Source organism: Mixophyes fleayi, chromosome 12, assembly GCF_038048845.1.
Source record: "Mixophyes fleayi isolate aMixFle1 chromosome 12, aMixFle1.hap1, whole genome shotgun sequence".
NCBI lineage: Eukaryota > Metazoa > Chordata > Amphibia > Anura > Limnodynastidae > Mixophyes > Mixophyes fleayi.
The window spans coordinates 68265069-68409247 of record NC_134413.1 but is presented as its reverse complement, the minus strand read 5'-3'; the positions used below and the strand labels follow the sequence as shown (position 1 = coordinate 68409247).

Below are 144179 nucleotides of genomic sequence, written 5' to 3'. Positions count from 1 at the left end.
TTAAAAACTGGTTGAAGGATAGAAGACATATTCAATTTAATATTTTTAAATATATTCAAGGTCAATTCAAAGATTTGCCTTACAAACGTCTCATACAAGGACCAGACCATACAGAAGACAAAGGGGCGTATTCAATTGTTAGCGTTAACGCTAACAAACAAGCGCTCAAAAAATCTTACCGTTAATACGGTAATTACTCGCGGAATTTCAGCTCGCCGCTCCCTGAGCGGTGAGCTGAAATTCCGCGAGTAAACTACCGTATTAACGCTTTTCGTGCGCAATATTACTGTATAAACGGTAATATTTTATGAGCGCTCGTTTTTCAGCGTTAACGCTAACAATTGAATACGCCCCAAAGAATGGAAGAATGGAGGAAAGAAGATCTCAGCATCAGTATAGGAGGGTTCTTTACTGTAAAGGTGGTAATACTGTGGAATTCTTTTCCACATGAGGTTGTGATGAAAATTTCAGTATAAAAATGGATTAGATGCCTTTCCAACAAGAAATGGAATATTTAGCAATAATAAGCAGAGAACATTATAGATGTGAATGATCCATGGGAGTTATCCATTTGCCATTTTTGGGGTCAGGAAGGAATTCCTCCCCCTACCCCACTGTGAGGCTAAAATGCAACACGATTAAAATGTATGAAAGTTTGAACTCAATGGACCTGTGCTTTTTTCAGCTTTACTAATTATGTAACTCTGTAGCTAAGGTACACAACGATCTTCACACCTCATTTCAAAAGTCTGTAAGAGTATGTGAATCTCTTCTTAACCAAAATGATGACGGGGAAGACTGATCTTGTTGTTTGCAGGAGATGATTCTTTTGCAATATCTGTTTATCTACCATCCTAATAAACTATATTTTTATCATGTAGCGTCTGTTTTTTGCCATTATTGCAATATCTGTTGATACGGTTCTACGAATCGACCTATAGTGCTATACTTGTGGTATTATTGTGGCTTTCTGTTCACCTCACACTTACCTGGCATTGGCTGTGTTAGTTACAGACCTCTGCTCAATTTGAAGTTAGGCATATCAGTAGTAGTGGAACTAACACTCCCAACATACATGACATTAGCTGTTCTTCGACATATGAAAAAGCAATGGTTGGTCACTGCTGCTGCAATAAGTGCTTCCTTTGTGGGTAATTCAGTACATGATAATACATCCCACTGCTGGCACCAATTATGTCATCTTTGTATATAGTTACTTGACATTGATCAGAATCCCCATTTGGTAAAAGAACCATCGTTTTATTAGGAACAATCTTAATGTAGTGTGCACACAGGAGTCTTATTAACGCATGGACAGCATATTGAACCAACAGCTTTTGGATCTTGCTTCTATCAGTCGTACTTCTATCCATGTATTTCATGTACAAAAACAGGATGAAAGCCTTAGCATGCTGCAACTCGGGCAACATGTATACCAGCCCACTTCCGTTACTGGGAAATTACAAAGTAGTGCAAATTGGTGTCATCACACCAACGACACAAAAAACTAATAGTAAAACAAAAAGAAATAGAAAAGAACTGCTCAGCTGCTGCACCCATTGAGTTCAACTGTCATTGTCGTTACCTTCACTGTTCAACTGTCATTGTTGTTACCTTCTCTGTTCAACTGTCATTGTCGTTACCTTCTCTATTCATCTGTCATTGTCGTTACCTTCTCTGTTCAACTGTCATTGTCGTTACCTTCTCTATTCAACTGTCATTGTCGTTACCTTCTCTGTTCAACTGTCATTGTCGTTACCTTCTCTGTTCAACTGTCATTGCCGTTACCTTCTCTATTCAACTGTCATTGTCGTTACCTTCTCTGTTCAACTGTCATTGTTGTTACCTTCTCTGTTCAACTGTCATTGTCGTTACTGTTAGGAACCCCTCCAGCCGGCACAACACAACCCGGAGTCTACTCTGCCAGTCAGGTGTTCACTGGAGCCCCTGATGGTGGGGACAGACTGGGCTGCAGACTGACAGAGGGTCGTGAAGTGTGTACCGGCTGGGGAGAACCCAGGCAAGAAGAGTCAGGTCCACGCAGAGGTCAAAGGCCGGCAGCAGGTAACAGTAATGATGAACAAGCTGAGGTCAGAGGTCACAGGCAAAGTAGCAGAACGGGTAAACAAGCCAAGGATCAGGGTCACAGGAAACACAAGCGAAGTCCAATACGAAGCCAAGGGTCATACACGGGAAGTCAAACGTAGATACAGGATACAGGAACTGGAACAAGCAGGTCAGCAGACTGGAGCACAGAAGCTATAACCGGCAATGAGGCAGCAGACCTCATTGCCTTAAATACCCAGCTGAACCAATCACAGGTTGAACACACTCCTGCAGGTTAATAGAGCAGTCACTAATAGAGCCAATCAGGGCTTGCCCCTGGCCTGCACAGTTGCAGGCTAATGCCTGTAATTGCCTCCTATGATCTGCCCCTATTAATTAGCCCACAGGCTGTAGAATCGCTGCGCCCGGCTTCCTCCTATTGCCGGGACGCAGCTCTGAAGCGTCTGCTGGTTGCCCCGGCAACGGCCGGGTTATGGCCGGAAATGACGTCCCGGTCGCCATGGCGACGGCCGGGACGCGGGTGAGTGAGTCGCGGCGGCTGGGCACTGCCGCGGCTTGTAACAGTACCCCCCCCTTGAGGAGGGGTCGAGGGACCCCGACATCCTGGTTTCCTAGGGAATTTTTTGAAGAACTCCTTCAGTTTCTTTGGGGCATGGAGTTGTCTCCGCGGAACCCAAGATCGCTCTTCTAATCCGCGATTCCTCCATTGTATAAGGAAATGCACCTGTCCTTGAACATTTTTAGAATCAAGGACCTTTTGAATCACAAATTTTTGTGGCCCACTGGAACCTCTCCCAGGCACACTTGAAGACTGGGCTTGACCAGGATAAAGCACTGGCTTCAATAGAGAACAATGAAAGGTGTTTGGAATTCTTAACGAGCCTGGAATTTTTAACCTAAATGCGACGGAGTTCACCTGCTTGATGATACGAAACGGCCCGATGAACTTAGGGCCCAATTTCTTGCAAGGTTGTCTGAGCCTGATATTTTTTGTAGACAGCCAGACTTTCTGGCCAACCTTAAGGGAGCAGGGGGTACGGTGTCGGTCCGAATTTTTTTTTGCAATAAGTGAGGCTTGTTTTAAAGATGAATGTACTTTCTTCCAGACAACTCTGAGATCCCTGGCAGTGGAACGGATCTCCTGGATACCAACGGACTGGAGTGAATACAAAGAGTTAGATCTGGGGTGGAAACCATAATTGCAAAAGAACGGAGAGGTTTTCGTGGATGAGTGACAGGAGTTGTTACAGGCAAATTCTGCCCAGGGCAACAAGGAGGACCAGTTGTCATGGAACTCTGATATGTAGCATCGCAAGAACTTCTCCAAGGACTGGTTAACCCTTTCAGTCTGCCCATTTGACTGAGGGTGGTATGCAGATGATAAACTGACCTTGATTCCCAGGAGGGTACAGAATGATCTCCAGAACTGCGCTATGAACTGGGAACCCCGATCGGAGACGATGTCTGTAGGGAGTCCATGGAGGCGGAAAATGTGTTGAATGAACAAAACTGCCAAATCTCGAGCAGTAGGCAGCCTAGTGAGTGGAATGAAATGTGCCATCTTGCTGAACCGGTCTACCACGACCCAAATGGTATTGTGTCCCGCAGAGGGTGGCAGATCGACTATAAAGTCCATGGACAGATGGGTCCAGGGTTTACCAGGGGCGGCCAACGGAACTAACTGACCTACCGGGCGAGTCCTGGGAACTTTGTTCCTGGCACAAACTTCACAGGACCGGACGTGACTCTTGACGTCAGCAGACAGAGACGGCCACCATACAGTACGGGAAAGGATTTCCAGTGTTTTGTAGACTCCAGGATGCCCAGCAGTCCGACTGTTGTGTGCCTCAGCAAGGACTGTCTTCCTTAGATGAACTGGGACAAACAAACATCCTGCCGGAGTGTTATCAGGAGCCAACCTCTGGAACCTTTGTAAGGTACAGCTCAAATCTTGAGTTAATCCGGCATGAATCATAGACACAGGAACAATAGGCTCTGAGCAGGTGACCGGAGCATGATGTGCCAGGAAACTTCTAGACAGGGCGTCCGCTTGAATATTTTTGGAACCAGGACGATAGGTGATAATAAAGTTGAACCGAGTGAAGAACAGCGACCACCGAGCCTGTCGGGGGTTCAGACGTTTGGCTGACTGTATATACTGTAAGTTCTTATGATCCGTTATAACGGAGATCTGGTGTGCAGCGCCTTCCAACCAGTGTCGCCATTCCTCAAAGGCCCATTTAATTGCCAGCAATTCTCGGTTTCCCACGTCATAGTTGGTTTCCGCTGATGAGAACTGACGGGAAAAAAAGGCACATGGATGTAAGCGGTGGGTCTGGGGGTCTTTTTGTGACAAGACAGCCCCAGCACCAACGTCAGAAGCATCTACCTCAAGAACAAACGGTACCCTAGGATCCGGATGTCTGAGAACCTGAGCAGACACAAAAGCTTTCTTCAGGGTTTTGAATGCATTTATTGCCTGTTGTGACCAAACAGTTGGATCACCTCTTTTGCGGGTCAAGGTGACAATAGGAGCCACGATATCAGCAAAGCCGCCAATAAACCTCCTGTAGTAATTGGCGAATCCCAGGAATCTCTGGACCGCCTTGAGGTTATTCGGTTGAATCCAATCCAGAATTGCTTGGACCTTGGTTGGGTCCATGGAGAAACCTTCTGAGGAGATTAGATAACCGAGGAAGGATACCTTCTGGACCTCGAACTCGCATTTCTCGAGTTTCGCGTAGAGGTGATGTTCCCGTAATTTCTGTAGGATTTGTCTGACATGACCCTGGTGCGCAGACAACGATTTTGAATATATGAGGATGTCATCAAGGTAAACAACAACAAAGTGTCCCAGGAACTCACGTAACACCTCATTAATCAAATCCTGAAATACGGCAGGAGCATTACTCAGGCCAAACGGCATGACCAGGTATTCGTAATGGCCCGAGAGCGTGTTGAACGCCGTCTTCCACTCATCACCTGCTCTAATACGTATGAGATTATAGGCTCCACGAAGATCAATTTTTGTGAAGATAGTGGCTCCTCTTAATTGATCAAAAAGAACGGAGATGAGGGGAAGGGGGTAGGTGTTCTTAACCGTAATAAGGTTCAGCCCTCGATAGTCGATACAGGGTCTGAGTCCACCGTCCTTCTTGGGTACAAAGAAACACCCTGCTCCTACTGGGGACTTGGATGGCCTGATGAAGCCCTTCTCCAAGTTTTCGTCAATATACTCCTGCATGGATTTGGTCTCTGGACCGGAGAGAGGATACAAGCGTCCCTTGGGTAATTTAGAGCCCGGAATGAGCTCAATGGCACAGTCGAAATTGCGGTGCGGTGGTAGTGTGTCAGCAGCCTTTTTGGAGAAAACATCCCAGTAGTCATGATACTGAGAAGGGAGCTGCTCCGGAATAGACTGAATAATACGTAGAGGTAGTGTCAAGCAAGACTGTGTACAATGGGGGCTCCACTGGACAATTTCTCCTTTTGCCCAATCCATGACGGGGTTATGGCAGGATAGCCAAGGGTGGCCCAGAATTAAAGGAACCGATGGACATTCGATAAGACGTAAGACTATGGATTCCGAATGGAGAGCGCCAACGTTCAACTGTAGTGGTGGGGTCTCCCAAGTAATCTTGCCTCCTGGCAACGGACTACCATCTAAGCCACATACCGTAATGGCAGATTGGAGTTTAATCCGCGGAATCCCAGCAGAGCGGGCAAACTCGATGTCAAGGAAGTTGCCAGCAGCTCCACTGTCAATGAAGGCTGATAGTTTCGTAGAACGAGCACTGAACGTGAGCTGTGCAGGGACCAATAGTGCATTTTTCTGGGAGACAATTTGTAGACCTAAGTGAACTCTCCCCTCGTTCCTTAGGCATGCTCGTTTCCCGACTTGTTTGGGCAAGAACGGGAGAAGTGGCCTCTTGCGCCACAATATAAACATAAGCCTTGTGACCGTCTCCTGTCTCTCTCCTCAGAGGAAAGACGGTATGCTCCCAATTGCATTGGTTCCTCACCATCCTGGGAGATAGGAACGAAGGCGGATGGAGGTGATGACGTTTCCTTTTCAGTTTTCCGCTCTTTATATCTCCTGTCAATTTTAATGGAGAGGTGCATCAGATCCTCCAGAGAGCTAGGAGACGGGTATTGCACTAGCGAATCTTTAATCTGTTCAGATAGGCCGACACGGAACTGACTACGTAAGGCAGGGTCGTTCCATCCACTGTCAGGTGACCATCTACGGAATTCCGCGCAGTATTCTTCTGCCGACCGTCTGCCTTGTTTCAAGGACCGTAGGTGAGCTTCCGCGGAGGCCACTCGATCCGGGTCATCGTACAGTAAACCCAATGCCTCAAAGAAGGAGTCTACGGACTGCATGGCCGGACTGGTCTGTGGCAAAGAAAACGCCCAAGACTGGGGGTCACCCTGTAGAAGGGAAATAATAATCCCAACTCGTTGCTGCTCTGAACCGGAGGAGCGGGGTCTCATCCGAAAATAGAGCTTGCAGCTCTCCCTGAAGTTCCGAAACAAGGTTCTATTTCCGGAGAACCGATCCGGTAAATTCATTTTGGGCTCACAGATGGGATCTGGAGGAGATTGTGAAGCTTTTGTGGCTTCTTCTTGAACAGACATACGCTCAGCCAATCCCTGCATCATCTGATACAAAGACTCAACATGGCCTGCTAGGGTTTGTGCCGGAGACGGTGTGGATCCACTTGCATCCATCCTAATCTTGTCTCCGTGAGTAGGCCGGTTATAATGTTAGGAACCCCTCCAGCCGGCACAACACAACCCGGAGTCTACTCTGCCAGTCAGGTGTTCACTGGAGCCCCTGATGGTGGGGACAGACTGGGCTGCAGACTGACAGAGGGTCGTGAAGTGTGTACCGGCTGGGGAGAACCCAGGCAAGAAGAGTCAGGTCCACGCAGAGGTCAAAGGCCGGCAGCAGGTAACAGTAATGATGAACAAGCTGAGGTCAGAGGTCACAGGCAAAGTAGCAGAACGGGTAAACAAGCCAAGGATCAGGGTCACAGGAAACACAAGCGAAGTCCAATACGAAGCCAATACACGGGAAGTCAAACGTAGATACAGGATACAGGAACTGGAACAAGCAGGTCAGCAGACTGGAGCACAGAAGCTATAACCGGCAATGAGGCAGCAGACCTCATTGCCTTAAATACCCAGCTGAACCAATCACAGGTTGAACACACTCCTGCAGGTTAATAGAGCAGTCACTAATAGAGCCAATCAGGGCTTGCCCCTGGCCTGCACAGTTGCAGGCTAATGCCTGTAATTGCCTCCTATGATCTGCCCCTATTAATTAGCCCACAGGCTGTAGAATCGCTGCGCCCGGCTTCCTCCTATTGCCGGGACGCAGCTCTGAAGCGTCTGCTGGTTGCCCCGGCAACGGCCGGGTTATGGCCGGAAATGACGTCCCGGTCGCCATGGCGACGGCCGGGACGCGGGTGAGTGAGTCGCGGCGGCTGGGCACTGCCGCGGCTCGTAACAGTTACCTTCTCTATTCAACTGTCATTGTCGTTACCTTCTCTGTTCAACTGTCATTGTCGTTACCTTCTCTGTTCAACTGTCATTGCCGTTACCTTCTCTATTCAACTGTCATTGCCGTTACCTTCTCTATTCAACTGTCATTGTCGTTACCTTCTCTGTTCAACTGTCATTGTCGTTACCTTCTCTGTTCATCTGTCATTGCCGTTACCTTCTCTGTTCATCTGTCATTGTCGTTACCTTCTCTGTTCATCTGTCATTGCCGTTACCTTCTCTATTCAACTGTCATTGCCGTTACCTTCTCTATTCAACTGTGATTGTCGTTACCTTCTCTATTCAACTGTCATTGGCGTTACCTTCTCTATTCAACTGTCATTGTTGTTACCTTCTCTGTTCAACTGTCATTGTTGTTACCTTCTCTATTCAACTGTCATTGGCGTTACCTTCTCTGTTCATCTGTCATTGTCGTTACCTTCTCTATTCAACTGTCATTGTTGTTACCTTCTCTATTCAACTGTCATTGTTGTTACCTTCTCTGTTCATCTGTCATTGTCGTTACCTTCTCTGTTCAACTGTCATTGTTGTTACCTTCTCTATTCAACTGTCATTGGCGTTACCTTCTCTGTTCATCTGTCATTGTCGTTACCTTCTCTATTCAACTGTCATTGTCGTTACCTTCTCTGTTCATCTGTCATTGTCGTTACCTTCTCTGTTCATCTGTCATTGTCGTTACCTTCTCTGTTCAACTGTCATTGCCGTTACCTTCTCTATTCAACTGTCATTGTTGTTACCTTCTCTATTCAACTGTCATTGCCGTTACCTTCTCTATTCAACTGTCATTGGCGTTACCTTCTCTGTTCATCTGTCATTGTCGTTACCTTCTCTGTTCAACTGTCATTGTCGTTACCATCTCTGTTCATCTGTCATTGTCGTTACCTTCTCTATTCAACTGTCATTGGCGTTACCTTCTCTGTTCATCTGTCATTGTCGTTACCTTCTCTGTTCATCTGTCATTGGCGTTACCTTCTCTGTTCATCTGTCATTGCCGTTACCTTCTCTATTCAACTGTCATTGGCGTTACCTTCTCTGTTCATCTGTCATTGTCGTTACCTACTCTGTTCAACTGTTAGACCCACCGATCCTCAAATATGATATCAAACTATCCTGACCAACCATCTGTACCAATCTCATGATACATCATCTTGATATCTCAGGGCAGCTTACCCACATGCTGTACAAATTTACAGTTGTGGTTAGATATTTCATGGAGCATTTACTCTAGACTGCGCCTATTTATGAGTCACCACAGTGGCAGAAAGTGCAGCTCTGGAACTACTGCCTGGGATCACATTACAGCATTGGGCTGTCAGGTGACGGGTATTCTGCTCACTAACAATTTCCCCAAACCAAACAATCCCCCAGAGTTGAATTGCAAGAGCTCCAATCTGTGCATTACTCGCCTTGTACCCCCTCTAACGAATGGATAACCTTTGGTGATCTCCACTTCAGTGGCGGAACTACCATTGGTGCAGGAGGTGTGGTGTACCTAGGCCGATGAAGATAATGTGGCCCGCTGCACAGGGAACTGTCAAAGTCGAATAATTGGATGAAAGAAAGTATATTGATTAATATTGTTTCACCGTGCGATTGCGATCAGTACGCCACGTGTTATGACGCAATTGCACGATAAATAACGCACGCATACACCTATCCTTACACATTCACTTGTACATAGTTCATTTTAAAATAGTTCCAATCCACAGTTGTTTATGAACAGATGTTATTGAGTTTATAGTTAAATATTATAATGTTATATGCACTTTAGTGAGATCTAAGGTTCAGGTTACAGGAAACATATCATGTTTGGTGTCATTCTAATCCCCTTTTTATCCTAAGTGATCCGGTTCCATCAGGTATAAGATCGCACCTCGTGTATGCTAGTTACGCAATATAGGGAATTAGTGACTAGAATGGTATTGTGTGCATAACGTAAATAGACCAGTTTGAACTAGCTTTTGGCGGGAAGATTAGCATGCATCTGATTGGAGAGCTGACCCCCACCCTTGGAGAGCTGACAACCCACCCTTGGAGGGTGTCGTTTGAACTGACCTATGAACTACACTATACTGGACTGTCCTGGAGCCTGAACCTATGGAAACATGCCAAGTCATCTGTATTGTATTTACTGCAGGGCCATCTTAACAACATTATGGGCCCCCGGGCAAAGCAGTGCACTGGGGCCCCTATATATATATATATATATATATATATATATATATATACATATAGATGTATAGAGATACAGATATAGATATAGATATATAGAGATAGAGATAGATAGATGTACTTGCTCAGTGACCCTTGAAGATTTTTTTTTCAGGTTTTTTTTTCAGGATTATTTATTCTAATTAAGAGCCCTGTCTATGGGGCCCCCTTGCCCGTGGGGCCCCCGGGCACCTGCCCATCGTGCCCAATGGAAAAGATGGCCCTGATTTACTGTAACACCAAATGTATATATATATATTGCTCTCTGGAACCAGCATACAGTCTCTTTGACCACAGATTTCAGGATGGAATGACTGTAAGCTGGATCTAGCGAAGCGCGGCGTATGGCTGTACTTATTTATTTAATTGTTATTGCTTTGCTTTGCTAATAAATCGCTTTGTGAGTTGGAACCACACAAATCGCAAAGACAATGATTATTGGTAAAAGATAAAATAACTTTAATAGAACTAGCGAGCTGTGGCCCCCGCGTATCATCATCCCCTCAATACACAGAGCTGTGCAATATGACAGAGATTTATAATTAAAGGATTATAATACTAGAAAAATGGCAAATGGGATCTGTACACATCTACCTATGAACGTTTTCATAAATAGTCCCCAATGTCTTTAGATGTATTAACATTGACCTGTGACTGAGTGTAAAATCTTTAACAGTACAGATATAGGAGCAACAAATTGAAGCAGAATTTAGAGTTGAACAGAAGTACATTTACACGTTGCAAGGTTTTCACATCATGCAAAATTTGGCGCCCATATCAAACATTTGAGTCCCCTAACTCTTTGAGAGGAGGATCAGAAGCTTTCCCCCTGCATGTACAGTACTTGTACCTGCAAGGACAGGGCGCCTTATTTTGGTTATATTGAATTCCGTTCATTGTCAAGTGTAACCGCTAAGCCTACACAAGGTGGGTACGGTTTTCGTGTCATTGATGAGGATTTGCTCCAGACACATCTATGTGCTAGATTTACTGTTCCATGGGGCATATTCAATTAGGTTTCCAGTCCGTGGTAACGAACCTGCTCAGTATTGACGACAATATGCTACCCCAGTAACGCAGATTTTCTTACACAACCCTATGGGGTGCGCACGAAAATCCACGTTATTGCGGTACTGTGGATTAATTTTGCGGCCCGTTCCGGCGCATTCCCGGGGAACCTAATTGAATATGCCCCTATGTATCTCGACATGAATGTTACTGGGAACTGGAAACCTAAGTTTGCAGGTACGTAGTTAAGTTCACATGGGCAACTGTAAATCATCCACTTAATACTTCTGTCTCAAGCAGGATTACAATTAGCCTGTCAATATATAACAATAATGGACAACTAACTGAAATTACCATAGCAATTGCTTGAGGCCATTGTTGTTCTTCAAAGAGGATATATAGAAACACCAGCAATTAGCTTCTTCTATGGACAAGGTTTTGGGATATAACTTGGTCACACATTCCTTTCTCTGAACAATATTTAATTAACATGCAAGTAAACACTAAGCGTCAAAAAACAATGTTCCTAGTTCCTCGTGCATGCCTCATTATATAGCTGACAGACTGGAACGTAAAGTACATCTTGTACTGAGGTTGACCGAAGCCATCACAGAGGACCAGGCATCATGTTAGCTGCAGAAAAACAAATATCAGTGAAGATGTCATGTGTTTGAAGCCCTATTAGATAAGAAAGGGATTAATATATACACACTTTGGCAGCCATCTTAAGTAAGGGAAGTCCCGCCATTTTATTAAGTAAATCTACACCTACTACAATATTACATTGTTAGGAATTTGAATCTGCTGCTAAATTATTCCCACATTTATTAAATAGAAATAAAATACCTCCCAATTGTCTTAATTTAGGCGGGGCAATCGCGATTTGAGGTGTCTGCATGACAGAGCAGCGGTGAAATTGTGCCTTACGCAGAAATAAAGGCTTTTAGAGGGGGTTACCAGGGGCAAACGCAGGGATTTGTAGAGGGGGGTTTCAACACCACGCTGCCAGTGGGCGTGACCAGCATGCATGGGGCGTGGCTGCTCTCCAACTCTCCCTATCCCCATAATATACGCTGCGTGCACTACTGTTAGGTGCACGCAGCTCTCTCTTTTCGAGCAGAGCCGTGTGAAGCAGGGGCTGGGTCCAGCCACCTCAATTATACAGTGCCCCAGGCTTGAAGGGGGATTTTAAGGGACTAGGAAACCCCCCCTCGGTTTGCCTATGGTTACAGGGGCTTCAAAAGCGCTAGGCACGCCCCCTGGGGTGTGGCCACGTCCTCAGGATAACGTGGTCACGCACCGCTGTCTCAGTGCTGCATGCAAAAAAAGTTGTGAGGTATGAAATAAATATTACAGGTATTTGACTGCTGTTTGAGGTATGAATTATACATAGCGTGGCATATTAGTCAGGCCAGGGCTAGACAAAACCCAACAAGTGACTTCATTTCCTAAAATTACTTTGACTTTTATACCCATGGAGGGTCAAAATAAAACATCTCTGGAGAACCTTGGGGTTGAGGCTCATAATGGCTATTTAAATTAGAAGGACATCCACTGTTAGCCCCTAAGCTTCGATGGGCCTCACTAGCATTTAAGGGGGAATTCAATCGGCATTATTACTGTTACTACGGTAATAGTGCACATTATTACTGTTACTACGGTAATAGTGTGCATTATTACTGTTACTACGGTAATAAAGCATATTATTACCATTAGTACGGTAATATCAACGCTGAGAGCCGCGAGCAGAAATCCAGGTTAAAATTACCGTACGGAAATAGAGCACGGACCGCGTTACTTTCACGAGTAATGCGGCCAATTGAATTCCCCCATTAGAGTTGAAATATGTATGCTGAATAAATTATGTTCAATTTGACTCTGCTATAGGCGCCAAAAATTATATTTCTTTGTGGGTTACCAATGCACTAATCCAATACTGGGGTAGACCAGCTGAATTATCTAAGTTGAGGTATGGAGACTTGGTGGATCTCGTGTGCTACAGAAAATGTTCCTTTAGATGGCATCTGATTACCTTGACATGTTACTTCCTAATATTATTTTTTTTCCTGGACGTAAAATAAAGTTCAAACCCTGAGAGACATACAGGAAGTTTGGGGAGTTTTTCAAGCACTTGGATGTCCTCTAGCTCAGCCTCTAGCTGCCAGAGAGCTGTGTGAGGAAGGATTCTACTACAGGAGCATTGGCATTTTTAAAAAATAATGACAAAGCGCAGAGAATCGGCGGAACCAGCGCTAAGTAAATATAGTCCTTGATATTGGTTCGGATGGTCTTCAACAGGAAGGTTTTTGCCCATTTTAAGTAAACTGATAATGTGCATATAATATATGATTAGTATTTTTGATTGACATTGGGCTGTTAGGGCTCCCCCGAAATCTTCATAAAGCTTTTAGAACTGGAGCAGAGGTTTTCACCTATTGCAGCCGCCTTTCCTGTAGAGATGGATATTTTCACGGGTACTTGGGTGTCCCCAGGACTTACACTCGAAGTAGCAAAAGCTTATGCGGCAGGGACGGGTAGCGAGGAGAAGGAGGCTGGCCAAAAGTTCTATGAAGCTAACAAGGCCCTCCCTGCCTTTTAAACAGTGGAGGACCAATCAGAAGGGGGAAGAGGTCACACCCCCAGAAGATTACAGGAGACTGCAGTCATGTGACTGAAGTCTCAATCGCGCCCCCCCGGCTGCCTGTCAATGGTTGAGGCGTTAGAACACAGAAGAATCTCGGCGGCCTAGGCAACAGCCGGGACGGAAGTATGAGCCGCCTCAGCGGCGAAGCGGCTCAGGGGCTAGCATGGTGGTTCGTCACATGGGCAATACTAAATAAATTGATAAAAAGAGGATCTTAGTGACCCACCCTAGACGGCATGAGGGTCTATAATGTGGGAATGGGGAAACCACAGTTTAAAAACACCTGTAGTGGATAAATTGAGAGACCGTTGCATTAACATCTTGCCAAGTTACTATTTCTTCATACATGCTAATCTTTCGTTTATGCATATGGTCCCTTTGTTCTGGCACAGAATGTGGGAACTGGCTCCATCCGTAACTATCAACTTACAAATGACTTACTCCAATTCTACCTTCGCACTAGAAGCGACCAAAACGGGCATGTTCAGCAGTTTGCCCCGCTCACTGTGAAAAAAAAAGTTCTTGCAGCTGCTGTTGCTTCACTTTATGCTGTTTCAAACAAGAGATACATTTGCAGAGATACTACGATCTGCAGCAAATGTAATGAGGATATGGTGGTTTAATATGAAAACACAGCCCTTGATTTAAATGAAGACAATTATTTTAGTAGCTAATTTATGGTTCAGCTTCTATGAAACCAAATGGCCTTCAGACTATTTTTTGTTTTGCAAATAATTCTCTTCCTCTCTGTAAAACTCAGCCTCCTATAACTAATGAACTATACTGGGTCTACAATGGCAAATGTGCACTCATAAGTAGAGATGGTCACTGACCCCCGTGTTTTGGTTTTGGATTCGGTTTTGGATCTGGATTACCGTCGTGTTTTGGTTTTGGTTTTGGTTTTGCAAAACCTCCATTGCGTGTTTTGGTTTTGGTTTTGGTTTTGTTTGGTTTTGTTTTGCTATTTTTTGGGAAAATCCATGTTTTTGGGCCTAAATTAACCCAATTTAGTGCTCCAACTGTTTTAGAGACAAGTAATCTAATTGTTGAGGTAATAAATCATCCCAAAAAACAGTTTAATTCTTCGTTGGTAGGCCTATTCTACACACAAAACAGATTGTCTTCCTCTCCATCTATGCATATTGGCAAGGCAGCCATCGTCTTTGAATGTATATTACACCCTACACTTATAGTTAAATATGTAAAGAAATGGAAAAAGCCAGTTTGGTTTCTGTCTCTCAAGGCCCCCCTCCACTTGTATAAAATACCAAAAAATTCAGCCATTATAGACTGTACAATATTAATTGACATGGAGAAAGCCAGTTTGGTTTCTGTCTCTCAAGGCCCCCCTCCACTTGTATAAAATACCCAAAAATTCAGCCATTATAGACTGTACAATATTAATTGACATGGAGAAAGCCAGTTTGGTTTCTGTCTCTCTAGGCCCCCCTCCACTTGTATAAAATACTAAAAAATTCAGCCATTATAGACTGTACAATATTAATTGACATGGAGAAAGCCAGTTTGGTTTCTGTCTCTCTAGGCCCCCCTCCACTTGTATAAAATACTAATAAATTCAGCCATTATAGACTGTACAATATTAATTGACATGGAGAAAGCCAGTTTGGTTTCTGTCTCTCTAGGCCCCCCTCCACTTGTATAAAATACTAAAAAATTCAGCCATTATATACTGTACAATATAAATTGAAATGGACAAAGGCAGTTTGGTATCTGTCTGCATCAGATCCTCTCTCCACTAGGAGTAAAATAGAAAACTATTCAGCCGTTATATAATCTAGAATATAAATAGAAATTGAGAAAGGCAATTTGGTATCTGTCTGCATCATAATCATCAACATCATCATTAGCGCCCTCGTCGCCTACACAAATCTCCCCCTCATCCTCTTCTAATTCCAAAGTGGCATCCTCAATTTGGGTATCACCGGCTACACTCGGGCTATTAAGGCACACATCAGCAGAAGGCTCACGATTAGACATCCCACTGTTGGATGGACTCTCCACAGGGATTGTTATCATTTGTGAATCAGAGCAAATATTCTCCTGTAATGCCTCACTGTTATCTTGCAGCTCGGCTTTGACGCGTAACAGTAGTTGTGCACCAATTGTAGGCTGGGTAACTTTTTGGGATCTGCCACTAATAGCCAAAGGTGAAGGCCTCATTCTCTCTTTGCCACTGCGTGTGTAGAATGGCATGCTTGCAATTTTTTTTTTATCGTCACTTAACTTTTGCTCAGTTACACTTCGTTTTCGCTTCAATACAGTAAATTTTTTTTTGGTTTTTGTTTTTTGCACTAATTTGAAAACACTCTGTTGTTTGACATCGCCTTGGCCAGATGACGTACTGGGAACACTAACATCAGGACTGGTGACAGAACCTGGTTGCTCATTTAGATCATATGTGGACTGCTTTGAATCCATTGCGTAGATACTGCTGACAGATATGACTTTTGACAGCCAGAAATATTAATGCACAATTAGGGAGGACACCCCAAAAACACTGAGGAGTGCTAACATTTATTGAGTAGATACTGCTGACAGATATGACTTTTGACAGCCAGAAATATTAATGCACAATTAGGGAGGACACCCCAAAAACACAGAGGAGTGCTAAAATTTATTGAGTAGATACTGCTGACAGATATGACTTTTGACAGCCAGAAATATTAATGCACAATTAGAGAGGACACCCCAAAAACACTGAGGAGTGCTTAAAATTATTGAGTAGATACTGCTGACAGATATGACTTTTGACAGCCAGAAATATTAATGCACAATTAGAGAGGACACCCCAAAAACACTGAGGAGTGCTTAAAATTATTGAGTAGATACTGCTGACAGATATGACTTTTGACAGCCAGAAATATTAATGCACAATTAGAGAGGACACCCCAAAAACACTGAGGAGTGCTAACATTTATTGAGTAGATACTGCTGACAGATATGACTTTTGACAGCCAGAAATATTAATGCACAATTAGGGAGGACACCCCAAAAACACAGAGGAGTGCTAAAATTTATTGAGTAGATACTGCTGACAGATATGACTTTTGACAGCCAGAAATATTAATGCACAATTAGAGAGGACACCCCAAAAACACTGAGGAGTGCTTAAAATTATTGAGTAGATACTGCTGACAGATATGACTTTTGACAGCCAGAAATATTAATGCACAATTAGGGAGGACACCCCAAAAACACAGAGGAGTGCTAAAATTTATTGAGTAGATACTGCTGACAGATATGACTTTTGACAGCCAGAAATATTAATGCACAATTAGAGAGGACACCCCAAAAACACTGAGGAGTGCTTAAAATTATTGAGTAGATACTGCTGACAGATATGACTTTTGACAGCCAGAAATATTAATGCACAATTAGAGAGGACACCCCAAAAACACTGAGGAGTGCTAACATTTATTGAGTAGATACTGCTGACAGATATGACTTTTGACAGCCAGAAATATTAATGCACAATTATGGGGGACAACCCAAAAGCGCTGGGGAGTGCCAAATATGAAGAAAAAATAATAAACCTCTATCCTCCTCTCTGCACTAGCGATTTTGGTTAGAGCAATTGCAAGAACAATATTGTATTCTTTCTCTGTCCCTGCTCTAATTAGCCTATGACTACACCCTGCTCTCTCCCTCTGTCAAATGGCGATGGATTGCTGTGGAGGCGTGTATTTATAAAGTTGAAGTATCGCGAGAACCGAGTCCCGAGATCCGACGACGTCACAATGACGTTCGGCCTCGATTTGGATTCGGAATTGGCGGGAGAGTACCGAGCTGCTCAGCTCGGTACTCGGATACCCAAAGTTCGGGTGGGTTCGGTTCTCGGAGAACCGGACCCGCCCATCTCTACTCATAAGGGAGACAGTCAGTATTATTATTATTATTATTATTATTATTATAACTATTATCCTCTATTTATATGGTGCCACATGAGGTCTGCAGCGCCGTACAGAGGGCAATCAACAAGACAGTACATGGTATAAGAGTACAACACAATAAACAAATAACACTACAACTCTCAACACAGCTACTGGGGTACAAGGGGTATATACAGCACAGGCTGAAACCTGTGCCCATTAGCGTGGGCACAACTAACAGGTTTAGAGCCAATGAAAGAGGAACGAAGTCTAATGAGTGATACAAAACTATGTTGGGGTCTTTAAACTATCAGATTTGTCTATCTGTCATTTAAAGTAATGTTGTAATTACCTTTTCAGTCCTATTGCCAATGCATGGGGACATCCTTTTTTAAATTACTGTACTGGTACATCGGTTTTCCTCCCCTTTCAGCACAGTGTTCAAGTGACCCAGAGTTCCAGCAGAATCGGTTGGTTCTACCCCACTCACTGGACCCTTGGACTATCATGGCCACTAAGTCCTGCCATTTATCTATGTTGGCTCAGACTAATGATTCATTGCAGGTGGTCATAAACTCTATAATAAATAAGAGATAAACAAATACTTGTCCACTCTCCCACAATGCCTGGGAGGCTCCCTAATTCCGGGTAGATCCCCCAGATTCCCGGAACAGCACCTCATCATACCCACTTCACTGTAGGCGGAACAGAGGCCACGTTGAGGTGATTTATTGCGAAACACGTCATTTTGGACCCAACCCTCCCCCGTTCGGATGAAATTATGCAATAACTTAATTTCAACGCTACAGTTACCCTATACCAGTTTGATAGAAACCTCACACCACTAAAGTGTGCTCTTTCCACTAACTCTCAGTCTGTGGGTTCCACTGGCCTCCATTCCCCTGTTCACATCTAGACACTTGATCACATCCCGCCCTGTCCTCACACAAGTGGACAGGTCTCTGCTTCCAACAATATCAACCCACTCATCTCCCACTGCTATGACTATTTTGATGATCTGATTGGCTACTGGTTGCTCTATCCCCGCCCGTTTCAAAATGGAGGACATCTTGGTTGAGTAGGACAAGAAGATTGAATGCAATACTATGCTCAGACCCTAGTCAAGTGTACCGTCAAAAACCTACTGTAACTTGGGGTGTGCTCTTTTCTGTGTGGGTGCGTGCAACTCGGCATAGTCATAGGGTTTTTTGTGAGCATGCACACAAATTTACGCTACGCAAATGGGCATACACTCAACTCTACAATAGGCCCATTGTATGGGATCCAAACACAGAGATATGTAAGACTGCACGGAGGCTTAGTGGTTAGCACTTCTGCCTCACAGCACTGGGGTCATGAGTTCAATTGTAAGCTCCAATGGGGCAGGGACTGATGTGAATGAGTTCTCTGTACAGCGCTGCGGAATTAGTGGCGCTATATAAATAAATGGTGATGATGATGATGATGATGATGAATGGGCCACAGATTCTTTCAATACAGCTGTGTATTTATTCACCCAGATCAGTGACTTGAAATTTGAGAAAGGCAAAGACATAAATATGTCAGGATCCTGTGTAATAGGGGTAGATTTATTTCTCATTGATGTAAAGGAGCAATATACACTCATGTAAGAACATGCATGTTTGTTGACAATGCATTAAGTGGTGCTTTGTAAGTAAAGGATCTCCATACAACACAACGGATAGTACAATATCCTCTCTTCCTATGTGACAGAATGACAGGGCATAATTACAGTGACACAGCTGACATGTAAGATAACCGTATGATGGAACACTTGGGGTGAGTGTCGTGAGGACATGGAATGTTCAGGATATAATATTACATAACAACAGGACTAACAAAGGCATGGCCAGTACTTCCTGGTGTGCAGAAAATTTGGGTCTAGAGGTTTAAAGCAATCCCAGCACTAGGAGCATTTATTGCATCAATGAATATTCAAACCCACCATCTTATGTTCCTGGTTTGAATCAAATATTCCCATTTGATAAGAGTGAAGGTCATCTATGAACTGGAGATGTCACGCATTTATTTTTGTCGGCCAAGACGTCTTTGGCTATGGAGGTCCTAGGCTTGCATCTTCATATTGCACCCATGTGCAGAAATAAGATTCCATTTTGCAAGGTGAGATATTTGCATGAGATTCAATGTAGAGAGTGAATTAGGGACCGTTCCCTGGTTTGCTGGCAGTTGCAGAGCTTTTTTCTCTGTGCAGACGGACTTCATTTCTACACGTCCTTTGGAGTGGAGGTTGATTATCACCCACACTCTCAATGGGATGCAATTCCACTGTTGTAAAAACAACATACTTCCCCATTCTCCAGGAGACTCCTGAATTCCGGGTGGATCTCTAGCAGGCCATTCTCCCCACTTCCTAGTGAAGCAAGGAGTCTTCATGACGTGATTTCGCATTAATTTCCTCCGGGAGATAAGAGTAAAAACTTGGTTTGTATGTAAGTATGATTAAAATTGGTGACACAGGAAATGAAGACAATTTTAATTGTAATTTAAGCCACAAATGAAACCCTGGTGAAACGACTGATTAAGTAGAAAAAAGGGAAGTGTTTCAATTATCCATTATCTCTCTATCTATAACAAACTGTTCTGCAAAATTATTTGGAACGTACACACTGGCTGTTTCTGTATGAAATTGGCATACAATTCATACCTCCCAATATTTCAGATTACAAAAGTGAGAGAAAAATTGGTATTACTAATTATTAACTGGGATAATTGGCTCATTAACTCCCCCGAGAAATTTGCACCGGCTACCCCTTAAAAGACATATATTGACACAAATGAAACCAGGAATTAGAAAGCAATAAGTTATATTTTTAGCCCACACGTCTTAAACATCTCATTATCCTTAGGAAACTCTTTTCCTGTAAATACTTTCATACAGGAACTCTGGTACTCCTTATCCCACCTTAATTACTACATACAGGGGTAAATTATTAAGCTGCGGGTTTGAAAAAGTGGAGATGTTGCTTATAGCAACCAATCAGATTCTAGCTGTCATTTTGTAGAATGTACTACATAAATGATAACTAGGGGCCTGATTCATCAAGGTACGCAAACGCATACGCATCTGTGTTGCATACTTTGAGTGACGCAAACCGTTATATTTGCGTTGGAGTTTGAGATTGAGTTGACTTTGAGTGCCGTATCCGCTCTGTTTGTGCTGCGTATGTGGTGTTTTACGTAGCTCAAGTCCCGTTTAGCAGATGCATATGTGTTTGCGTACCTTGATGAATCAGGCCCTAGATTCTGATTGGTTGCTATAGGCAACATCTCCACTTTTTCAAACCCGCAGCTTGATAAATTTACCCAACATTATCAGTATTATCAGAGAAGTTTCTTAAAGACTCGGGGGTAGATTTACTAAACCTTATAAAAAAGAAAAGTGGAGACATTGCCTGTAGCAACCAATCAGATTCTAGCTATCATTTTCTAGAAGGAGCTATATAAATGACAGCTAGAATCTGATTGGTTGCTATGGGCAACACCTCTACTTTTCCCTTTTAGAATGTTTAGTAAATCAACCCCGTGGTGTAAAGCACATTAATGTGCTGTAACCATAATCTTCCCATATATTTGTCATTTTACTGGGCAGACATCTTTAAGACGGCAGACATCCACTTTGCATTAGACCTGAAGTACACTACATACATTTGGTTTCCCAGGAATTGCAAGAGTTGATTACATTTTGGTGTAATTTCTGCAGTAGTAAAATGCACATTCATAGAAAAGTAAATATTACCATGATATTGCATGTTTTTTCACAATATAAAGCCATACCCATACATGTCAACCTTGCCAAGGAGTGCTCCAGGAGATCGTGGAGGGGTAGCAGGTGGATCGTATCATTTGGCCCCGCCCCCTAAACGTCCATCACATCTGACCAATTACAGCAGGCAGCGAGGTCACGATGGCGCGTGATTCACGTCCTAAGCCCCGCCCCCTGCCACTCTACTATTGAGGTGGTTAGGAACCGGGAGGTTGCCCTGTTCTCCCGGGAGTCTCCCGGACATTCTGGGAGAGTAGGCAACTATGGCCGTACCTCCTTACTGTACCACTTACAGTGGGATAGCCCAGTCCCGCACAGACAGTAAGTTCTCCAGGACTTTTGGGAAGTACACGCATCGATGGCTGGGGAAGAGAAGCAGCGGGTGGTTTTGCACTTCTAAAGCTCTAACCACGCCCTTGAGGGATGAGACGCGTCCCCAACATGGGGTGACCACGCCCCCTTTTGGTGGTGCCCATCCATTTTTTTTCCAGTAGGACAAAACTGCATCTTGGGGCGGGGTGCAATGCATCTAAAATACAATATAGCTGCTCCACCCAAAAGAACGCCCTCTCTGTTGGTAAAATTCTTAAAAGGTAATATGAAGTACATGCAGAATACAAATGCACAAACAAAAAAAAAAAGAGCCAGGCACACGTTCAGCCATTACATGACGACACAACGAAACATTGTCGCTGGAAGGAGATCTCTGTGAAATTGTGTGATCATGTTGCGTGCATGCAATTTGTGCAATTTCCTTGTTGTGCTCTGAGCCTTATCACTTAGTACGACACGCAATCGGTATTTCATTAACAACATGGTGAATTAATACAGCAGTTTGATAAAGAAGAGGTTTTTGCATTGCCTAAAGAAACATTATATTATAAAACGGTTATTAAAGAATCTGAGGCGCTAAATTTACGAATTCGCTCGGATCCGGTGATCGCCACTAATTCCGCAGCGCTGTACAGAGAACTCATTCCTATCAGTCCCTGTCCCATTGGAGCTTACAGTCTAAACCCCCTAAAACATACACACACACACACAGACCGAGAGAGACTAAGGGCAATTTAATAGCAACCAACTAACCTACTAGTATGTTTTTGGAGTGTGGGAGGAAACTGGAGCACCTGGAGGAAACCTATGCAAACACGGGGAGAACATACAAACTCCACACAGATAAGGCCATGGTCGGGGATCGAACTTATGACCCCAGTGCTGTAAGGCAGAAGTGCTAACCACTGAGCCACAATGCTGCCCATAGGGAGTATGATTTTACCTCACCTGGGTGTAGTAATATGGCGGTTAACAAATGCTAACAAATGTTTGCTGACAATAGGGACTATCATTTTACCTCATCTGGGTGTAGTAATATGGCGGTTAACATATGCTAACAAATGTTGGTAGTTTTTTTATGCAGGATCAACATGCTGAAGTATAGTTGAAGTAAACCCTTCTCAGGTTATTTTTTTATTTTTTTTATTCACTGAAGTGATTTATCTTCAAGCCAATGTAATACTGTACTGTTCGGTCATGTGTTCAATCCCACCATAAATTGATATCCCCATCTTTGTAAAACCTGTAGCAACTTTGATATCGGTCCTACACCTGACGAATACAAAACACGTTCAAAGACCCCAGGGACATTTTCAACCCTCACTAAATCTAGCCTCGAGTCCACAGGTTGATGCCGGTCGATGTATGTAGACATTTATGGAAGTGGAAGATTGAAAATTGACAACATCAATAAATGTCATACTGGAGGTTAAATGGAGTTATAAAATGTATTTTGCTCTCATAGGATGGACTTCAGCTTATTTGATGGCTGCACATTTTTCACAGTCTGTTCAGATTGTCAAAATACAACCTCACTCCTCTCCTTCACACTCTCTGTAGGTTATCCACTGAAACGCGTGGTGACATAAGCTTTAGGAAATAGAGAAATTCTCAAAAAACTGAGGAAAATGTTATCTTGCTTCGAGAATGGCATTAAAAAGGTTTTAGTAAGATGAATCCTTGTGTTTCAAAATAGATTACAGGTACCTAACTACCTACACAATCAGACAGTAAAATAATCATATATATCAACGTTCTGTATATATTATAGGTATGCTGTGCATATATTAAATATTTTGCTTTTTCTAGAAGTAAGGATGGAATAGTTCCCATGAAAATCCTATGCCCCTCCATCATATGGACAGCACAGTGGCTCAGTGGTTAGCACTTCTGCCTCACAGCACTGGGGTCATGAGTTTGATTCCCGACCATGGGCTTATCTGTGTGGAGTTTGTATGTTCTCCCCGTGTTTGCGTGGGTTTCCTCCGGGTGCTCCGGTTTCCTCCCACACTCCAAAAACATACTGGTAGGTTAATTGGCTGCTATCAAATTGACCCTAGTGTCTGTCTCTGTGTGTGTATGTTAGGGAATTTAGACTGCAAGCTCCAATGGGGCAGGGACTGATGTGAGTTCTCTGTACATATATATATGCTATATAAATAAATGATGATGATGAATATAGTCATTTATGTCAAATTTATTAGGATGTTATTAATGTCTACTGTACAAAAAAGTAATTTTTACAGTGGCTCCTGATTGCAAAGACATGTTCTAGCGTGTATGTGACCATCATCACTATCACTCGGCACTTACACCAGACCTGTAGCTGGTGCAAGTGATACGACAGAAAAACACGTACCTTAGAATCGCCCAAAGCTGGTATCGGACTTTGCTGCGAGCTTGGCACGCCCTTACTGTACATTGACTACATGCCTACGCCTATTACCCTGAATTTTAGGCTGACGCAAGGGTCCTTTGCCCTCAAAGATGGACAATCACTGGCGTATGGTTCGGTCTTAGGCATGCGCAGAACGATTTTACGCAAAATACGGCATTTACGTTCCTTAATGAATTAGACCCACTGTGTTTATGATGGGGATCTATGAGATGGTTGACCTGTGCCAGATCTGCATTCATTTAGTCAAAACAGTGTTGGCCATCATGATTCATCATGAACACAGTGGTGGATCCAAGGGGGGGCAATTGGGGCAGCGCAGGAGGAAAGCCTAGCTTTAAAATAGGTCCCAGCCACTGATCAAAACAGGAGGGGGCAGGGCCAATCGCGAGCGGAAGGCTAAACGCGGGCCAGCCAAACAGTGGTCCCAGCCTCCGATCAAAACGGGAGGGACGGGGTCAATCGCGAACGGAAGGCAGGGCTTAACGCGGGCCAGCCAATCAGAGTAAAGGAGGGGCGTGATTATGCAAAATGCCCCCCCCCCTAAACATAAAGTCTAGGTCCGCCCCTGCATGAACATTTCACATATATGGAACGAGCGGCTAGGGCAGTACATAGAGTAATCATTCCTATTATTAACCTATATTTATGCTTCATCAACATTTTTTGCAGGTCTTTTACAGAGAATGTGTAATCATTCACATCGGTCCCTGCCCAAAGTAGAGCTTACAGTCTAAAAGCTCCACCACACAAATATAAACATATTAGGATTCATTTAAGAAGCTGAATAACCTACCAGTAGTTCTTTGAACTGTACCATGGGTCCTTGAAATAACTTTGATTTTAAGTAAAGCAGGCTGGGCATAAGGATATATAACTATGGACTTTTAAGACGTGGATTGTAGAGGCTTATTATTTGCATTGGAAGAGCGCAGAAGAATTTGTTTTATTCGAAGGGAGGATCCATGAGGAAGAATTTGGCTAATTCACAAGGAGTTGAAGTCTCACAACTCCCAGAAGGCTTTGCGCTCGGTGTTTGAAGATGCCCCCTAGCCATGCCACCTGCTGCTGGATAGAAGCAGCTGGCATTGGAAATTCGTCCTTGTATTGTTTACAGAAAACACTAGCTAGGACATGTAGTGCTGGAGCGCGCACTGTGAAAATAATCAGTAAAATCCAAGCTGAATGACCCAAGTTGTACAAAATATGTCTATATTGTCTCAACCCCAGGATTTCTCAACCTGTAGCACCACTATCTGTACTCAGATCAAAGTCATTTAACTCTCTTATATATACACAGTATCAGAGCGGCTTTTAGTAAACATTTACAGACGCATTACAGGCACATTACAGGCACATTAGCAAGGGATACTTTAATAAATTATGATTTTTTGTCCAGTTTAAAAATTAAATGAAACGGTGCGATGTGCTTTGAAACGATAATCGTTCAGGATTACAGCGCACACTCTAATGAGATATCTGGCCAAACTTTTGTTTATCATGTGATGATATTCAAAACTTCACGTGGCTGCGGGCCAGCAGATTTGCACTTTCATAAACCCGCTTTAAGACTCCAAATGGCAGGAATTTATCATATCTGAAGTCAACCGAGTGAATGAAGTCCTCCCATCCACTTCAGTAGTTGCTTCAAATTTGAAGACCCAGCGGGTCAGCGACACAAAGCATTCAAAGGGGAATTTTGTGGTTCATTCATCTCGGGGGAGACCTGCTTTGATGTGATGGGTGTGTTGAACTGTTTAAAAAAAATTGGTTCCAAATACTTTAGTGTTAGAGTTCAGATAATGGGATTCAAGATTACGTAAAACAATTAGATCCAGAGGTGGCACAGAACAGAAGCTGTCAGGGGGTAAATGCATCAAGCTGAGAGTTTTCCGGCGGGTTTGAAAAGTGGAGATGTTGCCTATAGCAACCAATCAGATTCTAGCTGTCATTTTATAGAATGTACTAAATAAATGATAACTAGAATCTGATTGGTTTTTCAAATCCGCCGGAAAACTCTCAGCTTGATACATTTACCCCCAGGATGGCATGTTTTGGAGGAAACTGTTGGAATTACCTTATCAATCCTAGCTGTAGGTTACATGTTTATATTACACTCTCATTTGGCAAGAACTCGCAGGCTTCACTATGGACAAAATTATATCTCTGGCATCCTCTAATAAAACCAGGATTGGCTTTCGGGAAACGGCCTCTCTCCCATCCTAGGAGATCCAACGTTGCCTTTCCTGTCCTCAGATGTGCTTTGCCAAACTGTTATTGCATTCAACTGTCTCAACTGGACAATTATTGCATTTGATTGTCTTTGTGTACTCTAGAAACTGGTCCTTCCCCCTCTGTAGAATGGATTACAGTCATAGAGAGCAAGCTTTTGAGCGTGGAGCATAGTATAATACGGGGATTAGTAATCCTTACATCATCATTTATTTATATTGCGCCAGCATATTCCGTAGCGCTTTACAATTGGGAACAAACACAGTAATAAAACAATACTGGGTAATACAGACAGACAGAGAGGTAAGAGGGTCCTGCTCACAAGCTTACAATCTATAGGGCAATGGTTGTTTGATGCATGAGGTTAAGTGCTACATATTGCATATTGGTCCAGCCATATTGAAAACTTAGTGGGCTATAAAATCCAGTCACACAGCAATGTTGGTCAGAGGGTTGTTGTCTTGTGTGAGCTGTGTAAAACCGGGTAACAGGTACCCTCGGAAGGTTAAGCCGGTGGTTGAGGAATATTATAACCTTGCTTGAAGAGGTGGGTTTTCAGAGAACACTTGAAGGTTTGAAGACCAGAGGAAAGTCTTATTGTGCGAGGGAGGGGATTCCGCAAAGTGGGTGCAGCCCGGAAAAAGTCCTGTAACCAGGATTGGGAGCAGGTAATAGGTTTTGTATTTGTTGCACAGTAAAAGTCCCAGTTCATGAATGGCTAAAACCAGACCTTCATTGTAGAGAAAACACAATCATAGGTTGTATACTAGTAAGACCACAGTTGCGGTCCCTGAATCTAACGATGCCACCATGTTGCCTGTGCCACTCTCATACATGTGTTTATTACATTGGATGAAATGCACCTCAAAATTGTGCGTTCCTGTAAAAAGTACTCTGGAAGGTTCAAACAGCATCCCATCGAAAGTAAACAGCTACCCACTGAAAGTATAGAACGAGGACCGACCTACGTCACTTCTGAGGATGTGGAACAACCAGGGGCTAGATTTACTAAACTGCGGGTTTGAAAAAACGGACATGTTGCCTAGAGCAACCAATCAGATTCTCGTTATCATTTATTTAGTACATTCTACAAAATAACAGCTAGAATCTGATTGGTTGCCATAACAAACATCTCTGCTTTTTCAAACCCACAGTTTATTAAATATACCCCCCAAGTCCTTTTGCAGGGATGAAATGACTGGTTTCGTAAGTTAACCTTTAGTTAGTGAGGAAATAGATTGGAACACTCAAAAGGAGGAGAGACGTGTAGTGTTGTGAGTTCACTGGAGATATCATCCTACTTCAGTATCGTCTTCCAGGAAATTGCTAAGCAAGCAAGTGTTGCCACATGATAAGTAAGAACATGTCAGAAAGAGTTTCTTTCAAATGCATCATCTCATTGACAGACAAGTGTGGAAGTTAAATTCAGGTGCTAAAGTTGGAAATTGGATGGTGATGCAATTTAAACTCAGACTATTACTAGGCTACAAAACTGTTTCTGCTCATGTAGACATTTTATTTATCCATTTGAAAGGTTCATCCTGCAGCTTGTCCAATGTAGCGCTCGTTCATGCCTCAGTCATCATCATCATTTATTTATATACAGCCACTAATTCCGCAGCGCTGTACAGAGAACTCACTCACATCAGTCCCTGCCCCATTGGAGCTTACAGTCTAAATCCCCTAACACACACACACACACAGACAGAGAGTAGGTTAATTGATAGCAGTCAATTAACCTACTAGTATGTTTTTGGAGTGTGGGAGGAAACCGGAGCACCCGGAGAAAACCCACGCAAACACGGGGAGAACATACAAACTCCACACAGATAAGGCCATGGTCAGGAATTGAACTCATGACCCCAGTGCTGTGATGCAGAAGCGCTAACCACTAAGCCACCGTGCTGCCCGATTTTAATGACAACAAAAAGAGTTCCAAAGATTGTCGTGACCCTTTTATAAAACCAAGCAGAGCGCAGTTTCGAAAATTACAGCAACATAAAACATTGGTGGTGGGGTGAAGGAAGCCAGATTATAAATTAAGGATGACTTTGTTTTTACCTGCCGCGTATTAGCCTGGCGTGGACGGCGAGGAGGGTGCTACGGGTGTATTAGCCTAGGGCGGTCCGAACCCTTAATCAGGCCCTGTCACTATGTCTTACCTGATGAAAATCCAAGCAATGTTTGTTTTTATCCAGAGAGGGAACTGGTCAATCAGTCTTTAAGCTGCCATAAAATGATATAAACTGGTAATGCTGCAAAAGAAAATTTGTAAAATATCTAGAAAACGCTCCTTTTTTTTTTTTTTTCAGAGAAAAAAATCAAATTAATGAATTTTTAGAACGTGACGGATGAGAGTATTTTTGACGGGAAAAAAAAAAAATAAGAATTTGCTTCATCTAACTTTATTGATTTTGGACATAGATAAATACTGGCACTGCCAGGCTAAGATATGAGTAAATAATGTTAACGCAAGTGAATGCAAGTTTTATTGAACCAGCTCATATCAGCCTGCTAAGTATATACAGATACAGGAACAAGGAACAGAAAGGCTACTGGAGGTTAGGGAGAAAAAATATTGATATGCATCAATTTATCAGATGAGAAAGATTTCCTTGTCGGAGCAGTAATTGCACTGTGAGAAACTATTTTGACTTTTACTGCGAAATTGCATCACATAAGTCCACTATTTATCTGCCGTGTCACAACACGAGGCTATAGATTATGACATGGTATTTACTTTTATTAGACCTATGTCTTGTGGAGAAGATGATATGTTATTTTACTGCTGCCCTTTGAAGCAAAGACTCCACACATTAAAATACAGGATTTCCAGGATGATCAACCACTTAATGACTTTCCACTGCGGTCCACAGATGTCCCGCATGCTGGCTCAGTGGTTAGCACCTCTACCTCACAGTACTGGGGTCATGAGTTCGATTCCCAACCACGGCCTTATCTGTGTGAAGTTTGTATGTTCTCCCCGTGGGTTTCCTCCGGGTGCTCCGATTTCCTCCCACACTCTAAATACATACTGGTAGGTTAATTGGCCGCTATTAAATTGACCTTAGTCTCTCTCAGTCTGTGTGTATTAGGGAATTTAGACTGTAAGCTCCAATGGGGCAGGGACTGATGTGAGTGAGCTCTCTGTACAGCGCTGCGGGAATTTGTGGCGCTATATAAATAAATAATGATGATGATGATGCGGGGAACCTTTCGGAACGATTTGGAGGTCCAGATCAGATGTCTCCTCACATACATTGACTTCTGGATCTAACACTAGCTTACATGTAATATATATTCTATAATGTACACATATTTGATATCTTTATACTTGGACATCAGCTGATTACATTTAAACATGAAATATCAGTGCCCCACTCTGTGGTTGGGGAGAAATTATAGTTATTATATATTATGCCATTGGCAAACTTCATTTGTGTTGGGTCACTCCTGCATTGTAACCATGGCGATTGTCAGCCATGACAGGCCCACCTTAGAGAAGAATACCCAGAATGCTATGGGAGGCAGGAACATGGGAGATAGCTGCTTCCCTTTCACATAATAGATGCCAAATTAAGTATTTTGGGTTTGAGAAGCCCTTTAAAGGGTAACCCGCCTCGGTCACCGTTATTGCACTCGGGCTGGGTGCAAGTTGTGGCATTCCATACTTTTTAATGCTCTTCAATGGCACCTTTAGGACACTGTCCTAATTGGATCTCATACAGGACAAAAATCTAAAATTTCAGTCAGTCAATCTCAAGTTTTATCAGTGGCCCTCGTTCTGTTTATGAATCTACCAGTCCTCGCAGCGCTTTTCTGCAGTGGAAGTCTACAAGTCTATCATTCATACCCCGCAGGCTCAGATAAAAAAAATATCACCTCTCTCTTAACAACAATCTGTGTGAAAGAGAGCATGATGGACATATTGAGTTAAGAATAAACACTTCAATTGCTTCATGTACATTATTCAGCTTAATTATGGACGACTGTTTAATGACAAATATTGTCTTCACCTACTCTTTCAAGTCATGAGTTAGAAAAGACATTTTAATTTAAAAGGGTTTTTTGCATACAATTGACTTTACTGAAATCCCCTCTTTTTCCTAGGCTAGTAAGTCAACTGGAACCTTTGCTAATCACCTGTGGTTATGATGTCAGTGTTCCACAGGAAAGAGGGGTGTGTTGCTCTGCCTTGAAATGACTGGATTTGGTCATGTGATTATCCAATCAGGAGTTGGCTATCATTATTATAAGTAGATCAACTTGGACAAGTCTTCAAAGTTAAGAAACTGCCATGGGAAAGGAAGACTAATTACACATTAGTGAACTACAACTATGGTGAGCCGAGGTCCTGCAAAGGATTCTGGGTGCAGTTCTATCTCACACAGGTCTGTGTTCTCATGCACAGATTGTTTGCAAGGTTCTCAAAAGTGCTTGCTGCAGCAGGTGGGCTGAACGTGAGACACAAGATGCAGGTTACAGCGTGCTAACGATCTGTTTTTGCTAGACAAACAGGTATCATGTAAGGTTAATGTACACATACAGCCAGGCTTCACATTCCAAACGTAACATGTTACTGAGAGCATTCTTGCCCAGCACTGTACACAGCAATAGTCCGTTTATCTTATGGGAATAGGTACTGCAAGATAATATGGGCAGCACGGTGGCTCAGTGGTTAGCAATTCTGTCTAACAGCACTGAGCTCATGAGTTCGTCCCGACCACGGCCTATTCTGTGTGGAGTTTGTATGTTCTCCTCGTGTTTGCGTGGGTTTCCTCTGGGTGCTCCGGTTTCCTCCCACACTCCAAAAACATACTAGTAGGTTACTTGTCTGCAATCCAATTGACCCTAGTCTCTCTCTGTCTGTGTGTGTGTGTGTTAGGAAATTTAGACTGTAAGCTCCTATGGGGCAGGGACTGATGTGAGTGAGTTCTCTGTACAGCGCTGCAGAATAAGTTGTGCTATATAAATAGCTAATGATGATGGTAACATTTACTAAATTACAGGCTGCTAAAAGTGTTGTGTAAATAGTTTTAAAATGTCCATGTTTAGAATACAGAGGGCAATGCATGTTATCTAAACTTGGGTGGGAGTACTTTTTCAACCAATCCATAACCAGCACGGTGGCTCAGTGGTTAGCACTTCTGCCTCACAGCACTGGGGTCATGCGTTTGATTCCCAACCATGGCCTTATCTGTGTGGAGTTTGTATGTTCTCCCCAAGTTTGTGTGGGTTTCCTCCGGGTGCTCTGGTTTCCTCCCACACTCCCAAAAAAACATACTGGTAGATTAATTGGCTACTATTAAAAATTGACCTTAGTCTTTCTCAGTCTGTGTGTGTTAGGGGATTTAGATTGTAAGCTCCAATGGGGCAGGGACTGGTGTGAATGAGTTTTCTGTACAGCGCTGCGGAATTAGTGGCGCTATATAAATAAATAGATGATGATGATGATAACTAGTTATCCCACATTACTTTACCAAGTATTGCCCCAAAAGGAGTGAAAACTTCCAATTAAGCCTTTAATTATTATTATTTTAATTCTTAATGACCTCTTCTATCATCTCATTAACGTTCTTTCACTCTGGAAATGAGCAGTGCATTCGATAAATTAGTGAATTAAGCTAACGCTTTCATTCATTTTACGATTGCATTCTAGGCAGCTGGACGACCTAAACGTGTCGGGCAGTGGAGACTTTTACAAGGCTCTGTAGTTTAATTCTGGCTGTTGATGTTTATACTGTCCTGTGTTTATGAGAATCACATTTTATGCTGTGTTGATATGTTTCTGAAACTGCTGTGGTTGCAGGCTGGGTGTACAGGGAGGGGAGCCCTGGAGATATCTTGCAATTCCATGATATCTAATGTTGACTAACAATATATATTACATAAATGCTCTGTATCTGGGCTCATAGTCACTGTATTTATACTGAGCTGCTTTTTGTTGTCAGTAAATAGGAGAGCTCATGTGAATGCTGGAAGGTGCTATACCGGGCTACAGAACAGGCAAAGTGCAAGCAGCCCGGAACAGACAGAGCCATTCTGGAGCTTTCCGGAGTTTTAAATCAGGTGGTTCATTAGTGACCTTGTTCTGAGACGGCCTGGACTTAAGCTGGGTACAAACTATTGTGCCAATCACATGATAAACGCCCGTCAGGTCCGAAATCGCATTAGTGTGTACACTCCCACGATCATGTTTTATCGTACCAAAGCACATTATATTGTTTGATTTTATAAAATGACTAAAAATCTCTATTAACGATGGAACGATGTCGTTCCGATTCTGCAGTGTGTATACACTCAGCACCGGCAGTGTCCATAGATCTCTATGGAGTGTGTAGAGTCACCATATTTTCAGCAGAAGGTTATGACAACAAAACATTAGGACATTCAGCGCATAAAAGTTCCCATAGAAAACAAATGGTTAACAGCAATCCATAATCACAATTCCGTTCTTATAATAGGGTGATTATTTCTGTGACATAGATGTAGTCTCTTTCAAAGTGATTGAGCCCTTCCCGTCACCTTCCCTGGGAAATAATACAAATGGATTCCTACCAGAGATCCTGATGTTCTCAGCATATAGGATATCCAGCGGAATCCTCTGGATGTCAAACAGATCTTTGGAATATCACCACTTTTCCACCTTATTATAAAGCAGACAAACTATAGTGTAATAACGTTTGTAAAGGTTTCTAAGTTTTATTAAAATAGCACATTAAAACAATGCTTTCCAATTATATATAAAAATAAATATAAATGAAGTGTGATTGCTCGTACCGGAAATCAAATATTCAAAGCATTCTGTACAGAAGTCAGATGTCAAAATGCCGGGTGGAACCTTCTGTTCATAAGTCTTCAAACCAATGATAACTGTATCGCCAATCACACTTCCAAAATGGCAGTCTTATCACTCCGACGCGTTTCGACAAGCGATGGGTCTTTGTCAAGGAGATAAGACTGGCTTAAAACTTCCAGCTATTTATACCGGATGTGGCCAATCCGAAATGGTGGCCACGTCCGGACACAATCAATCTATCCTGATATGGAATGAAAGTAAATATGAATATAAAGACATCAAAAATGTATCATAAAACAAAAACAAAAACAATCTGCAGCATAGAAAATGAAAGTAAAACAAACAATATAGATATTGATACGATTCGTTATACCGGAAGTGACGTATCGTTAGTATACAAATCGAAAGTAATAAGTATCGGGACCTGCGGAATATATCTTTCCACATAGTACACAGCTAGTGGTGGCACTCAGAGGGGAGGCTGAAATCAGTAGGCAATAATAAGGGATACACGCACAATCGCTATTCCGGAAGTGACATGTCGCCATGGTGATTCAGATAGACACAATAATCAGGCATAACGAATCAATAGCAACATGATAGATGAATCTAATATCCGTATAATACAATCCATAAACCACATATATTTGGACTGATAACTAAGATCAGCATGTGAGTAGGAGGGGAGTAGAAGGTTATGACAGATGAAGATCACAGAACTGAAGGTAAATCGTGTAAAACGTGTATAGTGTGTACACATGGATTGGCTGCTGATCGGGACTTTCAGTCGTTGGTAAAATCGTTAACGATATTGCATCGGGAGAAATTTTCTGTAGTCTGTACCCAGCTTTACACTGCTAGTTACACTTAAAGGTATGGTCTGTTTTCAGGTAGTGTCTGACTCCCAGAGCTGGATTAAGGCTTTGGGGGGCCAGGGGGCCTTAAGACTGGGGGGCCCCCTATGGTCTAAAATTAAAGTCTTAGGGGTATATTTAGTAAACTGCGGGTTTGAAAAAGTGGAGCTGTTGCTTATAGCAACCAATCAGATTCTAGCTGTCATTTATTTAGTACATTCTGCAAAATGACAGCTAGAATCTGATTGGTTGCTATAGGCAACATCTCCACTTTTTCACTCCCGCAGTTTAGTAAATATACCCCATAGTGTCATCATTCACGAGATAGAGAAAAACTGTTGTTACCCTCATACCTCTCTCATTGCAGCCCCCTCCATATAGCTCTCATTGCAGCCCCCACCCAATAGTGCTTATTACAGCCCCCACCATATAGCTCTTATTGCAGCCCCCTCCATATAGCTCTTATTGCAGCTCCCTCCATATAGCTCTCATTACAGCCCCCACCATATAGCTCTTATTGCAGCCCCCTCCATATAGCTCTTCTTGCAGCTCCCTCCATATAGCTCTTATTACAGCTCCCTCCATATAGTTCTCATTACAGCTCCCTCCATAAAGCTCTTATTGCAGCCCCCTCCATATAGCTCTCATTACAGCTCACTCCATATAGCTCTTATTGCAGCCCCCTCCATATAGCTCTCATTCCAGCTCTCTCCATATAGCTCTTATTGCAGCCCCCTCCATATAGCTCTTATTGCAGCCCCCTCCATATAGCTCTTATTGCAGCCTCCTCCATATAGCTCTTATTGCAGCCCCCTCCATATAGCTCTCATTACAGCTCCCTCCATATAGCTCTTCTTGCAGCCCCCTCTATATAGCTCTTATTGCAGCCCCCTCCATATAGCTCTTATTGCAGCCCCCTCCATATAGCTCTCATTACAGCCCCCTCCATATAGCTCTTATTGCAGCCCCCTCCATATAGCTCTCATTACAGCTCCCTCCATATAGCTCTTATTGCAGCCCCCTCCATATAGCTCTCATTACAGCTCCCTCCATATAGCTCTCATTACAGCTCCCTCCATATAGCTCTCATTACAGCTCCCTCCATATAGCTCTTATTATAGCTCCCTCCATATCGCTCTTATTACAGCTCCATTCACATAGTTCTCATTGCAGCCCCTGGCCCCCGTTACTTATTTCTAGTTGTGACCACCGGCGCCGTTCTATAACCCCGCACTCCTTGCTGCTCAGGTAGGAAGTGAACACACTTCCTATATAAGCAGAGTATTGTGGGGCTGCCTGATGTTTCGTCGGACCAATCACACAGAGCTCCCAGGAGTCTGTGCAATCAGGTTAGCCTAATACATTAAAAAATACATGAAGCTAATGATTGTCTCCAATGGTGGGGGACCTGGGACACGTGCCCCCCATCCCCCTAATCCAGCTCTGGGACCATCCCTGCTAACATCTGGGGCCTGATTCATTAAGGATCTTAACTTGAGAAACTTCTTATTTCAGTCTCCTGGTCAAAACCATGTTACAATGCAAGGGGTGCAAATTAGTATTCTGTTTTGCACATAAGTTAAATACTGACTGTTTTTTCATGTAGCACACAAATATCAACTTTACATTTCAGTGTACAAATAAGCTATCAAGTATTTGTGTGTTACATGAAAAAACAGTCAGTATTTAACTTATGTGCAAAACAGAAAACTAATTTGCACCCCTTGCTTTATAACATGGTTTTGTCCAGGAGACTGAAATAATAAGTTTCTCAAGTTAAGATCCTTAATGAATCAGGCCCCTGGTTCTTATAACCTTGTTATATGTTTGCCTATTTGCAGCTACAATTTGTCTAAACATTATCACTTTTACTGCACAAAGTAAAAAATATATTACACTTAGCATGCAACTTTTATTTTTTTCTTTACACCAGCTCAATTTTCCACATATAGAAGAGGAAAGATTGTAGCGTCTTATAAAATTAAGTGCATGCATCTAAACAGATCTTATTGGCTGCCAATAGGCCACAGACGTTATTTTTTTTTAACAAAATGAGTGAAGATCATTAAAGTGTATATAATCCGGTTATAAATCAAATCAAACGATACGATGTGTTTTGGAATAATAAAACATGGGAGCGTATACACTAATGCAAAAAGTCATTTAAATATTTCATTCTGTGCTGTCCTTTCCGGGTGATTTGCTGTACAGATATCACTGTCCCAGCATAACCCTCATGTTTAGAGCATTATCTGAAAAACCCATCTTACACCTACCCTAGTGTAAATGCAGCCAATACGGCAGAATTTGGCAGTAGCTGGCAGCAGACAATCAGTCTTTCTATTGCTGATTTGTCATTTCAAGTTCCAAAAGAACAAAGGTCATTAAAATGTGCCATTTGATTTTATAGACTATATAACTGGAGACAAATATTACCACCATGAAAATGTTTTCCACTTAATGCATTATTTAAAAATGTGATCATAAATGCACAAAACTCTATGAGCCTGGTTCATTAAGGATCTTAACTTAAGAAACTTCCTATTTCAGGCTCCTGGACAAAACCATGTTACAATGCAAGGGGTGCAAATTAGTATTCTGTGTTGCACATAAGTTAAATACTGTCTGTTTTTCCATATAGCACACAAATACTTGATAGCTTATTTGTACACTGAAATTTAAAGTTGATATTTGTCTGCTACATGAAAAAACAGTCAGTATTTAACTTATGTGCAAAACAGAAGACTAATTTGCACCCCTTGCATTGTAACATGGTTTTGTCCAGGAGACTATAGCAACCAATCAGATTCTAGCTTTCATTTATTTAGTACCTTCTACAAAATGATAGCTCGAATCTGATTGGTTCCTATAGGCAACATCCCCACTTTTCCAAACCCGCAGCTTAGTAAATCTACCCCTAAGTATCACTTTGTTTACCTAGACAGTTGGGGATTTTGTGTTACTGAATCTTTGCAGTTTTGCACCCATATAAGTGAATTCAATCCAATATGTATAGTCCCAGTAAGAGGACACACAGGGCCATCCTCCTGTGTGCATAGGAACTTATTCTCAAGGCAATATTTACTAACACAGAGGCACAAGTTAGACTAATCATCATCATCATCATCACCATTTATTTAGCGCTGTACAGAGAACTCATTCACATCAGTCCCTGCCCCATTGGAGCTTACAGTCTAAATTCCCTAATATACACACACACAGACATAGACTAGGGTAAATTTTGATAGCAGCCAACTTACCTACCAGTATGTTATTTTTGGAGTGTGGGAGGAAACCGGAGCACCCGGAGGAAACCCACACAAACACAGGGAGAACATACAAACTCTACACAGATAAGGCCATGGTCGGGAATTGAACTCATGACCCCAGTGCTGTGAGGCAGAAGTGCTAACCACTGAGCCACCGTGCTGTCCTAGTGTACTTGTATGACTGGTTAATATGGGTTACAGCTCATTGGCACCATGTTAGCTCATAGCGTTCAAAAGGGGAAATTCAATTAGCTGCGATGTGTCTCCGGAAAAGAGCTGCCAAGCACTAACAGGATCCATCCTCCACGCCAATGTCATATACCCAGCACCGTGTGAACAATATAGCAGAAAGTGAATAAGTATTGTGTACAATATTCAGGGCTGTATTTAGAGGTTATGCGGTCCTAGCCATAGGCAAAACAAGGGGGTTTCCTAGTGCCTGAAAACTCCCCTCCAAGCCTGGGGCACTGTATAATTGAGGTGGCTGGACCCTGCCCCCGCTTCACACGGCTCTGCTTGAAAAGGGAGAACTGCGTGTACCTAACAGTAGTGCAGGCAGCATTGCCCATGTATATTATGGGGATAGGAAGAGTTGGAGAGCAGCCAAGTACTGTCTAAAATTATAGCCACACCCCCATGCATGCTGGTCACGCCCACTGGCGGCGTGGAAACCCCTCCTCTCCAAATCCTGCGTTTGCCCCCGCTAGCAGACGGACAGATAGCCCCTACACTGGTAACAGTGAAATACCACTTACTTTACTGATATCAATTCTAACATCGCAGCATAAAATATTATGCTTTCAATTTCTATTCTCAGGAACTATGTTATGATCAGCTTGTTATTTAAACATTGCTCCACCCTGTGTTTATCAGAGAGTGAATTCTAGGTCAAAAGGAGCGAGACGGTTTCTGTTTCTTCAGGGAGAACACATGAAGGGATGTTTCAAGAAGATGGTGTGCGCAGTTAACTGGCGCAGAAAAAGATGCTATAGCCCTTAGCAAACAATTAGTCATTATTTTACCAGTTGGCAAAAATGTTATTTGTCCATAACCTTTCAAAACTTGTTATATATCTACACTAAATGGTTTTACTTGCAAATTGGCTGTTCAAGATGACTGTTGGCTGGAAATCACCAAAACAGTAGAGAATTGGGCATGCAGACAACTAGACTTAATATACATTGGACCTAATTCAGAGTGAGATGTAGGCCTCATAGCGTAACTAATACTTGCCAACTCTACCTGAATGTCAGGGAGACTCCCTGGAATAGGGGTGATCTCCCTCACTCCCTGAAGAGTCTGGCATTCTCCCTGATGCTGAGCCAGTACAAGACGTGGTTGGCTTCACCATCTGTGGCATGATGACACCGTTCAGAAATTGTGTCCTATGTCCATGTATTGATGCCTATGGAGGTGGCCATTTTCATGGAGACCAAGATTTAATCAAAGACTGACAGGTAAGACAACATGACTTCAGTAATGGAGACAGAAATGTGAAAGACACCAGTCTGTAGAGATTCATTAGCTGCTTTTCTTTAACGCATAGTTGCCTACTCTCCTGGAATGTCCGGGAGATTCTCGCATTTCTGGGAGACCTCCCGGGAGAGCAGGGCAACCTCCCGGCTCTCGCCCCCGCAATAGATAAGGGGCTTAAAGATGTAAATATTGTGTCATCTTAGTCCCACCCTCTGCTGTAATTGGCCAAAAATGTGATAACCGTTTAGGGTCGGGCCAAAATGATGCGATTTGTCAAGCCCCTTCCCCCACACGCCCACCTCCCTGAAGCCAGCGAGGAAAAGTTGGCAAGTATAGCGTATCCAGTATCAGTATCCAGCGTATATAGTATCCACTCTCTGATCATCTCCCGCCTGGACTACTGCAACCTCCTCCTCACTGGCCTCCCCCACTCTCATCTCGATCCCCTTCGATCTGTACTTAACGCTGCTGCTAGGCTTACTTTCCTTTCTCGCCGCTCCTCTTCTGTCTCCCCCCTCTACCTAGCCCTTCACTGGCTCCCATTCCCCTTCAGAATCCTCTTTAAGCTCCTCACACTCACCTACAAGGCCCTCGCCAACTCCACTGCGCCCTACATCTCCACCCTCCTCTCTATTCATGCTCCATCCCGCCCTCTCCGTTCTGCCTCTGACCGTCGCCTCTCTTCCCCCCTTATAGCCTTCTCCCATGCGCGTATCCAAGACTTCGCCCGCGCTGCCCCCCTCCACTGGAACAAGCTCCCTCCCTCCATCAGAACTTCCCCTAATCTGTCCAGTTTCAAACGGGCCCTAAAAACCCACCTTTTTCTTAAAGCCTTTCTGTCTCCCACTTAACTTCCTACCTTATCTTCTGCCTCCGTCCCCCTACTCTCCCTCTCTCCCCTGCGTCTCTCTGTCTGTCCACCCCTCTCCTTAGATTGTACGCTCCTCTGAGCAGGGCCATCTCTCCTCCTGTTTCCACCACTTCTAACTCTGCTCTCCAGCTACTTAGCCCTCCTCCTCGAGGGTCCTCCACCCCACGTCCACTCTTGCTTCCTCCTCCCCACTGGGGGTCTCCCTGTCTTCTGCGCCCTCCTTCTTGGGCCCCGTCATTTGCGGATCCTCCCTCCCCCTTCCCCGCCCTCTCTAGCTGTGCATTGAGCTTACTGAGTTGCTGTGCTTACTGTTTACTGTACTGTGCTGTCTCCCATTGTATTGTAATTTGTTTGTCTCTGTACGGCGCTACGGACGCCTTGTGGTGCCTTATAAATAAAAATTAATAATAATAATAATAATAGCGTACCTTGCCTTTCTTCATGTTGCGCATGCTCAGAAAGGGAATATACATAACTACTGCTATTCTTTTTTGGCACTCACGATCGACTGACGGGGAAGGGAAGAGGTGCTATTACATAGGCAATGTACAGTAAGAGGGCATAATCAAGCAAATACGTACAGATTGAGCCTGGGGCGGATAAGGCTGTAAAAAGATTTTTATTTGCAGGTGGTCAGCAGCAGGTGTAAGTAGTGGAAGATAATCCAGACCTAGCGAAACGCTTGTAATTAGAGATTAGCGAATGACTCATGGACGCTTTTTGAGACTTTAGTAGTAGCTTGGTTATAGATTAGGATTTGCCGAGCATGTGGTAGCAAAAATTAAAAATAAAAGGCTGTTGTACATGTTCGCAAGTTGGACATTAATCATCTGAGGAGTGTGTCTGTGGTCAAGCAGATGCATCTTCACCCATGAAGACGATCGCAAGTGACCATCATCAATTTTGTGTGGGCAAACATTCCACACGTTGCAGTTAAGTTGGTCTCTGTATATTTCTTAAGAGTTAATTTGGCCCATCAACTGTCCAAGGTTCTTGGAAGTCATTTTCTCGTAAGGGCGTCTTCAAAGGTTAAAGATTTGACGGAGTGCAATGGAACGTTGTGCTGAATACCAGAACGAGGGAGCAGCTCTTGAAAAGACTTAACGGTGAGTGAGTTATGAGTAGAGCTTTAGGTCTTAGCTAGAAAAGTAACAGGGGAGTATGAGAATTTTAAGGGTGGAGGACGTCCCTGGTCAGCTCCTCATGAACGTTTGGGTCTGGACCAAAGGGGGGATTATATATCGAGATGAAAAATATCACAAGACATCTTGTGAGAAGTGTTTACTAAATGTAGATGTTAGTTATAAGCAAAACCGTGGATTCACTGACCTTTGTTGTTCAATGCTGCAATACTGGCTACTTTTGCATGTAGCACACACATGCTGATCAGTTTTATTTCTATACTGGGATGTAGAGTTGGACTAGAGCATCATCATCTTCATCATTTGTTTATATAGCGCCACTAATGCCGCAGCGCTGTACAAAAAACTCACTCACATCAGTCCCTGCCCCATTGGAGCTTACAATTTAAATCCCCTAACATACACACACAGACCAAGAGAGGCTAAGGGCAATTTAATAGCAGCCAATTAACCTACCAGTATGTTTTTGGAGTGTGGTAGGAAACCGGAGCACCTGGAGGAAACCCACGCAAACACGGGGAGAACATACAAACTCCACACAGATAAGGCCATGGTTGGGAATCGAACTCGTGACCCCAGTGCTCTGAGGCAGCAGTGCTAACCACTAAGCCACTGTGCTCCGTCTCAACTCTAAATCTGTCTGCATTTAAACCCCCCCTCCCCATTGCAGAGCAACATAGTGTTACCAAGGTGCAAAATTGCAACTTCTAGGTGGATTTACTCCTAACTCATTAATATATATATATATATATATATATTAAATATTATATATCGTAAATGGGGTAAAGTATCACATTGTGTGAAGTTATAAGGATACTAGAAGACACTGTCGAGTTGCAAAGCCATATAAGTGGAAAGTACCTTGGCCGTGAAGGAGTCACAGCTCTTTAAGGTGACTACTAATGTCCCCAATGTTTGCAGTACAATTTATAATAAGGACGCATTTGTAATAGAATGTGACATTACCATTACTAGCTCTTTATATAGAAATTACAACAGTAAAGAGCATGTGTTTTGAGAATGCTGTTATTTTATTAGTTACCTGTGATAATGATGATGCGACTAGTGACTTGAAAGGCTACATTCTCGGTGATGTCACTGGTCCCTAGTGACTTGTTTGGTTGCTTGTTCATGCATGATCAATCGTATTGGATTAATGCAATCCAATTGGATTTGTAGGCAAATTTGTCACATAAATTTAGTACCAGTTATGATTGGAATACAATCAGAAACTGGCTACGTACCCCACTGTTAAAGGGTAGGCCAATGGCATTACAAACATGGCCCCTAGTGAGTGGATAGGCTGCCTTCTCAGTGAGATCACTGGTCCTTAGTTGATTGATAGGCTGCATTCTCGGTGATGTCACTTGTTCCTAGTGAACTGATTGGCTGCATTCTCAGTGACATCACTGGTCCCTAGTGGATTGATAGGCTGCTTTCTCGGTGATGTCACTTGGTCCTAGTGAACTGATTGGCTGCATTCTCAGTGACATCACTGGTCCCTAGTGGATTGTTAGGCTGCTTTCTCGGTGATGTCACTTGGTCCTAGTGAACTGATTGGCTGCATGCTCATTATAACAGGTTCAATACACAAAATTGCTGCCTCAGCTATGTATGCGATACATGTTCTTTTAACATCGCCTCAGTCAATGTTCATTATTGATAGAACCCTTTGACCTGTAAACTTTGAGAGTTATAGATAGGATTAGATGTGAGTGAGTTCTCTGTACAGCGCTGCGGAATTAGTGGTGCTATATAAATAAATGATGATGATGATGATTCCCAACTTTCCAGATGTGGTGATTCAAGCATGTTTTATAAAATATATATATACTATTTGTTAAGTTTTCTGCTCCAAAACAATAAATCTAGAGATCATCTAATTGTACGCCAATCCACAATACCTCTACTTTTTTAACTACAGTATTGTGTTGTGTTAAACAAATGATGAACAGTGTACAGAAAAGCTGTCAAGAGTTCTCAATAAATATTGCAAGGTGGGGATGGGGGAACAAAAAAAGTAGCAAATGCTTATTTTAAAAATGTTCATACATGCTAAATTAGATAAAATGATGGATGACCTTCATGTTGTGTAACGGTATGCCTTCAAGTGAATTCACGAATCACGCGGAGATGATCTCATCAGAAATATTTGCTATTAAGGTGAACATTTCAGGATACAAAATTAATCTCTCTAAATCTGAGGCCAAGCGTCTACATTTTCTATCGCAAGTTGAAGCAGGTCAAATCTAACCATAGTTTAAAGGGACAGAAACAGAGAATAAAGTACCCTGGTGAATTAGTTACCTTCTCATTTGAGCATTTGTACCAGGAGAACTTCCCTCGCCTAATAACAAAAATCAAGCCAAATTTGCTCTCCTGGAAAAAAAATGATTATATGCTGTCTGGGTAGAGCTATAGCTATTAAGATTAACTAAGTCCTTCTCCATTAAGACCCCAAGGGCTAGATTTACTAAGCTGCGGGTTTGAAAAAGTGGGGATGTTGCCTATAGCAGCCAATCAGATTCTAGCTGTCATTTTGTAGAAGGTACTAAATAAATGAAAGATAGAATCTGATTGGTTGCTATAGGCAACATCCCCACTTTTTCAAACCCGCAGCTTAGTAAATCTAGCTCCAAGTCTTTAAGGGGCTTCAGTTAGCCATTCTCAAATTTGTATGGAATGATAAGACCCCAAGAACTTCTCTTTCCATACTTAAAAAGCCAAGGAACCGAAAGGTAAGAGAGGATTTCCTGACCTAAGGTTTTACTACCTAGTCTAGCAACGAGCCAAAGAGTTGCTACTTTTGCTCCTTACAACACTATTGCATGGCTAGACATCGAAACTAACTTTGTGAAATTATTTTTCTTGCACCCTCATGGGGATTATACAAGTCCAAGAGAACGCTCCAACTGAATTCCCTCTCATCTCTTAAATTTTCCCTAAACATGTGAGACTCCTCTATGCTCCAATCCAAGCTCCAAAGTTTCACCTATTGTTTCAATTTGGAACATGACCTCATGACCTCAAACATTGGAGTTGTCAATGACCTCGTGGGCCTAAGAAACTGGGCATCTTTGCAAGATATCGAACAGAAGTTGTCCATATAAGACTCATTTTCTTGTCTCTACCTTCAGTAGAACATTTGAGAATATCTGTTTGAAGACTCCTATACATAGAGGTATGATCTCGTTCCTATATAACTTACTAATTGATGTTATCCTTGACACCCTGGGGTATATTTACTAAACTGCTGGTTTGAAAAAGTGGAGATCAGTTTGTAGAATGTATTAAAAGATAGTTATAATCTAATTTGTTGCTATAGGCAACATCTCCACCTTTTTAAAACCCACAGTTTAGTAAATATAGCCCCCTGAGTTGCTACAAGAGAGATGGGAAAGGGTCTGAGGCCTGGTCCATTGCATGCATGGGAAGAATACCATTTTTCCGCCATTACAAACAACATAAATAACCCGCTATATGGTTTGTCATAGAAAGACAAAATCAGCCACGCTCCTCACGGGCGCTGACTCCGCCCCCGAGGCTCCTGGAAGAACTAGGCACACACACTTTCCGACAAAGAAGAATCATCAGCTATATTGTTTAGTGAGTGTATTAATTGTTTCTCTTGTCATGTTTCACACTGAAAATGTTCATTGCTCAGCTTTGCTTAATTCACTGCACCAATAAATAAATAGCTGAAAAAGGGAAATATCTGTACTGTTCATCCCTGCAAAGCGAGCACGGTAGATCCTCTGAAGAATGGAATCCCTATGAAGAAGACGAAGAAGTATGTTGCTGTTCTAAACTCGCAATGCTCTGGCCCGAATATTGACCACAGGGACGCAAGAGAGGTTATTTCAATCACAATGACATGGGCTGGAGGGATAAAAGTTCTCTGCTGTTGGATCACAGCTGTAACACAATCCTATGAGCTAACTGGAAACCTTATGGAGAGAAAAATAGGAGAATTACTGGCGCCCAGAGTAACATGAGCCAAACTATCAATAGTTCCCACAGACACTCTGCATCAACAACTGGAACACGAAACGTCAGTGTATTTATAGTTGTACGTATGAAAGATCTACAAAGATGTGTCAGCGTATTAGGACCATGACTGACTCTCAGCAAAGTTAGGAGTGAAGGAGAATGTATTGGCCATTTGTGAAACCTGACACATCCCTGAGGACCCAGCAAAGGATATTGGGAAACAGATGTGTTAATAACAATATCTGTGGTCAGTGAACACACTTGTGTGAATTATAGTTAGCATACCAAGTATATCCTTGTGTAGAAATATCAGTCAACAAAGGTGCAATCGTATTGGATCATTGCTGTCCAATCGGATTTGTGTGCAAATTGGCCACAAAAGTTTAGGACCAAGTTGTTCAGATCTGATTGGAATGCAATAGAACTGGCAATACTCCCAAGTTAAGGGTTGACCAATAACATCACACATGTTGACGGAGGTCATTGGCCACAGGCACCTACACTGCCATATAAAACCTATATTTTCACACCAACTAAATAATTTTGGGAGAGCTGAGCTTTAGCCATACAGAGGTCACAGATATCAATTAGTAAAACAATGGATTTCACTTGAATATAGAATTTGCAAGGGAAGCCTTGAAAAATGTGACTTATTGCAGATATATCACTTGTTGCACAAGCGAGAGACAGTGGTCAAAGTGGACATTTAGAAGTGGAGGTATTAAAAATGTAAGTGAATGGAATGTTACAGTTTTACAACCAAAGCAGGAGGAGAAGTCTTGGTTCAGCATAGCACCACTAGCCCACTTCGACCACTGGCTAGGGCAGTGGATCCCAAATGTTCTCAGCTCGAGTCACCCTTAGGGTCTCCATAACTTTTTCAAGGCACCCCTAAGCCAAAATAATTACCAAGTAGACCCCCCCACCCCCGCCTTTCTTACCACCTGCCCTGGCCGCGGCACCCCTGTGAGATCTCGTCGCAGCGCACAGTTTGGAACCACTGGGCTATCCATAGGCAAACCGAGGGGGGTTTCCTAGTGCCTAGAAACCCCCCCTCCCCCAAGCCTGGAGTACTGTATAATTGAGGTGGCTGGACCTTGCCCCTGCTCCACATGGCTCTGCTTGAAAAGGGAGAGCTGTGTGCACCTAACAGTAGTACACGCAGCATTGCCCATGTATATTATGGGGATAGGAAGAGTTGGAGAACAGCCAAGCACTGTCTAATATTATAGTCACGCCCCCATGCATGCTGGTCACGTCCACTGGTGGCGCGGTGTGGAAGCCCTATCTACAAATCCTGCATTTGCCCCTGCTATAGAATGGTTAAGCTTGAGAAAACCTAAAGAAAACTGGAAAAAAAACAAGTTTAATGAATGAGAGTCAACTCCCTTCCTCAGTATCTTACCCAGACAAGTCAATCCTGAATTAGAAGCCAATAGTGTAATGATGCTAACCATATATTATATGTGCATAGCATTGCAAAGACAAATAATCCACCAGCATTGGAAAATTTACATTTGTATTAAGATAGAAAGGCAGGAACCACCTTCTAACCTTGCAATAGAAGTGCGTTGTTTTTGAAACGTCCTTTACACATTCTATACAAATGTGGTCACTGCAGGCATAGTTCCATTGTAGTATATATATTAAATACTCTATTTTGTATTATTAAATTGTGGAAAAGTCCAAGGGATTGCCATACCCACAGAAAGAGCGAACGTGCCAGCTCCGTGTAACTAGACCTCTATTGGCATGCATATGTGAAATATCAATCCAAAAGGACAGAATGCTTCTTCGCTGTGGTTGGATTCTCCATGGCTGAAAACAATTATGTCATCAGGCAGAAATGACATTCTAAATTAAGAGACTTTTAAGTGGTTTCTGGAGATAGATGTCAAATCCTTGCTCAGAAAGGAAGGGGGGAGACTCTCTAGCAGACTGATCAAAATAATTCCCCCTTAAAATATATCCATATACGGTCAAATATTTGTGTAGGGGGATTCAAAAGAAATAACATTTCCAGAAACGAAAGTTTCGCTTTCCTGGCATATACTTTGCAAATGCACAGTGGGATTTAAAGACCTGATGCCTGATTCATTAAGGATCTTAACTTGCGAAACTTCTTATTTCAGTCTCCTGGACAAAACCATGTTACAATGCAAGGGGTGCAAATTAGCTTTCTGTTTTGCACATAAGTTAAATACTGACTGTTTTTTCATGTAGCACACAAATATCAACTTTAAATTTCAGTGTACAAATAAGCTATCAAGTATTTGTGTGCTACATGAAAAAACAGTCAGTATTTAACTTATGTGCAAAACAGAATACTAATTTGCACCCCTTGCATTGTAACATGGTTTTGTCCAGGAGACTGAAATAAGAGGTTTCGCAAGTTAAGATCCTTAATGAATCAGGCCCCTGTTTACTTAGATACTGAGCATTCAACCTTATGGAAACTAAGGAGATACGGAGAACTGGTCTACGGCAAAGGGGCATTACCTGGCTTCTAAGTAAAGTGATGTAACGCAAGGGATTTCTCCCCTGGGTGTTCTGGGGATTTTTATTCACAAGATTGTCCGTGTCATCTATCTATCCAGGGATTTTTTGGTGCGCAAAGGATATGCTATGAAAGCTTTCGATTGTATTACCACCTAATGATTTACTATTTGATTTAGAGGATACATCGGAATCTGTCCTGGCCACAATTTACCGGTCAATCTTCAACCCTACAGGATTATGTACTTGCTTTACAATGTTATCAATTGATGAAAAATTAAATAGGGAATATTTCTGTACAGGACACATTTTGCTGCTGTATGTAGGTCTGGCTACCTGCAAAGGTTCTGGTGATCTTGTGATTATATAAACAGTACAATGATAGTTAACGTAAGTCTTTTATGGACAATTATATGAATGAGAAAGGGTATTTCCAAACTGGAAAAGGAAAATGAATTTGATCACGTGAAAATACAAGGAAATTTCTAAAGTTTTTCGTTGTGGTCTCACACATCTCGTCCAATCCGTGAAAAAGATAACTAGTCCTTAGCCCTCTAATCACTGATTAGTAGCTGAAGCCAAAAAGTACCAAAATTCCATCAGCTTCCTTAATTCAACAAAGGTACAAAACTTTCCATTTACGTAGCATGTTAAAGAAACACTCCAGCCTAACTAAAAGGGCTTCGATAACATCTGGAGAGTCACAGGTTGCCTAGCACGATGGCTAAGTGATTATCACTTCTGCCTTACAGCACTGGGGTCATGAGTTCAATTCCTGACCATGGCCTTATCTGTGTGGAGTTTTATGTTCTCCCCGTGTTTGCGTGGGTTTCCTCCGGGTGCTTCGGTTTCCTCCCACACTTCAAAAACATACTAGTAGGTTAATTGGCTGCTAACAAAATGACCCTAGTCTGTGTGTGTCTATCTGTGTGTGTGTGTGTGTGTGTGTGTGTGTGTGTGGGTATGTGTGTGTGTTAGGGAATTTAGACTGTAAGCCCCAATGGGGCAGGAACTGATGTGAGTGAGTTCTCTGTACAGCACTGTGGAATTAGTGGCGCTATATAAATAAATGGTAATAATTATAATAATAATAATTAATTCTGGAGGAATTTTGTAGTGTCCTTAACATAGAAATGTATCCTTCCAAACCCATGATTCAACGAAGTTTTTTTGGGAGACAGAACTTCCCTTCTTAGGTGCTGCATGCTTTAAAAACGCAGAGTTTTAATTGTGACACCTCAGTTGATACAGGGCTAGGGACTCACAGTAGTTGCCTTGATGTTGGCAGTTGAGCGTATTTCAATATAGCGATGTTGTGTCCAAAATCCCCTACTTATGTATACACATATCGAATTATATATTGTTTGTTTTAGAATGCCGACTATATTTTCTTTTGTTTTCAGATAACACCCCGTGATAGAATCCTACAGTACTGTGAAGCAGCAATGCTAACCTCTGTACGGCCATGTACCACACCCTATATATGAAACAAAGGTCATATTCCAAACCTGTTGTCTATCACTTGGAACGTACCAGCTGACCAGTGCTGCTCAATTACTGAATTAGGAAAACTTTGGAGACACCTACAAAGTAATAATAAAAAAATGAAAGGAAAAAAAAAAAAAAAAATCCTCCCACTAGTACATACATAATAACATAACTCATCGCACAGGTTTAATCTAGGTCTGCTTCCTCCCACAGGACTGTAATAAATGAACAAGGAAGCTGTGAATGAGCTGGCAGGAATACGTGTCCCAGGAAAGGACAAGGTGACATCACGGGGAAAAGGGAGACCGAAGCCAGGTCTGTGGTACAACGTGACATCACGGGGGAACGGGAGACCGAGAGAAGGTTTGTGGCAAAAGGTGACATCACGGGGGAACAGGAGACTGCGGCCGGGTCTTTGGTACAAGGTGACCTTACAGAGAAACAGGAGACCGAGGCCGGGTCTGTGGTAAAAGGTGACATCACAGGGCAACAGGATACCGAGGCCAGGTCTGTGGTACAAGGTGACATCACAGGGCAACAAGAGACCGAGGCCAGGTCTGTGGTAAAAGGTGACATCACAGAGGAACAAGAGACTGAGGCCGGGTCTGTGGTACAAGGTGACATCACAGAGGAACAAGAGACTGAGGCCGGGTCTGTGGTACAAGGTGACATCACAGAGGAACAGGAGACCGAGGCCAGGTCTGTGGTACAAAGTGACATCACGGGGGTACAGGAGACTGAGGCCGGGTCTGTGGTACAAGCTGACATCACAGGGGAACGGGAGACCGAGGCCAGGTCTGTGGTACAAGGTGACATCACAGGGCAACAGGAGACCGAGGCCAGGTCTGTGGTAAAAGGTGACATCACGGGGCAACAGGAGACCGAGGCCAGGTCTGTGGTAAAAGGTGACATCACAGAGGAACAAGAGACTGAGGCCGGGTCTGTGGTACAAGGTGACATCACGGGGGAACGGGAGACCGAGGCCAGGTCTGTGGTACAAGATGACATCACAGGGGAACGGGAGACCGAGGCCGGGTCTGTGGTACAACGTGACATCACGGGGGAACGGGAGACCGAGAGAAGGTTTGTGGCAAAAGGTGACATCACGGGGGAACAGGAGACTGCGGCCGGGTCTTTGGTACAAGGTGACCTTACAGAGAAACAGGAGACCGAGGCCGGGTCTGTGGTACAAGCTGACATCACAGGGGAACGGGAGACCGAGGCCAGGTCTGTGGTACAAGGTGACATCACAGGGCAACAGGAGACCGAGGCCAGGTCTGTGGTAAAAGGTGACATCACGGGGCAACAGGAGACCGAGGCCAGGTCTGTGGTAAAAGGTGACATCACAGAGGAACAAGAGACTGAGGCCGGGTCTGTGGTACAAGGTGACATCACGGGGGAACGGGAGACCGAGGCCGGGTCTGTGGTACAAGGTGACATCACAGAGGAACAGGAGACCCGGCCAGGTCTGTGGTACAAGGTGACATCACAGGGGAACGGGAGATCGAGGCCAGGTCTGTGGCACAAGGTGACATCACGGGGGAACGGGAGACCGAGGCCAGGACTTTGTTCTTTCAGAAGAATTGTTACTGTGAGCAATTACCAAGTTCCTCAATCCCATAGGGGTGGCAAGGGGGTTTGATTACTACCAGGCCCCTAGCAATGCAATACTTCATTCCTTGTATTGTTATATACTGAACTGAGCCTTCAAAACTTCATTATAAAGAAGTTTTGAAAGCACTAAGCAACTAATGTACCATAAACCAACCAACAGTTAATTTATTGACAGTACAATGAGTGAGAAAAAAATATGCTGAACATTTTAATGCACCAGTAAGCAACAAAAACAAAATTGAGGTCAGTAAAAATCTCACATAATTTCACTTCCTTGCTATTCACCACAAAGAGGTAAAACACCAATAAACTGAATTGGGTTATACACAATCACTGAGCCCCCCCTCCTCTTAATATTTCTACATAGAATAAGTATAAGTAAGCTTGGAATAAAATAATGTGTAAATATTTAGCAAATTGTTCTAAAAAATATTGTCTACAACAGTTGGTAATACTGAATACATCTCTAAAACTTCCCCGTAACCATGATACTGAATGTTGTCTTTGATTGCTGTCATTTTTAAGTAAAGTTTGCATATTTTGGTCAAACGAAAGTTCATTTGGAATTTAAATGAATGGTTAGAGGGAAATACTGCATCGCACTTTTCAACATTCCTGCATCGCAAAGTCAAGGAAGTGTGGACACCCTGTAACATTCAGAAGTACACATTCTATACAGCTTTTAGTGTAGCGGAATGCAAGCTATTGCTCTCTGTTGTCTATCAATTTAAGCTCTGAAAGTTTGCTTGCACCCTTTCTAAACAAGATGATTATGAATGTTGACAGTCTTTGTTTCAAACCATTTCCCTACAAGGCCCAGTTATAAGTTTGTGGTATAGGTTTTTTAAAGGACACTATGTGTCCCCCCTCTTTTAAATAATAAGAAACTTAAAGTCATGCAGAAGATCCGCAACCGTTTAAAGATACAAAGCGGCAAGATGGCTTCATATATGCTAATATTACAATAAAGGGTATGTTATTTTTCTTAATAAAACACTAGTTTACAGAAGAGGCTTTTCCCTATTTATCAAAGGGTTACGGATGGCAAACGCCGTAGAAAACTGTCAGTTCCACTACGAACGTGTAAACTGGTGAAAGCCAAATTACGCATGCGCATGCGCAGACGGACCAAAGAATACTACAGGAGTATTTTGACCGCTGTCAGACGGTATCACAGGGATACTCAGTTGATATTTTCTTAGTAAATTGGATGGTTCTATAACGGAGGTAAGAAAACCAGTCCTATAATCACTAAACAGTACTTAGGCACATGTGAATTGATACCAAGATTTGCTCAATACGGCAGCCTTAGTAATATCTACCACAGCGTTAAGCTTTCAGCAGACTAACTATGTTATATTACCTCATACTTTCCTGGAAAATATTTCCAGAGGCCCAGAGGAAGTCGGTTTAAAATGTTTACAAATGATAAAAATCTGGAAAAACTTTGCCATCGGGACTAAAACATTTATTTAACCAAAATGTCATGTAGAGGAAACAAAATAAACCGTAAAGCAAAACAAGATATAACGAAAGTTCCGTGCAAAATGTTTTTTAAAAACACCTGAAAGGTAAATAAATATGTTTCGACTATCTGGTATAAACTTATATAAACCAATAAGATGTCATGTGATTTTAGCAGTGACATCAGAAAGGGAACAACTAATGAAAAACAATGTAAAAAACAAAAAAAAACAAAAAAGAAAACAATTGTGTTGGTGTCCAGACATCAGCTTCAGTGTATGCAACAGCAGAAATGGCTCACTTCCCACTAGCCAATCGGAATAAAGGGTTGTGACAGGAACATCTTGCCCTTGCCCGAGGCAATAAAGTGGCCACATAATGCAATCACTGTGGTTCCATGTTCAGCAGTTTTGCGTTTTATCTCTTTATATATATATAAAATAAAAAAGTTTATTTTCTTGTTTGTTGGAGTGTATTAGTTTATAGCACACAGCAGCTGATTTCTCAGAGTACAAAAGGGTAACTATGGAACATTGGCCAGTCTCCAGATACATTTAACATCAACGCAACGGCATGCAAATGATAACAAAAATTTGCGAGTTTCTAGGGTGATAATCTATTCAACAGAAAGTGCAAGTACACAAGGAAATTCTTGCACTGCTGTACGCCAGGCTACGTTACAAAGACAGCATTCAGCTATGTGTGGGAGGAAGACTTTGACACTAAGCTGTTGCAAGGTACTTTAACTCGCTGGTGGCCTGGGCAATCTTAGTCACTTTAGCTATTGTACGTTAGGTAGATCGGATCTAAAAACAGGACATCCACGTGGCATTAAACGCTTCTCCAATTACCAACCCCACCCCTCTTATTTTAATCACATACAAAAAAATCAATGTTTGTTCATTTCACTTGGTTTTTTTCCCCCCTTCAAGCTGCTATTAATGATAGATGAATCTGGTCTACCATGGCATCCAGTCACATGCTACATGAGCAGAGAGGCTTTGGAACACCCCTCTGAGCTCTCTCTGCACTATGATCTCCTCCTTCTCCCCCCTCTGCCATCACATGACATACTGAGAGCTGAGAGCCTGTGCCTGGCAGCCAATCAGAGCTTTTGAAATAGTGCTAATGATTTGCAGGAGTGTTGCTAAGAAACCATCAATATCAGGGATATGCTAAACGTTAAAAGATAATACCACCACTTATTTTGATTACCATATACAGTAAAAGTTATTCTTCCTTTTTTATACATGCAACCTATTCTACAGCACTGTACAATAACCCGTCGTTACTGTTTATGTTAATCTGCATACATATTGCAATGTCCTGGGAAATAACAAATATTTACATAGATTTAGCATTACAAAAGTCTCACAGTGAAGATTGATTTCACGACGTTGCATAGAATGTTTGGGAGTAGGCATTTTATTTATGAAAGACAATGAAATAGTACACCGTGGGATACAAAGATTAGTCTCACGCAAGGATATAGATTGAAAACTGAAACAGAGCCCTGGGTAACATTTAGTACAGGGGAGTAACAGAACTGTGCAGAATAAGTAACTATCAGATCGCTCCGGAGGTTTAAAGAACATTGTGTGTGTATAAGAACACAGCACAAAGATATAAGCTGGAACACAAATACAGTGTGTAATCACATGAACATCTGGTACATTCGGAGTAATATTTAACATGCAGCCTAGAAAATATCATTTTGAGATTGGCCCAATTGGTAACAAAAATACTTTTCCTCACTTTAAAAGGTCTGAATTAGCATTTAGCTAACTGTAACCTTGTTCGGTCACATGTTTTCATAAGAGGGAGGCTAATTTTCTCATAATAATTATCTGTACGTAGTCGTGGAACGCAGCCCGGAGTGAACTTTCATAGGGGTATTGTCTTGGCTGTGGTCCGTAGGGGATGGAGGCGGTAGTTGGAGCGTGGTCCGTTGAACTGGTTCGTTCCTTGTGTGCCAGGCTTGGGGTAAGTTGGATAGAGTTGGGAGTACAGAAACTGTATGGTTCAGACAGCCGAGGTAGGTGGTAGAGCTATAATGATAGATGAATCTGGTCTACCATGGCATCCAGTCACATGCTACATGAGCAGAGAGGCTTTGGAACACCCCTCTGAGCTCTGTCTGCACTATGACATCCTCCTTTTCCCCCTTCTGCCATCACATGACATACTGAGAGCTGGGAGCCTGTGTCTGGCAGCCAATCAGGGCTTTTGAAATAGCGCTAATGAGTTGCAGGAGTGTTGCTAAGAACCATCGATATCAGGGATATGCTACATACAGATAAGTATTATGAGAAAATTAGCCTCCCTCTTATGAAAACATGTGACGGACGGTTACAGTTAGTTAAATGCTATTGCACCCTATCAGCCAACTTTCCCTGTCTATTTGCGTCAACCCATTATCTATCACCTACTTTGCCTGTCTGAACCACACGGTTTCTGTATTCACAACTCCACCCAACTTACCCTTAGCCGGGCACACAAGGAACCAACCTGTTCAACGCACAATGCTCCACCACCACTCCGATCCACTACGGACAACAGCCAAGACACTACACCAACGGCAACTAAATCTCGACTGCGCTCCATGGCTACATATAGATAAGTATTACTTATTTCTAGCTATACTAGGTGGAGGACCCTTGTCTACGCACCCACACACATCACCACCTACGCCAGCCAAGCACAATAGTGCACTCTCAAACCATTATCTCACAACCTTTACCGATTTTTATCATTCATATTTGTGGGAAAATATAAATGATTCCAAGGGCTCAGTCACATACATTCGCTGACAAAACGGGTAAAACGCAGGAAGACTAACGCGTTTTACATGAATTTTTTTAGCGATGCATTTTAAACATTTTTCCATTCGTTGTGCTTTAACAATACGATCTTTTGCACTGGTAATGTGTTTTATTACATGGGAAAGATGTGTCGCATTCTAAAATTTTAAATGTAGTGCTGACATTTTAGAGTTTAATGGAGCGAAAGGCACCATTGACTCTTCTCCGACTTATTTTTAATGGGCTTTCCAAAGGTTTATTAACGAGTGCAAAGAGAAATGTGGATACATGTGAACGAGCCCTAAAGCACTTTATATACTTGTGGTGCTAGATTACGATTCTTGGGTAACTGGCCTTTCCCATGATAGTCACTCCACCTTGTGAGAAATTTTTTCTATATGAGGTTATTAAAAATACCTAATTTCTTTAAACGACAAATGTCAATTTTTCCAACTTCATAAAAAGCTAAAAGCTCTAAAAATCTATTTTTTTTTATCTAATTGCCAGGTCACCATCCATTCATTTGATTGTCCAGTTTATAAGTGATTGTTTATTAGGATGCATATATATTTGAAAATCTTAGGGAATTCAATTGGCCGTGTTACGGTTAAAAGTAACGCGTCCTGCGTTTTATTACCATTATTACGGTAATGTACTTAATTACTGTTATTACGGTAGTTTCAACTCCGGTTTTTTGCTCGCAGCTCAGAGCCAGGTTAAAATTACCGTAATAACTTTAATGCTGTACTAACTCGGGGGGGGGGGGACTCAAGAACTGCAATACATCTAGATGCTGTGGTCGCAAAACAACCCCATATAATCACCCTTTTACCATGGGGCTTGTTGTTTGGTATGAGCTTCATCTGCCAATATTCTGTGTTTGGTATTTATGAAATAAACATAGCGTTGTGCAGACCACACAATCCACTTTGTCACGTCTCTCCAGAGGACACCGTTCTAGAAGTCTAGCATTTGATACAGATAAAACCTTTCAAACCTAAGCATTACTGCATAGCGGCTTTCTCCTGGTTATCCTTCAATGAAAGTCATACCCATTCAGTATTCTTCTGATGGTAATGTCATGAAATTCAACATTTACCGTGTTCACCGAAGCACGTAGATCCCTGTCTAATGATGTTTTTTAGGTAAATTTGTTGACACCCAGTCCTGGGCCAATTGTCAACTGTCTTTGATGTTCTCCCTTTCTCTATATTTTTTATTTTCACTGTAGACTGATGGTCTTTGAACTATTTGGAAATTGTCTTACAACCCTTTCCAATCTGATGAGCAGCAACAATTGCTTCCGAGATCATTGCAGATGTCTTTTCTCCTGGGCATGGTGTGAACATAGACCTGAATGTCCCAGCTTGCACGGTCAATGGTTTTTCCATGTAGGTTCTCCATCCCTATCTGGCTTCTTCACATTGGCTTTTTTTTTAGGTTGAATGTACCAGATTGTAGGACTTGCGAGGACTAGATGATTGTTAATTACGTCCTCGTATGCAAAATATAAAAGTGGCTGCGCGTTACTTGTCAAATGACTGTATGTAGAGTTTAAACATCAATCTTTTGAGAATAAAATTTATCTAGAAAATAAGTACTTGGTATAGATTGTGGTGCATCTCCTTTAAGTCTGTGACATATGACTATAGTGATCAGTGTACACACAGACTAAAGGTTTAAGCAATCGTTATATAATGAAGGAGTGGAGCCTTGCTGCACCTCATTCCTGAGTTAACGCGTTTCAAATGGCAGGATAAACAGGTCACCCAGATACAGCAGATATTAACACAAACAGAACATAAGTACCTGCAGAACATAAACACTTTATGTAATGTCAGGTTGCTGTAGCCCATAGCAGGCAGTTAGATGTTATATTTAATCTGCCTAATGCGAGTTAGATTAAAGGGAGCGAACATCTGATTGGCTGTGATCTATGCACTCTAAACAAAGTGGAGGCAGCCTATCAATTCAATAGGATCACTTGTGAGACATGTCAAGCGATTCCACTATTTACTAGTGAAGAGAGAGTCTGCACTCTATCAATATTACTTCTGGCAACAAAACGGTTGCCTGCCGGGAGCATAGGTATTATAGCATAGAATATTTGGTGTGACCACCCTTTGCCTTCAAAACAGAATCACTTCTTCTAGGTACACTTGCACACAGAAGGAACTCAGCAGGGAGGCTGTTCCAAACATCTTGGGAGAACTAATCACAGATCTTCTGTGGATGTAGGCTTGCTCAAACCCTTCTGTCTCTTCATGTAATCCCAGACAGACTCGATGATGTTGAGATCAGGGCTCTGTGGGGGCCATATCATCACTTCCAGGACTCCTTGTTCTTCTTTACGATGAAGATAGTTCTTATTGACATTGGCTGTATGTTTGGGGTCCTTGTCCTCCTGCAGAATAAATAGGAGGTTCCTTGAAAGTTTGAGGCTGCATTTCAGCAAATGGAGTTGGGGATTTGGTCAGGACTAATGGTGTCCTCTATGCTGAGGCAGGTACTTATCCATCATGCAATGCAATCAGGGAGGCATTGGATTGGCTCCAAATGATTTGAGCAATCCTACATCCACAGAAGATCTGTGCTTTGTTCTCCAAGATGTTTGGAACAACCTCCCTGCCGAGTTCCTTCAAAAGCTGTGTGCAAGTGTACCTAGAAGAATTGATGCTGCATTGAAGGGTGGTCACACCAAATATTGATTTGATTCAGATTTCTCTTCTGTTCATTCACTTTGCATTTTGTTAATTTTTTATCAATTAACACTTGAATTTTAGAACTATACATGATACACACAATTGCATCTTATAGTTTTTGTTTTGCACATCACACTGCATTTCAGCAGTTATAAAACGCCCACTATCACAGCACAAAGTAGACCAACTGGATCTTTGCGTTGCTAACTTTACAGCTGTCGAAGTCAACAAATAGGATAAAGTCATTTCAATTCAAGTCTAGCAAACTTGGTTGTCTTTGTTTGAAAAGATGCGTACGGTACGCTACGGCGTACAAGGGCACGCTACGGCGTGAAAGGGCGTACGCATCCACTACACGTGGCAGCAACAGTAATTGGTCTTTTACCATACATTCGCACAAACACGCATACTTATAAAATAGTACACATTAATGGTAGTTGCAACACAATCAGTTATGTCGAAATATAGTAGTATTTATATGTTATATCAGAGTTACATGCATATTAGTGAAATACACGGAACCGGTTAAAGGAATAACATCATGAGTGGTATCATAATGAACCTTGTTACATATCCTACTGTTTGGTTCACTCTGCGAGGGAATCGCAGAGTGCATACGCAAGTTATGGATGATAGGGAATTATGAACTACTTAAGACTAAGTAAGGAATCCTGGCGGGAAGAGCAGAGCATACCCCCTGCAGAGATGACCCCCTCCTTTGGATTCCTTAGGATGAACCAGCCAATGATTGACGACCCCTTGGACATTCCTGAGACCCGGACCAATAGATGCAAGCTATACCATCTACATTGTATTTGATTGTGTATATAAGCAGCAGCTTGTGATCCAGAGTGTAGACATCTTGTCCCCAGACTTCAGGATTGAATGACTGCACTGGATTCAGAGCGCCTGCGATAAGTAACGGCTGTATTTACTATTACTTCGCTTGAGCATATATATATATTCTATTATTTGCGAATAAATCTCTGTGCTTTGGAAACACAACTCGAGGTTCGACAATCGTTATTGGTTAGCGACAATACGCACATAACACAGCTATTGTTATCTGTTCACTTTTCCTCTGAACGCTTAAGAAACATTATTTAGCAATGAATTTGTCACAGGAACAGGGCTTTATCAGCACGGAATTATCTGTGGAACACAGGCAGCTCTTGACCCAATTTTCCATGGGATAGTAGATTGTATCGACAGTATACAATATCGTGCTGCCCAAACATGGTTCTCTAGCTCTCTGGATAGTGCGGGCTTTAAAGGCGCTTGAATTAGTGACTGAAGTGCCCCAATCTCGGATTCAATCTGGCTCAGAGATCTCAGAAAAACTACACTAAAGAAGGGAGTTTGAGGACTGGAGTTGGGAACCAGAGTTATCGCATGTAGGAGAAACAGCCAACAAAAGTATAGAGCCTTAGGGGTATATTTACTAAACTGCGGGTTTGAAAAAGTGGAGATGTTGCCTATAGCAACCAATCAGATTGTAGGGCCTGATTCATTAAAGATCTTAACTTGAGAAACTTCTTATTTCAGTTAAATACTGACTGTTTGTTCATGTAGCACCCCTTGCATTGTAACATGGTTTTGTCCAGGAGACTGCGATAAGAAGTTTCTCAAGTTTAGATCCTTAATGAATCATGCCCTAGAATCTGATTGGTTGCTATAGGCAACATCTCCACTTTTCCAAACCCGCAGTTTAGTAAATCTAGCCCGTAGTGTAGATAATTATTACAGAGACGTGGACAGCAAGCATAACTGTAAAGCTGCCGATTTATCATTTAAGTAAGGAAGGAAAGTTCAAATAAGAGGGCTTTGTTGCTGAACATTTGTAATTTTGGATCTAGATACACATTGAAAAAAAAAATGCATCACGTACAAACTTGGTCAAAAAAATAAATTTTAAAAAAAATGGTCCCACATCTGTTCTAATGACTTCTAGAACCCTACACCAGCATTCTGCGCTGTCCCCAGGAGTTAGGGGGGGATGGCGATTATAGCGGAGCAGAGGAAGTGAAATCTTTCACATTTCCCTGCTTCTATTAAAAAGGAGAGGACTGTACAATGTATTTCACCTTCATGGTAGATTCCCAAACTAGCAAAAACAGAGAGGCCTTGTAGAGGGGGGGGGGAAATGATCCAAACCCCTTGTCTCTGAACAGGCCTGGTGAAGCATGTGCTATACAATATTAAGTCTGGAGCAGACTGCAGCCTTTGTGTTTACTGTATGTCGTCTCACATGACGTATAGCAGCAGATGGATTAGAATCACACAAGCCCCAGCTTTGTGATATCACGCTTCAAGGCTACAGCAGGCTCGGTAGAACTTAAAAGGTTTATGAGACAGGGAGCAGGAAATGGGTGTTGATGTAATATGAGAAAAAGGCAGCTGCAAAAAAAGAGAGCTTTGATGTGGAGGCATACGAGATACAAAAGCAAATATAGTCTTCAAAGAGGCCGATAAAGCTGTTTGAGACTCCTACACAGCTTTAGATTTGATTAAGAGAAGGGAGGGGGGGAAAAAGTAGGGCAGGGAAGAGGCAGCAGAAAAGCACACCTGTCACCAACACACTGGAGGCAGCCATTTTGCATGCTAAGCAGTGAGAATGCAGCCAATCCATTCCTCATGTTCTCTCACCAAGGGCATGAAGGGGTTTTGAGATTAAGACCATGTGCAATGAGGCAAAAAACTTAAACCATTATTTTATTTAAAATATCTGCACTTTAGTGGGACGATATTTAATCCTTCCTCTCAGGCAAAGCCGCCATGTGCAAAGTTCTACTAGAAAAAGGGGAAACTTTTATTGGAGTTGTCATTACATCAGGAGGGGTCTCAGGATGAGGGACCCCCATCTCTACCTGACACCCATCTGGATAGCTCTAAATTGCTGAGGCTTTTTCCTCCATGTAAAACAAGCCCCCTACAAACCACTCCACAGCCCTCAAGCGCTATGGAAAGGCTTACAGCAATGATGGCTAACCTGGGACACTCCAGGTGTTGTGAAACTACATGTCCCAGCATGCTCTGCCAGCTATCAGCTAATTATCTATTGGCAAAGCATGCTGGGGCTTGTAGTTTCACAACACCTGAAGTGTCACAGATTAGCCATCACTGGCTTACAGTGTACTTGTATTGTAGATGCATGGCAGTACTGCAGCATTGAGAGCATTTGTAAAAGCAGATTCGACTTCTCTTTTTACACCTTTGACTAAAAAGTAGACGTTTCCTAAAAATAGGACATATTTTAATCAACCCTGAAAATAAAAAGGTGTTACTTTAATAAACTTGTTATGGTCTTAAGTCTCGGGCAATATGGAGATTGGCTTCAACTGAAATGCAGCTTCTAAAAACTATATTTACTAAGTAAACACTTCCAACATTGCTGTAGTGTTTTGTAGACAGAAGCTTTGGTGCTGCCAGTACATTCAGTACTTTTTTTTTGCAAACTTATCAAGTACTAACTGTTAAGAAACATTGCATTTAGTTGGCTAGCCCTGATGCCACCATATCCATGTGTAAAAACACTAAAGAGTTTAAATACAGTTTTGCATACGCCGTCTCCATTCAACCATTTGGATACTAGGTTGAGAGAAATAACTGAAGTCTATTTTGGAAATCCGTGCAAGATTCTGCTGTTACAAGGGGTGCCGCCAATCACATTTACGGATTAAGCGGCCATTTTGTGCGAAGAAACCTTTCCATTTGCTTGGAACCAATCGCATCCTCCACATTGGCACGCCCCGTTTTACGGCTGAAACTACTTCCTGGTGAACGGAAAAGGTCACGGTGCAAAATGGCTACCCCCGTGGTAGTAGTTTAGGGTGTGTCACATTTCTATAGACTGTTCGCTATACTGAACTCACAAGTAACGCTGAAGAATAAGGAAGTATATAGGGTGTAAATAAAAGGGTTTTTCCTCTTCCTCATGTCACAATCTATATAGAGCAGATAGAATAGAGAGATTGTGAAATTCAACAGCCACAGGACAATGGACAAATGAGTTCTAGGAACAAGCAGACATTTCAAATGAACAATCGTACGGACTGCAAGACGCAGTCAAGTCAGTTTACAAACCAAGCCTAATTCTTACCCTTCATTGCTACTGGCTACAAGACACTAGTTCCTCTGGTAACCAAAACAATTTTTTTTTTAAATCATAATACAGGAACCCATTCATTCTAATAAATTCAAAGAGAAAAGTCAGACATAAACAAAATACTTTTTTATTTGAAAACTGTAAACAGACGCTAGCACCATATAAGTTGAATATGGAAACGAGCTTAATCAGCTCTCTTCGACTAAGCATTTGGAGTCGAGAAGCGCTGAAACTAACCATGGGTTAATATAACCCACAATGCTTGAATTATTCTTATTCTAAAATTTAGCAATGGAGGAAAAAAAAAAAAAAAAAAAAAAAAGTTGACCACTCATCTCGAAGAGGGTTATTTAAATAGTGAAAACTAAAAATAAATCTTTAAGTTCTTGGTATAATGTAGAGAGTGAAAAAAATTAAAAAAAATCCCCACCTCTTTATAGGGTGTTCTCTTTGTCAACGCTAAATAATTGGTTTCTGGAAGCTCCGTTTACAAAACACATAAGCTCTCTAATCATTCGCAGTGATCAAGCTAGGGCTTGTTATCTTAATGTAGATCTGCCATTAACATACAGGGGCAATCATTACACAGGCATTATTCACCTGGAGTCAGACATTTATACGAGAGGTAAGAACTGTGGATCAAAATGATGCAAAATTACACAAACTCAACATTCATTGCTCTTGACACACAAATGGGACCTGCTCTTTCCCCATGCTGCCTTGGCCAGTTGACCAAGGTCAATAAGAATGGTTGTTAGCATGCGAATTTTACAAGACAGTCAAGTTATTGTACACTAGCTACATATGTACAATATATATTAAAATGACAGCTATATACACACATACAATTATACTAGTTTTCATTTGAGCAAAAAAGAACGTATTGAGAACATGTATTTGCAAGGTCTCAACACACTTGGGAGTAGAAAACTTCTGTGTGTTCACCAAAAGAGTTGAAAGTCAATGTGTACCTTGGATTTCCAACAAACGTTCACACTTTGTGAAAATATATTAAATTTATTTGTAGCAAAAAAAAATAAAAAAAAATATATAACGATTTAACAATGACAGATGCCGTTTGTCAAAGTTTGTGTACAAATGAACTTTCCTCTTCCGTCCATTGGAGAGCCCAATCGTTATTTCACCAATGACCTCGTGTAGATGTTCTAGTACCATGGGGCTTGGTGGTGAGCCCCGACTACGTCTGACCATCTAAGTTGAAGTCAGGGAATGGTTTCGGTGGCGAGATTACCATAACAGAAAGGACTTTAATAGTACTTAAAAACAAACTTTAGAGGCATGTTCACCGAATCATATATGCCAGGCTTGCTCCAAGACCAGCTACTCCAGCAAAGGCCATCAGTACAGTTCTAAGTCCACCTTCATAGTCCTCAACATGGAAGAATTCAACACATCCTTCCTGAAAAGCAAAAAGCTCATTAGATATTCACGCATTTGAACACTTGCTTAGACAACCTTTATAGAGTATTCAACAGTCTTCGAATAACCACAAAGGTGTAATAGATCCCACCCTTTCAAGTTCAGGGTCCATCAATGGTCTGACTTGAAGTTGGATTTGTCTAAGAAAAACGCTTCCCCAAAAAACTCTAATTGTGTCATATGTTCACTTCTGAAAAGCTCTCGAAATTTAAAATTCATATATATTTTGAGTATACTAGTACTTTTGATAGAGGGAAACTTCTAGGCTTATAAGCTTCTGGTTTGTAACCCATTTCATAGATTTTTAAAGAACATGTAAAGACAGCCATTACCCCAGTAAAATGAATCTAAGGGAACCTTAAAAAGCCACATGTGGGTAGAAACTTAAACAAAAAAAAAAAAAGCTCAGGAGTGACAAAACAGCACTCTGCACAGAATGAGGGTTACCTCTTACGAAAGACAAACGTAATGTTAGCCTGCCTTGCGTGTAGGGAACTGACATTTTGTGAGCTGAACCAACATTTATAAAATCAACCAATTCAAGAGGAACTCCCCTCAGACATCCTACCCTTAGTGAAGCGATGGGCTACAATACAATGGCTATGGTCTTGTCACCCACAAAATGGCCACCCTCACATCAAGTGAGCACTAGGTACAAATTCTAGCGTATTCTAAACCCCCAACAACTTTCAATACTTCAGGTGCTCAATTTTTACATCTATTTATATCACATTATGTTAGCTATTGGAAGGAATTCACAAAATAGGGAAGTTGAGATTTGGCAAACAATACTCACCCAGCCATTATGCTGACTTATCCATTCTCTTTTGCTGGTCATAAGATATTCAGTGAAACTGTCAGCTAGTGAGCCAATGCAATTCTCCATTTGTATACTTTTCAAATGTTTTGCCACAAAAGCACCAAAACTTATCAAGGTAACAATACGTCCCCAGTTCGTAATCCCGTCACTGAAGACCATTGACGGAACATCGGAGAGTTTCTGAATATCTTCAGGAGTTTGTATAGATAACCTTTGCAACATTCCTGAAAGTAAAAAAAGAGCCAAAATGAAGACTGCAAACCTAATTTTAGGCCCAAAAAGCAGGCAATGACTTCTAGATGACCATGCAGTACAAAGGCAGTCTACAGACTTCAATAATGGGGCAGATATCTGCAAATACCTCTTGACCAATGTAAACTGGAAGAAATTCAGCATAAAGCAATCTAAATAAATAAGTGAACTTTATTAATATTCTGGTGTTTCACAGCAAAATGTCTTACTGCAGAAATGGTGTATACAAACACCATATATTCTCCATTGTCTGGCAAGACAGAACAAATACTACTATGTGGTTGTAGATGAAACATGACCCAATTTTGGTATGGACCATAGCCTACAGAGAAAACAGTCTATACCAGGTCTGGCAAATTCTAAGAGCAAAGCAGACTTTGGGTCCAAAAATATATATTAGTCGGTGTTTGAGTGTAAAAATATCCTGAACCTGCAATACTTCACAGAATGCACCTAAAATATATACATTTGTTGTGTTTTGGGTTTTTTTTACCCATGGTCTGTGGAGAGAGTTAAAGTTAATAGTAGATAGGGCCAATTGAAGAAATTATATTCTATCTTTTTGAATACCTATCATAGGGATTTTCATGTTGACTAAAACAAGATTGACATTACTACTGTGAGACATACTGAAGTTATTAAAATGTATCCTTCTATAGTGTGCTGGTTCCCACTGCAGATCACAGATCTGGCAGTCAAATATTTTGTAATGGAAAATACTGTGCTCATTTAAAACATTGTGATAGCCAAAAAGAATGAGGGTACTATAAAATATATATATTATTTTTTACAGGGCATCTGAGATCACTCCTTTATGTACTCCAGTTTAGGGAACTGCTATAACTAGAATTGTTAATCAAACTGTCCCCTAGACCACCTACATTTTTAAGACTCAAAATCAGTCAAAACACCCAAAAAAAAGTATAATCTTTATAAAAAGCCACATGGTCAAACCAACCTACTACCCTCCCTGATCTAGAAAAGTCCAGAATGAGAGAACAAAAAGACGACTGACTGATCCAAACTGGAAACTGAATCCTAAACAGGATGTTTATTACAGTTGCAGTTTTACCCCTAGCATTTCTGAAAAAGAAAATAAATAGATACATAGAAATCAGGAAGGGGGGTGTACTGGAATAATACATTATTCAAAGAGGACAGTCATCAATTATACAGGAATTTAAACAGGATCCAGAATTCAAAACAGGAGGTTACAACAGTTCAAACGCTCAAAAGATAATAAAAGGGCCATAACTTTTCCAAATGCAATGTCAATGTGGGTGGAAATCAGAAAAACAGCCAGAGAGTTGAAAGTTCACATCACATAAAAAAAAAAAAAAAAAAGCCATCAAATGCCATAAGCACTAATGTACTGGAAATTTCCACTCAACCAGAAACCAAAGCCCTTATCAGTCTGCATTCTTCTTGCCTGAATTGCTGGCACCATTTACATATCAATGACCAGACAACCAAAGGTCAGAGCTGGCAGGAAGGTGCAGCACCAGGTATAAAACCCAATCCATACAGAATATATACAGAACATACAAAATAATATATATATACATATATATACACACACACACACACACACACACACACGTATATATACACATATATATACACACACATACATATACATATCCACATATTTTATAGGGCATCTATGCAAGATCACTCTAATCTCCAGTTTAGGGAATGATGATAATCTGTTGCAGATCACACATCACAACAACCCAAAATATATAACAATATAAGACTGAAGGTTTCAGCTGCACCCCAAGCCTCTCTGCACCAATTCATTTTACAATCCATCCACATTGTAACACACCCATAGGTACAGAGAGAGCAAAACAAACAGCCTGAGAGGTGGGGCCCTATGTGTGAGTGCGTGTGTGCAACACCACGTCTACACTGCACACAGTACACAACCAGAGACCACCACCAGGGTGAGTGTGTGTGCAGACCTCATGCAAATGCAATGCACAAAGGGAGCTCTGTGCAAAGCAGCCACCAGGGGAACAGAAAATTATATTATATTATAATATATATATATATATATATATATATACACACACACATACACATTAATGGAGATTGCACTAATCCCTACACATTGCACACACACATATTATATATTCACAGTGCCCAGTATGTGATGAGGAAGGAGCTCTCACCCTGGAAGGCCATCTTGTGCTTCTCGTTGATCTCAGCCCCCACCCTCCGCAGGGTCACCAGTATCTTCAGGTTGCCCCCAGCCCCCTTCTTGCCCCCGGCCTGCTCCCTGAACAGGCTGCAGAGTATCTCCCGGGTCTGGGTGCACAAGGGGTCCATGAGGCAGACGGGGCTAGGCGGGGGGGAGGTGGACCCCCGGGAGCCGGACTCCACGTCCTCGTCCTCGTCCAGCTCCCCCTGGGAGTTAGGCAGGGAGCCGTCCGTGCTGTAGCCCTTCTCCCACTGCTCCTTCTCCAGGGACAGGAGGCTGCTGCCGGCCTCCAGCTGCCCCGGCTTGGAGGGGAGGCCCACGCCGCCCCCGCCGTACAGCAGCTGGCAGGGGATCATTGCGGACTTCCTCATCAAGGTCGGGTTCATCATGGCGACGGGTAAGAGGTCTGTTCCTTGTGGTGGATCCGCTGTGAGTGAGCTCTGTAGTATAAGTACTGGCTGCCCACAGACGTCACAGACCGCACCCTCCGACGGCTCCTCCCTCCGCCCATGTATGGGGCTTCCTGCTGGGCTGACGTCCTCACAGTGATCACTGAGGGAAGAGCTATAATGTGACATATTAGTGATGACATCTACACAGTGGAAAGCACACATCTGTGGGGGAATATATCAGACACAATAATCACTTTATATATCATATATATATATATATTAAACAGTACTTAATATTATTATTATTATTATTATTATTATTATTATTATTATTTGCCATGGGGCATTATAAAGAATCTCACTTTAAATATTTTATATTTCTGACTAAAAAAAACATACTTGTCCCCAAAAAATATCATATTACACACACATATATATATATATAAAACAGTACTTTATTTTATTATTATATATCATATATATATATGTTACACAGTACTTATTATTATTATTAGTAGTAGTAGTATTTGCCATGGGGCACTATAAAGAATCTCACTTTAAGGGGGGTATTCAATTGTTAGCGAGATCCCCGGAAAAACGAGCGCTCAAAATATATCAGCGTTAATACGGTAATATGCGCGTAAATACCGTTAATACGGTAGTTTACTCGCTGAATTTCATCTCGTAGCTCAGGGAGCTGCGAGATGAAATTCAGCGAGTAATTACCGTATTAACGCTAATATTTTTAGAGCGCTCGTTTTCCGGGGAGCTCGCTAACAATTGAATACCCCCCTTAATATTTTATTTTTCTGACTAAAACAACATACTTGACCAAGAAATATATCATAATATGTGTGTATATATATATATATATATATATATATATATATATATAAATATATAACACAGTATTTTATTATTATTATTATTATTATTATTATTATTATATATCATGTATATATATATATATTATCATGCTAATGCACCCTCACAGCTATCCCAATTTCCACTCTGAACCACACTTGTTCCTCTTGTTTCAGCTGTGCCCTCTTCCGCTTAAAATGTCAGCTCTCTAATGAGCAGGGTCCTCCATACCCTTTGTTTTCATGTCTGCGTTTATTTTATCTGCCTTGTCTGTCCTTGTTTTATGCATGTCCTGTTTTCCCTGCTGTACGGCACTGCTGCGTCTTACAAATCTACGATAAGAAGAAAGAAAGAAAAGAATACTACATATGGGAGGCACTACTATTATTTGGGGTATTGCTCTCTTTCAATACATATACAGTAATTCTGGATATATCCCAACCTCTCATTGAGGGACGTAACGTAGTTCATAGATTCTCATATTGAATAGTGAACAAAACCATACACAAAAAAAAACAAATTTAATATAACTTTTATTGGATTCAGATAATACTATGGTGCCGATTCAATTGTATCGATTTAGTGTAGGAATAACGCGGCACCAATTGTATTACCGTTAATATGGTAATTTTAGCTCCTCAGGGCCGCGAGCAAAAATCTGTGTTAAAATTACCGTACTAACGATAATACTGCGCACTTTTACCGTAGTAACGGTAATAGTGTGCAGGCCGCGTTATTCCTAGAATAAAGTGGCCGAATTGAATCGGCCCCAATGGGGTATATTCAATTAGATCTCAGGATTGCGGTAATGTGCCGGAACAGGGCGCAAAGGTAATCCACGGCTATGGGGTGCGAAGGAAAATCTGCATTATTGTGGTACCATATTACCTTCAGTAATGCGCACTCTGCCCGTTAACGCGATCACGGAACCTAATTGAACATGCCCCTATGTTTAAAAAGCGAAATAGGAAAATAATAAAATAAGTGGGTAACTATGGATGGTGGACATTGTATCCTTGAAAACTATAGGAAAAATTACTCTGATCTCCAATAAATATTATTGGCTAAAGCACTATCTCATCTATTCTGACCCTTTCTTATAAAGGTATTTATTTCTTATTTTCTTGAATAAGTTTGATATACAAATATACTACGGAGGGGGCAACCTTTAGAAATTACTTTTTTATTACGCTGCACACATTCTACAATAATAGCAGCGATAAATATATATTCAAAAGGGGTTATAAAATTTAGAAATATGTAGTATTAAAATTATTTAGTGCGGAGGTCCTTCTTCTTTTTTCCCTGCATGCAAAAAAAACATACTGTAAAATGGATATATTTATTGTGCCATACTCAGTAAATAATTGACATGGGTAGTATGAAAGAAAAAAAAGGATATAGATATTGAATTCCCCCCATAGATTGTAAACTTGCAAGCAGGGACCAACGCGTTTCAACTCTATAGCCTGTCTCAAGACTGTCTTTGCCATAGAGATTGTTAAACTCCACCTAAAAACTAATTTTGGCCTAACATTTCCCCTCTCCGCAGCAATAATTATTCTGCATAATGGAAGCAATTAACTCTATTGTTATTTTGTAAACTTATAACCATTATGAGGGGTATTTAAAATTCTAAATACGAATGACATTATAACGAAGGTCGGTAGATATGTCAAATTTAGAGCAGTAGTGACGTGCTTACATGCAGCTGCTCAACAGACACGTTTTCCTGGAAATTATTTTTACATTTTGGCAACTGTTCCAAAGTAAATGCTGTTTTGTGATATCACGTGTCTATTTTTGAACCCGGTTCAGTATTTAAACACGCGGGCAAAGCTGCGTGCAGCTAACAGTAGAGCATGCAGCTTTGCCGCGTATTTAAGTGGATACATGAACAGAGCAGTGTGAAGCCGGATATACCTCCTGACTGTCCCTGCGGTCGGAACAAAGTCCTGATTGAGCAGGACAATCATACAAAATCGGGACTGCCCCACCAGAATCAGGACAGTTGGCCGACTGTTCTGCTCTCTCCTACTTGTTCTTGCAGCTTTCACTACCTGCGGCTGCTGGTGTCTTAAGCTCAGTTGCTGCCTGGCCAGATCCTGGAATGCTGGGGCCCAGTTTAGAAAAAATGATAGGTATATGAAATATGGACAGCCTAGCAATGAGTGAACACTCTAGGCCTCCTTACCACTATCCAGACCCGATATTATATTACTAGCATTCACACTTAATAAATAGCCATATGCCCCAACACAACCCAGGCATTAAATGACTAGCATTCTGAATTAATAGGTCTATTTCCTTCAACGTGCCCTGACATTAAATTATTAGTATTCACATTTAAGAAATACACCTATTTTCCCCCCACAAACAGCTCCAAAATGAAATAATTAGTATTAAATAGCCCTCCACCCAAAACTCAGCCCCACGTTTGATTAATAGCCCCCAAACACCCCATCATTACATAGTCCTATCACAGCACCTCAAATTAATAGGTATTAACATGACCCCACCAATAAATTAATGCCTCCCACCCACTATTAAGTGAATAGCCCATACACCCACCCACATTACATTAAGAGCCCCCACACACACACATACAGTTTTCTTCAGCACTCTGCTATATGTCATGGGATGAGCATTGTAACAAGCCACAACAAACAAACAGATTTTCGTTTTGGAGATTAGTCTGATAATGGGTCTCCTTTTAATAACAACTTTTATTAAGAAGAACTTGTTGAATACAGACACATCTTGAGGGCACCTCTTAACCTTCCCAAACACTGGTAAAGATTGTAACCAGAAGGCTCTTATGAAGTAACGGCAAATAAAAGTGATGCTATTTAGTGTCTAGGTCCAGTATAACTATTAGAGGGACGAGGGTGATGCTGAATATTTAAATGGGAAAAGTAAAACGCACTGAACAACTGTTTAGCAATGTGCCAAGTTGATCTGGCAATTTTAAACACACACTGGCTCTCGCAGGTGCTTTTTCCAAGGCCGCCAAGAGAAATTTGGGGCGCCGGTACAGCAATTTGGTGGCTCCTCCCACTACACAGGCAGGCAAGGGCCCCCGGACAGGCCTGGGACCTGGTACATTGATACTGTCTTTTCATATGAATTATTTTTGCTGAACTACTGAATAGAAAACGTTTATGTTATGGGTCCTATTCATCAAGCTCAGAACCCCAGTAGCACATGTGTGGGATTATAGGACACTGCCGGTCAGGGATTCCTCATTGGATTTGCATGCGGTAATAGGCAGATTTATCGAAGGACGAAATACCCTACTACTAGCAAAAACTGGAGTTTTCGCCGGTGATAAGGAACATTTTATTGCCTGCATTAACCCTGATGGTGATTACCAGCTTTCACAAGTGAAGGCTTCTCAGGCAAATATAACTTCAATTTTACTTCTACCGCCTCAATACTTGTCCTGATAACACTACCACCTGATCGTGACTTTATTCATTGCGTTAAGCATTTTTATTGTATAACGACTTTTACATATTGTGATTTATTTTTTTTAAATACATTTTATTTATTTTTAGACTTTTTTTTAACATAAAATCCCAAAACTGGCAAGCTGCTCCCACCTGCGTACATCTGTAAAGACTGGCCTGGCGAGTATCACTGAGATGCCCCAGTAATATTTTTTTGAATTAATTTTGGCAATAAGGGATTTTTTTTATCACTGTGATAACTGTCAAAAAAAAAAAAATCTCACATATCACCATGAAGGGGCTATTCGTGATAACTAGGCTCCTATATCTTTTGAACTGAATCTCTATTGCTTTCTACAGAAATAAACTTCATCAAACTCCCTGGATATTTTGTTAATACTAATTTAGACTAGCCGTATCAAAATTATTTAGCAATATATACACAAGACAAGGGTCTTTTTATAATACAGTGAGAGACTTTATCAAATCAGACTTGCGATTACATAATATATTTATTTACTTTGTATAGCAATACAAGCTTCCCATGTGGATGGACTCCGCTCCCATGTACCGCTCCAGAGAAGCTACAGAGGAGAAGCAGACAGAGCAGAATACAAGCTTCCCCCGTGGATGGACTCCGCTCCCATGCACTGCTCCAGAGAAGCTACAGAGGAGAAGCAGACAGGGCAGAATACAAGCTTCCCCCGTGGATGGACTCCGCTCCCATGCAGTGCTCCGGAGAAGCTTCAGAGAAGTAGTACACAGGGCAGAATACAAACTCCCCCCATGGATGAACTCCGCTCCCATGCACTGCTGCAGAGAAGCTACAGAGGAGAAGCAGACAGGGCAGAATACAAGCTTTCCACTTGGATGGACTCCATCCCTCTGCATTGCTCCGGAGAAGCTACAGAGGAGAAGCAGACAGGGCAGAATACAAGCTTCCCACGTGGATGGACTCCATCCCTCTGCATTGCTCCGGAGAAGCTACAGAGGAGAAGCAGACAGGGCAGAATACAAGCTTTCCACTTGGATGGACTCCATCCCTCTGCACTGCTCCGGAGAAGTTACAGAGGAGAAGTAGACAGGGCAGAATACAAGCTTCCCATGTGGAAGAATGCCGCTCCCATGCAGTGCTCCGGAGAAGCTACAGAGGAGAAGCAGACAGGGCAGAATACAAACTTCCCATGTGGAAGGACTACGCTCCCATGCACTGCTCCGGAGAAGCTACAGAGGAGTAGCAGACAGGGCAGAATACAAGCTGCAAGATAGGTGGTCCTTCAGTTAATGACACTCTACTTTTATCAGTACCAGTGGCTCAAAAATGTTGTGGAACTACAAAACAGAGGGCAAGCTGGAATATGTTGTTCCAAAATAGCTGGAGAGCCATAGGTTACAATTTATACAGCCAGCCACACGATCCTCTTTCTTTCTCACTAAAATGCCTAGTGACGGTTCCGTGGGTGTCTGTTTTTATTTGCTTCTTTCTGCAAAATCAGTGCCTTTTGTTAGGTTTTGCTCCTCCACCTGACTGCAACTTTACCACCCAGTATATAGTCTGGTCTGAGTGGCAAGTCTTGAAGGATTAATGTTAACTATTCAAAGCACTGCTGTTTTATTAGGAGAACAGCCACTCTTCTGACACACACTGGGGATACCTTCCGATGCACACCAGGGGCCTGATTCATTAAGGCTAAATTCACACAAGTTGATGTAATGCAAAAACTAGTGCCAAATGAGTAAAAAAAATAAAATAAACCCCCTTATTTATTACTGTCTTTGTTATTAACAGGTGGCATTATTTCTATATATATTTTTTGGTGCATTCTTTTGCAAATTTATAATCCACATAGGCACTGGACGTATCCTGCAGTGTCTTATGTGGTAGAGCACAGCAGACCTACACCCGAATTTAACAGCGCATCTTCAGATTTGTGCCTCGGTTGACTTTTGACCAAATGATACCAGTGCACATGTGATGAAGAATTTAGACTGTAAGCTCCAATGGGGCAGGGACTGGCATAAATATTTAAATATTGTGTGTAACGACAATACACACACGCTTATAACATAAAATACCAGATGTTTTAAAATATCTTAGGATGGGTGGAATATTAATAGACTCAGTTTGTGCCATAAACAAATGTAAAGTGATAATTTTACAAACCATTAGAAAGCTTCTGGAAGTAGATCTAAGGTGATAAGTGTTGGGTGATGCATTGGTGATGCATTGGTGAGAAGTCTGGACAGATAATCAAGAAACATGTCTAGAAAGTTCTTAAAGGTTTGTCTGGATTAATGGGACATTCCACCAAAGTCTGATAACATGTTGCAATGATGGTTACTGTAGACATAACGCAAAACAAAACGCGGCTGGTGAGTTTGAGGTGCAGTACCATAAACTACAGTACCATAGTCTAAAGAATGCTAAGAGAATTCCCTAAATAAAGTGATCCATGATCATAAATGCATCTGTTGTTTAGTTAATTTGTTCCAGCAACGGAGACGTAAGGTCTTCTTTAATCATTTATGATGTTAGTACAGCCCTGTATATAAACCATAACCAGCTTTGTTTCAGAGCCCTTAGGTCACACAGATTGTTTTTGTATAATATTGACTCTATCCTTGTGTCTAAATAAATGTTTAACATTTACACATTTTTATCGCTACTTATTTGGATGATATACTGAAGTCATGTGGGAGCTAGTGAGTTGTTTTTATTTTATTGTCATTATTATTGTTGCCATAAAAGCTGAAAGGTACCGCTGTATTGATTACACTAGTCTCTCGTTTATTAAATTATATTGGCAGTGATATTTTTATTGCACACATCAAATCCTGGCGTGGGCAGGCTTACCTTAATTCACCCTGAAGACTACTTAAACGGCTGTATCCCTGTGTCTGAGAGTGGCAGCGTTCTCATGAATGTACATGAAGATTCTAGAACACTTATCAATGAAACATTTACAGCAAGCAATGCACAAGGAACCAGGATCCACAGTTACTTGACTTGGGAAATTTTGCATTGAAACTGGGGTAATTGCTTTGGTTGATGTATAACTATTCTTATCATCAGGAAGATTTGGATATTGTCTTGACAATTTTTTTCTTTTTTAACAGGTTTAAATGTGGCTTCTGGAGGGTGGGCGACCATAACAAATGCCAAGCTTCTTTGCAGCTTGACAAGAACCTGCCCTTATCCTTCTCACAGCAGAAATATAGCTGTTATATTGTAGGTAGCTGAAGCCATGATGGTGTAGATCAGGCCTGGTCTACCTGTGGCTCTCTAACTGTTGTGAAACTACAAGTCCCAGCATGCCCTGTTGGCTCTCTACTGGCAAAGCATTCTGGGGCTTGTAGTTTTACAACACCTGGAGAGCTACAGGTTGACCATATCACAAGTTGACCATTTCAAGAGAGTGGTTCTTCCCATAACTGCTATTGGAGGGAAATGTGGGAAGGGATGAAACCTTGTTGAGAAACATATTTTGTTTTCCTTATCTTAGAGCAGCTAGAGTTAAATTAATGAATTAAGCCCTAATGAATAAAATTCTCACAATTGAAGAAAACGAAGGGTTAGTAGACAGTTTGCTAAGAGCCAGTGACATCACTTTTGCTTGACAAATAGTCATAGGGCTAGATTTACTAAACTGCTGATTTGAAAAAGTGGAGATGTTACCTATAGCAACCAATCAGATTCTAGCTGTCATTTTGTAGAATGCACTAAATAAATGAAAGCTAGAATCTGATTGGTTGCTATAGGCAACATCTCCACTTTTTAAAACCCGCCATTTAGTAAACATACCCCATAATGTCTGATAGCCACAAGGCATTGGTTCTGAGTGAATTTATAGGCTACATTCCCATGATTATTGGTACAGCCCACTGTGTGTAGCCTACAGGTCCACTTTCTTTGACCAGCCTAGATGAGGGCCGGATAAACCTGGGAGCCAGGTAGCATATGCACCTAAAATTTTGGAGATCTTTCCACTGAGGTCAATGGTATGCACATCTACTCTGGCTCCTTAAAAGATCCTACTGTCTCCTAGAAGAATGGTCTTTTGGCCATAAACTGTTAGATCTTCTCACAATCCTGAGGCTCAATTAAAATCCTTTGTTGCATGAATATCTTAGATAATTATGAAACCTGAGCTTGGATACCTCTTTATTATGAACTGATCTCCGCAAAATTTTGATAAAATAACAACAGTCTGTAAAACATGAACTATTATAATAGAGGTTATAGATTTTTTTTATGCTCTCAAATTTAATTATGACAATTTTCCAAATAAAACCAAGTTGTGCTTTGGTCCTTAAGCTCATAATGCAAAGCAGAGTACGTCAGTTGTTTCCCATAACACTTGCACCAATCTGCAACAAGCAGTTTCTGTTACCCAGGAGACTGCAAGACAAACACTCAGATTCAATTACATTAACTGCCTCAGGATTTTGCAAGATGGAGAAGCGCAACCCTTTTAAGCAACTTTTTCGAAGATGGTGTCAAAGTTGTATAATTGGATGAAAGAAAGTATATTGATTAATAATGTTTTACCGTGCAATTGCGATCAGTACACCATGTGTCATGGCGCAATCGCACGATAAATCACGCACGCATACACTATCAACTTACACATTCACTCATATACATATTTCATATTTATAATAGTTCCAATCCACAGTTGTTTATGAGCAGATGTTATTTGGTTTATTAAATATTATAAGGTTATATATACACATTAGTGAGATCTAAGGTTCAGGTCATAGGAAACATGTCATGTCTGGTATCATTCTAATCCCCTATTCATTCACAGAAGTCTGGTTCATTCGCCGAAAGGATCGCTCCTTGCATATGCTAGTTATGAATGATAGGGAATAAATGATTAGAATGATATTCATCATCATCATCATCATCCTCATCATTTATTTATATAGCGCCAACATATTCCGTAGCGCTTTACAATTGGGGACAAACATAATAAACTAATAAACAAACTGGGTAAAACAGACAAAGAGGTGTGTAATGCTAATAGACCAGTTTAAACTAGTTCTTGGCGGGAACATTAGTATTCATAATCTGACCCCCACCCTTGGAAAGTTGACCCTCACCCTTGGAGGGTGTTGTCTGAACTGACCTATGGACTGCATTACACTGGACCTTCCTGAAGGCTGAACCTATGGAAACTTGCCAAGTCACCTGTATTGTATTTACTGTAACACCAAATGTATATATATTGCTCCCTGGAAACAGCTAGTCAGTCACTCTGACCACAGTCTTCAGGACTGAAGGACTGTAGCTGGATCCAGCAGAGCGCAGCACCGCGCAGCACCGCGCAGCGTATGTATCATGTATCGGCTGTACTGTACTTATTTATACTTTTGCTTTTGCTAAATAAATTGCTTGTGCTTTGGAACCACACAAATCGCATAGACAATGCTTATTGGAAAACTATGAAATTACTTTAATAATGGCAACTCAGCAAAGGAATGGAGAGATAGTATTCTCCAAAAATCTAGCAATCTAATAGTACATTTGTTATTTCAGGTTTGTTATTTGTCACAATAACACAGTGGAATTGCTATTTTTATAAATATTATGCCAAGTCCACAAAGAGCTTTCCTGGTCTGTTGTTTGTCCATATACTGTATACTAAAAAGCAGACCCCCCACCAATTTGTTTAACGTCACTCATTTTTGGCACACCAACCATGACCAATAAAATTTCCCGTCACCTGCGCTAAAGTCGGTGACCTATAAATTTTGTATTCACTAAGGCTTCGGCACTGACCGCCTACAACACACACACACACACACACACACACACACACACACACACACACACACACACACACACACACAACCACTTTCACTAATAATGAAACTGAAAATATTTTTAGTATGCAGAAGTTATACACCCACGTTCGTAGTGTCGCTTCTGAAATTACCTATTGGATTTTCTACCTCAATCTGTGTGTTCACAGCATCACATTCAGTTTAAGAGCAGAGGTTTTGCTGTACATTCCGAGTCATAAGAATTGTATCTGTGGGTGGGGAAACTCATTCACTTGGATAAAACTAGCGAAAGTCATAAAGTGTGAATTTTTCCTCGTCAGGTCTATTTTTACAGACAGACAAAAGATGTACTGTAGTTACAGAAAACTTTTTCTAATCTTTAAAAAACACGGCTGTAACAAAAACCCCAGACCTTATCAGTTGTTTGGGTTCTTTAACATTCTTTTGTATCATGTTATGTCTATATAGTGACTCTGCAGTCCTAAAATGATAGGTGTCTTTACATAACATCACTGTTTTATACTTCGCATGTAGGACCGCCAAGAGAAATTTCGGGCCCCAGTACAGCAACTTTTTGAGGCAAGAGCTGGCTGGCAAATTTTAGCCCAGGGAGGCGAGACATGGCTTAGTAACCTATTAGGAACATTTTATAGGAAGGAAAAAAATACAGGTAGTCCAACGAACCAGCCCAAGGTAGCCCACTATGGGACTAGCCCAGGGGTGCAAATGGCCCCCGACCCAGCCAGCCTCTTCCAGAGCCACTGAAAGGGATAGGGCCACACCGTCGGTAAATACTTCTCCTATAAAGCTGGCAAGGGTCCCCCAGGCAGGCCCAGGCCCTAGTGCTTTGAACATGCTCCTCCCCCCTCTATGCCCCAGTTCTTATACACAGGTAGGCATATGTTCTCTTAAGCAACTCTTATTTGAGATAAAGGGGTACATTTTTCAAGCTGCGGGTTTTAAAAAGTGGAGATCATCATTATCATCATTTATTTATATAGCGCCACTGATTCCGCAGCGCTGTACAGAGAACTCATTCACATCAGTGCCTGCCCTATTGGAGCTTACAGTCTAAATTCCCTAATATAGACACATACTCACACACAGACACTGAGAGGAAGACAGACAGAGAGGGAGAAACTAGGATCAATTTTGATAGCAGCCAATTAACCTACCAGCATGTTTTTGGAGTGTGGGAGGAAACCGGAGCACCTGGAGGAAACCCATGCAAACATGGGGAGAACATACAAACTCCACACAAATAAGGCCATGGTCGGGAATCAAACTCATGACCCCAGTGCTGTGAAGCAGAAGTGCTCACCACTAGGCCACTGTGCTGCCTATAGCAGCCAATCAGATTCTAGCTGTCAATTTTGCAGAATGTTCTAAATAAATGATAACTAAAATCTGATTGGTTGCTATAGGCAACATCTGCACTTTTTCAAACCTGGATGGAAACTCGGAGCCTGATAAATTTACCCCCCAAGTGTCTGTCTCACTGCGATGATATTATGTATAAAACAGACACTTCTGAAAACTTTCATGTGCTGCCAATTTAGGAATCAAAACAGATACCCACGAATACCTTATGGCATTAACGTTGTCCTTTTATTCCACTTATATCATTTTTGGCAGCAGCAAAGCTAGGCTGGCATGATCTCCCTGAGCCTTGGCAGACACACGATCCTTCGGGCCACCCAGAGCTGTGTTTTTCCACTAATCCTGAAACTTTCCTAGGCTGCTCTGTGGGCGCCAGACTCGCTTTGTGATTCCATATCATTTCGTCAGATGTACCAGGCTTATCAGACAGTAATCCTCCTCTTCCACGCTGACAACAATATATATTTATAGAGCACAGGCTGCTACTAAAAATGGAACTTAACACGATATATGTTGATGTTCACCTGATTCCGTGCCCCATGAGCCGTCTATTCACACCTCTACAAGTGACGATTGGGTATCTTAAGCATTCTACAATCTTCACTGATTGGAAGCTATGCTTCTGTGCAAGAGTAAACACAATTCCATCATGTTGTTTATTGTTTTAAGTGTGTTCTATCCATAGGTAAAGGCAAGAGTATTTGTTATAAGCTAGAGTGCTAACAGGTCAGTTTATTTACTGATTAAAATCAGTGACATGGTTTACGGAGCAAACTTTCGCAGAAATATGGCAGGAGTCAACAAGCAAATTCTAAATTCTATTTTAGATGGGCAGTGCTTAAAATTTAATTGATCATTACAAGAAAAACCCGGGTAAAATTTTGTTGTGCCGTTTGTATCTGATCACCAATGTTTGCTAAATATTTTTTATAATCTATTATTTATTTGCCTTTTGTAGTCCTCCCTTATTCTGCACTTAGATGTTTTTATACTTTTTTTTATTACTTTAACTGTGAAAAAAATTAATTATGCTAACACTTAGGGGTACATTTACTAAACTGCGGGTTTGAATAAGTGGAGATGTTGCCTATAGCAACCAATCAGATTATAGCTATCATTTTGTAGAATGTACTAAATAAATAATAACTAGAATCTGGTTGGTTGCTATAGGCAACATCTCCACTTTTTCAAACCCGCAGTTTAGTAAATATACCCCTTAGTTTTGAGACATACAGTGTTTCTCTTTGTGAAATGCTAGATATTTAGTAACTACGAATATACCTATATACTATATAGTGAATCCATATTATCTGATTACTTTATCAGTACAGCAGTACCTATTTTTGTGACATTTATTAAGTTGTTTTTAAACAGTTGAGGAGCCTTAATCAGTGCCTTACAACATGCCATGAATAACAGTGCCATTATCAGGCCCAAAGCATTATTATTGCTATTAGCAGCGTATACTGTAGCTCTGTACAAAACAGTACTAAAACAATACTGGGTAATACAGATAGAGAGGTAAAAGGGCCCTGCTCGCAGGCTTACAATTTATAGGACAATGGGAGTTTGATATATGAGGTTAGGTGCTACATATTGCATATTGGTCCCTTAGATTAAATGGTAGAGTTGCCAGGTCCTGCCTTTTGCCGCTTTAAATGTAGAAATGTCTGTGTCTATGCTCTGTTTGATGAAGTACAACTCAAGTGCCGGCACGCTGTATCCTCACAATTTATAGCAGTCTGCACGGAGAGTCATCGGAAATGTCCTTTGTGCGTATTCACGTAAGTCTGCATTTAATCATTGTCGCTCTTCTTGTGATCGGAATTTCTTTGTCCATATAGTCGTTGTCTCTCACAATGTTGTCGGGAAAACCAGTACCACTGACTATAGCAACCATGGAGGGAGCAGTCCTATCTCTGTCGTCCACTAAGCCTGCATTCAGGCAACACGTGAACACAGCACATAATATAACTGGGTGCCTATCCCAGCAAGCACCATTGCTCGCTTCTCAAAGTTATAGCAGGGACCTCACTTTACTCTTTCTCCCATCTTAAGCTTGCTCCCAAACAGACGTGAGCTGCTGCAGCTGAGGTGGCCCTGGGAACTCCTGAGTTCCCAATATCCTACCATCCCTCGCTGTGCCCTCCACAGGCTGCCGCCCCTCTATCACCATCAGAATGGTGCATGTCACTTGCAGACTATGCACATGGGAGTTTCACAAATATAAACTCAGTAAGATCAAGCATGCCAGTGATAATACCCCAAGATCTAATATGCTAGTAATAATGCCCAGCAAGGCCTTTTATGTCAGAGATAATGCCCAGTTAAATGTCCATTAGTTGTTATACCTAATACTAGTACTGGTGCCCAGGAAGATGACCATCAATAACAGTTATGTCCATAAAGATGCCCATTAGTACAAACGTCCAATAAGATATTCGTCGGTACAGGAATGCCTTTGTCAAATGCCCATTAATGACAGTTATCCCAAATAAGATGTCCATTGTTAGACCAGAAATGTTCCAAACCAGAACTCACTCCCGCTAAATCCTCCTTTTCTGGCCAATCTCAAGTCAGCCAATCGTGTAGCTGCTCCAGCAGTGCACACTGTCACACGTGACGTGACACTGAGTGCAGGGGCGGATCTAGAAATTTTTCCTACCCCGGGCGATGTAGGGGGGGGGATTTAAGCCCCGCCCCCTTTCTAACTTCTAAGGCTGCCGGCGGCTGCACAGTATGTGCAGGTCCGTTCGGCAGTGATAATGTGCTGTCCCGCTGCTCTGATTGTGTTTAAAACACAATCAGAGCAGCCGGGCAGCACATTATCAATGCCGAACGGACCTGCACAGTGTGCAGCCGCCGGCAGCAAGCCCCTGCCCCGATCGCCCCCCCCCCCCCCCCCCCTGGATCCGCCACTGACTGAGTGCCAACAGCTTCTAATTGATGGCTACATATTTAATATTCCATTCCACCACATCCTAAAGGTGCTCTATTGGATTGATATTTGTTGACTGCGGAGGCCATTGGTGTATGCTGAACTCATTATCATGTTCGTGGAACCAACAGATGGCGTATAATTTGAGACATGAAGTTATCCTGCTGGAAGTGACCATTAGAAGATGTTAAACTGTGACCGTAAAGGGGTGCAGATGGTCAGCAACAGTGATCAAGCAGGCTGCAGCATTTAAACAATGCCAGGTTTGCTGAACCTGTGCTTCCTGTGGCCTCAATTTCTCCCTGTGGCTCACAGGAGCGGAACCCGGTGTGGTCTTCTGCTGCTGTAGCCCATCCACTTCAAGGTTTGACCTGCTGTGCATTTTGAGATGCTCTTCCGCGTACCACTGTTGTAACATGTTGTTATTTAAGTTACTGTCAGCTTGAACCAGTCTGACCATTCTCTCCTGGCCTTTCTCATTAACAAGGTGTTTTCTCACCCACATCACTGGATGTTTTTTGTTTTGCTCACCATTCCCTATAAACTCGAGAGACATGAGATCAGCTGTTTTTGAGGTTCTCAAAACACCTCTCAGGCACCAACAATCATTCCACGATCAAAGTCACTAAGATCACATTTCTTCGCCATTCTGGTGTTTGATCTGACCAACAACGGAACCTCTTGACCATGTCTGCCTGCTTTTATGTGTTGAGTTGCTGCCACATGATTGGCTGATTAGATATTTCTATATTTTCATAAGCCAGCAAGTGTACAGGTTTACCTAATACCGTGGCCACTGAGTACATACAGTATATCTATCTATATGTATATATAAATATATATATACAAGTTAACCCGTGCATGATACTCATGCATTCTAGTCAAATCAAGCTACTTAAGGTGTTAAAAAGGTTCTTGTCATGCATTTGGCCTAGCCCAGGCCTCCTCAGGAGAAGAGCGTTACTTCCCGACGCAAGCGCCTTTTTTTAACGTGGTTTTGTCCACATGTCACTACCTCATCATTTTTCTCCATCACCTCATCCTTCATCTTCATCGCCACATCCTTCATCAAGCTACTTAAGGTGTTAAAAACTCCCCACTGTCACCCCCGGCAACCACCAACCACTCCCAACTGTCACTTCTCCTTCAAGAAATATATAGGTCAGTGTATAACTGTGCCCAGCAGGTGGCGCTGCAGCTTGGGGTTTTTTTTTCCCACACACGCCACTAGGCATTTATATAGTAGATATATATATATATATATATATATATATATATACATATATATGTGTGTATAGACAAGAGTCAGTCACTTCATGGTTACAGATAAAACAATTCTAGGGCTTCTCAAACACCTTAATGAGCCAACAGGCCACCTCCTCTTCCTCCCCCATTGCCCCCACTTAGCACATCACTTCCTCCTCAGAGATGAAGGGAACGCCAGAGCTCCCTTCTCCTTTTAGTACAACTCAAACCATACTTGCCAACTTTCGGCAAGTGTATTCCTGGAGAGGTGCGTGACTAGAGGGCAGGAGGTGGCGGGGCGCGGCCAAATGCATCATTTCGGCCCCACCCCCCTCGACAAAAAAATGCCATTTTGTCACGGGGGCGGGGCCAAAAAGACGCAATTCATCGCGAATCGCGTCATTTAGGCTAGGCAGTTGCGGGATGAGGGAGACTTGCCTGCTCTCCTGGGAGTCCGTGAGACCGACCCGAATTTCGGGAGTCTCCCGGACATTCCGGGAGAGTTGGCAAGTATGATGCCCCCTACAAACACCGCAGTTGGGAGCAGTGCATGGAGAATTGCATTGTCCTGCTACCCCAGTAGTTACACCCCTCTGTATGCTTACTATGAGCCAAGGGAGCTTCCTAGTTACTAGTATGACATTTATAGTGTTCTAACAGGGTTTATTTTTATCTTGTTCGAGATTTCATAAGGGACTGGAAATTGGGTAACAAGGAAAATAAAGACAAAAATGACAGATATGACCCCAGGCTATAGGGCAGGCAGGATTGTAGAGGTGAGTGATACATTTGATGATAGAATTGGTTTGTATAATGGAAATACTGCAGATTATAACACGTACATGTTATAATCACAAGTGTCTCAGAAGCACCACTCCTACTTTCATGTCTACGCCGTGATCTGATCTCATACACCTGCCCCCCTACCTGCAAGCGGCAGCTTAGGCGCTGAGCCCGTTCCCATTACGTCATGGGGCCACTACTTAAATGATTCTGGATTTTTGACCAGTGCCTGAGTAACAGGGTTTGTACCTTAGATGTCTATTACTTCTCTCTTACCGAACCTACTTGTTAAAATCTTTGTTTGTTTATTTGCGACTCTGACCCGTGTTGTTCCATTTTTTTCCAGTGTTTACTGCTCCTGACCTTGAATTGGATTCAGATGTTGGCCCTGACCTGTCTGTATGTAACCATTATCCTTTCTAGCGAGACTAGCGGGGCCACTAAATGTAGGTTCCCCGCAGTGAAGATCTTTTGTGGGGTTCTCTGGTGAAGGCAAAGGTTTCCATTAGACTCTTCACATTGGGTTTACCCAGTGCCTAGTGGTATTGTAGATCCACATCTAGGGGTATATTTACTATACTGCGGGTTTCAAAAAGTGGAGATGTTGCCTATAGCAACCAATCAGACTCTAGCTGTCATTTTGTAGAGCGTACAAAATAAATGATAACTAGAATCTGATTGGTTGCTATAGGCAACATCTCCACTTTTTCAAACCCGCAGTTTAGTAAATATACCCCCTAGACTTGATGGGACACCATGAAGATATTAAGAAGAAAACAGCCAGAGCCGCTTTGTTCTGTAAGTGACGTTGGCTCTGAAAGAACGGGATAGAACCAGGTAAAATAGGAGAAGACTGGGGAGTCTCTGATATACAAGTAGACTCGTTCCAGATTCACCCAATAAGAAGTAGCTAACATTGTCCTACAGGTGAGTAAACGACACTGAAAGGAAAACAAAATTCTCATGAGTGGACTGTTCCTCCTTAAACACGACAAAGTAAATTACACAGGGGAAGTAAGAATTCCAGAGAACGATATAAAATAATAATACAAGGTATACCTGTATGGAAATAACACAACCCGTGAACACTTAAAGTACTGCCCAAAAAAATATTTTTAAAACACGGATTGGTACACTGATAAAAGAGAGTTCAAGTCTTGCTAAAAAATTATCCCTCCCCATTAATATAACCTCAGACCACCAATGTTTTGCCCTCCGCTGCTCAATGGATTGGCCAGGCTGCAGAACCTGGACAATTATCTAAGCGAGCGATGCTGTTCATTCATGAAAAATTGCCCAGTCACAGATACCACCATAAAACGGCCCCAATGTGGACAAACAATTTAATAATCATTATTAAAATGGCAGAACTCTTGTTCATCATTTCTATACAACAACTTAAAGTATGGGAGCATTTGAAGGGAAAAAAACACACAAAATATTTAGAGTAGGCCACGAATTTGAGGTTCCAACTTGAGAGTATAATTGCAAACATTGGAATTTTGCGTTCAAATTTTATATCAAGGAGTCCAGGAGACCTTGATACAATTATGGTGATCATTTTGGAAGATATACCATCTCTTCCAAACAATATATATATATTATACTAAAGCTCGCTATATAGGTTTTGCTCTTTGCCAGGATGTATACAGCTGTAGACTCACAGGCGATATCTTGCTATCTCCTCAAGAACTGTTTCCAAGACATTATTGATATATTGCACTTTATTGCTTGTAATAACAACTAGGATTTGTTGGTATTTCTTGTGTTAACAACATATAAAGATTGTGAAAATGAAAAGGTTTTTAATATTGGACAGGAAAAAATGTTTCATCGGTTGGATCTGATTAGTCCTGTTGGTCCTGTACAGCTTTTGAATTTGTTCCATCTTGCTGATTTCATGTAATTTGCACTACAGATCCCAGCATGCCTTGCCAGACTGGACATATCAGCTGAATGGGCATTGAAAGGCACTGGACCTACCTGCCAGTCTCTGAGTGAATGTGACAAAGGAAGAGTAGACTTCCCAAATACCTGCGATAACCTGTAAAACAGGTTGGGAAAACACTTGTTAAATCCGGAATACACACCTGAGCAGTACCGATCCATTTAATTAATATACGTTGCACATGGTAATTAAACGTGATGTACTCAGAACACATGACTCAGGCTTTGTATAATAAACACCTATTATGAGAAAATGTAATAAGCGTGTTCTGTCTGTACATACTGACACATTCAACTTAATTGGAAGTAAAACTTAATTGGGAGTAAAGCAATGGTCCTTAATGACAAACAATAAGCCAAATTCCGACCAGGATTGTTCAGCTAGGCTCAAGTTCTAGTGGCGGCTTGTTGGGGAATTATCATAGTTGAAAAATGAATAATCGCTAAATTATAGGAAAATAACAAATTTGATATTGTTAACACAAATAAAAAAAAGTCAGACTTTGTATCAACCCTTATGGTCAGCATTAGAATTCTGACTTGGCAGTTGTAGGTGTCTTATTTCATAACATCCGACTCCAGTAACTGACTAGTTGGGATTCTATAGAACTTGTGCCACTAAAATGTATTTTACATTACTACAGCTATCATCATCATCACCACCATTTATTTATATAGCGCCACTAATTCCGCAACGCTGTACAGAGAACTCACTCACATCAGGAAACCGGAGCACCCGGAGGAAACCCACGCAAACACGGGGAGAACATACAAACTCCTCACAGATAAGGCCATGGGCGGGAATTGAACTCATGACTCCAGTGCTGTAAGGCAGAAGTGCTAACCACTGAGCCACCGTGCTGCCCAGCTATAATTAGTTTTTCAATTTTGTGAAAGTTTCCCATTTAATTTTCCCTTCCTTTACTTGTTTTTGGGTGTGGTTATGGCCACATTATGGGCCTTAGGGGGATTTCTGCTGAACTGTCTATTCTGATTGTTTGACTGGTCTTACCATGTTTCCAGAAAAATAAAATACAAATACCAATTTCAATAAAAGACTCAAATGGGCCTATTTTATGTCATGGCACCCAAAATATCAGAAAAAGAAATAATCAGTGTTATAACCATGCTTCCACAAAAGATCAGCGATACATAGCCGTGCGGTTGTCATAGGTGTATGAGAAAATTGATGAAAATCGAAGTATGATGGGTCAGTCAACCCTTTGTCAGCCTTTCCAATTCGGCTCATGCATCGTTTGCGATCTGTCAAGAACGCAAAGCAGAGTGAAGATTCTATACAGATAGCAAGCAAGACGGACAATGTGGGGGACTGTGCATATAGAATATCCAACTTCTTAGAAAAACACCTACTGAAGTAAGCAAATTTGTAGTTTTGCAGCTAACGATGGACAGATTTGGACTGGACGCCCTGTCATGTTGTATAAAAGTGCCCAAATTGTTGGCAATTCTGATTGCCCATTAGGTTTTCTTATGATAATCCAGATCAGGGGCCTGATTCATTGAGGATCTTAACTTAAGAAACTTCTTATTTAAGTCTCCTGGACAAAACCATGTTACAATACAAGGGGTGCAAATTAGTATTCTGTTTTGCACATAAGTTAAATACTGACTGTTTTTTCATGTAGCACACAAATACTTGATAGCTTATTTGTACACTGAAATTTAAAGTTGATATTTCAACTTTAAATTTCTACATGAAAAAACAGTCAATATTTAACTTATGTGCAAAACAGAATGCTAATATGCACCCCTTGCATTGTAACATGGTTTTGTCCAAGAGACTTAAATAAGAAGTTTCTTAAGTTAAGATCCTTAATGAATCAGGCCCCAGATGTTGTTGAGTTGAGACTGGTGGAAATACGGTTGGATAACGTCATCATCCAACTGCTTTTGCTTTTGTTACGTAGGACTCAGTTCTTCTGTACTCAGACAGATGACAAAGTCTGACTTTCAAGACGTCTGTGAACTGTTCTACAAATGATAGCATGTAAACTCCAATGCGATTATTGACCAACCAGATTTTCCAGCCGGAACAATAAAAACCCTATAAATATAGCATCATTTGTGTGACTAATTTTACAGCTACCGCCCACAACTGGTAGGTCCATCCCATACAAATGAAATTATTTGGTGTGATAGGACTGGATAAACCACCTGTGAAGAGACCATGAATATAGTTTGTCTACCCAGAGGTTTCTTGACATCTGTTCTAAACCAAACTTTTGTAAGCCTTATAATAAAGGTTCATCACTGCCCTGGAAATATTACTGTCCTCGCTCTCTCTGTGTCTGTCCACAATAGACAGAGTGGGAGGCTTTGTACTTTGAGGATGAATGAACTCTATGTACACGGTGACCCAGCCATGAAGTGACAAAGTGTTTGTATCTCTGTACACACAAAAGGAGGCAGGAACACAGCGTTCCAGCATTTTGTTATTGAGTTCTGCCTGACGTCAGCATCCTACTCGAATGTCTGCACAAGCCATCAATTATATTCACTGAGTTAATTAGCTGGTGCTTCGCCAGTGATTCAGAGGACAGAAATCATTACTGTGAGATCTCTTTACAAAGGGATAAGAGACATGCAATAAAGGAGCTGCAGGAAATTGACGGACAAAAATCGGCCATTTATAAAAACTGCACTGACGTTTTACTAATGGCCCCCAATGATATAAAATGTGCTTGTTCTACTCTTGTTCTAGGTCTCTGCATGTTCTTGGGAATACAGCAGCCGGATTTCCCCTTGGGACTGCTACCAGGTATTCAGATACCCCCAGGACTTAGAACAACCGGGGGCGCTGGACAGTGTCGGACTGAGGCATGAAGGGCCCACCGGGGGATTGCAATTTTAGGGGCCCACCAGGGGGGTTGTGGCGAGACCAGACACTAGAGGGGGAGTGGTCAGCCCACGAATGACAGCTAGCACCATAGTGTAGTATATAAAGAATGCAGTGTGTATATAAAGAATACACAGTCTTGACCTGCCCCTTAGATTGGGCAGAACAGTCACCAAAAATCTGGATTGTCCCACTAGACTCAGAACATTTGACAGTTTGTCCTACCTGTTCTTGTCACTTTCACCACCTGTGGCTGCTGGTTTCTTTAGTTGCGGCTTGTCTGGATCCTGGAATGTTGGGGGCCCTATTTGGAAACAAAAATGGGTACATTTAGAAAATTCCAACCAGCCCCGGCGTTAAATCAATAGGACCCACAATTAATACTTAGGCCTTCCACCAGCCCCAACATTAAAGTAATAGTATTCACAATTAATAAATAAACCTATTTCCCTTCCTCCAGACAGCCCCTGCAATAAATTAATAGCATTTGCGTATAATAAATATACCTAATTCTCGCAACCGTCACTGCCATTAAATAATTCATATTCACATTTAATAAATAGACCTCATGCTCCTCAAACTCAGCCCCGCATTAAATTAATAGTCCCCAAACCACCCCATCTTAAATTAATAGTCCCAACTATAAAATTAAATTGCCCCATCTTCACCCCACAAACAGTAACCATAGTAACAATAGCACCCATTAGTTAGCCACCACCTACCAGACACACATTACATTTCCACAAGCCCGCTGTGCCATCACACATATTACTGTGCTCCTTCATCACAATGCAGTGCCTCCTTATGATCACACTGTGCCCTCCATGACCCCCTTCACCGGGCCCCCCCCTTCTTCACCCTGTGCCATGCTGCTTTGGCCCCCTTCACACTTTGCCATGCTGCATTGCCCCCCTTCACCTTCTGCCATGATGCTTTGGCCCCTCTTCACTCTCTGCCATGCTGCCTTTACTCCCCCTTCACTCTCTGCCATGCTGCCTTTACTTCCCCTTCACTCTCTGCCATGCTGCCTTTACTTCCCCTTCACTCTCTGCCATGCTGCCTTTACTCCCCCTTCACTCTCTGCCATGCTGCCTTTACTCCCCCTTCACTCTCTGCCATGCTGCCTTTACTCCCCCTTCACTCTCTGCCATGCTGCCTTTACTCCCCCTTCACTCTCTGCCATGCTGCCTTTACTCCCCCTTCACTCTCTGCCATGCTGCCTTTACTTCCCTTCACTCTCTGCCATGCTGCCTTTACTCCCCCTTCACTCTCTGCCATGCTGCCTTTACTTCCCGTTCACTCTCTGCCATGCTACCTTTACTTCCCCTTCACTCTCTGCCATGCTGCCTTTACTTCCCCTTCACTCTCTGCCATGCTGCCTTTACTTCCCTTCACTCTCTGCCATGCTGCCTTTACTCCCCCTTCACTCTCTGCCATGCTGCCTTTACTCCCCATTCACTCTCTGCCATGCTGCCTTTACTCCCCCTTCACTCTCTGCCATGCTGCCTTTACTTCCCCTTCACTCTCTGCCATGCTGCCTTTACTCCCCCTTCACTCTCTGTCATGCTGCCTTTACTTCCCCTTCACTCTCTGCCATGCTGCCTTTACTCCCCCTTCACTCTCTGCCATGCTGCCTTTACTCCCCCTTCACTCTCTGCCATGCTGCCTTTACTCCCCCTTCACTCTCTGCCATGCTGCCTTTACTCCCCCCTTGATTCCGTTCTTGCACTTACCTTTTCAATCGGCTTCTTTCTTCTCTTCCCCTCTTCTGTCTTCTTGCCGACTCCTCTCTGCGCCGCTTTTCACTGAACGTCGGGCGTGATGACGTCACGCCCAACATTCAGTGAGAACAGAGCAGAGAGAAGTCGGGGAGCGCCGCGGTCATGCGAGTATTTTTTTCTTCTATTTTTTTTTTTTTAAAGTTACCCGCTCCCCCCACCAATGAAGAGGGGAGCGATCAGGGTCGGGGCCTACCGGGGGATAGCCCGCTTCCCCTGGTGGCCTAGTCTGACCCTGGCGCCGGAAGTAACAACAAATTGAGAACAAAGTAGACAAAAGCTAAGCAATAGGACAGGGAAAACACTATACACAGACTTCTGACCAGAAGAACAGGTCATACAATGCTCCAGCCACCTCCATTCTTGTAGCAAGCTGTCACACATCCAGGTGAGAGATGGTAGCTGCTTGCAAGTAGTTAGCGCAACTGTTCACCAGTCTAAGGTGCCCCCTGGGGTTCACCAGGGATCCCTGCAAGGAGGTATGGGCTTCGCTACATGGGACGTGCAGGTCGCGGTTCTCAGCATCAGTCACCGGATAAGCAGGTAGGTGAATAGAGAGGTCAGACATTCTGAGGTCAAGAGCCAACCAAGAGCATAGCGCCAAATCAGGATCAGCAGAGAAGTCAGAGGATGCCAAAGGTTAAAGCCAGATGAATCTGCAAACAAAATACAGCAGAATAGTCAAATGTGAAGCCGAGGTTACAAGTCGAAGACACAAGCCGAAGTCTGGGAACAGAGACTGGACACAAGAACTGGTAAGTGGAATTCTGGAGCTAGGTACACCTAATACTCTGGCACCTAATGGTGCCAGAGTCTTCCTCAGCAGTCAGTGACATCACTGACCGCCGCCACGGGGAACAGAATCACATTGAATTGTCTAGCAACAAGACGCACATGCACAGAAGCGCAGGATGACAGCAGGGGGAAGTCACTTCCCATTGCTAGGTGGAGAGAGGAGTCAGTCCCTGCATGGTGGGGAAAACGCAGGGACAGCGTCTGATATGAGCATTATATATAATAATCCAGTTTGCTGGGCCCACTTGGACAGAGAAGACAGAATGGACAGACGAAACACACAAGAAGACATGTTTATAATTGATCTAGACCTGTGAATCTCATATCAATTGTTAGGAAAGTATTTGAATCTCTATTACAAAAACTGAATCTCTATTACAAAAACAGAATTGTTGACTATATATGGCCTGATTTTGTTGGATGCAATGTATGTAAAAGATTGTAGACCTAAATTGCACCTGAAATAAAGTTGCATTTTGCATAGTACGCTGAGCTGAATGCATCTGCAGATGCATCCAATCACTGGCGGAACTACCATTGGTGCAGCTGGTGCGATGCGTCAGGCGCCATGGAGATAATAGGGCCCGCTGCACGGCAAATGCAGAGGGTCGGGGGGGCCCCGGCTCCCTGCACCGGGGCTCACAGCTTGATAGTTCTGCCTCTGCATCCAAGTCTGCATCAAACGCATATGTGCCAGCTTCATGCCACCATCATCACTACGTATTTTCAATCTGCCTGAAAGCACCCGCAAGAGACGCGCCTCCTGATAGGTTGGTATGTGCCTGCATCCAGGACAAATTCAGTTGCTTTTATGTAAACATGCCCTTAGTGTACTTGGATTTTTAGTTTTTACTCAGTAACTAAATCAGGGTGGATATGTGGATATATTCCACAGGAGCAATGAAACGCGCCAGTAGAGCGTGCTGGAGACAAGCATTACCCGGGAATTATCAGTTTTCAACAACACCACTAAAGAGCTTTTATGCATCTGGAGGATGAGTGAAACTCTGAAGGGAACAAAAATCTAAAATGTGAGTTGGCCACTCGCTCCCTGGGGTGCTGTCACTCGTTAGTTTTACAGCACATAGGAGAGCCTTGTAATACCCTCTGATGTTATCCAAGTTTAGGGGACTATCCACGGATTATGATGTATTTGCAGAGTTCTGCTAAGTGGATACTTACCGACTTGGAGATTGCCTAGTGAGTCTAGCATACTGTGGGACTTGTAGTTCCTAATTGGACTCCACTATATTTTTCAGTACAGTGTTGTGTTAAAAATATATTACCTGTAATAAAGGCACAATACTGATACATACATACTGTGACATGGGCATACTTCTGGTTATTAGACACAGTCCTTCTGTCTATACACCAGCCATTTGGGCAGCAGAGTGGCCTAGTGGTTAGCACTTCTGCCTCACAGCACTGGGGTCATGAGTTTGATTCCCGACCATGGCCTTATCTGTGTGGAGTTTGAATGTTCTCCCTCTGTTCGCGTGGGTTTCCTCCGGGTGCGAGAATTCTGGGCCCAGCAGATAATAGCGCAGAGCTTGTGTGTCCAATTTTATAGCAAGGCCCCTGGATATTTTTGTGCCCTTGGAAGTAACTTGGAAGTTTTAAAGCAACAATTTCCGAACCCGCCACCTGCAATACATTATACAGATGGCGGGTCTGGACATCGGCGCTTTAAAACCGGCATTTTCACTCTGGCCATTACAAATGACGGAATTTGTTTCCGGAGAGATTTCTTAAAGTCGCATTTTACACGTGGCGGTCTGTTAGAAGACAAGTCTACATTTTGTGCTTGTCGCTCTTATAGTCTTCGCTATTGTAACGTCGCTGTCAGATGTGTCAGGATTTTGAGACACGGGAAACCCAACCACACCCGAACGGGATGCCCTGGTCAGTGAGAATTTTCTTGGGAATTCCCAAATGTGTAAAAATCAATACAAGCTCTTTAGCTGTGATCCTGAACTTTATGTTCCACAGGAGAACTGCCTCTGGATATCGGGTCCCAAAGTCGAGCACCACTAGTATATATTGATGCCCACGAGCGGATTTCTCCAGTGAAACTGTCTATTTAATAGATTGTGAAAGTAAATAATTTACAACAACAGTAAATAATGTCGCCTTCCACTTCCTGAAACAGTTGGTTGGTGCCTGACTCGGCTTAGCTCAGAAACACAATGTCACCTGTAACCCAGTCAACCCCACAGACTTCAGCACTTTAGTGATTTAAGAGCAATGTGGAGGAAATAATTGAAAATGCTATAAAAAATTACATTTACCGTATATACTCGAGTATAAGTCGACCCGAATATAAGCCGAGGCACCTAATTTTACCACAAAAAACTGGGAAAACTTATTGACTCGAGTATAAGCCTAGGGTGGGAAATGCAGCAGCAACTGGTAAATTTCAAAAATAAAAATAGATACCAATAAAATTACATTAATTGAGGCATCAGTAGGTTAAATGTTTTTGAATATTTATTTCAAAGAAAAACAGTAAACTAGCTCTGTAAGTGGAAAAGAGTCAACAAAACCAATATGGTATCAACAATAACTTTAAAAGTACAAAAACCTTATTAGCTCAATCAGCAACCAAGCTAAAACACAAGAGTTAAAATCCTTCAAAACTGGATTCCTCCTCCTCATCTGTATGTCCAAACAGAGCTTCAACTCTATCTGGTGTGAGGCTATCAGCATAGACATTGTCGTCATCACAGAGTTCGCAGTCATCACCATTACTGCTGTCGTTCTCATACAAAGCGCTGTCTTCACTGCCATCCATAGCATTACTAATGCCACATTTCTTGAAGGCGCGTTGCACCATGTCCTCTGGAATTTCTTCCCATGCATCACGAACCCACTTTGCTACCAATTCTATGTCGGGCTTCCTCAGATTTCCAACTTTTGTCAGTTGGGCTTGACCAGACGACATCCATTCATGCCACATCTTTCGCACACGGTCTTTGAAAGGTTTGTTTAAACACACATCTAGGGGCTGCAATACAGGTGTAGGCCCACCTGGGATAACGGCCAAAGTAACTTGAGAAGACTTTGCCAATTTTTTTATGTCATCAGATGTGTGGGCTCTGAACATATCCCAAACTAGCAATGATGGTTTTTTCTTTAAGGCTGCTCCTGGACGTCCGTTCCAAATTTCTTCCAGCCATTTTTTTGTTCCGTCTTCATCCATCCAGCCTTTAATATGTGCACGCACTGTAATTCGTGGTGGGAATTTGACCTTTTTAGGCAAGGTCTTTCTTTTAAAAATAATGACAGGCCGCAGCTTAGTTCCATTAGCCAAACATGACAGAACGACTGTGAAATGTTTTTTTTCATTTCCTGTGGTTCTGAGTAAAATAGTTTTTTCTCCCAAACTTGCCACAGTTCTGTTGCTAGGAAGATCAAAGGTCATAGGTGTTTCATCCATATTCCCAATATCTCCCAGGTCAAAGTTATGGATCCTTCTTTGTTTTATGATGAATGAATGGAATGACATCACTTTCTCTTCAAGGTCTTTTGGCAACTTCTGTGAAATCTTTGTTCTTTGCCGCAAACATAAGGCAAACCTATTCATAAAGCGGGTACACCATCCTGCTGATGCAACAAAATTTTCAATGCCTGGTGCTTTTAATTTGTCATCTTTAGCCAATTGAAGGGCACATAAGCGAATTCCCATACGTGTCACGCAGTAACCATTTTGACGACACTCTATAACCCATTTATGCAATTCAGTCTCTAGAGCTTCATATGAAGTCGTTAAACCACGTCGAGCCTTTTTTGCCTTTGGAATCTTTTCCAAGTCAGCTTTCATTTTCCGCCACTCCCTCACTTGTTTTTCGTCAACACAAAATTCCCTACTTGCAATACTGTTATTGCTCTCTTCTGCTCTTGACACAACCTTAAGTTTGAAGCCAGCTTCGTATGACCTGCGTTTTTGTTTTGGTCCAGGATTAGAAGTACTGGGATCAATTTCTAACAGGATAAAAAAAAACATCTAGTATTTTATGCACTTTATTATGCTCATCTTCTTTTTTTTTTTTTTACTTTACTTTTATACATTCAGCTGAGACCCCAGGCTTCCACTACAGTGGAAGCACATTCATTAGAAGCAGCGGCACCCAGCAGTTATGCAGCTCTAGATAACAGTGCCCCCCCCTGTCAGGATGTGTGCATTGCAATTAGTGAGGGCATCTCGGCTTCTCATCAGCACCCCTCGCCGCTAAGTGCTTTGGCGCACAGTCCAAATTCTTGAAGACACACATACTTTCGGTTGCTTTGTTTGTGAAAGATGGGTGATGATGCAGGGTTGAATATCTGGGCGGCACGGTGGTGTAGTGGTTAGCACTTCTGCCTTACAGCACTGGGGTCATGAGTTCAATTCCCAACCATGGCCTTATATGAGTGGAGTTTCTATGTTCTCCCTGTGTTTGCGTGGGTTTCCTCCAGGTGCTCCGGTTTCCTCCCACACTCCAAAAACATACTACTAGGTTAATTTTTATTACCGTACTTTTGCAGAAGAGACACGTGTACTAATGTTATTATAGTAAAATGATGGAGTTGTGTTTTTCTAATTACGGTACATCTTCCAGATATAACAACAACATACGGGTAATCCATTATATACAGTTAATGGGGGAAAATACCAACAAGACATTTCACATCCCCTTGTTAAATCCTAGAGGGATATGGGGGAATGAAGTGTTAACACACAACACAAGACATTTCATTGTGTCTTTTTTGCGATAATACAACCACCAATCGTTGATGGTGACTGTATTCAACCTACCAGGACCACAATGCACGATTACAATTCCACGGACACCATACTGAAGCTAAAAGGACTACAACTAATAATATACCGGTACTTATTGAACACTCAAGCGATGAGCGAGTTGTTCTACTGATGGCATGCAGCAACTTCTACATTCATGATGCCTGCCTCCAACTTTCAAGAGCTTGGTGCCTGTTCCCGTAAGTTCCGCAGTGGAACGCATGTGCGTTCCACCGACCGGAAGTTCCAAATGCCGAACTTCCGGTCGGTGGAACGCACATGCGTTCCACTGCGGAACTTACGGGAACAGGCACCAAGCTCTTGAAAGTTGATTTTTTCTCACCAAACTTGTAAGTTAATATTTTCTTTCTCTTTCTCTTCAGCCCTTAAGCGGAACTTAGGGGCTAAAGCTATGGAGGCAGGCACCATCCTCGTTACGGCCGTGCATTGGTGTCCTGGAGCATCACCCGAGTATAAGCCGAGGGGGGGCTTTTCCAGCACAAAAAATGTGCTGGAAAACTCGGCTTATACTCGAGTATATACGGTAGTCAAAAACAAGAGGAAATAAACACTTCCCTGGGTGTGAGGCTACCTATAACTACTATGGGTATAATAGGAGTAACAAGTAAAAAAGAAGATCCGGGACGTCGACATCCCAGATCTTCTCTAAATAGTGAGGAGTCACCAGTGAGGGATTATATTAAGGACATTGGAGTATGTAGTCTGGGGACCAGGCCTTCCACATTCCATCTCAGTGATTGAATCCTAATGTTGAAAAGAAGTAAATTAATTTTTGGAAATGGGGCCTTTAATTTTCAGTGCACTTCAGTGTTTCGGTGGGTGGCAAGGGACAGAAAAAAGCATGTGGAGCGGGGGCCACATATCTGAGCATCATTGAGGGCCCATGTATAGATATGAGAATAGTTTGTACACAGTTCTGGCTGTTCTCCAAAAAACTGCTGATCTCCTGGGATTTTCATGCACAACATTCTATAGAGTTTACAGGGAATGATGCGTAAAACAAAAAACATCCAGTGAGCGTCAGTTCTGTGGGCAAAAACTCTGTGGTAATGAAAGAGGTCAGAGGAGAATGGCCAGACTGGTTCATGGTAACAGGAACGCGGTAGTAATCCAGTAAACCATGCGTTACAACAGTGATATGCAGAAGAGCATCTCTCAAGCCTTGAAGTGGATGGACTACAGCAGCAGAAGGTTACACCGGGTTCCACTCCTGGACAAAGCTGCAACTTCAAATTTTAGTGCTTGGGGCGAGAAACAAAAGTGCAACCCCCCCCCCCCAACCCTCAATTTTAACAAAATGAACTTAAAATATTCATAAACTGCGTTCCCCCCTTCAACATTGCGCCTTGGGCGGGGGCGGGGCTTCACGAATCGCATTATTTTGGCACCATTGCCTAAACGATTGTCACAATTTTGGCCAATTACACCAGGGGGCGGGGCTAAGATGGCACAATATTTGTGTCATTAAGCTTGCCCCCTACCACTTACCTATTGCAGGGGCGAGAACTAGGAAGTTGCCCTGCTCTCCCATAAATGCGGGAGTCTCCTGGACATTCCGGGAGAGTAGGCAACTATGCGTTAAAGAAAAGCAGCTAATGAATCTCTAGAGACTGAAGTGTCTTTTACATTTCTGTCTCCATTACTGAAGTCATGTTGTCTTATCTGTCAGTCTTTGATTAAATCTTGGTCTCCATGAAAATGGCCACCTCCATAGGCATCAATACATGGACATAGGACACAATTTCTGAACTGTGTCATCATGCCACAGATGGCGAAGCTAAACACATCTTGTACTGGCTCAGCATCAGGGAGAATGCCAGACTCTTCAGGGAGTGAGGGAGATCACCCCTATCTCAGGGAGTCTCCCTGACATTCAGGGAGAGTTAGCAAGTATGGTCTAACGTGGTTGCAGCATGCTTGCTAATTGCCCCCATTCATAAGAATGGGGAACATGCTTTCAACAGTTACACAGCAGGAAAACACATACAAAGTGTGTCATTTGCCTATACTATATATTGTAAGCAACTTTGATAATTATTATGATCACAACTCATTCTTGTAATCTAGTTACCTTATATGGTGTTAAACAAATGAAATATAAATAAAATAATTTATTTTAATCTTTGAAAAATAAACATGATGTTCACTTCTGCTCAGCCTAAACCAGCATTCTGTCTCTCTCTGTTCCTCTTGTATTTGACTGCTTTGGTGTTGGGGGAGGGGGGGGGAGGTCTTTCACTTTCTCCCAAATCAGATTGAATATGCAAACACTCTGCTAGTAATCTGTGATAAAAAATTTGACTAGCAAATACACTGCTGGATGGGCAGAAATAATAAAACAAGTCTGCCACCTAGTGGACATAAATTATGTTGTACACAAGTGGTGATGCTTATAAGTCATGTCCTTTCAAATAAATGCCTTCCATTAATTTTATTAGGGTTAAACATACGCTTTTGTCAATACAGCACAGTAGGTGTGAGATATAGTTTAGAAGATACTAAAATGGTTTCATGTGGAATAATATAGTTTAGTTTGGTGGCTCTGGCATACCTCCCAACATTCATCCCTGTCCAAGTCGGGGCAAAGTGTGCAAGGCTGCCACAAAACGTGAAAGCTTTGGGGTGCATACAAAACTTTATGTGTGCTAAGTACATGCATTTTAGGAGAAACTTCTTTGTGTTTTCTTGCAATTCATGGGAAAGTACAGGTGTGTGGGTGCAAATGTCAAGGGAGGCCACAGGTGTGGGTGCGCAATTCCGGGGAGGGCACAGGTGTGTTGGAGTGTACCATTGTCTCCCTTGTTTCTTTACCTATCCTTCTGCACTATCTTCTCCCCTGTCCCTCTTGCCTATCCCCCTGCACTATCTTCTCCCCTGTCCCTCTTGCCTATCCCCCTGCACCATCTTCTCCTCTGTTCCTCATACCTATCCCCCTGCACCATCTTCTCCTCTGTTCCTTATACCTATCTCCCTGAACCATCTTCTCCTCTGTTCTTCATACCTATCCCCCTGCACCATCTTCTCCTCTGTTATTCATACCTATCCCCCTGCACCATCTTCTCCTCTGTTCCTCATACCTATGTCCCTGAACCATCTTCTCCTCTGTTCTTCATACCTATCCGTCTGCATCATCTTCTCCCCTGTCCCTCATACCTATCCCCCTGCACCATATTCTCCCCTGTTTATCTTACCTACCCCCTGCACCATATTGTTCCCTTTTTCTCTCCCATGTTTCCCTGCACCATCTTCTCCCCTGTTTCTCTCACCTATCCCCCTGCACCATCTTCTACCCTGTTTCTCTTACCTATCTCTCTGCACCATCTTCTCTCCCGTCCCTCATACCTATCCACTGCACCATCTTCTCCCCTGTCCCTGTCATCTATCCCCCTGTACAATCTTCTCCACTGTTCCTCATATGTATCCCCCTGCACCATCTTCTCCCCTGTCCCTCTCACCTATCCCTCTGTACAATCTTCTCCTCTGTTCCTCATACCTATCCCCCTGCACCATCTTCTCCCATGTTCCGCTTACCTATCACACTGCACCATCTTCTCCCGTTTCTCTTACCAATACTCCAGCACCATATTCTCCCATGTTTCTCTTACTTATCCTTCTACAACATCTTCTCCCCTGTTCCTTTTATCTATCCCCCTGCACCATCTTCTCCTCTGTTACTCTCATCTATTCCCCTGCACCAACTTCTCCTCTGTTCCTGTTCTCTATCACCCAGCACCATCTTCTCCCCTGTCCCTCTCTCCTATCACCCTGAATCATGTTCTCCTCTGTTCCTGTTCTCTATCACCCAGCACCATCTTCTCCCATGTCTCTCTCACTTATCCACCTTCACCATCTTCTCCTCTGTCCCTCTGACCTATCCCCCTGCACCATCTGCTCCCCTGTCCCTCTCACTTAACCCTTTCACCATCTTCTCCCCTGATCCTCTTATCTATCACCCTGCACCATCTTCTCCCCTGTCCCTCTTCTCTATCACCCTGCACCATCTTCTCCCATGTCCCTCTCACCTATCACCTTGCATCATCTTATTCCCTGTCCCTCTCACTTAACTCCCTGCACCATCTTCTTTCCTGTTTCTCTTACCTAATCCCCTGAAAAATAAAACAGTTATTTGACACTCAGTCTTACACTAACACACAGAAAAATACTTTTCAGGACTGGAGGGATCAGTCGAGCCCAACGCTGCAACCTGTGGTGACATCCTGTAGGCCGAATCCTCAACTCAATTATTTCTGTATCCCTGACAGAAGCAAAGAGGACGGCAGCAGGGACTTCAGATTATTTATCCCATATGGGACAGCAAGAAAGGTAAGATGAGGTGGTGGGGAGGACTTCTAGCAAACTGTGTGTGTCATTATGAGTCTGTATGTTTGGGAACAGATTTATTTTGAAATAAAACCATACTTGCCAACTTTTGTGTGTTGTCCCCCGGGAGATCCTGGGGGGAGGTGGATGTGTGGGGGCGGGGCTCGGTGTATCAAAACATTTTTGCCCCACCCCCTAAACGGACAGCACCATTTTAGCCTATTACAACAGGGGGCAGGGCCACGACGACGCATGATTTGCATCACTAAGCCCCGTCCCCACCCACTTCACTAACGAAGTGGGCAGAATCCCGGAGGGTGCCTTGCTCTCTAGGGAGTTGCGGAGGAATCCCAGAAAGTTGGGAGCCTCCCGGACATTTCTGGAGAGTAGGCAACTGTGAATAAAACTTGTGTATTGTGAGAAATAATGTACTCCCTACTTTAAATTACTAGAGAGAGTTCCATGACCTGTCTAAAAGCACCTGGCCTGTGGGCTTGTGGTTTTTATGTGGTCACGGGACTCTTCGGTACCTTCTATTATCCATACCTGCCAACTATCCTAATTTTGGTACAACATCCCGATTTGAGGGAAGGGTTTAGTGGGTGGAGTTTTGCCTAAAGATGACCATTTCTGAGGCGAGTTTGGTCGGAACGGGCGGGGCTTTTTCTGCGCTGCTTTCGGGATTCTAAATGTTGGGAACTACGAATATTCCTTATAATTTACAGTATTATTACTGTCCTACAGTAGAATCAATAATAAATAAAAATAAAAAACAAATGCTGATTTTAAAGAACATGTTTACTATTGCAAACATGTTTCTTTCTTTATAATTAGATGTCATAGACCAATATGGTCTATGTCACAAATATATGTCACCACCCAGCTTTCATTGTTGATTAAACAGACTGTAAGTCTCTATCTAATTATACTTGAATATTCTGGAATGAAAGAGCCTTCCCTCTCACCCGACCTCGGCAGTTTCAAATAATTACAGCACAAATACTGTGTTAAAGCTAAAACGAAAATAATACGAAAAACGTGCCAAAAATTATATTCTCTATTAAAAGTGGTGTTTACAGTTCAACTTTATTTTTTTTAGTAGAAAACTGCTGGAATGAACAAACTGTACTTGGTATTAACTTTTAAATATACACTTACATTTTGCCTGTCTGTTGGATGCTGACCAAAATAAAGATGATTTTTTATTCTGAAAGTACTTTTAGTAAACTTCTTCATAATAAAAATACAAAAAAACCAAAGTGGTCTTCTATGTATATCATCTCATTGTTATTTTTAAAGAACTTGACATATCTATGACATATTTTATTTATAGAACTGTATGTCTCAAATCTCTTTACACAATTTGACTCTAATAACCGCCAGTGAAGTATGATAGGGATGATAAAAGGTCAGTCTTTAATTCTGCTGCTTTATGGCTAGATTTACTAAGCTGCGGGTTTGAGAAAGTGGGGATGTTGCCTATAGCAACCAATCAGATTCTAGCTGTCATTTTGTAGAAGGTACTAAATAAATGAAAGCTAGAATCTGATTGGTTGCTATAGGCAACATCCCCACTTTTTCAAACCCGCAGCTTAGTAAATCTAGCCATTAGTCTTTCCCCAAATCTGGGGCTACTCATAGGTAACGGAGAGTAATACTGGTCCATCATTAGCAGTTGGGTCCTGGAGTTGTCCATCCTTGATCCATGGATTACGTGATTGTTATTCTTACTTTTAGTGGGTAAAGAATTGTGTGTGAAAGGTAATGGCAAATAAAGGTTAAGCCTGTCCAGCATTTCCCGTCACCTAGGTGTTACAGCAGACGCTTGTCATGTGGGTGTTATAATATTCTGTTTGCATTCCACTTCATGTTTAAATGGTTACGTCCTGGTATGAGTGATAGCCAGAAACATCCGGTGACCAGGAAAAGGAAAAGGCTATGTTCTACTTAAGGGTTAAAGACACAGTTAGTGAAGGCCCAACTGCTTAATGTGTCGTACCTGGCAGTTGTCCCCTCCGTTTATTATTAATGTATATAGCGCCAATAATATTATAATGCACTGTACAGAGAATATGACGTCATTCACATCAGTCCCTGCCCCATTGTAGCTTACTGTCTAATTCCCTACCACACGTTAGGTTGATAGGCTTCTGACAAAAAATAGACCTATCGGTAGGTTTTTGGACACCAAGTATTGTATCATAGGCAAACCGAGGAGGGGGGTTTCCTAGTGTCTGAAAACCCCCTCCATCAAGGGGCACTGTATGCTTGAGGTGGCTTGCCCTGTGTATATGATGGGGATAGAAATAGCCTGTGTATAAGATGGGGATAGGAAGAGTTGGAGAGCAGCCAAGCACTGTCTAAAATTATAGTCACGCCCCCATGCATGCTGGTCACGCCCACTGGTGGCGTAGCATGGAAACCCCTCTCTACAAATCCTGCGTTTGCCCCTGTGTATCCTCAGACCAACAGACAGGCTCAGTGGAAACAAGTGAGTAGGGAAGCTAAGGGCATGGGAACAAGGTGGTCCCTTAAACCAAGAGCCATCACCTCCCCCAATAAGGTCAGCCAACAGGAATCAAGGAAACTTAGGGGTATAGTTACTAAACTGTGGGTTTAAAAAAGTAGAGATGTTGCCTATTGCAACCATTCAGATTCTATCTGTTATTTTGTAGAATGCACTAAATTAATGACAGCTAAAATCTGATTGGTTGCTATAGGCAACATCTCCACTTTTTCAAACCCGCAGTTTAGTACATATAGCCACTAGCCTCCTACCAAGAGCCAAAGCACTGGAACCCTGAGAGGAACAAACTTCCACTCCCAATCCTCAAGCCAGTAGCCCCTGAGAGTTCCTTGTGTGGCACGATTAAGGGTAAGTGACCGCTATAGAACTAGCCTCATGTCTTACTCTCCAGTCACTGCAGGCCACAGAGTATTTAGATACACTTGGAAGACCATGGCACCATCTGGTCAGGTTAATTTGGGACAGGTTGTCAGTATTGAGTGCAGAGGTAATTCTAGGAGAATGAGGGGTATCGGATTCTGTTGGTAGGTCGGTAGCATAATAGGTGAATCACTCAACATTTTATTTAATAGAGTGTAATTCATACTTAGAACCTGGGGGTGTCACTGTTGCTAAAACAGGCTGCTGAACCTCTTCATACAGCAACTTTAATACAATCTCCAATGGGAGATTGGTAACAATAAATTAGTTTGTTTCCTCTTATTACCCACCTATGAGTAATATGTCAATTACCATAAAACAAATTATTCTGTTGCAAGGTGTCCTTTTTATTGACCTGTTCATTTACCTCTCCAGATCTGAAAAATATTTCCTACTTCTAACTCATGTTAGTGATAGTAATCTTTACCTGCCACAACAGGTAATTTCACCTGTGGATTCCTATTGGCTGCACAGTGGGATCCTTGCTGTTGGAAATCACCAATGGGGAAACCATCGTTAGGGTGAGGATTCCACGATTCTGAAAATCGGTGACGGTCTCCAGCATATAATGTCTCGTTATCCTTACATCAAAGCACCTGGATAGCAAAGACCGATAAGCAAAAATAAAAAAGATGGAATAAAAGGTAAAACACATATGCTGCTCCTCAAGGCTGCTGCCCTAGGCATGTACGTAGGTTGCCAATATGCCCGACCTGTAGCAGCCTTGTACCTTGTATTGCCTGAAGGCAGGTAGAATTTACCATCATGCTTTGGAAGGCAAACAGACTGATGTGATTACTAACTAAACAAAAAGCACAGGTAAATGTGAGAAACCACATTTTAATGTAATGTGTGACAGAGGAATTGGTGGCGGGTAAATAGCTGCACAGAAGTGATGACGAGCAGTGGGAAGCTTTGCTGGCAATGGGGGGATGCATTTTGCAAAAACAACTTTTAACTGTAAGGTTTTACAGCAGCAGTGGGCAACAGGTAAGTGAGGGAAACCACCCTGCACTATGCTCTACCTCCTCCTCTGGGTATGCCACGTGACCTCCCTGCACTGTGCTCACCCCCCTCTGGGTGTGCCGCGGGACCTCCCTGCACTGTGCTCATCCCCCTCCTCTGGGTGTGCCGCGGGTCCTCCTTGCAATGTTGCTCTCCCGCCTCCTCTAGGTGTGCTCTCCCTCCTCCTCTGTGGGTCCTGCGCGGCCTCCATGCACAGTGCTCTCCCTCCTCCTCTGGGTGTGCGCGTGACCTCCCTGCTCTGAGGTTCCCCTCCTCCTGTGGATGTGCCGTGGGTCCTCCCTGCACTGTGCTCTCCCTCCTCCTCTGGGTGTGCCACATGACCACCCTGAACTGTGCTCTCCCTCCTCCTCTGTGGGTCCTGCGCAGCCTCCATGAACAATGATCTCCCTCCTCCTGTGGGTGTGCCGCATGACCTTCCTTCACAGTGCTCTCCCTGCTCCTCTAGGTGTGCCGCGGGACCTCCCTGCACAGTGTTCTCCCTCCTCCTCTGGGTGTGCCGCGTGACCTCCTTGCTCTGAGTTTTCCCTCCTCCTGTGGATGTGCTGCGGGTCCTCCCTGCACTGTGCTCTCCCTCCTCCTCCGAGTGTGCCGCGTGACCTCCCTGCACTGTGCTCATCCCCCTCCTCTGGGTGTGCTGCGGGTCCTCCCTGCACAGTGCTCTCCCTCCTCCTCTGGATGTGCGCGTGACCTCCCTGCTCTGAGTTTTCCCTCCTCTGGATGTGTTGCGGGTCCTCCCTGCACTGTGCTCTCCCTCCTCCGAGTGTGCCGCGTGACCTACCTGCACTGTGCTCATCCCCCTCCTCTGGGTGTGCCGCGGGACCTCCCTGCACAGTGCTCTCCCTCCTACTCTGGGTGTGCAGTGTGACCTCCCTGCATGGAGCTCTCCCTCCTCCTCTGGGTGTGCCGCGTGACCAGGGCTGCCAAGAGGAATTCAGGGCCCCGGTACAACAAATTCATGGGGCCCCCCTTATAGTCGAGTATGTAAAAAATTTTGTGCGTGGGGCGTGGCTAACAAATCAAAATCACTAGCCTCTGAATTCTCCAGAGTGTCACATTTGTCCAAGCACTCCTGACTTTCAGGACATCTAGCACCGCAGTGTAGTATAGAAAGAATGCAGTGTGTACACAAAGAGTTCAGTCTTGGCCTGCACCTTACATTGGGCAGAACACTCCCCAAAAATTGGCATTGTCCCTACTAGAATCACAACATTTCACATACTGTCCGGCTCTCTCCTACCTGTTCTTCTCACTTTCACCACCTGTGGCTGCATGTTTCTTTAGTTACGGCTTGTCTGGATCCTGGAATGCTGGGGGCCCTATTTGGAAAAAAATAGCTACATTTAGATAATTCCAAACAACCCTGGCGTTAAATTAATACCATCCACGATTAATAATTAGGCCTTCCTCCAGCTCCAATATTACAATAATGTGCCCCTTCATCATCGTCATGCCTTATGATCACACTGCGCCCTCCATGCTGCTTTTGCCCCCTTCACCTGGCTCCCCTTCATCACACTATACTATGCTGCTCCCCCCCCTTTTTCAATCCCACTGTGCTATGCCTCCTCCCCTTTTTAATCCCACTGTGCCATGCTGCCCCCTCGTTTTTTAACCCTTCTGTGCTGGCCCCCCCTCATTTTTTAACCCTTCTGTGCTGGCCCCCCTCGTTTTTTAACCCTTCTGTGCTGGCCCACCCTCGTTTTTTAACCCTTCTGTGCTGGCCCCCTTCGTTTTTTAACCCTTCTGTGCTGGCCCCCCCTCGTTTTTTAACCCTTCTGTGCTGGCCCCCCTCGTTTTTAACCCCTCTGTGCTGGCCCCCCCTCGTTTTCCCCCCTTTACTTACCATTCTTGGTCCTGGCTGCTGCTCTGCTCCATGCAGACTGACTGCCGGGGGCGTGACATGATGACATCACGCTCCTCTGGGTGTGCCGTGTCACCTCCCTGCACAGTGCTCTTCCTCCTCCTCTGGGTGTGCGCGTGACTTCCCTGCTCTGAGTTTTCCCTCCTCCTGTGGATGAGCCGCAGGTCCTCCCTCCTACTCTGGGTGTGCGCGTGACCTCCCTTAACAGTGCTCTCCGTCCTCCTCTGGGTGTGCGCGTGACCTCCCTGCTCTGAGTTTTCCCTCCTCCTGTGGATGTGCTGCGGGTCCTCCCTGCACTGTGCTCTCCCTCCTCCTCCAAGTGTGCCGTGTGACCTCCCTGCACTGTGCTCATCCCCCTCCTCTGGGTGTGCCGCGCGACCTCCCTGCACTGTGCTCTCCCTCCTCCGCTGGGTGTGCGCGTGACCTCCCTGCTCTGAGTTTTCCCTCCTCCTGTGGATGTGCTGCGGGTCCTCCCTGCACTGTGCTCTCCCTCCTCCTCCAAGTGTGCCGCGTGACCTCCCTGCACAGTGCTCTCCCGCCTCCTCTGGGTGTGCGCGTGACCTCCTTGCACTGTGCCCTCCCTCCTCCTCTGGGTGTGCGCGTGACCTCCCTGCACTGTGCTCTCCCTCCTCCTCTAGGTGTGCCGCACGACCTCCCTTCACAGTGCACTCCCTGCTCCTCTAGGTGTGCCACGGGACCTCCCTGCACTGTGCTCTCCCTTCTTCTCCGAGTGTGGCGCGTGACTTCCCTGCTCTGAGTTTTCCCTCCTCCTGTGGATGAGCCGCAGGTCCTCCCTCCTACTCTGGGTGTGCGCGTGACCTCTCTGCACTGTGCTCTCCCTCCTCCTCTGGGTGTGCCGTGTGACCTCCCTTAACAGTGCTCTCCGTCCTCCTCTGGGTGTGCCGCGGGACGTAGCTGCACTGTGCTCTCCCTCCTCCTCCAAGTGTGCCGTGTGACCTCCCTGCACTGTGCTCTCCCTCCTCCTCCAAGTGTGCCGTGTGACCTCCCTGCACTGTGCTCTCCCTCCTCCGCTGGGTGTGCGCGTGACCTCCCTGCTCTGAGTTTTCCCTCCTCCTGTGGATGTGCTGCGGGTCCTCCCTGCACTGTGCTCTCCCTCCTCCTCCAAGTGTGCCGCGTGACCTCCCTGCACAGTGCTCTCCCGCCTCCTCTGGGTGTGCGCGTGACCTCCTTGCACTGTGCCCTCCCTCCTCCTCTGGGTGTGCGCGTGACCTCCCTGCACTGTGCTCTCCCTCCTCCTCTAGGTGTGCCGCATGACCTCCCTTCACAGTGCACTCCCTGCTCCTCTAGGTGTGCCACGGGACCTCCCTGCACTGTGCTCTCCCTTCTTCTCCGAGTGTGGCGCGTGATCTCCCTGCACTGTGCTCTCCTTCCTCCTCTGGGTGTGCCGCGTGACCTCCCTGCACTGTGCTCATCCCCCTCCTCTGGGTGTGCCGCGTGACCTCCCTGCACTGTGCTCTCTCTCCTCCTCCAAGTGTGCCGTGTGACCTCCCTGCACTGTGCTCATCCCCCTCCTCTGGGTGCTCTCCCGCCTCCTCTGGGTGTGCGTGTGACCTCCCTGCACTGTGCTCTCCCTCCTCCTGTGGATGTGCTGCGGGTCCTCCCTGCACTGTGCTCTCCCTCCTCCTCCGAGGGTGCCGTGTGACCTCCCTGCACTGTGCTCATCCCCCTCCTCTGGGTGTGCCGCGTGATCTCCCTGCACAGTGCTCTCCCTCCTCCTCTGGGTGTGCACGTGACCTCCCTGCACAGTGCTCTCCCTCCTCCTCTGGGTGTGCCGCGTGATCTCCCTGCACCAGGCCCGGCGCTTCCATTAGGCAAGGTTAGGCAGTTGCCCAGGGCGCCGGGCTCTGGAGGGCGCCTCAGAAATAAAATTACTTTAAAACTGTTCGGCGACCGTTGATCATACCTTCCACGGCCGCCGCACAGCGTTCAGATAAATCCACGGGGAGGGGGGAAGGGGCTATGGATCAACACCGCCGCTTCTCTGCTCTGTTTCCTCCCCTCCACTCACTGACTGTCGGGCGTGACATCATCATCACGGCCCGACAGTGTCAGTGATTGGAGGGGAGGAGATGGAGCAGAGAGAAGCAGCTTTATGGAGGCAAGGTAAGGAAAGACGTGGGGAGGAGGGCGCCGATTTTGACAGTGTTCCTGGTGCCGATTTTTAAAGTGTGCCTGTGTAGGGGGGGTGGCGCCGATTTTTAAAGTGTGCCTGCGGCGGCGGGGGGGCGCCGGTTTTTAAAGTGTGCCGACGGGGGGGCGCCGGTTTTTAAAGTGTGCCTGCAGGGAAGGAGGGCGCCGATTTTGACAGTGTGCCTAGGGCGCCAAGGACCCTAGCACCGGCCCTGCCCTGCACTATGCTCATCCCCCTCCTCTGGATGTGCCGCGTGATCTCCCTGCACAGTGCTCTCCCTCCTCCTCTGGGTGTGCCACGTGACCACCCTGAACTGTGCTCTCCCTCATCCTCTGGGTGTGTCGCATGACCTCCATGTTCTGTGCTCTCCCTCTTCCTCTGTGGGTCCTGCGCGGCCTACTAGCAGGAGCAGCTGGCTCGAGGGTCATAGACGAACGCTCTGCGGCCGCCTGTTGCCTATCGCTACCCTAAATCGATCAATGACGCATTTTGTCAAATTAGAGTGTAAAATATAACAGGAGAACAAAACAAAAACCTTTAAGATGAAAAAAATACAAGTGAAGGGATGAAGAGTATATTTTTTAAATGATATATAATAGCCATATTGTTTTTCAAAACATACTCATGTAACAGTAAAAGCACCAGATGCATTTAAGTGTCATTTTAACTCTGCAGCAACCAACTGTTATCATAGTTGAGGAAATCAGACAGGATACAGTAAACATTGAGCAGGAAATTGTTTTATCTTTTGGCTGTGTACTATATGTTCTCTGCCCAAACTGCCGAACTGTATAGATGTACAATGACATGAGGGGCCCGCCAGTGCCATCTTGTGACCAATTGTATTATTGCACTGTTGAGAACAAAACCATTTTCATAACTGAAGATAAATAGGACTTGTCTATAAACTTTGCACCTGGACAAAGCATGTCGATTCAATTTTCCTTTTACATGCAGGGAAAATATGCTTGTGTTTGCATATATAAAGCAAATAATGGAAAGTTTTATTTTAACATAGCAATTTAGAGTTGAGCTAGGATATGCTCCCTTCCAACTCTAAATCTGTTCATGCAATTTAAAGTTGCCCCTTCTCCTGCAGCGCAACGTGGTTTTGCCAAGGTGCAATATTTCTAGTTGGACTTACTCCTAATTGTAAATGAGGCCCAAATGTATCATTAAACTTGCCCTATATTTTTTTATTTTTTTTTGCATACAATAATTTTTCCTTTGGTTTTTCATTCAAACTGCTATTAGGTGTCATGTGATTACCATGGCAACTACAGTCACATGACATATGGTGTAATGAGCAGATAGGCTTTGGAACTCCTTTGCACCTCCTTCCTCTAACACCATGTGACCACCAAGGAGCATGCTGAATGACTGGCTGGAGAGAAACACTATCTTTGCAGGAGCAGCCATATAACTCTGTCACACTGATCTATTTCGCAAAGGGAACAGAAAACCTCCAGAAAAACTGACTAAATTAGATAAACTCTCAGTAAAAGGCCCCATAAAGCTGATTGGATGGCTGGCATGACTAGGTGGCAGGCATCTAATCAACATTTTGCAATTTGTTCTTTATTCATTTCAAGGCCTTTGTGGTGTTGAGCCCTGAAAAGTGACTGTTCCGGTAGAGGCGGAGGTGAGTTTCTTGTGAACTGTAGGTTCATGGATATGGAAACCCAATTATTCTGCCAATTGGACAGGGGTTGATTCAGAATCAGCTGAAAAAGAGCACAGTGCCCATGGAAATTTCTTCTAAATGTTTCTAAATACAGACAATGTGAAAGGCAAGTGATATAACATCCATTTGTTTCAGCGCACCACCATGGCATTTTGCCAGCCCAATGACTATGCCAATTAAGTTGATGATCCCAGCTAAAGCAACAAATTCTAATGTTCTCACTTACAGCTATTCATACTCTGAAAAACACATTCACCACAACTAACCAATGAAACTGCCTCTATTCCACCAGCCTTAACGGAATGTTGTGTTCACTTGGCAGCAAAAATTCCTATGATCTTGCCCTGTCATGTTGGGATGCATTGAAGGCACAGCAAAATAATTTATTAATACTATCCTACTAAAAAAATATACATCAGTCAATGAACATGTAACATTTGTCAGTTTAAATGCCTATTCAATCAGCATTCAACAGCACAGACACCTGGTGGACCGCATGATACTTACTCAGTCATTGCTAGTGGCACGATCCGATCCGCGGTTACACAACAATCCACGGTGGCATGTTGTTTACTGGTGCTTCACGCTCCAGCCGTTGCCATGGGGACCGGAATGTCACTTCCACCTCGTCTCTGCCGGAACACTCTCTCAGTCAACGCCGCATCCCGGCATGAAGGGACAGCCGGGTGCGTGCATAGAATTAATTAATTATGCAGCATTCTGTCGCTAATTCATTCCCCTCCAGGCTTCCAATCCCTGATTGGCCAAGTCTTGTGTCAGAGCGTTTATGCTGTGCAATTGCTTACCTGCCTCCGTGTTCCTGTGTTTTCTGTGTATATTATTATATTATCATAGATTTGTAAGGCACCACATTGCTCTGCAGCGCTATACAGTAGGGAAAATAGGAAATACAAGGACAAAATAAACGCAGACATGACAACAAAGGGTATGAAGGACCCTGCTCATTAGAGAGCTTACATTCTAAGTGGAAGAGGGCACAGCTGAAACAAGAGGAGCGAGTGTGGCTTAGAGTAGAGATTGGGACAGTTGTGAGGGTGCGTTAGTGTGAATAGTGTTATCAGGGACAAGGTCATCTCTAAAAAAGAGACAGGTTTTCAAAGAGCGTCTTTGATTTGAAGGCTGTGGGAAAGTCTGATTGAGCATGGTGAGGAATTAGACAAGTGGGGAGCAGCACGGGAGAAGTCTTGTAGGCAGCAGTGAGAGGTGGTTACCAGAGACGGGACAAGGTGCAGGTCAGCGGTAGATCTAAGAGGGAGAGAGGGAGAGTATTTTCATATGAGATTTGGGATGTATGCAGGGGTGGTGTTGTTGAGGGCTTTGCAGGTAAGGGTGAGTAATTTGAATATGATTCTGGAGGACACAGGGAGCCAGTGTAGGAATTTAAAATGTGGTGCAGCAGATGTGGAGCGGTGAGAGAGAAAGATCAGTCTTGCAGCCACATTTAGGATAGATTGAAGTGTGGATATATGGGTGTCAGGAATGCCAGTAAGCAGAAGGTTGCAGTAGTCAAGACAGGAGATGATCAGAAAATGGATAAGAGTTTTGGTAGCATGTGGAGTAAGAAAAGGGCGTAGTCTGGAAATGTTTTTAAGGTGGAGTCGACAGGACTGGGAGAGAGTCTGGATGTGAGGAATAAATCAGGTGGTGGGGTCAAGTGTGGCACCAAGGCAGCAGGCTTGGGAGACTGAGGAAATTGTGGTGTTATTAACAGTGAGGGAGATTTGAGGGCAGGTGGTGACTCTGGCAGGAGGGAAGATAATGAGCTCTGTTTTGGACTTGTTGAGCTTTAGGTAGCGTTGGGACATCCATGTGGAGACAACAGTAAGACAGTTGGTTACATGAGATAGTACAGGAGGAGAGAGGTCAGAGGAAGAGATATAGATTTGGGTGTCATCAATGTAGAGGTGGTATTGGAGGCCGAATAAGAGAATTAGTGCCCCAAGAGAAGATGTGTATAATGAAAAAAGTAAAGGACCAAGAACAGAGCCTTGTGGGACCCCAACAGATTGTGGGAGTGGAGGAGAGGATGTACCAGAGGTAGAAACACTAACGGTTTGATAGGTAGGAAGTGAACCAGGAAAGAACTGTGTTTACGAAGGCCAATGGAGTGAAGGGTGTGTAGGAGAAGGGGGTGATCAACTCAAAAGCAGCAGAGAGGTCCAGGAGGATGAGTATGGAGAAATTAAAATTAGACTTTGCAGTAAGTAGATCATTGGTCACTTTTGTGAGAGCAGTTACAGTGGAATGTTGGGGACAGAAGCCGGACTGCAGAGAGTCGAGAATGGACTGAGAGGATAGAAAGTGAGACAGGTGTTTGTACACTGATCGCTCAAGTAGTTTGGAGGCAAAGGGAAGGAGCGAAATAGGATACTCTGCTGAATTCCTGATTGACTCCTGTTGTGACCCGTCTTGTTTCTGGACCCTGCTTGTTCTCTGATTGCCCTGACCTCTGGCTTTGTTGTTTGGTTATCCCTGCTCGCTGCCAGCTCTGACCCTTTGGCCTGTTCTTGACTCTTCTGCCTGTTACAGATCTCTGACCCCGGGCTGCTTCTGACCATCTGCTCCTATCTTGGCTACCGCCTCCTATCTTCCTGCTGCGGTATTGCATATAAGCTTCCACTAAACTAAGAGTTAAGACTTGGGGGCATCCAAGTACCTGTGAGCGCATCAAGTTCTACAGGAAAGGCGGCTGTTGTAGGTGAAGACCTCTGTCATCTGTTCTGGAAGTTTATGTCAGTAGCCGCTAGCTGTAACAGCTAGTTAAATAAGTTCCTCCTGACAATAGACAATGAAAGGCGGATTGCCAGTGACACTGTTTAATGTTTGGAGTGTAACATCCTGGTGTTGTCAGTGTATCATGCACAGGTCTGCAGATCTTCTGTAGTCAATAGTATGTAAAAGCATGGGATTCTTTGTAAGAGATATATATGAAGAACTGCAATGCAAGACAATAATCTACCTTATCAATATGGATTAGGGGCCTGATTCATTAAAGGATCTTAACTCATGAAACTTCTTTTTTCAGTCTCCTGGACAAAACCATGTTACAATGCAAGGGGTGCAAATTAGTATTCTGTTTTCCACGTAAGTTAAATACTGACTGTTTTTTCATGTAGCACACAAATACTTGATAGCTTATTTGTACACTGACATTTAAAGTTGATATTTGTGTGCTACATGAAAAAACAGTCAGTATTTAACTTATGTGCAAAACAGAATACTAATTTGCACCCCTTGCATTGTAACATGGTTTTGTCCAGGAGACGGAAATAAGAAGTTTCTTAAGTTAAGATCCTTAATGAATCAGGTTCTAGATTGTTATAGGGAATGTTGGAAGACTACCACAGTGTGTGCGGTCATATAGTCCACAAATTTTTACACCCAGAACAGAACACACAACCCTATGCAAAGCCCCTTGTGACATGTTAGTGAGTGCACAGCTCTTTGGATCGTATTCTCAGATTCTTTGAGATGCTAAACCGGACTATCAAGTAGCCATGGAGGAATAGGAGATAAGGGCACAAGAGACTGCTACCCCTAGACAAAGAAGATAGTGTTACTCTGGCTATGACTATCCACCACGTTACCCAACAGGGATGAGGACAATGGCATTCTGGATTCTACACCTATCGAAGATGAGGTGTTGTACCTAAAGCAAAACAGAGAAAGTGGGGCAGGATGTTGTGTTGCGGGACAGGGATTCCACTATACAGCTGCCCCAGAGCTTGGATCCATGGCGCAGTTGTGGATTGGTTGCTGCATACTTCAGACTGCTGACAGCGTGCCTCAATGAGTGTACATGTTAAGGAGGGGACACCGGTCTGATTCCATGGTCACAACATGAAGCATGAGGAACCGTTTGTGACTGACCGCGGTACTCCCTCGTACCTGACAGATCCTCCCAGCAGCCACTACAACATGTGGCCGTCTTAAAGTGCCTCTGTTGTAGAAGTTAGGACAACAGCCGGGGACCATCTAGCCTTTCAAGGAGGGGTTCTGTAGACCACGCACTGCATATAACCCAGTGCCCCAGCCCAAGGTAGCCCACTATGGGACTGGCCCCAAGGTCATATGCCCCTACCCCCCAGCCCTGTCTGCCCCTGAACACTGGGCAGGAAATGCTCTTTGTTGCTTCATGATTCTGAATTTGTGTTTGTGACTGGTTAGAGACCATCCAGTTCAGCAGAGAGTATTCTGGAGTCTTGCTGTGGGTGGAACATTACTTTGACCAAGGCTGCTGTTGACTGAACATTTATATCTGTGCAATTCCTAATTGACAAGCAGAAAATATTTAGGTACTAAGCAACATGTGACCTGTGGTGCTGCAATATTATCTTTTGCATGAGTTTTTTAAGAAACTTCTTGACATGCATTTTCTATTTTAATATGTTTATGTTGAGAAGTTTAATGCATAATCATATTTATGTTGTGTACAGGGGGTGCCTTCTGGAGCCATTCGCTTAACGTCCCTCCAGGGTGACGACCCTTTAGCAGAGGTATCACCCCTCTTGTGATGTGTCACCTGTTGGGGCTTGTTGAAAATGTTCATGGGAACATTTAACTTGGCAGGTTTATAGTTTCGGCCAAGTCCAGTTTGCTTCTTGTATCTTCAACTACCACCAGTTTCAATTTTGGGCTACTGTTGTGCTACCGATGCCAGAGTGCGTCCTAGTTCCAATAGGGACCCTCCAGAATCCAGAAGGAGAACAGGGCTGAGTACCAATTTGAGCTGTGTGCAAGCCAAGTGGCGACTGTGGGTGCTCACTCTTGAGAGGTTCGAGACTGCACCTGCCAGAATCCCATGTGTAGCCCAGAAAGGAGTGGGCTTAAGCCGATACCTGGAGATGTACAAGTACACCGATGGTCATGCCATGGTCTTGAGGCAGTGAAGTGAGAGAGGACTAGTAAACAAAAAATGACGGTCGCAGAGGACGAGAATGTCAGCCTTTATGCCGAGTGAGACCACTGCTTATGTAACTAAGAGAACTCTGCCGAAGAGTAAAGTTGCAAGATGTAAATAAAAGATCAACCTCTTATTTCCATCAACCAAGATGGCCTCGCAAACATTCATTCAACATTGTATACAGCTACTGCTGTATCTGCATGTGCCGGACCTAATGGAACGAGAGCCAGGTGGCTGACCCACGACTGGTACAGGGTAGGTGTAATAGAGAATACACCATCCACCAAAAAAAAAAAGGATCACATCTGTGGCTAGATCACTTATAAATAACTTATTGGTGGCTGGATCATGTAGAAATAATTTATTCTAGAAATGTATTTCAAACAGAGGTGCAGGCACCAATGTTTAACTGCAAAAGCACTTCTCATGTTACATTGAGATGTGTTATGTAGGGAAATTACTTGTTTAGGGTTTTGTGACTTTTCTTTGGGAATTCTCAAGTTAACAATAGAGTGGAGGAAATGTGTATTCTGCAATTGTCTGAACAAAGGACCCATTTTAATTTCATGTTAATTAGACATTTTGATGTGTGAGTGTCTAACACACCTGAAGGCACAGGAAGGTTGAATTAGACTTGCTGTTACATTTCCTCTGTGTCTAAAACAGCATGCAGGAAATCACAGCAAGTTTTAAGATATCACAGATAAGTGTAAATATTGTTAGCTTTGCATTGCATGTAAATCCATATTTGGGAAAACATATACTGTATCCTAATACTAAAAATAACTCAGATGTTGCAGAACCATCTCAGATCAGGGGGCTGGCTTACACCCTGCCAGGAGTTATGTCAGAACTGTATAAAAAGTGAGCTGTTTGAGCATGTAATGTATCATTCTTGTACCATCTATACTTCTGGAAGGATCGCTAGTAACCACAGACTGGTGGGTGAACTGTCTTTCTTAGGACTACTTGAGCAAATAAACATCACTTGCTTCAAAGACCTACTTGACAACTTTTCCATGCTAAAATTCCTGTGACCTACAGATTAGACCCAACTCTAATCCGTTCCCAGCTGTTCTGAGGTTTGGACCCAGCTTTCCGGTACCACCGCTCTGCCCGCTACCCAGCTGCTCTGGCCAGTGTGATAGGCCAGTGGGGATCCATCCACAGCAACACTAGCGGTCAGGGTACCAGCCCAGGTACACCAGCAACGGGGTACACTAGCAGCAACAGTTACCCAGAAGGAACCCAGTTCTGGATGCCAGTAAGGAGTCCAGTAGTGGCAGCAGCATAAGCCCCTCCTACTGCAGCTAGAGAGCACATTTGGGATAAAGAAAGGGAACGGTGGCACAATAAGCCCAGCCGGTTCCCAGCAGCAACAGACAGGGTGTCATAGGTGGTCCATCCTGTCACAACATCTAATTAACATATTTAAATTAAGCAGGACAAAATCTGATGCCTAATTCTAACACTGGGAAACATTATCTGACCAAATTTCAAACGGAATCGTCCTGGGTTCAGTGCATCCCTGCTGTTATGTATGATGTATTATAGGTAACAATACCTACTATAAGAATATACTCTACCCAGTTTTACAGGAACTCTGTAAAGTCTTGGAAATATTATATTAATGTAGATAATGTATACAGGGGGCGAAAATTATCAAATGGGACAAAGTGAAACAATGAGAAGTGTTAAGGGGAGTGTTAAACAACGCCTATTCAGATGGCCAGACTTCTGGAAAATCCCATTTACACTTAAAACTTAATATGGTGCAGGGCTAAGGCAGAATCCCACCAATAGACAGGCTGGTGAGTGGGGCTCATCAGTGCAGGACAGGACTTTCTTTTCCACATCTAAGAGTTATGACAATCAAACTGAAAAATGAAAACAGCGAAGGAAGGTTATAAGCAAATCTGTAGAGAATGTGCGAAGAGTAACAGGAATAAGACAACTAATAACAGTGACAGACTTTCCGAAGAGTGACTTTAATAGGACAACTAATAATAAGCTGAAACTCATTTAAAATTCTAATTTGGAGTGGTCCAGTACCAGTAACGATGCCAGTTTACATTGTATATCATTCGGGACAGTTGTGTCAGCTGCACTGGGAATAGTGCCTTAAAATGGCATTACAACAAAAGGTATTACACGCGTAATCCAAAAACCTATGATATAGGTCAAGAGCACTTATTTTAAGCGATCTCCCGGGCAGCTAATCTGTCACTGGTTTACACGAGTCCCTTTAGAAAGGGTTTCTTATGTACTACGATAGATTTTATATAGCAGGAACGATCACACTGAGGGATGGACAACTTACATTTAATGCTTTCCACCTTATCAAGTTACAAAGGGGTAAATGTGTCATTCTATAGCGGAACTGAACGCACCAACAGAACGCTGCAAACTGCACGATGATGGAAATATACAGCACAATAGACTGTCAGATATAAAGAGGTACAAATAACAAAAACATGATGTAACATACATTACTGCCAATAGGGCAGATTACCTGCTTATCTAAATCAATGATTTTTGGGTGTGTAATAGACTCATTAAAACCCATAACTGGGAAAATTGGAATCTATGCCACTTATGTTGCCAATAAATTAAATTAACATATGACTCCAACCATGCAAATCCAACCAGACAGGCTCTGCACAGAAATCACTGTGGCGTTTGCAGACAAACCTGCCAGCGGCTTTCTGCAGGCTCACCGATCCAGGCCCTGCCATACCATCAGGTGACCTATGCATTTTGAGGTGGGTTATAAAAGGTCACCCACATTCCATAGCACCCATTTATTTCCCGTCTAAATATAAATCCCCTCTGGATGCATTCACCTGAGCTGCACCATACTCTACAGGGAACTCCATCCACGGGCTAGCAGCCATAGATCAATAGCAACAGTAACCCCTGAAGGATATGAAGAGTTACTGCAAGCCATTACAAAAAAAAAAAACATATTTTACAGATCATAACAAAACATACTACTACATTTTTGTCCATTACAATCAAACTTAGATTTCATTTTCCTAACATAACTGTAACAAACGGATGTTATTATGTAAACACATAAAGCTGGCGTACATCATCCGAATTGAAGAAATCTAATGCTGTCAGCTCTGCTCCGAAGAGCAGAGCTGGACAGCGCATGTGTGGAGGGATCACATGATCCCTCCCTGTCACTCAGCGCGCTCTCTCTGCAACTATCGTTGCAGAGACAGAGAGGGGATCTGTGTGCGCATGTCCAGTTCTTGGAACTGGACATGCGCAATTGAAGAGTGAAGAGAAGACCCGGAGACAGCGCTTCCGAAGAGGGGGGTAAGTATGATTTTTTTTTATCACTGAAACAGCAGTTTTTCGGAACTGCTGTTTCTGTGCTGGGTTGTACATAAATGTGAGTAGTTCAATCCTTATCATTGCGATAAGGATTGAAAACTACTTTTCACTTTATGTGAATATTGATAAATGTGCCCCATAATCCTGAAAACGACCCTCTCGCTTCCTAACAGTAGATGACGTGCAGAGGATTGTGGCATGTGGAGCGGATACATTTACTGACAGTAGACAGAGTGCCCGCTTACAATGTCCTTATTAGCTGCCCACACTGGCAACACTTATAAACTGCTTTCCTGCTGTAAAAGAGAACAATAGATCTCTAGCACTCAATACAATATCCGACTTGTAAAAACACATTTTGGCAGGAGAAACGTGTAACGTACATTAATGACACGATGAAATTACAAATGTAAGTCAATCCTAGAGAAGTGCTCTCAGCTCCTGGAAACGACTGTAAATCGGACCTGGGAGAGATCTGCAAGGCAAGCAGCAACTATTTTCCAATGAGACAACATTAGGCAGTGGTGTGCTCTCATACTGCCAACGTATAAAGATTGTTGCCAGGAACATTTTTGCTACAGGCCACTTGCAGTACATTGGGCCCTACAACTTCCAATATACCACCACTATTGAACACATTACAGTATTATATTGTGTAAGGTACGTGCAGACAAGAGTTTTTTTCCACTCCTCCGGGAGACGGGAAAATTAGACAATCGTGTTTTAGGAAAATATACGGAGTATTGAACTCAGCATGAAGATGTGCTTGCTGGGAGAAACATTTCCAGAGACCCATCTGCCAGATCTGAATGTCCTTGCAAATTAGAGAGCTGACGTCTGCAACATGTTATTGCAAAACAGTGGTCCGTATCTTAATGTGATCCGCTGCCATTAGTAAGAAGCTTACATGCTTTACTGAACTTTCTCTGCTCCTTCCCAGTCTCTATGGGGGAGATTTGAATCTGGCGCAAAACATCGTTTCGACGCTCAGATGTGCATAATTCCGCCATTATGGTAAGAAATCAGCGATCATTTTTCTGTGCATCCATTTGGGACAAGAGGGAAAATTAGCAATTTCATTCAAAACACGGAGGCAACGTGTCTCTACGAACTACTCATCGCTCTGAACTGAATCTCCTACTGTGCATCCAAGCAGCATTGTATATAGATAGCAGTATCTTAACTACTGAATGCAGACAAAGGTTTCAGCCAAGGAAGCACGGTGGCTTAGTGGTTAGCACTTCTGCCTCACAGCACTGGGGTCATGAGTTCGATTCCCGACCATGGCCTTATATCTGTGTAGAGCTTGTATGTTCTCTCCGTGTTTGCGTGGGTTTCTCCCACACGCCAAAAACATACTGGTAGGTTAATTGGCTGCTTCCAAAATGAACACTAGTCTGTGTGTGTTACGGAATTTAAACTGTAAGCTGCATTTGGGCAGGAACGGATGTGTGTGACAAATATTGGTGATGCTATATAAATGACGAGGGCTCAAAAGGCATTTAGAGCAGGATACAAGACAGGATCATTACTATAACCTTAGTTATAGTAATGAAAAAACTAAATGGACATATTTAATTGGGTCAGAATGCCTGGACAGGTTTACAAAGCAACACATCTGTATACAGTTCTATGTAACTCACCATAGCAGAGAATCTTTATCCTAGTACTTATAATGCTGCATGCTCTCCAGATTCAGTGGTCACCAGCTCCTGCTGAATGAATTGAATATTGGCCCTCTTCCCTAAATCACTGCCTGCAGTAAGTAGCCAACAGGTCCAATTTAAGAAGTTTAAAACTTACCATTAAATTGTACAAACACCACTAATAATTCACTGACCTCTGGGAAGATCACGCTTAGTCTCCTTCTATACAGACCCAATATAAATTCCCAATCTCAGAAACAAGTCAGACCAGTAGATCTCACAGGAAGTCTCCTATGTGATCTGCTTCGTTCGGGTCTGAGCAGTGTTTGACATGATTATTAAGGTGTTGTTGGTCCTTCGAAACATGCAAGTTACATCGATCACCAACATTAAAACCACTGCCAAGGGAAGTGAATAACATTGATGATCGTTACAATGGCACCTGTCAAGGGGTGGGATATATTACGCAGCAAGTGAACAGTCAGTTACTGGCATTGATGTGTCGAAAGCAGGTAAAACAGACAAGTATAGTATAAAACAGGAGGTCTTGTGGTGTGTTCCCGGTATGCAGTGGTTAGTACCTACCAAAAGTGGTCCAAGGAAGGACAATCTGTGAACCTCTGACTGGGTCACATGTATCCCAGGATCACTGATGCGCGAAGGCTACTCCGTCTGATCCAATCCCACAGAAGAGCTACTGGAGCCTGAATCCATCTAGTGCAAAATTCATGAAAGCCAGCACCTGATTGCTTACGGGTACATCACCTTTGTTACTTACCCCATTTTAGGTAATAAGCCTTAAAGAGTGTTAATTCTAAATTGTGGTGCTCAAAAATAACAAACCACATTTTAATGTGCAATAACCACCCTTGGTACATATCATTTTTATGGGATAAGTATTATAAATTCACATACTTGCGACAAAATTAAAATATACACATATTTCCAGGCCAGGTATGAGATGAAGTCAATACAATGCTTTCAATTAATCACCATAAGATACAATAACTACAGTTCAGCTGTACAGCAAATGTCAAGTATTTCTGGGAAACATAAATGTTGGTAATCCCAGGTCTTTTTTGTTTTTATGGTGAGGGCCAGACATAAATTCAGAGAACCCCTTAGAAGGTCACACCTAGGTGTTATCATAGACCAGGCTTGGCTAACCTGTGGCACTCCAGGTGTTGTGAAACTACAAGTCCCAGAATACCCATCCAGCAATAAGCTGCTATATATTGGCAAAGCATGCTGGGAATTGTAGTTTCACAACACCTGGTGTCACAGGTTAGCCAAGCCTGTCATAGACTGTTCAAAGTGAATAATGTGACATGAGTGTGTGGAGCTTGGTTCCAAAGTACACATGAACCACTGAAGACTTGAGGGATATACCAACCAGGCACATATCGGAGGGGGGCAGCGGCCGGATTCCCGACGAACAGCGGCCGATATAGTGGAGGGCACTCATAAGGTTTCCCCAAAACCTGCGTACAATGGAACTTAAGTTCAGGCCCCAAAGTATCCGATCTGGGTTAGGTCACCACGTTATACAGACTATGGGAATAAACATACGGTTACAGCTGGGTATTAAGTTATTATTTACTCAAAGGAAAAGTTTGGCACATATATGGATGGCCACAGATTCAGTGGCGGTTGGACTACGGCTGTGTCCATAGAATGAAAAATTGTTATACAAGCACAAAAGTCCCGTGAAGTTCCTCAATATTTCGGGGAGGGGGGGGTTGGTGATTTACTTGTATGCAGTAGTCATAAGATTGTGGATGTAATTACTGTACTAAATAATCTAGGCCACCTCCAGGGTCCTAGGCATCTTCAAACGCTCAGTATACATGCAAAGTGTCAGATTGTTGACGATTGTCTACCTCTTACATTGGATTACATGTACACTGCTCCAGGGTTACTGTGTACGAATTTAGGATTTGTGGCTGGAAAGCCATATAACAAATTTAAACAAAAAAAATAATAAAAACAAACAAACATTTTTGTGCAGATAACCTTTAATGAACTGGGACTTCCTATGCATACGTCCATGCACGATATTTAGACTGTATATAAGGTCCATTAAAGGCTATAGTCAAACCCCTATATTACACTTTCTTTCCAGCATCCTCAATGCATTTTCACCGGGCTCATCCCCTCATTTGACACCACAATCAAATGCAATCTTAACCCAAATACAATATTCTGTACAGGTCAAAACTATATAACATCTTGTTGTCTAGGGCAGCAAGTGTTCCATTGAGCGCACAAGTTCATATTTTAGTAATACAAATTACAAAAATCCTGTACATACGACATACAAGACTGTATATATTTGCTCAGATAAAAGGAGAAAAGAAAAAAAACCTGACTTAACACTTTTACTGTACAGATAAAGAGCTCTGCAGTCAGCCCACCCTATGTATACATTTTACATGCTGGAGAAAACGGTTCAACAAAATAATTCAGTGTGGACAACAAATTGCCTTGTGAAGGTTTGAATATGTGACCGCTGCAGTGCATTGTGGGGAATCGGCAGAGCAGCTAGCACTTTAAGATCAAGTGCTGCAACTAGATCTGCCTTCAAATCATGGGGTGATCCACGGTTTCTGCTCATTTGGGGGTACAGAAAGAACACCCTGCGCTACAACGAAGCATTGAGATATTCCAAACAGTTTTAGATGGAGATACCCTTTACTGTATACACTAACTGAGTAAGCATTCTGTATTATGGCCAGCAGACCATTAGAAGTCTCCAATTAATTATGCACAAACTGGCTTAGAATCAACAACATTTCAAACTAAAAGGTTTTAGAACATCAGGCTGTATAGTCTTCCACCGCCGTAATAACTTCACTACAAACTCTGACCCTTCTGGTAACCAGATAAATTTAGGAGGTCCAGAGAATGTAATTTATGGTAAATAATTATGCTAAAAAGGGTTCCTCTTTTCTCCCCCAAATGACATATGTAGGCATAATAACCCTACAGCCTTGCTTCTGTTGTGATACACATCCGTACGCTCTTATAGTAAAGGATCGGATGCACTGACCAATGACAGACGACCACTTGTCCAATCTGGAGCCAATCGTCATTTCAATCAGTGCCTCAGATCAAACAGTTTCCTGCACAGCTCTTTTATGCAGAGTACATTTAAATTCAGCTGCGTCACCCAGACCGCCTAAGGTCTAAGGGAAAGAACCCGCACTGATGTCCTGAATCAGAGGGAAGGAAGACTGTGAATTACCTCCAACAAAACTGTGAAACCCATTAAGAAGTCCTTTCAGCAGTAGGAATATTATTCTGATAATTTGCTAAGACAACAACAAGGATAACAACCACAATACTATACAGTACTGCCTCCATCATGCTACCCCATTTGCTTAAAAAAAATTTTTTTTTTAAAGCTATTTGCCCCCCACAAATGCCATTAAGAGATAAGAGGGAGGAAGGAAGTTTGATTCCCTAAGATTTGTGGTTTCACTAGCTCCTATTAAACGGATAGGCCAATTCTTATTACTATTGAAAACGGCTGCCTTCACTGTACACAGGTAACAGGACCGCTTTATTCTGTACAACATATCGGAACAGGTTATAACACTTACAAGGAGAATGGTGTTCAGCAAAGCATAGGGACCACCTCCGTTTTATCCTCTGTAAATCAATGTGGCCATATAAACCAAGCCACAGATACAGGCATAGTACAAGGTAGTATTTGCACAAGAGACAGAGAACGTCCAAGTACAGGATATCACCACGTCTGTCAGACTCCCTAACAACTCACAGACATGGCGAAGGTTTCCTACTCTCCATTATATTACACAATCGCAAGATCTCATGTAGCGCCGAGTCCCCTTATCCATGCAAAGCGTTGCGTTACTGGACTGGCACGTGACCCGCTTAGTTCACTCGCAAGGCCGATGCCCCTGTCCTAGGAATCTCTATTTCCAACGCGACTAGTCTCCAGCATGCCTGTACACACAAAGGAATGCAAAACCCATAGATATATATTATCTTACATTATATAACAGGTTATTGTCTGCACCAAGAACTCATCACCCACTGCAAATCTGTAGCCATGCCACATCCTGCTGGCTTGGAGAGCGATTAGGAGCTTAGCTCAGTCAAGGTAGGAACGGCCGGTGTGACAATGAGGCACCAGCCCCGGACAAGGTGACGTGTTGATGTAAGAGTCCAGCCATCCCAGCTCTATGGTACAGTGAGCCGTGGACACGTCCAGTCTGGCAAGGCAGACTAGCCCGCTAACTTGCTGGTGACGAGGGAAGACTTCCTCTGCGGAAGGTCCTGCGGCGTGGGGATGTGGTCGCCCGTCACAAGGTTTTTGTCAGGCCCGGCGCACGGCAGCTGCTTGTTCTTCATCTTGGCCTTGGCCATGTTGTAGTCTCCCGAATCAAAGTACTTTTGCTGCAACGACAAAGATTTATGACAGACGATGACCTTCTTGAACAAGCCATTAAACACACACTTACAAGCCATCCCATGCTACCTATCGCAAGGACACACTGCACTGATCAGCTGGGTGGCTCAGAGTTCTGAACAAGACTCTCCATTCTACTGCACAGAATGGTATCACGTGTACTGTCCCGCCTGCATGGTTTGCCACTCTAGTCTCCCTGCACGGACTATACGATCAGGGGGGCCAGGAACGGGAATTACAGCAACATCTTATCACTTGCCTCAATTGAAAGGTTACAGCTGCGACAAGGATAACAGAAGTCAGACTGATGTATCAAGTGATGCCAAGTAGGAACGGTACAACTGGAACGTCTTAGTGAAATCTTATGACATGTCCTTAGGGAAAAGGTGAGTGTAGAGGAGAGCTCTATTTGGTGCCACCGACTATGTTAGCTATGTGTATTGCTGGATTTGTTGTATGCTAATGTTATTGTCTGTATTATTACTGTAAGTATTGGTTTTGCATGGATGCCCTTGCTGTACGGCACAGCGGAAGCCCGTAGTGCCTTATAAATAAATGATAATGATAAGAAAGCCTGCAAAATGAATCTACTAGTAACTATGAGTAATGGATGCTTTTTACAATAAATGTATCAGTGTCATTAATAGGGAAGAACTATTAGTTGTCCCTTAAGATCTCCCGTGACAGAGCGTGTGCAGCACGTCTATTTTGTATCCTTAAAAGCGTGAAAACTAGACTATTACATTTATATTGATAAATGATTGGAACTGAACTAATTGTAAGTAAATATGTGCAGAACCTCACCTAAGCCTACTCTTACTGTTGCCACTATTTCCACATAAAAAAAAGATAAATTTTATCTTGCCATCAAGTAAACACTGTTTTACAGATTAAACACAAGTATAAAAAAACCTCAGCAATTGCATTGCAAAAATATATATTAAAAAAAAAAAAAAAAAAAAAAAAACACACAAAAAAAACAGTCGACTCATTAGAATGAAAACCCCATAGATTGTAGACCTTAGCAATGGCTATGAAAAACAAAGTAGTAAAGTGCTTTGTCTTCATACCACAAAGCTGGCATTATAGTCAGGGTGGCGGATATATGTATGTATTATATATCTATCTATCTATCTTGCAGGCCTTCTGGGATTTGTAGTTTCACAACTGGAGAGCCAGGCCTGATCTAAACTAACTCAGCTTCCTGCCTGCCTCCACTCTCCTCCTTATATAATGACACTGCCCCTGTCGGATGCAGTCCTGTCCCGACCAATAGAATCTCACAGTGGAGGACAGGTCGCCGCCTCCAACCTCCTGCTGCTGTGACCATTCTGATGATCCGATTGGCTACAGGATGCTCTATCCCAACTCAACTGAAAACTGGGAACAAACGTATAGGAGACCAAGAGTAAAAAAAAAAAAAAAAAAAAAATGCTCAGACTTTAGTCAAACACACACACAAAAATAGTCACAATGTAAAGCAATGACCTGTACATAAACCTATTTTGTGTAAATAAAGTCAGAGTAAGGTAAAATAAGTCACCATGGCATATTATCCACATAAACAAGCTTAGTCATAAAGTGCCGTATAGGTAACAGGAAGTATTCTGCAGTTTCAATCAGAGGCGTAGAGGTGTATATGTATTAAACAGTGTGCTATCACAAAGCCGTCCGTTTTACTTCTAATTAATGTTCAACTAAAGTGTTATCAGAACAGCATAGGCAAGATACTGCAACGCGCCCTTGAGAAAGTCATAACCATTTTAAAAAACATTTGTAAATGACTAAACAACCCACTAACTGAAACTAACCTCAGCAATTACTATTAACACTAAGTTTCAATAGAAATGTCAGAAGTTTTCATTATACGTCTTAGGATTCCCAGGATGGGAGGGGAGTTACCCAGACCGAGCTTGTTTTGCCATGGGACTTTGATTTGAAAGAATAGAAACCTTCCAAGATATTAGACTGCTCATAAACCTGGATTAACGGGAAGAGGTCCCATAACAGTTTAGGTGTTGTTCTTCAGAGGCTGTTCAAAGCACTGTGCCCCATGATGTCCTAGTTTAACCCCTTGCTACACGGCCACGGTATTTCTCCAGGAGGCCACGGTATTTCTCCTGGGTCTGATGCGATTGTTGGGACCCGGGCTGTCACTAATGAGGCAGGAACCAAGCGATTCAGCCTTTGGCTCTTCGAATGCCAGAACACTATGTTCAAATTGAATGCAGTGACCTGAATGCCAAGGTGTAAAACACATCCAGCAATGAAGACGTGACATCACAATGAGGAATTCATTTTGTCGCGCAACATCCCCCCCATACCAGTGTAGCAGGGGGTCTACACTGTTATGGGAGGGGAATCTCCCCAAATAGATAGCACCCTAGAGGGGCCAGCAGATGAGCAGAGATGGTAGCAAGTGTATTCATAACACATCACATTGGGTTTTTTAAATAAGGTATATTGAGATTTATTTTTAACCAGAAAACTGGTGAAAAGAAACCCTGACTATATTCTTATGATGTTATTCGGCTCAACACTTTCTAGATTAGTTAATCTATAGCTTTCTCCAGCACTTCCGTCCAAGGAAAATCCTGACCTCGTTTTTAAACCCACCTCCCCAAAATAATTGTGATATGGAAATATTGGGATTACGGCGAAAACCACCTTATTTTCAGAAAGGATCCCTCTATACTCGTCACTGGAGTTTTAATTGTGATTTTTCTTATTCTTGAATTCCAATATGTTTTCTAATTCAAGACTGACCAGAAAATCTCTCCTTAAAGGCGTTGCCATACAATGTCAGTTTAGATGAGGAGTCTCCTGTCCATGTCTTGATCTATAGAGCCCATATAGCAACACAGATGAGGTTAATGTCACCATATATAATGATTATTATTATTATTATCATTTATTTGTTAGGCTCCACAAGGTTTCCGCAGCGCCACACATAGTACAAACAGTAGACTATACAGGGTATAACAGTACAGAACAATAAACAAAAGTACCAATACTTCAGAAACTCCAGGCAGGCAGATGCAATAGACACGGAGCAGAAGAACGGGTAAGGAGACAGGAGGGAAGAGGGCCCTGCTCAAGCGAGCTTACATCCTAAGGGAGGATTAAACAAACCAGGCACAAGAGGAGCCAGTTGAGGGAATGGGAGAGAGGGGAGAATGAGTGGAGGAGATGGGGGTTAAGTGGATGTATGGTAGGCTTTGAGAAAGAAGTGAGTTTTCAGTGCACGTTTGAAGGAGCACAGAGTAGGAGAGAGGCGGATGGAGCGAGGGAGGTCATTCCAGTGAAGTGGGGCTGCACGGGAAAAGTCCTGGATTCTGGAATGGGAAGAGGTGATCACAGTGGAGGAGAGGTGGCGATCATTGGCCGAGCGCAGGGAGCGGGTGGAAGTGTGAATGGAGAGGAGGTTAGAGATATAAGGGGCAGTAGAGTGGGAGAGAGCCTTGTAAGTGATTCTGCTAATGTATCACTTAGGTCATTTACAGTCAATACCAGAAGGAATTCTAAATTCTGCTCTCTTGGTCTAGTGGAGCCCCATTGTTTTCTCCAGACATTCAGAGCTTGGTGCTATAACAAAGTTTGAACAACATGGCTGCTGACTCCCAAATAGTCATTAAAAGTACATCTAGCTTTTTACCCCTGAGATTTTGTTTTAGGGTCACGGTGTCCTTGAACGAAGGGGAGGATTTATTTGATAACTTTGCAAGAGGGTGCATCCACCTTAGGGCACTTGTTCCAATATTTGGGAGTCAAAGAAAACAGTATTACACCGCTGCCTTGTTCTAGTCTTAGGCTAGAACAATCTTTCTATACAATACTGTTCTCTTTAGATTGTTCTTAACTTTTATAGATGAGACAGACTCTGCTTTCTTTCCTCAAGGTCACTAAACATCTGATCCTCTATGGACGTAATCTCCTTAACCTACTCATTTTGTAGATCTAATGGCTTTTATCAACTCTTCTTTTTTGCAGTGCAAACAGAAGAGTTTTCCGCCCTTTTTATCTAATGAAGACTCTTCCCTCCTGGTCATCCTCATCTGTAATCTCACTTTGAGTCAGAATCTAAAGATACAATAGCAATAGCCTTAGATGGAGGTTTCTCCCCCTTGCAAACATTTTAATTGCTTGAAAGATGAATCTCATACTTCCTACATATCACACTTTTGGGAACAATGTTTCATTGCGGAATTTCTGGTCTCCTGTTCTTTTTCCACTTAGAAGGGCATCATACAAGGTCCACTAGTAAAAAGAAAACAGTGGAATTAGTTATAAATCCTGGTCTTTATTACTAAAGACTAGATATCTCAGACATGCCAGTGTCGGCCATCCTGCCTCCGGAGGCAGAACTGCCTAGACCTGACCCGTGTCTGCATCCAGCTTCTTCTCTCGATCACACATTAACAGGGGAGTAGGCAAAGTGAGTCCGATCTCACAAGTAGGCTCTATATATCGGAAGTTTCTCACCTCTGTGGGACCTCCCCAACGATCCCCAATGAGATGTCAAAATCCTCTAGAGTCCATGGGGAGATTGCCTTTGGGGAATGGGGCAAAGTCCTGTCGCCATCCTTCTTCCTCTGGGACCTGCACGGCCCAGAACTTGCAGAGCTGGCGTAAGGACTCCCGGCCACCCTTTTGGTAATTAGTTGTTGTCATCAGCATCAAGAGACTTCCAAACTGTCTGCACCCTTCCCAGTAAGACCGGAAACACCATGAGGAGGAGTGGTGGGAGACAGGCTTCTAATATGATCAGTGTTCCTATCCGTAGCTGGGAGGAGACCGTCTCCTCCAGGGTGCTGTGTGGAGCATTAACCAGAAGTATTTATTCCTCGTTTTTCACCCAATGGCCCATCAAGTAAACTATATATTTTAGTTGGGTACCAAAAGAAAGCATTGTGTGTACTAGAAAAACATATCTAAAAATGTTCTTGTTTAGACTAAAGAGTAAAAAAAAAAAAAAAAGGATAATTGATCCAATCTGTAAAATCTTAGATATATAGGGGGTTAAAAGTAATTAACAGAAAAATAAAAATAAATGAGCCCCAGCCAGCGTTGTGAGTATGCAGGTATACAAACTCCATTTGCAACAAGTAAAAAAAGGATTTTACTTGTGGCAGATTAGGGCAAAAGATTGAGCCAATTGTCATTATGGTCTTTGACGTTCTGGAGGGTTTAATGAATCCTGCTCCGCACTTATTTCACTGGCCGTGGCTAATTGGACAAGCTGTAGGCATGAATACTGAGTCCGTTCACAAAATGTCCAATATACAGTACAAAATGTAAATCTAGTCATTCCATCGCTGATGATCACACAAATGTTCTTTGACATCCCTGGAAAGCCACCTGGTACAAGTAGCCAAAGCGGAGCTTGTGCCAGCTACAAAGAGTGACACACCAATGTCAGAAAACCAAGAACAGCCAATATAAGTGCGATGTAACGCAGCCGGCACACTTACCCCTTTCTGAAGCCTCTTCATGAGGAAATCAGATCCTCCCGGCTTTTGCCCTAAATTGGGGTATTTGGCCTTCAGTTTTTGCTCTTCTGCTTTCTCGGGGGTTACCGCTTCCTTCTCTTGGGAGTCCTGTAACAACAACACCAATAATGTAAACAGTATAATACTGAGAACCTTATAAGTGGGACATAAACTACATTTCCAGGATTCCTACTCAGTCAACACTCTGCACAATATAAAATACAATGTTACTTGTAACAGGCAGTGATTAATAATAATGCAGCTTACCAGCCTACACAAGTCTATTATTGTACATCAGCCATTTGTATCCCATATCCAGGAATGCACATCAGCTGCCCGTTAAACGTGCCGTGCCAGGAACTATATGCTGACCTGTATTATCTAACTGGATAATGCACATCATTCACATTATTATTCACTAGATCTCTATAGGGCAACATAGATCACAGCAGACGGGTTGTATTGGACAGAGCTTTCCTAAAAGGAGCCAACTAATGAGCCATACAATTACTGTGTGAATTTTGGAAAGGACATACATGACCCCTTCCAGTATGGAGCAGAGCTATGTACACCCACATAGGGCGACTCACTGGTTTTGCGGTGCTTACATTACAACCCCGGATCTCAGAAATGAAAACGCAGGAAGCGTGCAGGCTTATACATCGCTTGTAAGTGTACTATTTCACCCTCGCCATCCATCAGCTGGCTACGATATGGAAGGAAGAGATTTCCTTTAAAGGGTCATACAAGTTGATCCTGTAGGATGTGAGCTATTGCAACAGTCACAAGCACATGTAAAATTGCCATTAGCCTATCTGTCAGGCAAGTGCACAGATAAAATTGGTCATGCAGCCTTAAGAAATTAGCATGGTTGTATCATTATGTAAAATATGCAGAAGCCATCCACCACTATCAATGTAACTGTCTACTAGATTAATGCCAACACTAACCAGTCAGAACAATATATTTCATATAAATAAATTTTAGAAAAATAAAAACAAACAGGAGGTTACCAGAGTCCAACAACCACGTAATAATTCTTGTGGGAGACCCAAAGCTACTGAAAGCTAAGCCAAAATCGTGGGTTTGCTTAGCATAGGAATCGACGATCCCAATGCTTTAAATCAAGCGCTACAAAGGCTGGTTTTATGCTACAGATGGCTATATTTTCCCCGATACTGTGAAAGCTGAATTTGGATTCTATCTTCTGCTTAGCACATCATTGTGTTTTTATATCTTATCTGACCTTACCACAGGCTGCAGGAGTCAGCAAGCTGATCACATCACTATTGCTCTGCAAATTTTACATAGCCTCAGAGTCAAAGCCGCCCAAATAATGTAGTCCCAGCTACGACACGGAGACTCGCCCCTGCAGCAGTTTAAAGGGGAAATATAACTTATGCAGTATTTTATTTCCAGCACAAAGAAGCTCATTTGTATTTTAGCTCATTTCCATTAGCGGGGGGGCAGCCTGCTTTCAGTTTAACTAAAATGTTAATGACAATACAAATGAACAGTGCCCCTAGTGGTCAAATTACATTGAACAATGGATATCCCAGCTATTAGATAGCCCTTCTGTACTTAGACATTTCTATTAAAAACATAAAAAAGTTGTCAGTATATTTTCCCTTTAAGCCAGAAGCAGACATCTAGAATACAAGCAATAGATTGTAAGCCTGTGAGCAGGACCTTCCTACCTCTCTGTATCACCCAGTATTGTTTAATTACTGTGTTTCTTCCCAATTGTAAAACGCTACAGAATTTGTTGGCGTTATACAAATAAATAATGATAGAAGCACCATGGGGGGTATAAAACACAGTAGTGGTGTAAGTGTGTGGGACCTCCATTAGCATTATCCTTGGAGCATGTTGCCATGAGCAATCAGTTTTTCACAATTCCTAATTATTATTATTATTACCATTTATTTATATAATATATCACTAATTCTGCAGCGCTGCACAGAGAACTCACTCACATCAGTCCCTGCCCCATTGGGGCTTACAGTCTAAATTCCCTAGCACAGACAGAGACAGAGACAGAGACAGAGACAGAGACAGAGACAGAGACAGAGACAGAGACAGAGACAGAGACAGAGACAGAGACAGAGACAGAGACAGAGACAGAGACAGAGACAGAGACAGAGACGGGTCAATTTGATAGCAGTCAATATACCTACCAGTATGTTTTTGGAGTGTGGGAAGAAACTGGAGCACCCGGAGGAAAACCATGCAAACACGGGGAGAACATACAAACTCCTCACAGATAAGGCCATGTTGGGAATTGAACTCATGACCCCAGTGCTGTAAGGCAGAAGTGCTAACCACTTAGCCACCGTGCTGCCCCATACACCAAATTCTGTTTATGATTGGACTATTCTGGATTTTCTATTTTGCTTTGGGAAAGTAAAAAAAATGTTCTCAGAAGTACTTTGCTCTCAAACAAGATGGTAGGCAGAAAATTAGCAATACATAAATGTAAGTAGCTCAATTAATTTAGATGTTATCTAGGAAAGAAACAAAAAAAATCTCCAGCACGCAGCGGTTACACACATTTGCAAATCTAGCATAAGCCACCTGCCACTTCATAGCTTTTTGGTTAATAGGGTGGTCCTAAGACTCTAAACCATGGTTGTCCAACCCGCGGCCCGCATGCGGTCCAGCATGCCTGTAAATGTGGCCCAGCAGGAGTTTTGGTTGTGGCAAGGGGGCAGCGCTGAAAAAAAAAATACTGCAAAAAAAAAAAAAAAAAAAGCAAATACTTACCTTGCGGTCATGTCGTCATCACACCTGACATCCATTGCGTAGCGCAGCACAGAGGAGTCACCCGCACGAACTATCAGCAGCAGTGAAAGATTATCCAGTATCTTATTGTTGTTACTCTGAATTTGGACTTTCTGCACCATGCAATTATGAACTAGCTGTGTTCTCTGTATGTATCTAATATAAATATTAAGAGATAATTGTGTTTTTAATATTTTAAACCATTTTAAATGTGCAGTGCTGAGTAGGGTGAAAATATCACCCACTGTTACCCTCATCGGAGGCTGCTCCATGAGCCATTTTTCCTGCCACCCTATCTTTAAATCTCTGTAGATTTCTATTAGTCCTCCTGATGCTACCTATATCGGTGACCATTTCAAACTGGTCAATAAAAAAGATGATTCATGGGTGCAGAAAGAAAGGAAATTAATTTAATTCCCCGAACCCCACTAAGGGGCAGATGCAGGTAAGTTAAATTGTAGCTGGTAATGGGACTACTGCTTTAATCATGATTCTGCAACAGGTTTCCTAACTCTTACTAACTTTATTTCCAAGTAAGTTTAATATGTTAACTACGTTTTCTATGGTTTTTTTGATGATCAGCTATCGTTAGTGTTTGTGTATTTTATGTGCGGCCCAAACCAACTCGTCGTCTTCCAATGTGGCCCAGGGAAGCTAAAAGGTTGGACACCCCTGCTCTAAACAGTGCAAGTCCATATACTGGTTCATGTAAACAGTCCATAACACTGCGTATATTGACAGCTTAAAATTGCACTTAAGTACCCAAATATTTAAGTTCTCATTTTAAAGTGGTGAGATTTGATGAGCAATCAGAAGTCAAGGTTGCAGCTTCTGATTGGTCCTCTCCCTCACACCCCCCCTTCCACAGCATCACACAGCCATGGAGCCCCAGGAAAGCAGCACAGAGAACACCCGAAACATCAAGGAAGGTTAAGGACCTGGGGCCTGATTCATCAAGGATCTTAAATGAAGAGGTATCTTATTTCAGTCTCCTGGACAAAACCATGTTACAATGCAAGGGGTGCAAATTAGTATTCTGTTTTGCACATAAGTTAAATACTGACTGTTTTTTCATGTATCACACAAATACTTGATAGCTTATATGTACACTGAAATGTAAAGTTGATATTTGTGTGCTACATGAAAAAAAAGTCAGTATTTAACTTATGTGCAAAACAGAATATTAATTTGCACCCCTTGCATTGTAATATGGTTTTGTCCAGGAGACTGAAATAAGAAGTTTCTTTAGTTAAGATCCTCAATGAATCAGGCCTCTGATCATTAATAAGCGGTAAAGAAAACCTGTGAGATCCACTTGAGGCCCCTTTGCCTCCTTATACTACAGGACGAGATCTTCTAAAGGCTGCAGCTCAGAGGCGGAGAAATATAAATATATATATATATATATATATATATATATATATATATATATATATATATATATATATATATATATATATATATATATATATATATATATATATATAAAAGAATTTGCATAAGAATTCTATAATCTATAATTCCCCTAACGCAATCATTTTCAGCTTTCCATAAAAATGGCAAAAAATAAATAAATCTGATCGTGCAGTGAAACAAGGGTTACGAGTTAAATGTCCTTCCTTCAGGCTCTGCAAGTGACAGCTGCCATCTTGGCGGGTGGGTGCTCAACACTCAAAAAGAGGTAGCCTTGCACACAGGGGCATTGAAAGACATTGCCTGTTCAAAGCATAGACAGTACCCTGTACTCTGACCTCGCTTTTAAATAGTGTTCAAAAAGCATCCCTGCAGCATTGTGATCGCTCCCATAGAACTCTATTATATTGTAGAAAGTGTTAAAAGCAAACACTTGTCAGAATGTGTACAACGGTATTTACTTACCTTATTTTGTCAGCACATTCCCTAGGATTTGCTAACGCCCATTAAATACACTTAGTTTCTGAATTTACAAAATTACCAGCTGAAATAATCGAGACTATATCGTTCTACCTTTCAAGGTATCCTGAAACCGTCACGTTTGGTCCCGACTGCCGTAAGTGGCGCAGACCCTCCAACAGGACCCCTTCTAACTAGAGATGATCGGGCTCGGTTTTCTGAAAACCGAGCCCACCCAAACTTAGGGGATCCAAGTAGTCTCGCACGTCCTCGGATCTGAATAGAGGCAAAACATCATTGTTGCGTTGTCGAATCTCGCGGGTTTTGGATTCCATAAGTACCTCCCTCCCCAGGAGATCCAGCGCCATTGGTCACACACAAACAGGGGTAGCAGTGTTCTTGTCACTCTCCATTCTCCAGTGACATTGCTCAGTGCCATTGCTCACACAGAAACAGGGGTAGCAGTGTTCTTGTCACTCTCCATTCTCCAGTGACATTGCTCAGTGCCATTGCTCACACAGAAACAGGGGTAGCAGTGTTCTTGTCCATCTCCAGTCTCCAGTGACATTGCTCAGTGCCATTGCTCACACAGAAACAGGGGTAGCAGTGTTCTTGTCCATCTCCAGTCTCCAGTGACATTGCTCAGTGCCATTGCTCACACAGAAACAGTGGTAGCAGTGTTCTTGTCACTTTCCAGTCTCCAGTGACATTGCTCATACAGAAAAAGGAGGGGTAGCAGTGTTCTTGTTACTTGACAAAAATTTACTGGAAATTAATGTTATTGAGGTTGATAATAATGTAGGGATAAACAGCCAAATTACGTGATTTTATAAAAAAAGAAATATAAAAAAAAAAAAAAAAAAAAAGAGATTTGGGGGGGGGGGGGGGGGGATCGTGATCCAAAACACACAAAGTTACTCCAGATAAAAAGCCGAAACCCGGGGGTCAGTGAACATCTCTGCTTCTAACCAATCCAAAATGCTCTGCCCCCAAGCTTCCCACTCCCATTTACTATTGCAGGTGCGGAATTATGTTATCAGCTGTAAGTTCCAGGTAATGGGGTAAGTTTAGAGGGTCTGATAGCATAACCACTAGTTTTAGACCAAAAAACACGGACACTTGTCAATTACAGGGTCTCCGCACTTGACATGAAGAATGAGCTGTGCAGGATCCTGCCTTGGGCCCCCCTACCTTATCTCCCCGCTCACTCATGTAGCAGATAACCGTATGCCCTGGAAAAAGATGGGTGGGCAGACTCTATGACCGGGCACCTCTCATATAATTATTAAGTACCTGGCATTGTACATAGAAAGGGAGGAAAGAAAAAAAAAAAAAGTGAATGTTAAATTATAAAATGTCACAGTAGATAGTTTTCACCTCAACTTATGAAGCCATTAGCTGGATTATTTTTAGAAATGCAGCATGTTTGAACGTACCTTCATAAACTCTGCTTTTAACCATATGGAAGGAAAATGAAACTGTTGGATAATCCACCTATTCTAGAGTGAGTGTGTGTGTGTGTGTGTGTTATATATATATATATATATATGTACACACAAGTTAACCCGTGCATGATACTCATGCATTCTAGTCAAATCAAGCTACTTAAGGTGTTAAAAACTCCCCACTGTCACCCCCGGCAACCACTCCCAACTGTCACTTCTCCTTCAAGAAATATATAGGTCAGTGTATAACTCTGCCCAGCAGGTGGCGCTGCAGCTTGGTTTTTTTTCCACACACGCCACTAGGCATTTATATAGTAGATATACAGAGAGAGAGACAGATAGAGAGAGACAGAGACAGATAGAGAGACAGACGCAGAATATATACTACATGAAGAATGGGTGAGGATCTATAATATAAATGCTTAGTGGCGTGTGTTAGTCTGTCTGTGTGGAAAAAATAAAACCAAGCTGCAGCGCCACCTGCTGGGCAGAGTTATACACTGACCTACTAAATTCTTAGTGTGTGTGGGGAAAAAAAATCAGAAAGGGCTGAAATTTGGTATACTAAGATGCTTTTAATTTGTTAATTTCATTTGTTAATTGTTAAAAGTGTTTATAAAGATTTAAAAAAATATATATATATATATATATTTCTTGAAGGAGAAGTGACAGTGGGGAGTGGTTGGTGGTTGAGGCCTGGGCTATGGCCCAAGTGCATGACAAGAACCTTTTTAACACCTTAAGTAGCTTGATTTGACTAGAATGCATGAGTATCATGCACGGGTTAACTTGTATATATATATATCTAATATATAAATGCTTAGTGGCGTCTGTGTGTGAAAAAAAAAAAAACAAGTTGCAGCCCCACCTGCTGAGCAGAGTTATACACTGACCTACTAAATTCTTAGTGTGTGTGGGGAAAAAAAATCAAAAAGGGCTGAAATTTGGTAGGGCTCAAACTCATTTTCGTGAGGTAATTTTACCTCATGAACACACATGTGTAGAGGCGTGCGTTAGTGTGTGTGTGTGGAAAAAACTATTTTCTCAGAAAGGGCTCATCCAATTGACCTGAAATTTGGTATACTGACATTATTTGACAAAAAAATTAGAATAGTCAAGTCAGTTAACTTCCATCATCCCCCCTTCCCCCCGTGGGAGGGGTAGTAAAGGCTAAATTTACGAGTTGAGGGGTCAAACTCATTTTCGTGAGGTAATTTTACCTCATGAACACACATTAAAAAGGCCGCTTGCATCGGGAAGTAACACTCTTCCCCTGAGGAGGCCTGGGCTAGGTCCAAATGCATGACAAGAATCTTTTTAAGACCTTAAGTAGCTTGATTTGACTAGAATGCATGAGTATCATGCACGGGTTAACATATATATATATATATATATATATATATATATACATACATATACACACACACCACACCCTCTTGTATATCAATATAGTGCCCAAGTACACATATGCCATATATACATTACATGGAGGATGGAGATATATATATATGAGTGATAAGTATTCCCCATAAGGGGAGCCCCAGCCCCACAGTGACCTCTCCCACATATGTCATATATACATTACATGGAGGAGATATATATATATATATATATATATATATATATATATATAATGACTGATAGGTATTCCCAGCCCCACAGTGACCTCTCCCACATATGTCAGGGCACATGGACCTCCATATTGGTACAAGTCCTTCAGCCAATGTACTACTAAGGTCCCTGACACCACAGATCTCCCCCATGACAGACAGCTCCATCACCTGCTTCTCCTCGCCGGTCTCCTCCAGCTGCACGTCCCCTTCGTAGTTCTCGGACATGATGCCGGCTCGGGGTAAGGGGGGGGAGGGGGGAAAGATGAGCAACGAAGAATAACGGCGACTTCTCCCCCCCGGTGCGCCTCCGTCAGTCACTCTCACCGCTCCAAAATGGCGACTACCGCGCCTGACGTCACCGGCCAGGAGCGAGGGTCTCTCCCCCCCCCACTTTCCACCACCGCTGAGGGAAAACCAGAAACAGCCAATTAGCGGAGGCAATGACGTCATGGTCGCCCAATAGCGGCGGGAGACGGAAGCGGCCTCGGCCAATGAAAGCGGGAGACGGCAGGTGGAGGCGGGAAGGGGGAGCAGAGCAGCCAATGAGAAACAGGTCGTGACTGGATTCTGTTGCCATGGGAGAGATGCCTCAGTGTGCAGAGATCTGTCTGTGATCTAGAAGTACTATGACTACTACTGTAACCTCAGCTCTCCCATGTATCTATCATCAGAGCTGCCTGTAGTCAGGGGTATTGTGCTCCAATAAGTTGTCAGTAATTATATATAAAAACTATATATATAGATATTTTTATTTATATCTATATATATATATACATAAATTTATATATGTATATTGTTATATATTTATATTTATATATATATATATATATATATATATATATATACAAGTTAACCCGTGCATGATACTCATGCATTCTAGTCAAATCAAGCTACTTAAGGTGTTAAAAAGGTTCTTGTCATGCATTTGGGGCTTGGCCAGGCCCCCTCAGGGGAAGAGCGTTACTTCCCGACGCAAGCGCCCTTTTTTAACGTGGTTTTGTCCACATGTCACCACCTCATCATTTTTCTCCATCACCTCATCCTTCATCTTCATCGCCACATCCTTCATCAAGCTACTTAAGGTGTTAAAAACTCCCCACTGTCACCCCCGTCTACCACCAACCACTCCCAACCGTCACTTCTCCTTCAAGAAATATATAGGTCAGTGTATAACTCTGACCAGCAGGTGGCGCTGCAGCTTGTTTTTTTTTTTTTCACACACGCCACTAGGCATTTATATTGTAGATATCTCTGCCTTGCCCTACACTGGCTCCCCATCCCCTACAGAATCCTCTTCAAACTCCTTACCACCACTTACAAAGCTCTCTCCCAGTCTACTGCCCCTTACATCTCCGACCTCCTCACCATTCACACTCCTGCCCGATCCCTGCGCTCTGCCACTGACCGCCGCCTCTCTTCCACTCTCAATACCACTTCCCACTCCAGAATCCAAGACTTCTCCCGAGCTGCCCCCCTACACTGGAATGACCTCCCATCCGTCTCGCTCCCAAGCTGTGCTCCTTCAAACGAGCACTTAAAACTCACCTGTTCCTTAAAGCCTACCAATCATCCACCTAACCCCTCACCTACTCTGCTCTGCTCGCTCTTCCCTCTCTCCCCTGGTATCACCGCTCCCTCTCGTGTCTGTTTCGTCCATCCTCCCTTAGGATGTAAGCTCGTTGAGCAGGGCACTTCTTCCCTCGTGTCTCCCCACCTGTTCTTCTGCTCCGTCCTTACTCCATTTGTCTGTCCCGGAGTTTCTGAAGCACTGGTACTTTGTGTTTACTGTTCTGTACTGTTTAACCCTGTATGGTTTACTGTTTGTACTATGTACGGCGCTGCGGACACCTTGTGGCGCCTAACAAATAAATGATAATAATAATAATAATATATATATATATATATATATATATATTGTCGAAGTCAGCTAATTGGATAAAGTCATTTCAATTAACATCTAACAACTTGATTGTCTTTGAAAATTATGCGTAGAGCGCACGCTACGGCGTGGAGAAGCGTATCCATCTGCAACACGTGGCAACAACAGGTCCTACACATTTACACACACTGACACAAACATATACATTTGTAATTAGTACACATTAATAGTAGTTGCAACACATAGTTATTTATGTCAAAACGTAGCAATGTTTACGGTTAATATTATAGGTTATGTACATGTTAGTGAAATCCAAGGTTCAGGTTGCAGGAAAACATGTCATGTTTAGTATCATTTTAATCCCCTATTTATCCTCAGTTGTCTGGTTCATTCGACGAAGGGATCGCACATTGCATACTCTAGTTATCGATGATAGGGAATAAATGTTTAAAATGATACTGTCTGTGTAGTGTAAATAGACTAGTTTAAACTGAATTCTTGGCGGGAAAATCGGAGTGCATCTCTAGGAGAGCTGACCACCACCTTTGGATATTTTGGTTTGAACTGGTCTATGATCTGCAGTACACTGGACCTTCCTGAAGCCTGGACCAATAGAAGCAAGCCACATCCTCTGCATTGTTTTATTGTATTCACTGACTGTATATAAGCAGGGGCTCTGGAACTAGTGGACAGTCTACTTGACCACAGCCTTCAGACCTGAACGACTGTACACTGGATCCAGAGCGCCTGCGATAAGTAACGGTTGTATTTATTTTATTCTGACTTGTTATTCTGCTACTTTTGGCTATTAAATCACATTGTGCTTTGGAACCACATTACGACAATCGACAATCGTTATTGGATAGCAACTAAACGTGCATAACAATATATATATATATATATATATATATATATATGTATTATAATTATAATAATTATAGGGTGACACAATATAGGTATATGCGCACCTCACTTATATAACCAACACTCAATTGTCAGCCTGCAGAAAAGACTTCTAAATTAGTAACAAAAATCAGAATTTTCACTTGCAAATATATGTTAAAAAATCACTTTCAAGTTGCTTCCGCTAATAGGATGGTCCTCGCTGTAAAGCGTGAGATTATCCACATATATTAATGTCTTTTTTTTTAATTAAAATTACCAAAAGGTCCAGCAGGCGTTGGAATGAATGGCAGCTGCAGACCTGCAATGGTTGTGGGCAAATATATTGGCACCCTTATATTTTTGTCTATTGATGCACCATGTCTTCCAGACTATTGTTGAAATTAAAAAAACACATTTTGGTATCCATATACGTATTTCAGTGGAATAAAACACAAAACAGTGGAAAAAAATACTAAATGATAGGTAGGAGCATGTATACAGGTGAGGATTTCACACAGGAAGCTTAAATGGACTGAACAAAATGATTGGCACCATTTAGATGTAGTTAGAAATAAATATTATTAAAGCTGTCCATCTATCAATCTATATATCTATATTTATATATATATATATATATATATATCCAAAAACGTAATAAACAATGGCGCTCACAGCAGTATTGTATAAAGTTAGTATAGAGAAAGTCCACACATACACCTCTTCCACATATGGAGGCAGCCTTCCTTATAATAGGTGGGTAAGTCCAGAGTCAAATGGAAAGTCAAACAAGGATACGGCGCACAATGGTGTGTTACTAGGAATTTATCCCAGGTTCAGTGGGGAAATGATAATATAGTCAATGAATCAAAGTTCCACGTTTGCTGGACGGTCTTATAGGACCAAGGGTATAAGTCCAGTTTGCACATATAAAAGACAGAATGATATAGGCATAGGATTAGTAGAAGCAGTGTGTTAGTGATAGCCCATCACCATAGTATTACACACCCAAAGGAAATTATATCGCTTATCTGTATGATTAATCCAAAGACTGGAACACAGCTTAACAACCACTTCACTTTCAATATTATGTGGTCAGCATACTCAGCAACTGCAAGTCTGGTCTCCAGTCAAAAACATCAGCATACTGTAAACATATCTCTCTTCCACTCAATGGGTAAGAAAAAAAGGGAGATAATACACTATATGGTGTAGTATTTCAAGGTAACAGTATTTAATCAGGATTTTAACATATAAAATGCACACTCACAAAGAGTAATAATAATGCAAGCTTATCTGAAATTCAGGTATCAGATATACCATGTCCTCAGGTACAGCAGGAACCTCCCACAGTCTTCCGCACAGGAGCGACTAATGGTGTGGTGACCCAAATACACAGGAACAGTTGGAAAGAAGCCTCTACGCGTTTCGTCCTCAAACAGGACTTCCTCAGGAGGTGATAAGTGTGGCCTGAAACCAGGGATTATTTATAGTAATGCGCATCGCCATTTTGCGCATGCGCATTGCGCTAGACGAACTGCGCATGCGCATTGCGCTAGACGAACTGCGCATGCGCGACCCATCGGTCTTACTGCGCATGCGCGGCTACGATACTGTCGTGATTTACTAATCACAGACAGTCTCTTATTCTGCTATTTCAAGGTGTAGTTGAGGGATATAGTGTAAGGATGAGGGGGAAGGATTTAACAGTGATTGTGACAAAAGTTACATACAATACATGGCGGTGGCCATCTTGGTAGAGGGGAATTCTAGTGGAATGACCTTTTTGTCGGCCATATTTGTACAGGTGATGGCGGTGGCCATCTTTGTAAAGGAATTATGAATAGATGGCTCCAGAAAACGGCCATCTTAGTGCAGGTGCTAAAGTGCTGGAAATAGTGGTAGATAACGGGATCTAAGGATCTCATGTAGGTGAACACAATATAATATATAAGACATTTAAAAATACACAGTAAATATATATAGAATAATGCATAAATAAGGTAAGATAGATTACATATAGTATATGCAAGTAAGTCATTATAAATATGTCCTAATCGTAATAGGGTAGTGGCTCAGATATGTATTACAATCATAGAGTATACCATTATGAAATGTTAACTTAAACAACACGTAGCACGAGAATAGTTCAGGTAAAATAACCATAAAACCATAAAAATACATAGAAATACATATAAAAATACATATGAAAATACATAAGAGTCATAAAAGATCATAAAAAAGATCATAAAAAAGGTGCAATCTCATAGCCTTCATTAAATCCCAAGACCATAAAGATTTTATTTGTGAGTTAATTAATTTTATCCTTACTCATAATTATTTCAAATTTTTAGACAGCTTTTACCTCCAGACCTGTGGAACCGCGATGGGGACTATTTTTGCGCCAAGCTTCGCGAATTTGTTTATGGGAAGTTGGGAGAAAATATATATCTATAATCCTAACCCTTTCTCGAAGCACATTAAATTTTATAAGAGATACATAGATGACATTCTAATGGTCTGGGAAGGAGATGATGATTCCATTAATTCATTTTTAACATACATTGATAATAATGACCACAATCTTAGATTCACTGCAAACCGCAATAAACATAATATTGAGTTTCTAGATCTAGTCTTGACGGGCTCAGACAATGAAGTTGAAACCCAAAATTTCATCAAGACTGTTGATACTAACAGCTATCTACACTTCAAGAGCAGCCATGTTAATAGATGGAAAACGAATATCCCCTTCTCACAATTCTCTAGAATTAAGCGAAACTGTAGTAACGATTCCCAATGCAAAACCCAACTTTCCATATATGCACAACGCTTCCAAGATAGAGGATATCCTAAACATCTACTACTAGATGCTCTGAAAAAAACAGAGGAGACAAATAGGAATGAATTAATGCAGTATAAGAATAAGGAACCAAAAACTGGATATGTTCCGTTCATCACCAATTATAGCGTAGGGGAACGTAGGATCAGGTCAACACTAATCAAACACTGGGAAGTATTGAGAATGGATCCCATTCTAGCTAGTATCCTACCCACTAAACCTGACATTGTTTTCCGCAAGAGCAGAAACCTCAAAGACACTCTAGCTCCCAGTATGATACCAGAAAGTACCCTGAACACCACTAAAAAAACATTCCTGGAAATCAAGGGATTTAATAAATGCAATCACTGTAATATGTGCAAATATGCACATCCAGATAAGAAAATATTCTATAATCATGACAACAGCATAAAATATGACATTAAACAATTCATGAATTGTCAAACATCATCCGTGATTTACCTATTAGAGTGCTCATGTGGATTGAAGTATGTGGGCAAAACTAAAAGACCACTGAAATTGCGGATACAAGAGCATGTCCGAAATATAAAAAACCGAATTGAATCACATTCAGTATCTAAACATTTCATTAACATACACAACTCAGACCCTAGTTCCCTCACGTTTAAAGGAATTGAAAATGTTCGATTAGGTCCAAGAGGGGGAGATATCCAGACGAAGTTGTCTAGACGTGAGATGTTCTGGATTTTCCAATTAGGTACTTTGGCCCCTGCTGGTTTTAATGAAGGCTATGAGATTGCACCTTTTTTATGATCTTTTTTATGATCTTTTATGACTCTTATGTATTTTCATATGTATTTTTATATGTATTTCTATGTATTTTTATGGTTTTATGGTTATTTTACCTGAACTATTCTCGTGCTACGTGTTGTTTAAGTTAACATTTCATAATGGTATACTCTATGATTGTAATACATATCTGAGCCACTACCCTATTACGATTAGGACATATTTATAATGACTTACTTGCATATACTATATGTAATCTATCTTACCTTATTTATGCATTATTCTATATATATTTACTGTGTATTTTTAAATGTCTTATATATTATATTGTGTTCACCTACATGAGATCCTTAGATCCCGTTATCTACCACTATTTCCAGCACTTTAGCACCTGCACTAAGATGGCCGTTTTCTGGAGCCATCTATTCATAATTCCTTTACAAAGATGGCCACCGCCATCACCTGTACAAATATGGCCGACAAAAAGGTCATTCCACTAGAATTCCCCTCTACCAAGATGGCCACCGCCATGTATTGTATGTAACTTTTGTCACAATCACTGTTAAATCCTTCCCCCTCATCCTTACACTATATCCCTCAACTACACCTTGAAATAGCAGAATAAGAGACTGTCTGTGATTAGTAAATCACGACAGTATCGTAGCCGCGCATGCGCAGTAAGACCGATGGGTCGCGCATGCGCAGTTCGTCTAGCGCAATGCGCATGCGCAGTTCGTCTAGCGCAATGCGCATGCGCAAAATGGCGATGCGCATTACTATAAATAATCCCTGGTTTCAGGCCACACTTATCACCTCCTGAGGAAGTCCTGTTTGAGGACGAAACGCGTAGAGGCTTCTTTCCAACTGTTCCTGTGTATTTGGGTCACCACACCATTAGTCGCTCCTGTGCGGAAGACTGTGGGAGGTTCCTGCTGTACCTGAGGACATGGTATATCTGATACCTGAATTTCAGATAAGCTTGCATTATTATTACTCTTTGTGAGTGTGCATTTTATATGTTAAAATCCTGATTAAATACTGTTACCTTGAAATACTACACCATATAGTGTATTATCTCCCTTTTTTTCTTACCCATTGAGTGGAAGAGAGATATGTTTACAGTATGCTGATGTTTTTGACTGGAGACCAGACTTGCAGTTGCTGAGTATGCTGACCACATAATATTGAAAGTGAAGTGGTTGTTAAGCTGTGTTCCAGTCTTTGGATTAATCATACAGATAAGCGATATAATTTCCTTTGGGTGTGTAATACTATGGTGATGGGCTATCACTAACACACTGCTTCTACTAATCCTATGCCTATATCATTCTGTCTTT

At 42.5% G+C, this 144179-nt stretch overlaps 3 protein-coding genes across 3 annotated transcripts; 1 reads left to right on the top strand and 2 right to left on the bottom strand.

The window, feature by feature from the left end:
- Positions 1–43243: 43243 nt before the first annotated feature.
- Positions 43244–52077, top strand: LOC142108355 (uncharacterized). The gene is made up of 3 exons (XM_075191983.1): positions 43244–43299; positions 48791–49810; positions 50002–52077. Exons 1-3 carry the CDS (start codon positions 43244–43246, stop codon positions 50156–50158), a joined length of 1233 nt encoding a protein of 410 aa, XP_075048084.1. The 3' UTR covers positions 50159–52077.
- Positions 52078–62218: 10141 nt separating this feature from the next.
- Positions 62219–109472, bottom strand: MCL1 (MCL1 apoptosis regulator, BCL2 family member). The gene is made up of 4 exons (XM_075193174.1): positions 109450–109472; positions 65908–66500; positions 63458–63705; positions 62219–62641 (listed from the first exon to the last, which is right to left on the bottom strand). Exons 1-4 carry the CDS (start codon positions 109455–109457, stop codon positions 62525–62527), a joined length of 966 nt encoding a protein of 321 aa, XP_075049275.1. The 5' UTR covers positions 109458–109472; the 3' UTR covers positions 62219–62524.
- A 10960-nt stretch (positions 109473–120432) lies between these two features.
- ENSA (endosulfine alpha) lies at positions 120433–136862 on the bottom strand. The gene is made up of 3 exons (XM_075192753.1): positions 136658–136862; positions 128761–128886; positions 120433–123276 (listed from the first exon to the last, which is right to left on the bottom strand). Exons 1-3 carry the CDS (start codon positions 136712–136714, stop codon positions 123106–123108), a joined length of 354 nt encoding a protein of 117 aa, XP_075048854.1. The 5' UTR covers positions 136715–136862; the 3' UTR covers positions 120433–123105.
- Positions 136863–144179: the final 7317 nt, after the last annotated feature.

Bases quoted from the DNA above. Each gene is read 5' to 3' on its own strand.
- LOC142108355 (XM_075191983.1), top strand. From the start codon at position 43,244: ATGATAAGACCCCAAGAACTTCTCTTTCCATACTTAAAAAGCCAAGGA. The intron at 43,300-48,790 runs GTAAGAGAGGAT...ATGAGCTGGCAG, and splicing joins AAAAGCCAAGGAACCGAAAG to GAATACGTGTCCCAGGAAAG. The intron at 49,811-50,001 runs GTCTGTGGTAAA...AGACCCGGCCAG, and splicing joins CAACAGGAGACCGAGGCCAG to GTCTGTGGTACAAGGTGACA.
- MCL1 (XM_075193174.1), bottom strand. The intron at 63,706-65,907 runs GTGAGAGCTCCT...TTTTACTTTCAG, and splicing joins GCACAAGATGGCCTTCCAGG to GAATGTTGCAAAGGTTATCT. The intron at 62,642-63,457 runs GTGAGTATTGTT...TTTGCTTTTCAG, and splicing joins TAAGTCAGCATAATGGCTGG to GAAGGATGTGTTGAATTCTT.
- ENSA (XM_075192753.1), bottom strand. From the start codon at position 136,714: ATGTCCGAGAACTACGAAGGGGACGTGCAGCTGGAGGAGACCGGCGAG. The intron at 128,887-136,657 runs GTGATGGAGCTG...TTGTTGTTACAG, and splicing joins AGACCGGCGAGGAGAAGCAG to GACTCCCAAGAGAAGGAAGC. The intron at 123,277-128,760 runs GTAAGTGTGCCG...TTGTCGTTGCAG, and splicing joins TGAAGAGGCTTCAGAAAGGG to CAAAAGTACTTTGATTCGGG.